General features: G+C 46.0%; 3 protein-coding genes and 1 long non-coding RNA gene across 14 annotated transcripts in view; all 4 read left to right on the top strand.

The window, feature by feature from the left end:
- The window catches only part of LOC149325880 (uncharacterized), an 81098-nt gene extending 69597 nt beyond the window's left edge, over positions 1-11501 (top strand). The window contains exon 7 of the mRNA XM_089562833.1: positions 11225-11501. Within this exon, the coding sequence (XP_089418959.1) occupies positions 11225-11321 (97 nt within the window). The 3' untranslated portion in view covers positions 11322-11501. The remainder of the gene's footprint in view (positions 1-11224) is intronic.
- An 18286-nt stretch (positions 11502-29787) lies between these two features.
- Positions 29788-30466, top strand: LOC149325879 (uncharacterized). The gene is made up of 3 exons (XR_016286134.1): positions 29788-29865; positions 30099-30176; positions 30401-30466. It is a non-coding gene; the product is annotated as an uncharacterized LOC149325879 (long non-coding RNA).
- A 55-nt stretch (positions 30467-30521) lies between these two features.
- On the top strand, positions 30522-32882 carry LOC149325878 (uncharacterized). 3 transcript variants are annotated; one of them, XM_089562829.1, is made up of 5 exons: positions 30522-30623; positions 30712-30840; positions 30984-31035; positions 31438-32185; positions 32597-32882. In XM_089562829.1, the coding sequence occupies exons 4-5, from the start codon at positions 31546-31548 to the stop codon at positions 32806-32808; spliced, it is 852 nt and encodes a 283-aa protein (XP_089418955.1). In that variant the 5' UTR covers positions 30522-30623; positions 30712-30840; positions 30984-31035; positions 31438-31545; the 3' UTR covers positions 32809-32882. The 3 variants fall into 3 exon arrangements, with proteins under 3 accessions (XP_089418955.1, XP_089418958.1, XP_089418956.1); XM_089562832.1 differs by lacking the exon at positions 31438-32185 and having other exon boundaries at positions 30528-30623; positions 32597-32652; XM_089562830.1 differs by lacking the exon at positions 32597-32882 and having other exon boundaries at positions 30528-30623; positions 32025-32141.
- Positions 32883-58706: 25824 nt separating this feature from the next.
- LOC149325877 (uncharacterized) lies at positions 58707-135870 on the top strand. 9 transcript variants are annotated; one of them, XM_089562821.1, is made up of 10 exons: positions 58709-58952; positions 74014-74073; positions 86981-87105; positions 89558-89703; positions 89865-89976; positions 93002-93279; positions 109231-109374; positions 118378-119471; positions 132301-132448; positions 135342-135870. In XM_089562821.1, the coding sequence occupies exons 6-10, from the start codon at positions 93027-93029 to the stop codon at positions 135470-135472; spliced, it is 1770 nt and encodes a 589-aa protein (XP_089418947.1). In that variant the 5' UTR covers positions 58709-58952; positions 74014-74073; positions 86981-87105; positions 89558-89703; positions 89865-89976; positions 93002-93026; the 3' UTR covers positions 135473-135870. The 9 variants fall into 9 exon arrangements, with proteins under 9 accessions (XP_089418953.1, XP_089418947.1, XP_089418945.1 ...); XM_089562819.1 differs by lacking the exon at positions 89865-89976; XM_089562827.1 differs by lacking the exons at positions 89865-89976; positions 132301-132448 and having other exon boundaries at positions 58707-58952.
- Positions 135871-144179: the final 8309 nt, after the last annotated feature.

Genomic DNA, 144179 nt, shown 5'->3' with positions numbered 1-144179 from the left:
TCTCGTTCAGTGGTGGATTACATTTATTTTCTTATCTTTGTGTTATCGCCTGTCTGGACCATGGAGTGCTGTTCTTTTTGAGGTGTGCATTGCTTGCTACGTATGGACGCTCGCTCGGTGCGCGTCGTGGACGCCGATGTTTCAGCAAAGGTGTCTTGTAACGCTATAGACTGGAGCGCATTACGTTTGTCAAAGTTGTACTCAAGCGGCGCTGGAGGAATGCTTGTAGTGTGATGGGTGAATAAAATTCGTTGCCGGCGCGAATGGCCGGCGTGCTGAAACACCGCGAAGAAGCCACGAGCTCCATCCCATCTCCCCTTCGTTGCACACGTATGGATTCGTCCGTGTCTGTCATCAGAGCCGTTGGCCGCCGCCGCTGCCTTGCGGGCACTTTATTTTGAAAGCTGGGTAAAGGTCGGCTCGACAAGAGGTGGCTTACATTTCGTTCCGAGTGGTTCGTTCATGAATCCCGCTCACGCGTGCACAGATTTCTAGAATACCATTTGCGCGAGAGGCAAAGTATGTGTTTCTGATTTCAGACTGCTACGTTACGGAAGCGCCGATGTGACTCGCCGCTTATTTGCGCCTAAAATTTAATTAAGCTCTCGTGTTATTATAGCTGCGCCTGTTGAAGGTGTTAATTGTTTCATTGAAATACTTCATACTTTGAGCGCGTTCAATGCTTTCGCTGAGTTTTCTAGCAGCGTTGGGTTAGGCTGCCTCCATGCAAGAAACACACCTCTTTACTGCGCTGTTGGAGCTGCACTTGAAGGAAAAACTAAGTGAATTTCAGACGGTATTTTATCGTGACAGTAATTTGCTGTCTCAACCTTGCGACTGCTTTTGAAATGGCGCAGCTGCAGCCTCTGTGTGCTGTATTAGTTTTCTGAATAATGAGCGCGGCATGGAAGCGCTGCAACCCGCTTGTTTCTAAGAGCGCGCGCAGATGTACGAGTATACTGTTCCGTCTTTGTGCTTCAAGTTATAGGCGCAAATCTGTGGTGAACTGGTTACTTCTGCCTGCTGGTTTCGTATAGCTTGTGCCCGTTTGAGTATCGGCTTACGTACACTCGGCCAAATCTTTAACTGGCTTAGGTGTTTCCTCGCTAAATGCACCTTGTAAAAAGATGTCTTTTGGCTACACTGCTGGCATATTCATGTTGTAATTTGACGCGTGAGATGGGATTTCATAGTTTCTTTTTGTTAATATAATGTTTGAGTGGAGTACTTGCATGTTTAGATCAAAGTTATCAGAAATATTCATCGTCTGCCGCTATGAAGAGCCGAAAAAAGCGGAATACGCAGCAATAGTTGTGGTGGCGCATTTGCACTAATCTGGGAAAACGACTTGTCCGCCATGAAAGGAGTGGTACTTTACCCAGAGGATGAGGCCATGTGGACCAGATCCATTACTGTGTATGCCTCTTGTTTCAGCTGTTCGTAGTGGCAGACGAATGTTTCTGATAACGTTGACCTAAACACGCAAGTACTGCACTCAAACATTATATGAACAAAAAGGAACAACGAAATGACATTTCACTCGTTAAATTACAGCATGAATATGCCAGCAGTGTAACCGAAAGGCACCTTTTTTACAAGGTGCATTTCGCGATGCAACACCTGAGCCAGTTATAAATTTGGCCAGGTGTACCAGGCTTAATTCACGCAGTGTATTCTGAAGCGCTTCTTCTATAGCGGTTATAAGAATAAATGCTGCAATATTCTCCTTTTTGGATCCCTCTGTAAGGTGCACTGAATCTGTATTTTATGGAGGTGTCATTCTTAACAGCTCCTTGCGAGTCAATGCAGATATGTGGCACAATTGTTCGAAGTCTTCTGTTACAAATAGTGTAAAAGGATTGCCATAAAGAGATCAGTATCGGCTGTAACAGTATTGCCATACAGAAATCAATATCAGTACTGGATTCAGAGTAGAGTGCTCCAGGGATTAGGGGTCTTTGTTACAATGTTTTATGACGACACTTATAATCTGTCGTGTATTTACTGAAATGATTGAGCCGGCGTGATAGCTCAGTGGCTATCATGTTCGTATGGCGACCTGAAAGATGCAGGTTCGATTCCGGCCTAGGCGGTCGCATTTTAATAGAGGCAAAATGCTAAAGGCCTTTGTACTCGGCACAGGTGACCGAAATTACTCCCCAGCCTTTCACTTCAGCGTCTCGTAGCCTGTGTCGCCTTGGGTTTTTGAACCCCATAAAACCAAACCAAAAGATCAAGATTGCCTTTCTAGAATGGCATAGCCAGGATATGCCTTGCATTGTAAAGCACATGTGTAGAGATGGAATGGGAATTTTTTTTTCAGTTCCTCTTATATTATTTTTTTCCGTTGTGCTGTACAGGTGAACATGCCCGGATGATTTACTGCAGACAACAGGCCACAAGAATGCTTCTGAGGACTGTTACTTTCAACTTTTATGTTAATGTGGTGCATTCTTATGGTGCATGTATTGCATATTCCCAGCCTGGATAGCTTGGAAATAAACTAAATTTGTAAGTATATTGATTGTTTCATGTGTGAACTCTGTCTGGTGACCTTTTTCAATGATTGTGGACAGTCTATAAGCAGTCTATAGATAATGGTCTACTAATAGTTTAGTAGACAGAGGTCTATAGACCTTTGTCTATAGACAAAGGTCTATAGCGCTGCCAGGCCACACACCTATGGAATGTCTATAGACAGTCTATAGACATATGTCTACTGGACCAGTAGACTTTTGTCTGTAGACTGTCTATAGACAGTAGTCTACAGGAAGTCTATGGCCATAAGTCTATAGGTCGTCTATAGTCCGTCTATAGACAAGTGTCTATAGACGGTCTATAGACAGCTCTATAGGAAATGTATGACCATAAGTCTATAGATCGTCTATAGACTGTCTATAGACCTGTGTCTATAGACTTCCTATAGACCTATAGACTTTCAGTAGACATTTGTCTATAGACTGTCTATAGACAAAAGTCTACTAAAAGTGTATGGCCAGAAATCTATAGACTGTCTATAGACCAGTCTAAAGGATTTGTCTATAGACAGTCTATAGACTTCATAGACTAAAGTCTATAGACAGTCTATGGACTGTCTATAGAAATTTTTATAAGGGGCGTTACCCGTGCGAAAAAGGCTATGAAGAGACAATGAGAGTAAAGCTTAAAAATTTTGCAACAGACAAAACATTATAACGAAAATAAAATCACTCTTTTGACTTAGCGTCTTATTCTGACGCGAAGCGAAGTACATGCCAAAGATACCCACAAAAGTTGGCCATTGAGAAGTGGAAAGCGAAAAAGGCGGGTGGTCCCAATGTTTTAAGTGGTCTGGTGGAAGGGGATCATCCATTTATTGTTTTATTTATTTAGAGATACTGCCGATGCCATTAGGAATAATAAAGGAGTGGGCTATGAGGACCCGTATGCATTTACTCATACAGGCATTTATACGTATGTACACAAAGGTAAACGAAGATTATTACAATAAAAAGGAGGCAAGCACGCAAAATAAAAAAAGCGGCCTGCAGTTACGTTGCTTCCTAACGCGAAATTTGAGCGCAGCTCATCAGGTGTTTCACCTTTCGATAGGCAGATGCAAAGTATTAGACGGCGGCGACGGTAAGCTTATGCTTCGGCGGCACGCACCTCTAGATTCTCGCGGCGACTGCACTAAGCCTCTGCCCTGGCAGCAGCGGCAGATGAAGGACTTCCACAGGTTGCCTCGGTCATTGCTCAGAAAGAACTGGCAGAGAATAAACTATTCATATAGGCGGGCGGTTCGCAGCGGTGAACGGCGGCGGCTATGCGTTTCGGCTCGGGCGGTGCACATATCGAGATCCACCGCCACCGGTCCGGCGTAAAGCCCCTGGAATTTTTTAAGGTAACGACAACCTTTGCAGAACGCCGCCTCTCCCTCTCCTGCGCCCGTCGCCTCTTCCCATTGGTCGATGGTTTCGCGCGCAAAAGTCCTTTAAACCCGCGCTTTTCGCGGCCGCAGACGCCATATTGTCCTCTCCAACCGCGCACCGTAGGTTCGGCAGGCGTCGTTGCGGACTCTGCGCTTTTGCTTGCTGTGAAGAACAGCGGCTTTTGTTTTGCTCGGAACGTGTGTCAGTCACCTAACTTCAAGCCGTCTAGCTGTGCGGCATGACGGGCTGCTGCGCCTTCGGTTGCAAGAACCGTCACGACGGCGGAAAGCGGTTCTTCGCGATCCCATCATAGAAAACCGACGCGGGCGGGAGGAAGGTTTGGTTACACAGAATTGGCCGGGCGAATTTTAACGCAACGCCATCGACCAGGCTTTGCGACGTAAAGGACGGGCTTTCAATAGCTGCTGAGTTTTCCTTTTTTTTTTCAAGCTACGCTGTGCAGTGGTTTTTTCGCGATCGAGCGTATGGCCATAGTAAGCTCGACATAAGGGCGCTTGCGTTGAGCGCATCGTGATTACACGCACGCAAACGTGTAAGTGATGGGAGACACACGTCTAACTTTAGAGTGACGATTCTTAAATTTGAGCGCATTTCGACATACATGCGTACTATTAGCGCAGATCAAACTGCGCTCTGACGTGGTGAAGCGCACGCGTTACATTCGCAGTCGCGCGCGTGCATGCGTGTATATTATATATATATTAAAGAAAAAGACAAAAAGAGAATTATCGCGCCGATATGCATCGTCAAGGCACCGTAGGAAACACTGGTGGAAACATCAGCTAGCGCGCGCTGGCTTGCGTTTACTCTCGAAATATGACCAGTAGCTGTGGGTATGCGTGATAGTGCCCATCGTAAGTAGGCCGCGCGTTTCCTGTCACATACTTTGTAACATCACTTCCGCGTTCTCGCTTCCCCTTGACGCCTAACTAGTTAGGAGGAGGCTACGAATGCGAGCAAATCGGTGATAACCTCTTTTATTAATGCTAAAACGGTTTTTTTTTGTTAACGTTGCCCACAGTGAGGCCTCCATTATCTCCGTCTTTAAAAGTTTTGTAGCCGCTTTTTTTTTTAAATGAGATCCGTATAACAAAAGGCTTTGGCTTTACCGATGTGCATTTAGTACTCAGGCTGTTTCCTAGCCTGAGCCGGGCATGTCTACAGGGTCTGTCCTGAAAGTAATGAGACTAGTTGCGGTGTGGCGCGTGCTCGCGCTAGATCGGGAAACCGCTTTTGGGGGAAGGAGCGGAAACCTTCAGCTTCACAATGCAACGACCTCAGTTGGATTCGAGCAGGTCAAGCGAGTGGACGTGCTCAAACGTGTACCCCTGTTTCGTTGCTGAGTCGAGGAGACCATGGAACAGCGCGACGCGGGGAAGCTTTGCAATAAACTGAATGAATCACCGACGGAGGCATTTGACAGCATGTGGTAATGATGCAATGTCCGGATTGCAAGGGTTCCAATGGCACAAATCATTTACAAATGGCCGTGAAGACGTTCAGGACCATACAGTCAACGTTACCGTCCGTAACCGTCATCGACAGGCGCCTGGACCGCTGCTTGTTGTGAACGTCGTCACGACCGTTTTTAAATGCCTTGTGCAATTATAACACACGACGTGGACATTGCATCGTTCCCACATGCTGTCTTGATCACGTTTATTGACTCGGTAGGTGACTTACCCAGTTTATTGCGAAGCTTCACCGCGTAGCGCTGTTACAACGTTCGCTGCATGGATTCCTCGACGCAGCGACGAAATATGGGTACACGCTTGAAGATGTACACTCGCTTCGCCTGCTCGCAGCCAACCAAGCTCGTCGCATTGTGAAGCTGAAGGTTCCCGCTCCTTCCCCCAAAAGCGGTTTCCCGATCTAGCGCGAGCACGCGCCACACCGCGACTAGTCTCATTACTAGAGACCGGATTTTAGGCAAATGCCTATTTTCTTCAACGCTTCGTAGGCGCGCCATTTTTACATATGAGCACGAATTATGTGTTGGCAATATGTGTAATACTCTTTTTATAGTGCCTATATATGCCTATTTTGGGTGTCAGTGCCTATAAATGCCTATTTCCGACGTCGCTGCCTAAAAATGCCCTATTTTACAGAAAAGAGGTCTGAAATACGCTGTGGTTTTGCTTTCAGATTCTGTTTGCTTTCGAATCCATTTCGGTTTTGAGTAGAACACACACGTGACAACATTCGATGACCTCGTCAGTTGGCTGTGCGAACACTGCACCTACGCCGGCTGCCTACAAATACCAACCACGCCAGCTGAAAATATCGAAGCAACCTTTTTCCTATTTTCTGCCATTTTATTGTGGCAGCTTGTTGATGACATTGGCTGTTAAAGTGGTAGTTGACCACATGACACCACATTTCGGAAAGTATACGGAGTAAGTTACAGGTTCCTCCAAATAATTCCCAGTTGGTTCCAATGAAACCAACAGTAAAATGTTCCATAACCCTGCTGGAAACAGTTTAACTGATTAGAATTTCCACCTGGGTAACCTGCCTTATTTTCGTTCCTTGTGCCCCAGCCGCATGCCATCTTCATTAAATGGCATTTGGCGGTAATCTTGTTGCAGCAGGCCACACTAGACAGCTGGCAGTCGTGCGTGCGTACGAAAACGCATTCGTGCACTCAAACCATAGCGTAAATGACTCAAACAATGTTCAATTAATGCTTGCATGAGGGCCACTCTTCCGGCACCGCTCCCGCGCCATATTCCCTCGGTCCATAAATCGAAATGGTTTCTTCGCTCTTCAGTCAATTTCTAAATACATGGCCTCCTGTTAAGGTGTTCATTGTTTCTACTTTTGTACACGACAAGCGAATTGTTTGTTTCGAGGTATACCAAAGTGTTTTAAAAGGGCTGGTAACCGTCCTTTTTACTCTTCTGAAGCATGTGTATTGAACGAAAAGTTGTGCGACCGCCTTAAAAAAAAAAACGGCTTCTAATGTTCGCACCTTGCTTAACGTCCCAAATCATTCCTAATGTGTTTTTGTTTTATTTTACGGCAGATATTGCGCGCTGAAGCTCAGAACTGTGTGCATTTTGATAAAGCTTATAGTGCCTTTTTTTCTCCGTTAGGTGCCTAAAATGCAATTTTAGCCGCCTATTTATGGCGCCTAAAACGTGCTTTTCAGTGCCTAAAAATCCGGCCTCTACTCATTACTTTCAGGACAGACCCTGTATACCTCGCGGGCCGGGTTCGGGCCTATATCGAAAAAAAAAATGGGCCGGGCTGGGGCGGGTAACGAAAAAGGTTGACGGGCTCGGGACGCGTGAATAATTAATGCCCGTGCAGTGTTCTAATAGCGACTATACGAATATGGAATATTATCGGACAGATGTGTTAAAAGCGAGGTAGGTTTTGCTTTTCACTAAATGACTGATACCGATGAAACATTTATGTAGAACTTTATTATCCCATTGCTGGCAGGCGAAGGATATTTGCGAGGTAGGTTTTCTCCTTACTAAGTAACTATTCCAAAGAAAATTTTAATGCGGGAGTCTGTATCGTTACAGTTCATGCAAGCGAAAGAACATTAGGGGAGGCACAGATAAGTACACACGTAGCGTGGCCTTCATACCGTATTTCGAGCACTCCCTCAAGCGACTTACCTGGTCCGCGATACACTGCAGCAGACCAAAACCAAAAGCCACTAGAGGAGCGGATGAACTACGGGCATTAAGAATGCCTTCACTTGCAGGTGCCTTTTAGAATGTCAAACCTGTGCATCCGTTGTAGCACGTCCAGCGTTCCGGCGGAGACGGTCGTTCTATTTGCATACTCCTTTTCACCAAAACAGACCACCGCAAATTCGTTCTACGGCCTCGTGATTCACGGTCACGTTCAATGCACGCCCCACTCTCGATGTCAAACTTGGCACGCCGCATAAAGCCCGGCGCACGCGGACACGGTGCGCTTGCGGCTCTACCAAAACAATCCATCTATGCGTGCTCATTTTTGCCTTTAGACGATGCAGTGAAGCAAGCAAACGTTTCTCCTAAGTCACCGGTGTATTTATGCAGCGGAACGCACGGTTAATGCGGAGACATAGCGAAGAACTCAGCAAGTACGGAAATCCAGCGCAGCCAATTGAAAAGGGGCGTTAGTTCCTTCGGAGCGGGCTAGAGGTCGCCACCGCAGTCACATGAAATCACAAAGAAAAGAAAAGTCTTTCGCCCGGCGCGCGAGGGAGGAGGAGAGAAGAGGGAGGGCGTCTTGTCGCTACTTTAGTGTTTCAGGGGCTTTAGTCCGGCGCTCTGATTGGCGCCGCACATGTGTGGCAATGGAGGAGGAGCGAAGAGAGCAGTTAAGTTATCGGGAGGTCGCAGGAGATGGCGCCAGGTGCGCGCGCAACTAGAGCAGCGCGTTGCCCCGACTGCGGAACTGGTTACGCGGGACAACGGCGACGGTGATGCTGCGCTCTAGAAACAAGATACCGCCATTTGCAGGTTGTCATTATCACACATTTACATTACACACAGAAAGTAAAAGAACGACACATTAATGCTGACAGCACGTCCCCTTTGATAGAAGTACAGATTTGCCTGCAAGTTCGACAAAGTTGTCAAATGTGAGACCACCCTCTGGTCTAGAGTTCCAATGCAGCACAGCTGGCGGGAAAAAACAAAAATTGTACATAAACGTAAAAATATTCTTGAAGTATTTTCGCATAGCGGGTATTAGAGTTTTGCGCGGCAGTTGCCGAAGCCGGGAGCCGACGAGCAGAGTGCGTCCTTGTTGCCATCGGTTTTGGTTCAGCTGCGGCCTACTGGTTGCGAATATGGCACAGCTCCCCTGTGGAGCGCCCGGCGTGCGCCCCTTACTTCCGTTCGCTAGCGGCGGTCGGATCAGGTTACGGAGTCGGTGCTAGGCTCTGGATTCCCGACCCTTTTTTTTTGGCGCCGTTTCCTGGGTCTTGCCGTGCAGGGGCTGTCTGGCCCGCGTTCCGCAGTATGCGTTTGTTCAATTAGTGTCCGTCGTTGCCTTGTTCGCACAGAACACATTATACAAACTCGCGCGCATTTTGTCCCTATTCGTACAAGGGTGCGAGCAGGCGCACACTAGGGGTTGTTGTGTATTTTAGTTTGAGAAAGTGTACGTTCTGCTGTCGGTGTGTCTTGAAAGGACGGGTTCCGATTGGTTCCGGTAAAGGCTTTCCTGATTGGTCTAATTGGTCTCGAAATGGGCCCCCAAAATGCTGTCGGACCTCCTCTGCTTGACTCCGGTAACGCTTTTTTTGATTGGTTGAAAAAAGGCTCGCCAGAATTCTGGAGAAGTGTATTTAAGAGCGGGTTCTTCAACGCCAAGGGGGAGACTCTAGAGAGGAACGGCTGCTTCCCGGCTGCTGCTCGGGGCCTCCGCTCAAAAGAAGCTGCACGCCTCGGAGTATGACTGACGGTTTTCCTATGTGACATCCTATATTTTGCCTCAATTTGTAAGTTTAACCAGTGATGCGCATGTACCTTAATACATTCAGTTGATCAGTGCATCTCCTCGACGCCTGCTGGTCCCCTTCTTCGATGCTGCGAAGCTCTCGACATGGCACGAAAGCATGCTTCGCTACAGCATAAATTGATGCTCATGGCGGGTTTCTCTGGAAGGGCTAAATAAAAGCAGGCGTAAGAGAGAGAGAGAAAGGAATTTTGATGAGCGAAAGGTGGAGAGGTCGGCCGGTGGTAACATGGCCCTGGCCTGCTACTCCACACAAGAATTTACTTTAATCTTCTTATGTAGGATAACATACAAAAATATGTGACATTGTAGCATCGCACGATTGGTGAATCTATGAAGCCCGATTTTGGTCAGCATCTGCGTCGGGGAGTCGGTGCGCCAATATTTGTTGCAGATAAAACGTACAGCCTTTCGCTGGGCAGCTTCGAGCGTACATATTTGCTTTTGGTAAACGAAAACCACGCCACGTTATCATACTCTAAGACAGGGCGTATATACGCCACGTAAGCCAAAAGCTTGGCTTCCTTCGTACAGTAGCGCAGGGCCCGTTTAGGTACCCCCTTTGCAAAAATTAACCGAGCAACATGTTTTGCTTCTCAACTGCATAGGGAACCTTTACGACACCCCTAAAGATCTAAAGTTCTGAAAACGCGAGGACAAGGATTCACCTCACTCTACACCGATTCAGAGCTTAAGGGCTGCCATAAATGCTCTGCTACGTGGCTAAGAATACCACCATTGCCCGCGTTACTTTTGGCAAAGACGGTCCATTAACTTCCTCATCGCTTTGTTTGCAAAGTGATGTACATGAGCTGACCATCCCCGATCTGATGATACCACTACGTCCAAGTACTTATACTCATCTCGCAAAATTTTACCGCGAAAAAAACGGACAGAAAGAGTAGACGACACGAGCGCTGCGTGTCGCGCGCTCGTGTCGTCTACTCTTTCTGTCCGTGTTTTTCGCGCTAAAATTTTGCGAGATGTATGTCAACCAACTCGACCAATATGCAGTACTGTTGAATTACTTATACTCAGTTACAGAGTTAAGATGGTGCTACCATAACTATGAGAAAAACAGAGCTTAGATTTATGTTTTGTTAGTGACACAGAGACTATTTGTTTAAGGTTGATGGCCATTTCCCAGTTTCTGCTCCATGGAGCTATGAAATTAAAATCCTCGCTGAGAGCAATTCGGTTTTGTCTTCTCAGTACTTCTCTATGCAGGACGCAGTCATCTGCGAATAAGCTAATCTTGAATTGCGCCTGACTAAAGGCGTGTGCAATCAGCAGGAACAGAATAGGAGCAACAACAGAGTCTTGGGGTACACCCGAAAGGGCTGGCACAGTTTGAGAAGTGTGGGCGCCGTACTGAACAAAGAGGCGGCGCTCAGATAAGTAACAGCTGATCCATTGAACAGTTGACAGTTTAGCGTGGTAAGCACGATAAAAGGCCTTAGAAAAGTCGAGATAAATTACGCGTAGTTGTGTTTGGTCATTAATTGCTTGATGCCAAGAAGCTGCAGAAAGTCCCTAACACCTTCTAAGAATGACGAAGGAATTGTTACGATTGCAACCGTGGCGCCCTCACAGCGACCAACCAGGAGGACGCCTCACTGAAGCAGAGCATCTGCTCATCACGGGTCTTGGCTCGTTAAATGGTTATTTACTCTTTTTGCGTATTACCTTGTGCCTGTGGTCCATTTCCAGTGTTGCGCAGCGGAACACTTTGCGTCAGGAACATTACACGTCGGTCGTGAGCGGCCGCGCCTTGCGGAAGCCGCAGTGCTGGTGTTGAGAGTAGAATGACTTGCTGCTCGCAGGTTGAACTTGCCTCTACGAAATTCGTGGCACTTCCGGCGCGCCTGGAATTGCAGCCCGCCCAGCTGTCTCCTCCCGGCCGGCAATGATGGTGTCTGAAGGCTACACCGCTAGTGCACTTCGGCCTTAGCGGCGGTTTGCCGCTGGCATCGGGCACGATGCGTGCGAACTGCAGCGTGGCAGCTGGCCGCCGCTGAAAAGGGACAGAAATCGTGGCCTGATTGCGCCCTTTGCTTGTCTATTTCTTTTCTATTTAGTTGTTTCAACCTCGATGTGTGTATCGGCGCCTCATGTTTCAACGACATTTAAACAGTAAAGCATTCTCTTTACAAATTTTTTTTCCTCATTTTTTTACAAATTTTTTTTCCTCACATGTTTTGGGGGACACCTGAACCGGAGCGTAACGGAAGGGAGGAAGGTTGGAGTAAAAGAAAAAGAGAAAGAGGTGGTGGAGGTCTCCGGACTGATTTCGACCACCTAGGGTCGTTAACGTGCACGGACTTCGCACAGCAATACGGGCGCCTCTTGGGTGTCGCCTCCATCGCAACGTGGCCGCCGCGGTCGGGTACGAAACCGGGTACTCCGGCTCGGTAGACGAGTGCCTCAATCACTGCGCCACCGCGGCGGGTCAAATTGTGAAGACAGTACAAGCTTTTCGTTGCTTTTGCTCTACAACTGACGGAGTCCTGAACAACTCTGCCGCACGCTCGAGTAAAGCCTGTTTCACATCCAAGTGAAAACGCTTTGTTGTTGCGGCGCAAAAGCTGTTTAGAGCCATCGCGGAGGCTCCAGCATTCACAGCTGCGATGTTCCGACAAGTTACAAATTTTTTGCCGCGCTGCGCTGCTCAATTTAGCAGTCACTTGCATGCATGTGAACCAGCTTTTACACGGACGTAGTCGGACGTGTATGCACCCTGACGAGGCCAGTGGCACCCGCTGCTGTGATCTGGCGCGCCACCGCCTTCCCTAAACACGCGCGCCCCTTCCTCACGTTGCATTTGGAACTCGCTCCACGACGTGAAATTCCCATTTAGTAATCATATCTGCATATTTATTTTGATAACTGGGAAGGAACAATCGCACAATTTTTTTTATAAAGGAGCGCTATATTGGAAATCTTAGCTAGTCTAACTAGGGGAACAATTCCCAGTTCAACCGCCGCGGTGGCTCAGTGGTTATGATGGTCGGCTGCTTACCCGAAAGGCCAGGCTTCGATCCCGGCCTCTGCGGTCGAATTTCGATGGAGACGAAATTCTAGAGGCCCAATTGGGTTGTGAGTACCCGTTAATGAACCCTAGGTGGTCGAAATTTCCGGAGCCCTTCACTAGTTCATCCCTCGTAGCCTGGGTCGCTTTGGGACGACGTTAGACCCTCCAAAATCATAAACTTTAATTTTCACTTCCACCATGACGAACAAAGCGAGTTGAGGTTACATGAGGCATAAAAAGCTGTAACAATCACTGCTTCATTGTTTTCATTAACTCAAACTGCTACGTCAGCCACCATCTAGAGCCATCGCAGCAAATGAACAAGCAGCTTTTACGTCGAACTTTCCATACACTCCTCAGGCGACCTCCAGGCATTCTGTATGTGGTATTCTTCGGCTGAAGTCTAAACCGACACAACATGTTGGAAAAAAATTCAGTTAATTCCACATGCCGATGCATGTTTACTAATATCTTCAGTACAGTGAAAAAAAAACACATAGTGCTACGCTTTATCTTGTAGCTTCATTTAGAAATTTTTCAATTCAGATCATTCGTTTCAAATTTACAGCTAAATTGCTCACCAATGTCTAGTAATGGGGTAGTTGAATGATAAAACTTGTTGCTCAACTACGCATAAATATATATTTTTCCACAATGGAACGCTATTTTGTATCTTGAGAAATCTAGGGAATTTTTGGTTGCAAATTGGGGGAGAAGCGGCTCTGGAGGTTGGCAGCATTGGCAATGTACTGAGACCCGTATTGCTCGTAAGTTATGGTGTGTGGCCATTAGTAAAAGGAGCGCCCAAGGTCCAATTAAGAACGAAAAAAAAAAAAAACAACAACTTACGGCCTACATACCGCTACTGCTTATTATGCACTGCACACCCGTGTGAGCGGACAACGCTTCCCGTCAGTCCGTGTATTACACGCCGTCTAGGTGCTACCGTTGAACTTAGCTCCAAGTAGCGCGGTTTTCGAAGACCATATTCGGAGTAAAGCATTTGCTTTACGGCTGCTGTGCTGGGTGGTTGTCTTTCTCGCGATCCATGCGAGAAAATCACTAAAAGTGACTCCGTACGCTCAGAGTGAAGCTGATTTATTACAACCAAGGAGACCTCAAACATTTACATGTCCGCATATAGAGCGTGGAGCGTACTCCAATATGAGTGGGACATTGTTATGAACTTCGTGTGGTATGAACGCGTTGCCATGCGCGCGTTATAACATTTATATCGCGGAATCCTTCGAAACGATTTCACGCCAGCTTGTGAAGACTTCTTCATGCATGGTACAGTTACCATGATATTCAACTTTTGTGTGTCTATTTTTGTCTCCTTTCTGTGTTTAGCAAACCAGTAGAAAATATTTTAGGCTTCCTAAGCAGTAAGCACCGTTCACAGGTTGTAAACAAAAGCGTACGATGTGCATCTGAGCGTTTCGAAGCAGTGTCTGCATGCAGGTACCAATAGGGCAACGACCTGCGCGGCCTCAGGAGAAATAAACCTTAAAGTTTTATACAACAACAATAAAAAAACATGCCTTCAGCGCATGCAAAGACAAGCCTTCAAGCGATCCGTCCGTTTGCTCGAACAGGCGTAGAGCTCAGCGGCTCTCCGTGACATGAAGCCCGATCAGGTTTCCCACCTGAAGTGATAAAATTAGTGCTCTCACGTGTCCTGCGAATCTTTTGCCAAACCATAGTGTCGTCTTCTAACTCCTTTACAACCGTATCAGCCGAAACACTGCCTGTCGGAACCGAATCCTCAAATGCATCAGCCTTCGCGACGAGGCGCTCACCCAGCAGTCAGGAGGCGCGTAATGGCGGCATGATCACGTGATCAAAGATGGCAGCCCCCATAATACGGCACTGTAAAGCGCCTATAAGCACTGAGCCTCGAGACCTTGATGGTGCTTGTGTTTTGTTTGTTGTGTTCCGCCTTTGTAATCTGTACTACCCTTGTGTCACTCCTATCTTGGTCCAGACTGGACTGATAGTATCTCTAATAAATAAATAAATAAATAATATATTTTGTGTTGCTTCCTGATATGCCTCTAAAACGCCGCCTTTCATTTCTCGTGAGAAAATTCTTTATCTGCCTTACAGGCGATGCAGGTTCCAATGAACCCTATAAGCATTCCAACGTAAAATACGTGCGATTATTTCTTACAGGTATACGAGGTCTGTTAGAAAAGTATCCGACCTTTTCCCGAAGAAAAGAAACTGGCATAACTGTAGCGTTGGAAACCTAATCACCTTCAACGTAGTCTCCTTGGGACTCCACACACTTCTCCAAGTGGTGCTGCCATTGTTGGAAGTATTCCGAAAAGGCCTCTTTCGGAATGGAGTTTAGCTCAGCTGTCGTTGCAGCCATAATGTCCTCTCTTGCCTTAAATCGGGCTACTTTCAATGTCATCTTGATTTTGGGAAACAGCCAGAAGTCGCAGGGGGCGATATCAGGAGAGTAAGGAGCCTGTTGAACTTCAAGAGTCTGGATTTTCGCCAAAAAAGTCTGAATCAAGTGCTAGGAATGTGCAGCAGCACTGTCGTGATGGATGCGCCAATTTCCTGTTGACCTCAACTCCGGTCTCTTGCGCCGCACAGCACCAGGTAGGCGACGGAGGACGTCCCTGTAATACTCTTTGGTCACTGTTTGACATTGTTGGGTCCGTACTCGTGGTTTGCCACACAGATGGAGTCAAAGAAAGCTGTAAGCATCACTTTGACATTGCTGCGCACTTGGCAGGCCTTCTTTGGTTATGGTGGCATGGAATGCTTCCTCTGTGACGACTGGGATTTGGTTTCCGGGTCGTACCCGTACACCCAAGACTCGTCACCAGTGATTATTGTGTTGATGAAGTCGGGGTCACAGTTTGTAGAATCTAGCGTGTCCTGTGAGACTTCAACACGAAGTTGCTTTTGCTCCACCGTGAGCATCTTTTTTGAGAACGAATTTCGCCGCAACTCTCTCCATGGCCAAATCTTCGGTGATAATGGAATGTGCAGAAAAATTGGTGATGTCCACCTCTTCCGTAATTTCTCGCATAGTCACACGACGGCCCCGCATCACCACAGCGTTCACTTCGGCAATAACCTGGTCATTTCGGCATGTCGATGGCCGACCGGAGCGTGGCTCCCTCTCCACCGATGTGCGGCCGTCTTTAAACCAATTAATTGTACCGCTGTTTAATTTGTGAGCTGCTCATAGCATCTTCACCGAAAGCCGTACTGAATATTCCGAACGGTTTCCACTTGGCTGTCGTCCAGTTTCTGGCAAAATTTGCTGCAGTAACGCAGCTCCTATCGCTCCGCCATTTTCCTTGGAATAAAAAACCGACGAGAGCATTGCGCACTGCCTCACTCAAACGCTGCGTCCCAGCGACTGACGCTATCGGCAGGCCGGAAAAAATTGTTGCATGTGCACGAAGGTTCAAGGTCGGCTGGTGCAAGCGCGCTTGTTTCATATCCATCAGGTGTTCGCAAAAAAAAATAAAGTCGGATACTTTTCTAACAGACCACGTACGTGTGTTAAATTTTGCACCGACTGTCACAATGGCCAGAAATCGTAGCGTTTCTACAACTGTATTTCCAATTTAGCAATCTAGCGATCTGTGGAAGGCGTGCTACCTATCTGACTGTTTTGAGAAGCAGCAATTGCTCTTTTTGCAAGCGGACCTCAGAAACGCAGCACCTGTGCAATGAAAAGGCCTAAATTGTGCTGAAGGGTGGCTCAACGAGAGGTGAAACTTCCCAAATGTTTGACATTTTTAATATTCAAGATTATTTTATATATTGTGCACACATAATTCCGCAGGTCAACCGTAATTTTTTTTCGATAAAATGCTGATATTAAAGGAGAAAAAAAATTGTTCATGGCACAGGCAGCGTTTTCAAGCAGGGCTCAATTTCCCAAATTTGCAACGACGTACGAATAGAGATATGAACGCCACGATGGATATATTCTTCTGCGAATTGTGCAGGTGGGAAGGAATATGTCAGCCTTATTTCCGCCAGTTTGCGGAAGTTGTGACTTAGGCGAGAAATTTTAGAAAATGACAGAAGGGTCTCAATCGAGGCTATTTTCAAGAATTTTTTTTTCTCAGCAAATATCAAGCACGTCTCCTTTAAATTTGCACAATAGACGAGCATCTGCGTGCTCATTTCATTGTTATACTATACAGGAAAGTGAAAGTAGTATTGCCCTATAGTGGTGTCTTTCAAAAATCAAAGAAAAATAAACCCTGCATCGAATTTTTTTTTATAACTGCTGAAACAAGTCTCTATAAGAAGGCGAAAAAGTTTACTAAAGAACATGTTGCCATAATTTGTTTCCAACAATGTTATCCAAGCTCGAACTTGTAGCCTTTTGAGAATCGGCAGGAACGCCAAACTGAGGGGGTGGAAGCAAAAAACGCGCCGTCCTCTGGTCTAAATTTTACCAACATCCTAAGACTGAGACCTTTTTCCATCAAGGGGGACTTTACCTAACTACTTTTTGTGGAGAAACATCGGTCTGTGACGCAAGCAGGATTCGGTGGCGCCGATATCGCCAAGTGCGAGTAACAATTGGGAGTGGAGCACTTAGAAGTGCATGTAAATTTTTCTATGCAATTTTCTTACTGCACAGTGCTTCTATAAAGCCGTGTGTGTTCCCCAGGCACTCGATAGCTATGTCGTTGCACTCGAGGAGTAACGTGTTTAGTTTTCTTTTCTCATTCGCGTTTGATTTAAAATTAATTATTTGTTTCTTTTTAGCCGCAGTTCGTTTATTTTATTGGTTATGCTGGTATATCCTAGATCGGTCATAGCTATGCTGGAGAAGGCATTCCGTCAATTTATGAACGATTTTATTGAAGCTTTTGCCCATCACGGAGACTCCGAATTCAGTAAATGAGGTGGTCCTCCATTAGTGAGAGACAATAAGCGCCTATAGTTCTTTTCTACGATGCAGTCGGTTTTTTTAAAAGGAAAGACAACCTTACAGGTGCAATGTGCATTCCGAAAATTATATTGAGAGCTCTTGTTTATATGCAGTCCTATGGCCAGCACACAGCTTTTACCCGCACTCGGGTATAGCGGCCAAACCGATTCCTGCTTATGCCACAGATTAGGGTTTTTACACACCAAAAAAATATAGGTATGCTCTCTCTTGACGGAAAAGGTATCAGTCTAAGGATGTGCGCAAAATTTAGATCAGTAGAGGGCGTGTTATCTGCTTCCACCTCCTCATTCGGGCGTTACTGCCGATGCTCAAAAAGCAACAAGTTCGAGCTTGGATAACATTGTTAGAAACGAATTAATGCAGCATATTCTTTCCTATTCTTTTTCGCCTTATTCTAGAGACTTGTTTAAGAAGAGTTCAGAAAAATTGGAGATGGGTTATTTTTGCTTTGATTGTTGAAAAAGACCACTGTATTCCAAAATGCTATATTTAGGACAGTACTTCTTGCACTTGCCTCTAATATATGACAATGAAACTCAGTGCACTTTTTAGTGCCTAGATGCCTATCAATTGTTGTGCATATTTGAAGAAGATGTGCTTTATATTTGCTGAGATAAAATGTAGCCTGTTTGAGATCATTTTGCCGTTTTCTAAAATTTCGCCACTGAGTGACAACTTCCTGAAAATGGCGGAAGTAAGCCTGACATATTCATTCGCACCAGTACATTTAGCAGCAAAATATATCCATCATGGCGTTCATATCTAGGTTCTTACGTCGTTACAAATTTGGGAAATTCAGCTCTGGGTGAAAACGGTGCCTGTGCCATGAGGTCGTTTACGGTTTTTTTTCTCCTGAAATATTAGCATACTAACGAAACAAAATTCACTGTTCGCCTGCTGAATAACGTTTGCACAATATATAAAATAATCATGAGTGTTAAAAATGTAAAATATTTGGGCAGTTTGATCACTCGTGGAATCATCCTGAAAAAAAAAAAATCCCGGCTATCTCTAGTATGGTCCATGGGAAGCGGCTGACAGGACCTAACACTTAGTAGCAAATCGAGCCCTAATGCTGTGTGTTTTATCCTTTTCATCTTTCTTCGCGATGTCGCCTGGAGAAAACCGCCTGTAATCGTGCGACATGCCCAACGGGGGAATTGAATCTGCGGACATACTCTATTGTCAAAGTGCACGCTGGAAATTTGAAGGAGACACTTAAGCTCCGCCAGGGGGTATGACGAGATAGCGTAATCGGTTGATTTCCATGCATGTACGAGGTCATTCGGATCCCTGGGGGAGTAGTAGAGTGGCTATGCGACGCGCAACTGCCCTTCGATGGCGAGTGCTCCCAGCGGTGGGCCCTGTGCGGCTGAGTTTGCTATTTCCCAGCGGCCAATCATTAATTGAACTTCCACCTGCCACGGTGGACAATTTGCTCATTATGCGGTGGGCAGGTTGCGCTGACGCAGCAGGGTCACGTGTCTTTGAGGCTGCTCTCTGGGGACCACCTTCCAGAGCCATCCCCCTGACTTTTCGCTCACTACGCCGACAACGCCGATGCCGGGTTTTCTGGTTGTCATGGCCTCTAACGATATCGCGTTAAAATTGAACAATCCTGAAGTATCCCGAAAACAGCGTGATGAGTGGTCTGGTAATGCCGCCGTGCCTTTATGACAAATCACCACTTTAGGCGAACGGTTTTGTTTCTGACCCGCATTTTGCATTTCGTGTCACCGGAAGCGTGCCTCTACTAGGATAGTGCGCCACGCATGCTTCCTGCCGCCTCTTTGCGCCGCTGCACATGCCTTGCGTAAGTAGCTTCTGCGTCGTTGGCAACAGTCAAGCCAAAGAAGGAAAACATTGTGATATGCTCGTTTTCACAGCTGTCTCCCCATGCGGTGATCTTTTCAGCGACAGAGCGGGGCAACGTTTGCTCAGTCTCCTTCTCTGCTGCAACTGTAGCGCATTTTCCTGCTCCCCTTTGTCATCCCGCCAGCTACTCTGATGCGACGGTGCGCGGCTTCTACGAACGCGTTTTCACTCAACAACCTTGAGCACATGCTCTGCGGCCTTGTTTTCTTCGTTTGTGCGCACTTGCAGAGGTACGCGCATGCCGCTTTATATTTATCGCAATCATGTGGTGTTCATCGCACGCAGATTCTTTATTTATTTATTTTTATTTGTAGATACTGCAAGGCCTTTTGGGGCCCGTGTAGGAGTGGATACAAGGTATTTGACAATATGGGACAAAACGACAATAGCGGATCCAACTAAGGAAACAAGTATTGGCACAAAAAAATACAAAATAACAATTCCTCATGACAGGAGCACCAGGCTGGTAATAATGTGAATTTAAGGCGATTAATATGTTCTATGAAGAATGCGGCTGAGTTGAAGTGCGCAGTAGTAGATGGCAGTCTATTCTAGTAAGAGATAGCTAAATGAAACAACTAATGTTAGTGAACGTTAATGTTGCTTATGGGTTGGCGAACTGCTTTCGCAGTGTTAATTCTCGAGGAGTGGAGGAATGCTACCTGAATATAATGTTTTCTTTTGTCATGTTGAGGTGTACGAGCTAAAGTCGGTACAAAACCTCAAGCCTTGATGTTACACTATGCTCAGGCAGGCTGTGATGTAGTGGGCTCCTTTAGTAGGTGAGACATGCCGAATGGCTCGAATAGTTCGAGTATACAAAGCGTACTCTTAAGTTCTGAATTCGTTCTAAATTGCCAAATAATTATTTCTGGCGACGACTGTAGATATTATCAACTTATTGTTGCGGTTGCGTTTAATTATTTATAATGTGAGCTGGAAAGTGGGTGCAACCAGGGAACGCCCAGCGTCAGCCTAACCACAGCCCAAGTCTTCGCGCTACAACCTCCTCCTCTTCTACCCTGTGCGCAGCGTCGCGCCAGGCAGCGTATTCTGCATAACACTTGTGCACGGACAGACCAAGCTCGCCCTCAAGCGAGTCAAAAAGACCTAGGATTGCAGAGTTTCAGTCGAGCAATGGGAGCGACCTGCGTCATCCATGAACAGCGATTCGTCGGCACCGCCATTGGGATGACATAGGTGAGGTCACTCAGCCGACGGATGACTACAAGTGGTCCGGTGTATCAGTACAAGGACTTCCGATACCATGCTCGACGTCGCAGTGGTGTCCAAAGCCAAACGACATCTCCCGATTCGTAGGGGATGGAAACATGAGCGGCGACATATCGGACCTTGGAAGGACCTTAAGTGGCAATGGTAAGCAGACGAGCAAGACGACGGGTTTCTTTAGCGATGCAGACAGGTTGCGAGACGGAAGGGTGACCGTGTACGGAGAATGGAAGAACGACGTCCAAGAAGGTTTGCGGTAAGCGTGCGTAGAGAAGGATGAAACCAGAATATCCGTTTACTTCATGCTTAGCAGTGTTATGCGGTACCCACCACAGCACAAATCTTTAAAGAAAGAAGAGGCTGTCACATGCAGACAGCTTCAAACGGCATGTCTCACCTGACTCTTTTTTTTTTTCCACGTCGCGACCACCCGCTGAAAGTTAAACGCATATCATGCCACACTTCTTCTTTTGCTAACTCTTTCGTACCACGTACTATAGTCGACTGGAATAATCTACCATCACACATCGCTTCTGAAAGGGATCTTAACAAGTTTCAGGACCTTCTAACCCAAATGTCTGTTTAGCTTTACTAATTGATTGTACCACTTGCTGCATTGAGCTGTTTTATTATTTTGTTTTGTTCCTGCGATTGTTATTGCCTCTAAAACGCTATCTGTTCTTTTTTCGTGATAATTACAATGTATACTACAGGTTTTTGTTTGTTTCTTCTTTTGTTTTCTACATGTGCTTTTGTATTTATGTATTGCACCTTGGTGCTTGCTCATTCTTATTTTGCGTTGTGTGTCGTTGCTCCCCCCTATGTAATACCCTCGATTGAGGGCCTTTAGGGGTTTATTGAATAAATAAATAAATAAATAAATAAATATCCAAATCTAAACACAATAAGTAAAACTCACCCCACACTTTACGCACACAATTGTCCGTGATGCCATGAAAAACCTACACCGTATGACATAACATGGGCATGTCAAAAAGTCGACGTCGTCCCAGTCATACCAAACCCAAGTGCGGAGAAATGGGGGGGTCTGCGCTCTAGCGACTGCCGCGGTGACCATATCAGTTTGATACGGCGAGCTCAGCTGACGGCAGCATCCAGCGGAGCCCTGGAATAGGGGAAACCGACCGTTGCGGATGGACTCATCTGACCGCATAAAAGCGCTTGCGCAAGAGCTAAATAAACATATCCTATCCTATCCTATCCTATCCTATCCTATCCTATCCTATCCTATCCTATCCTATCCTATCCTATCCTATCCTATCCTATCCTATCCTATCCTATCCTATCCTATCCTATCCAAGGCGTACTTAACAAACGGCAAGAAGGCTTCCCTGTTCCTATGATCGGGCGCTACATGCATCGTAAATATGCTGATGAGTGCCCGGTTGAGGCGTTCTGTAAGGCCATTTGTCTGTGGATGATATTGAGTAGATTTGTGTTAATGTGAGCCACACAGCCGGAGCAGTTCTTCCATAACTTCAGTAGTACAGCGGTGACTGGTGATCGCTCGGGGCGCACCGTGGCGAAGACAGACTCGATGATGCGATACGAAAGCTTTTTTGACAGAAGCGAGCGAAGCCGCTTCCATGTATCGAATCAAGTAGTCAATAGCCACGATAATCTTGCGGTGGCCGTCAGACGATAAAAGACCAATCAAATCATCCTCAATCATCTTAAAAGGTGATACAGGGGTGTTGACTGCTTGAAGAAGACCAGCCGGTGGCATGGTGCATTGCTTCACGCGCTGGCAGGGGGACAACTTGCGACGTAGCGCTTTGTTGTCGTGTCGTGTTGTCGCTCCTTCTGTTCTACCCTGCTCGCAGCGCCGCGCCACGCAGCGTAATATTCTAGGGATAGTATCACGAGTGTTCTATATGCATTAAGTTGTAAAGGAGGAGGAGAATTGCGTAATCGTCGGAGGAAATACAACGTTCCCAGGGCCTTCTTACATATGTTCTTTACGTGTTACTCCCAGATCATACTACTTGATAAGATGACCACTAGGAAGTCTCCATAAGTGTGTTTTTTTTGCGACTGGGACATTATTTCTTGCGCATGGCAAATCTAATGATGATTTCTTCTGAATAAAAACTACACTCTGTTTGACAGCGTTTTAAGTTTAATCCACAATTAATGCATAAAATTTGAATTCATGATATAGATTGATTTATTTTAATTCGACATACTACAGAATCTATTGCCATATACAGTACGGAGCCATCCGCGAAGAATCGACTTTGTATCCCAGGATAAAACTATAAGTGGATATTGTCACGTTGTAGTGACGGCAGTCCAGCGGTCAGGAAGACACCAACAAGACTTCGAAAAGAAGCTCTTTATTTGGGCTGACTTGCACCCTCAAAAGAACTGATTCACTCGGCGGTGGCGTAAGCAACAAACGTGCTCGTCAGTCATCGAACTACGAATCCCCGGTGCTCGCTGCATCGTTCAATTTAAAGCCGGCAAGGAAACTTCGAGATAACAGGTCGAGATCATCTAGAGTAATCTGCAATCACGTAGAAGCAGCTCGGCATGGCTGTGATCAATCGAGATTAGTCCGGTCGCTTCTCGCGTCACGAACAAAAATGATAACACCCCTTTCTAGCGGCCTTGCCCGAACGAACGGACACTACAATGATACGTGGCATTACCCCCCTCCCAAAGAAGCATCGTCTCGATGCTTTAAAATGAAATTAAACACGGAGAATGCAAACTTCGAGTCCTTTAGCGTTCATAAAATGGCTTCAGGCGTACGACATGTACGACTTCCAGGCGTGTGCGGCGTCGCTGAGATGCTGTCGTGCCGTCGGGGATGACTTCATAGTCGAGGTCACCGATGCTACGGAGAACCCTGTACGGGCCAAAGTAGCGTCGCAGCAACTTTTCACTCAATCCACGGCGGCGAACTGGCGTCCATATCCAAACACGATCACCTGGCTTGTAATGCGTGTCTCGTCGACGCAGATTGCAGCGTCGGGCGGCGGTGTGCTGCTGGTCTTGAATGCGAAGCAGCGCAAGTCTTCGGGCTTCCTCGGCGCGATGAAGGTAGGCGGCGACGTCGAGGTTGTCTTCGCCGGAAACGTGCGGGAGCATTGCGTGGAGTGTTGTCGTGGGCTTCCTGCCGTATACCAGCTGGAATGGGGCAAACCTGGTTGTCTCCTGGACGGCAGTATTACAGGCGAAGATCACGTAGGGCAGAATGGAGTCCCACGTCTTGTGTTCGGCGTCGATGTACATGGAGAGCATGTCTGCGATGGTCTTGTTCAGACGCTCTGTGAGTCCGTTGGTTTGTGGATGATAGGCAGTTGTCGTCCGATGGCTTGTCTGGCTGTAGTTTAAGACGGCTTGCGTCAGCTCTGCTGTAAATGCCGTTCCTCTGTCTGTGATGAGCACTTCGGGGGCGCCGTGTCGTAGGAGAATTTGTTCGACAAAAAATTTTGCAACTTCTGTTGCGGTACCACTAGGCAACGCTTTTGCTTCGGCGTAGCGGATCATGTAGTCGGTGGCCACGATGATCCACTCGTTACCTGATGATGAAATGGGAAAGGGGCCAAGGAGGTCCATCCCCATTTGCTGAAAGGACTTAGTTGCAGGTGGTATGGGGTTCAGGAGTCCGGCTGGTCTCGTCGGAGGCGTTTTGCGTCGCTGACACTCACGGCACGTTTGCACGTAATGGGAAATGTCGGTAGCTAGCCGCGGCCAATAGTACTTCTCCTGGATGCGGTGCAACGTGCGAGCAATCCCGACATGCCCTGCAGTCGACTCATCATGGCATGCCTGCATAATTTCTTGCCTGAGATTTTTGGGCACGACAAGAAGATGCACTGTCCTATTGGGCGCGAAGTTCTTGTTCAGGAGGACATTATTGCGAAAGACGAAGGACGACAGTTGGCGCTTGAACCCTCGGGGAGACGATGCGGTCTTGCCTTTCAGATAATCAACTAGGCTTTGCAACTCAGGATCCGAGCTGTGCTGCTGCGCGAGGCTGCTGGCGCTTGTTGTTGTTGTTGTTGTTGTTCACCTCATAGGATGGCGCATACCCACAGAGGTGGATCAGCCAAGAAGAGGGGTGCATAGAGAGTTTTTGAGATTTTTTTTGCTTGTTTGTTTGGTTTTGTTTTCTGGGGAAAAATATATAGATAAATTAAGTAATAAATAGAAATAGCAGAATGCTGGGGAAGAGAATCTTTATGAGAAAGCAGAAAGACCAAAAAGAAACAGGACAAACATAACGCACGCAGGAGCTGGACTCAGCAAGATCTCTAGCAGAGGGAGTTGATTAATAAATAAATGAATGAAAATAATTATATTAGTAACGGGGGATAGAAGAATAAAATGTAATGATGAGTAAAAATAAATAAATAAATAAATAAAGAATAAAATATTAGCAATGTAACCGTTTAGATTCCAGTAAAAAATTTTGAATGGCGGTAAAACAGACCTGTGGCTGTAACCGAGAATGGTGACCCCAAATGACAATATGATCGGGCTGCTCAAACTAAGGCCAAGCTGTTGCAGTGGATGCTCTAAATATCGACGTCTCATCATGGTGAAGCGTCGACTACCGGTCCTAAGAAAGCGTCGTCGTCTTCCTCTTCCGGTGCTGCGTCTACGGGGGCTCGCGATAGGCAGTCTGCATCGGAATGCTTGCGGCCAGATTTGTAGACTACAGTTATGTCGAATTCCTGAAGGCGCAGGCTCTAACGAGCAAGGCTAGCCAGCACAAAGCATGGTGATCGCTCACAACCTTGAATGGTCGTCCGTACAGGTAGGGGCAAAATTTCGACGTGGCCCAAATAATGGCGAGGCATTCTTTCTCGGTGGTCGAATAGTTGGCCTCGGCTTTCGACAGTGAACGGCTAGCGTACGCGATAACTTTCTCCTGTCTTCTATTTTTCTGAACGAGGACCGCTCCTAAGCCCACACTGCTTGCATCGGTATTGATATCGGTTTCGACGTTTTCATCAAAGTTCCCGAGCACAGGAGGGGACTGTAAGCGGCGCTTCAGCTCTTTGAAAGCTTCCGCTTGCGGCGTTTCCCATTTAAAAGGCACGTCAGCCTTGGTAAGTTGGGTCAAAGGTTCAGCGATGCGCGAAAAGTTCTTCACGAATCGCCGGTAATAAACGCACAATCCAAGGAATCATCGTATAGCTTTCTTATCATTAGGCTGCGGAAACTCTGCGATCGCAGCCGTCTTCTGGGGGTCTAGGCGAACTCCATCCTTGCTTACGACGTGACCAAGGAACAGGTGCTCCTCGTAGGCGAAGTGGCACTTCTCTTGTTTCAGTGTTAGTCCTGAAGACTTGATTGTTTCCAGCACTATCTGAAGCCTTCTGAGATGTTCTTCAAAGCTCGAGGAGAAGACAACAACGTCATATAAGTAGACTAGACAAATTTGCCACTTCAAGCCTGCGAGCACCGTGTCCATTACTCGCTGGAACGTCGCTGGGGCAGAGCCGAGGCCGAATGGGATCACCTTGAACTCGAAGAGTCCGTCTGGTGTGATGAACGCAGTCTTCTCGCGATCTCTTTCGTCGACATCAATTTGCCAGTAACCGCTCTTCAGGTCCATCGGTGAGAAGTACTTAGCGTTGCATAGCCGATCCAATGTGTCGTCGATGCGAAAGAGGGGTTAGACATCCTTCTTCGTAATGCTGTTCAGGCGGTGGTAATCGACGCAGAAGCGAAGGGTGCCGTCTTTCTTTTTCACTAGGACAACTGGTGCTGCCCAGGGGCTCCTTGATGGCCGGATGACGTCGTCACGTTGCATTTCCTCTACTTGCTTGCGGATAGCTTGGCGTTCTATCGGCGATACGCGGTAGGGGCTCTGCCGCAGTAGCCGGACTTGTTCGTCTGTGACAATGCGGTGCTTGGCAAGCCGGGTTCGTCGCACATTCGATGCTGATGAGAAGCAATCGCTTTGAAGAAGACTGCGCATTTGGTTTTGTCTGCTCCGGTGTAATGCCGGGTTGATGTGGAACGTGGGTTGATGGCCTTGCTCAGATGGTTCTGCGGCTTGGTCGGGGAGGGCAAATATGTCTCTGATGTCTGGCAGCTCGTCGAGAAAGGCAATCGTCGTACCTTTGTTTAGATGCCGGTATTCTTCGGTGAAGTTGGTTAGCAGCACCTGGGCTTGACCATTTCGGATTTCGGCAACTCCCCTTGCGACGCCCAATCCTCGATCCAGGAGTAACTAGGTGTTCCCCTCGATGACGCCTTCGGCATTTTCGATGTCTCCAGTACCTACGCAGGCGAGGACAATTGATCGGGTCGGCACGCTCAAGGCTTCGTCGAGGACGTTTAAGGCAACGTAATGAGTCGCGCTCGTCGCAGCAGGTATGGCTTTGTCCGTGGAAAGCTTGATCGACTTTTATCGAAGGTCGATGACTGCTCGATGTGCATTCAGGAAGTACATTTCCGAAATCAGGTGACGCGAGCATTGCTATAGGATCAGGAAGGTTGTCGCATAGGATCTCCCATTTACAGTAACTCTTGCGGTGCAGCGTCCTGACGGCGTAATCAGGTTGCCGCCTGCGGTGCGGATCAGCGGGCCATTCCAAGTGGTTGTTACCTTCCTGATTCGGACAGCGAGTGGGCCACTCATGACAGAGTAGTCAGCTCCCGTGTCGACCAAGGCAGTAACCGCGTGACCGTCGACCGTAACTTGAAAGTCACTTGTTCGCGTTCTCGTACTGTACGTTGTCTTCGGTGTCCGATCTCGGCTTCGTCGAGTATTGACGCTGCGGTGGGCGTACTCCGACGTTACTTCACTGGGCAGCGGTAAAAGTTTCAAGTCTGGCCGCGTCGTCGTCGTCGTCGTTGTCGGTGTTGTCGTCGTAGTCGTAGTTGAGGCATTGAAATTGGGTTTTCGTCGATGGAGGATCTTCGGCTTCACCCGGCTTCGTCTGCTGATGCCTTAGTCTTCGACCGTAATAAAAGCTTTTTCGTTATCGTTGTGGCATTGAATAACAGGAACCTTCCTGACTCTCCTCGTGTCTAATTTGACTTGGTTGAATTCAGTGATCTCTGCATAAGGCCTGTCGAAACCATCACTCTTAGTCCGCCCGCATATCCAGATTAAAGGAGGCGTACACGTCATGAAAGGACAACCAGACAGGAGGTTGAGCTTGCACAGCATATACGTGCCGGGTTAAAATGAATTGTTCTTTGAAGAGTAACCTGGCGGAACGCAGCGTTTCTTTGATTTTATCCTTCATCACACGCTACACAGTCCTTTTAACACAAATATTTCACGAGGAATCCTGAAAGTTTTCATTACAAGGAGAAATCGTATACTGTGAAGGCGTTACCTCACTGTCGGTTGCAAGATATTGCTGAAGTATGACGCAAAATAATACAGCATCACGACGCAGCACAAAGCATTGTCCAATAGTTCTTCATTTCTCGTACAAATAGCAATTCACTGACAACGGTAGAAGCATCCTTTCGGCGCACCAATTTTAACGACTAGGGTCCACATGTGTACTATAGACCTTTCTCAGTTTTAGCCTCGCTCCCAGCGCGCCAAACACCGCCATGTTGCTTTCCTCCTCTCTGGCTGGTTCGGAAAGGCGGTGTGCGTGCGTCCCGTGCGTTCTCTGCGGTTCCCCGTGTTTATTTTTGTAGCTATTGTAGCACGATTTGGGTGTATGTGCGATGAAACCTGCAACGAGGTCTTCTGGAAACCACTGCGCAGTCGTCGGCTGTTCAAATAATTACAAGAAGCGAAGACGGCTTGAAGCAGAGCAGTGTGAAAAACACGGAGAGCCACGGCGGCAGTGCGGTTGCGGGCTGTTTCAGTTACACAGGTTTCCACAAGAAGAAGAACCGCGGCGACTTTGGCTCGCAAGTTTAAATAGGAAGGATTTCTGTCCTTCGCCATCGGCCCGTGTATGTTCCGAGCATTTCGTTGGTGGAAAACGAAGTGATGAAAACTCCACTCGAATGCTTAACCTTGGATACCAACGAAAGGTGCGTAGCTGTATCGATCAACTGAGCGTTCGTTCTGTGTAGTGTAATAAGCCTGATACCAAACTTTTATTCAGGTTAAAGTGGGCCGCCGCCGCATCGTGAAGACAGACTACGTACCGACGAAGAAAAGAAAGGTGTGTGTTTCAACGCGTTGACGTTGCCCGGGTACAATCGTGTTTGTGCATAGTCACAGAAGTGTTTGTCTGCCTTACAAAGTTATGTTTGCACTCGAACCGGCTCTCATACCGAAGCTTACAATGTCTGCGTCAAGTTCTAGGTTGAATTCCACCCACTATCGTATTATTAGTCCCACCTCGCAATGCTCGACTATCTGCATTCTCGCTCACATTTTCTTTTTGGACAAAACCTTGCCAGGCTGACTTACTTGCCGATCGCCTGCATGGTTTGGTTTCTTTATGGGGTTTCATATCCCCAAGCGACTCAGGATATGAGGAACGCCGTGCCGTAGTAGAGGTCTTTGGATAATTTCGGCCACCTGGGGTTCTTTAACGTGTACAGCGCGTACCTCCAGCATTTCGCCTCCATGGAATGCGAACGCAACGGCCGGGTTCGAACCCGCGTCTTTCAGGTCAGCAGTTGCTCAGAGCACGATAACCAGTGAGCCACCGCGGCGGGTATGCGCCACTAGGCGCCTGGAGAACAGGAGCAGTAGATATCGCTCTTTATTGACACTAGACTGCCGTTTCTTGCAAGTGGGCGTTAGTGAGCACCGTTTGAAGGTGTTTTGTCATTCTTGTAACATATTTCGTAAATGCAGTCTGTGCAACATTCATTACTCGAGCATAGTGCGCCTTGCTGTTTGTTACTCTGCTGGAATTTGTGGATACCAAGCACCGTTCTCTGCTAACCTACACAGTGTGTGCCATTCTGCTAGACCTGCAACAACCTGCTGGCATGCACACATCAGTACATTTGCACTGCCCTAACTGGGACTGACGTCATTTAAATACACATTTCTGCAGCAATATGCTTGTGTTCATACACCCGCAGTTCGACATCATGGCTGCGACCACTACACGCCTGCCTTCATGTGGAGGCGTTTCCCCTGGCACAAGCAGCAGTGATGTGCGTAACTCTGTATTCTTTCCTCACGAACACCTGAGCTGGACACAGCACGCCGAACCATGGTGGCCGAGTCTTGTGGCTCAGAATTACTTGCTGACATACACGCGTCAGCTATTCTCTTTTGCTAAATGGCGACTGGATTTTGGAAGTCCTGAACTGCTGTCTTGCGGACTCCCGTTGTTTCAGTAAATGTTTTTCACTCATAAGTACATCTTTCTATACATTTCCAGTGTGACTTGACAGCTGCGCCCACAACAGGACTACCGAAGTGTGGAGATATTCCGCCTTGCACAGTCAGCAATGATGATGTATGTAGCAATTCATGCGTCCCCTAATTCTTCTTTGATGAACCCCATGGCAGACACAGTATGCTGTGCCCTGTGACTCTGAATAACCTGCCTACCTCCACGCATCAGCAACCTTCCGCTATCAAATGGTGGTTGCATTGTTGAACTTTTGAACTGCTGTCTTGCAGTGTTTCTTGCATTGAGTAAATAAACTTTTCGCCCTTAACGTGCGTAACCTTTTTATACATTTCCAGTGTGACAACACAGCTGTACCCACAGCAGGACTACCAGAGTGCGGAAACACTTCCCCTTCCACATGGAACAGTAATTATGTACATAGCACTATTCCTCTATGATTAACCCGTGTTGCATACAGCATGCTGAGCTCTGTGACCTAGCATAAGCTGTTGGCATGCATGCCTCAGTAAATTTCCACTGCCAAGTAGTGGCTGCGTCTTGAGTATTTTGAAGTGCTGCCTTAATTGCATTTTGAGAGACTCGCCATACATTTAATGTGCTTTTTTTTATAAACATGTTTTTCTCATTCTGCTTGCAGTGCAACACCACAGTTGTGACCGTGGCAGGAGTCCCACAGTGCGCAGCTCCTGCCCCTAGGACAAACATCAATGATGTATGTAGAACTGTTTTCTTTGCTATTAAACCGAAAGCCTGCACATGGCCTGTCATGTGCAGAATATTCTCTGGTTTGTCATAACCTGCTGGCATTCATGCCAAATTTTTCATCAGCACATGATGGATGCAATGCTGCCGCTTTGAAGGTAATACTTTTCACTGTGTGAGACGTCTCTTGCATCCACTCCAGGTTTCTTTTAATGACATGTTTGTTTTATTGAAATTTACTTTCAGTGCAACACCATTGGTGGCGAGGGAAATGCGGCACCACCACAAGAAATTCGTGTCCCTGCTGTGCCAAAACAGTTCCGTGTGACCGTCATGCCGCTGATCACTACTGGAACACAGACCGACGAAGAATATGTGAGCATCTCATTATTTAAATAGCACTGCTCACCTTAACCCACATACTTCTGCACAGATACAAATGTATTTCAGGCTATGATTTCTCTTTCATTGATATGGATACGGCACACAACCTAACACAATGTCACTCTTTCATGCAGTGCTGACCAGACCAACTCACTCAGAGGCTTGCTGCTTAAAGTATTAGTCCAGGTATTGGCACTGTTGTGGGGTGCTTTTCTACCACCCTTGTTCTTGTGCACACAGCTTATTGAGCAATCAAGACCACAGTTAGCTCTGGAAGAAGCCATTTTGCAGGCGACTATTTTCATAGTAAAGGAACACCTATCTTTGCAGTCAGTTCATAGAAGCTTCATTGAATGTCCCGATTGGCTTTGAGCATTTGCAAAAACATTAAAGCTATATTGTTCTGTGAAGTATTAGCTTTATACTTATTTTTTTCCCGAAGACTTAAAGTGCGGATTCTGTGCTGACTGCGCTACTGTGAGGTCTTTTTTTTTTCTGCAGCTAAGCATAACAAATTTTCTTTTCATGTCACTGTGTGCTTTCCGAGGCAAACTGACGTGGTTTTAAGCAGATTTCACTCTTTTCCAGGTATGCAAACAAGACGCAGTTACACAGTGGGAGGACAGGGCTGTTACAGACCATACGTATGGCTTGCCACACAGGTCAAGCTCTCTACATACTTCTGTGAGGTCAAAGATGTCAGCATCTGACATATTATTTTATACAGGTGTTTCTGAGGCTGTATTTGAGGAGATTCTTTCTGGCCTTGAGCGAAGCTTGCTACCACGCACACACCTCTTGTTGGAAGATCAGCTGCTCTTAACCCTTATGCGTCTTCGGCTTGGCCTTTTATACAAGGACCTTGCATGGAGGTTTTCCATTTCCGCATCATGTGTCTGCAGAATATTCAACCGTGTGCTTGAGTCTCTGAACACAATGATGAAATATTTTGTGAAGTGGCTCCCAAAATCTCGGGTACTAAGCAGCATGCCTAAGTCATTCATCAAAAATGGCTATGGAAACACGCGATGCATCCTTGACTGTACTGAAGTTTCACTCCAGAGGCTAAGAAAGGAAAAAGCTAGGGCACAAACTTACAGCCAATACAAAGCCCGCAACACAGTCAAGTTCTTGATTGTGATTGCACCGAATGGGCATATTATGTTCGTTTCCAGAGCTTATGGGGGACGTGCGTCTGACAAGTTCATTGTGAGGGACTGCGGAATATTAGAATATTTTGTCCCTGGTGATGAAATAATGGCAGATAGAGGTTTCACGTTGGACCCTTACCTGGAGGCCCAGGGAATCAAGATGAACATACCAGCTTTCACTAAAGGTGAATGGAACATCCTTGTTTGCTTTATTAGTACAAATGATAATTTCAGTCATAAAAAAGGGAATAAAATACGTCTATGTACGCAATCTGGAAAAAGCAGTACAAGCCTAGGCAGAGTACAAATAGCCACTTGCTTGATTTTCGTCAAAACCATGGGTGCACTATATAATTTTGCATCACTGAGGTGTCTTTTATGAACATATAAAACAGGAAAATTCTCTTCAAACTGCTGAAGTAACAATGCCTTGTTAACAGTTGCCTTGAATTTTGACAAATGCAAATCTTGTAGCAGGTGTTGTTAGCAGCCAAGAGTTGATAGCTAAACATTTATGAATTGGGCTATTGTCCTTGCTTTTGGCTAGGCTGTAAATGTTCACGTAATGTACACATACCATTTTTTCTACATTTCAGGGAAAGAGCAACTTTCTGAAGAGGAGGTAACAGCAACACGACGAATCGCATCAGTGAGAATTCATGTCGAAAGGGCCATTAATAGAATCAAGAACTACAGGATCTTCAGTTCCAACCTGAGCATTAAGTGCAAAAAGTCTATCGACATGATGGTCCTTGTTTGTGCAGGATTGTGTAATTTTAAGGCCCCTCTGATTGCCGACAGCAGTTAGCACGCATGAAAAAGTGAATTAATGAGCAGATACCTGCAGACTTTGAACTTCAATAAAATGCTACATTCAAAGCATCTGGCTTTTTTGCATCAGTGTCATTGTAATAAGCCAAATTACATCCATTTCGAAACAAATGTCTCCCGTAACTCTCCATTATCCCAGCCCTGGGCCACGCAAGTCCACTTAATACTAGCAATCTCCCTAATTGTATCTATCCACTTGGCTATCTGTTGTTCTCAACTACCTCTTCCTCCCCTTGGAATTCACTTTCGTACCCAGCAAGCCTTTATTGAACTGCCACATCAGATGTTGCACACGTCTGTTTTCCTCTTGATTCATGCTAATATTAGCTCAAGATTGTTTCCTACTAGAAGACTCTTTCTCTTGCTACTTATAAGGTTGCTCTTATCCTCTTTCTCTGCACAAGAAAGTACTGTTTCTTGGTGAGCATTGACAGGATTGAAATGCCACTTTTCTTTTAAAGCATATCTGTAAGTTGCTGTTGATAACTTGAGTGCACCTGAGAAGAATTGATTCCAGCAAGCTCTTTCACGTGACCTGGGTCAACGGTCACTGCTTGTCCCAGATGGTCATATTGCTTTACTACTTCCAATGCGTGTCTACATAAGTTAGTTTAACTGTTGCTCCTTTCCTGAACGGTGAACTGCCCCGCCGCGGTGGTTCAGTGGTTACGGTGCTCGACTGCTGACCCGAAAGACGCGGGTTCGATACCAGCCACGGCAGCTGAATTTCGATGAAGGGGAAATTCTAGAGGCCCGTGTGCTGTGCGATGGCAGTGCACGTTAAAGAACCCCAGGTGGTCGAAATTTCTGGAGCCCTTCACTGCGGTATCCCTCATAGCCTGAGTTGCTTCGGGACGTTAAACTCCAACAAACCAAACATTAACTGTGAACTGAAGCTTTCCTCACGTTACTTTTCAGCTGAGCATTGCACTCTGTCTCTTTAGGTCATGAAGCATGGACTGCAATAGATCCTCTTAGATAACTTAGCAGGGGCATGCAAACAGCAAACCTTTTGAATGCGAAAAAAAACCGCAGTTAAATTCACTTTTCTGTCAGCTGACTGTAGAGTGACAGATCCAGTTTCCCCTTCTTATTCAGTTCCTCAAGATGTGGCAGCATGCATGAAAAATAAAACTTCTCAAGTCTTGGCATCATTTTTTTGATGTAAGCTTCACTGAATGGAACCTTCACAAGAATAGCAGATTTTAACGACCATACATAAAAGAAGCAAAGGCTCTTTTCAGTACACAGCATAGTGAACTGTGTCTGTGCATAGTAACCATTAGGTCCATTTTCACACAGAATGTAGTCCCCATTGTTTTTTTTAACATCATATTTTCCACTGTGGATTAACTCTGTGCAGTCTTCCAAGAACGGGCATTTGATTTCTAAAATTGCATCATGTGTGTCAATAACACCACCTGGTGTGACAGACAACCAAGGCTTGCTTTTGAAAACATGTGTCCCATGAATGGAAACAGCTACATTGTAGTCTGCAGCAAACTGGCGGCGGGCCACTTTCTCATGTTGCAGTCCATGCTGTGTAGCAGCATTTCCATGAAACTTAGGGGATGTGAGTGCCTGCAGTGCTTTTATATTTGGCGTTCCTTCACGCTTTGGTATTCTTTTTATGTTAGATGCCGTAATGCGTAGCCGTCTTGAACTATGCCACAGGTGGTTGCTCTGGTCCCTTGTAGCGGCCTCAAGTGCAGCCACTGCACGATCAGAAAGTGCGACGTATTTTTCATAAAAAGCACTGCATGCCCCACAAGCTCCCGGCAAGGCGTCAATGCTGAAATGTGATCCATGTTGGACAGCAGCAGGTGTGGCGGCAACTTCTGGTTCAAGTTGTCGGACCGGAGCCGTCATTGTTGCATGGAACAACGTGCCTGAAATGGAAAACACAAATGACAACACATACCATGTAAATCATGGCCTACCAGTGGTAGGCCAAAGTTCTTACATGGCTTGCACCACCTCATCAGTGTGTTCTGCTGAATTCACTGCTATTCTTGACAGATTTATCTTTGTTTTGCTGTCTTTATGCTAGCATGATACAATGTATTCATCATCTACATTAGCTCTACACAGGAAAATCATGATGCCTGTTTGATAGCCCATTCATTATTTAGCGTAGGTGGCACTCTTGATGTTAGTGCTGCCACTGCTATCGAGCATTTGGTGAATTATCATTACAGCTCTACTTTGACACGTGAAATACATGGCTAGCCACCTGTTCGATGTTATCCACATAAGTGCCTTTCCTTGAGTATGTACTCCTGTGTAGGTCGGACCTTTGTGGCAGGTTCACTCGCTGAGAGGAGGTTGTGTTGCATAGGTATAAGTTGGGGGCACAGTTATGCTACACTGAGCTCACCATGATGACCTCACCAGAACAGCCTTTTTGGGTTACAGCAGGCATGTACTGCATACGACACCTGTATTGCAGCATTGCAGGCCTTTGTGATTCTGTTGGCAAACTAGGAAAGGCTAGGTCAGGTTCGTTAAAAAATTCCACAGTGTGCTGCAATTTTAACGTGGCACTGCCATTGCTGCATTCGGAGAGGGTTGAATTATATCTCACTAGACATTAATTGGTACTGTATGATGCACAACGATAAAAAAAGATAGACTGCTCACCAGGCAGATTCACCAACCCCTGATATGGGCATTCCCTGTAGAACTCTGTCAGTTCATCGTCATTTGCACAGAAGTCTGGAACAGATGGCAGCTTTCTTGGCGATGGTTCGCCATCAACTGTTCTTCTTTGGGCCTTAAAATTGATTTTCACAAGGGGTGCTGGCTCCATATTCCTTTTGGTGCCTCGATTCCATGCAGCACATCTGTCGGTGCATGGCTCTCCAGTTAGACCAGCCGACACTGCATGGTCTATCTTCCAGAGCAATGCTCCGACATGGCTGCACACTTTTCCTCTGCCAGCCATGCACGTGCATCCTGAGTTTACCACTTCCCCTGATTTTTTGCAACACGCCCACGCGTCATGATTTGTTCTCACTGACTGGGATGCTTGCACTTGGCATTTCAGAAGGGTAGTGCAGTCATCAATTTCGTGCACAAGAACTGTGCCAACCCATCCACTCTGCAGATACGTATATGATTCCATGCTGCGGAATGAATTCATTTGTTTAAGGTCACATGCCTTTTGTTCCACCAAGTAATACACAATATGTGGCATCTGAACTTGTGGCCACTTCTTCATGTCATCGTGCCATTCTTCAATTGCACTTGGGTGCTTATATTCTTTGCTTCCTGCAAAAAAAACGACGGTAGAAAATATTGAAGCAAAGATAAAATTGCAACACTTAGGCGCATACAGTCAATCAAAGTAGTCCGAAGCGTTCTCCTGCAGTGCATATTAAACAGTGCTGTAAATGGTGACTGTTCTGCGTGAGTGTTCCACACAGGTATCTTTAAGACAACTAGAATTACTTACTGGGCACAGCATTGTGCACTGACTGCAGCAATGCATTGCATTGTAAAGGTAACATTTTACAATTATGACAGGTAAGAAAATTAAGAAACCTTACTTAACAAGAAACAGCTCGAGTTAGTGTGACCATTGACATTATTTATATTCTTGCTAGTAAAGCTGGGCATCTTCCTTTCACATAAACCTTACACGCGAGCACCTACTGCTGATTTCGCTAAGATATGTGTCGGCTGTGACCCCTGCAAAATGAAAACTTAATAATTCGGGGAAATGATACAACAACACTGCAGGTTACGTGAAACATTTCTGTTATAACTGCCGACACTGGCGATTGAATATATAAAAACAACGGCACTGTAAACATAACTATTTGACAGTACTTGAAAACCATGATGCATTGCACAAATGCCACAGCCTTTTGCTTGCAGTAAATATCCCATAAACCAGCAGGACAAAAATCTGAAGGTTGCAGCTTTGACGTGTCCACCTTGCATCGTGACACCTCATGCTTCGACCAAATACTATTTTCAACTGATGCCATAATGCAAAGTAACGACTGTTTAAAAAAAATGTGCCTATTATGGACGTGCAATCAGCAGGCACGCAGTGCCCACACGCACGCGCTTTCTCGCTCTTTCGGCATTAAGCAGCGGCCGCACCCGAGATGGACCAAGCAGATATGCCCCTCAAAGACTGTCACAGCAGGTGCACCAATTTCGAGTGTATAAACTACATCGCGTTCGAAGGCCAGATGTCAATCTACTAGATCTTTTTCCGAGTGTAGCGAAATGTCAGACGACGCGAAGCTCCACATCCAGTTTCCTCTGTTCCTGCGACACTGCTTCGACGCGCGGCGCCGACGGATGCGCTGGCGCTCCGAAGAGCGCGGCCGCACACTCGCATACATCTGCACGCTTATGCGCTCCAGCGGTGCCTTCTTCATGTAGCACTACAGAAAGTACCGTTTTTCAGGGCAGCGCAGAGTGAAAATATAGTGAAAGGCGCGGTCGAGCGCAGTTGCAACCTGTTTGTGTCACCGACGCAACGCAGAGCAGACCGCTTGAGCGCTTGACAGCAACACTGCTGTTAGCTCTGACCGCAGCGGTTTTTCTTTTATAACTACAACATAGAAGCGCTCAGAAAATTTCGTGCTCGCATTGATAAATGTCTCCATAATGGATACCAGAAAGCCGTTAAATAAATAGCGAACACTTGCGTAGAAGCACACACCGGATCGGAACACTCACCTCCGATGTCGATTTTCGGCACAACTTGCAGGGAAGCATCCGCGTTGCCGCTCGCCGAAGCACGGGCCATTTTGATCACAGTTGCTCAGTGCATACAGTGCAACACTTTGCAGGTCAAAATAATGCAGAAATCAACATTCGGATCAAGCTGAACAGCGCGGCGCGTACTCGCTGCCTGTATTCCAGCGGCGACCACCCAAGCCAGCATGGCGGCGAAATCGGCCAGACGCAAGACGGCGCTGCTGTCGAAAGATGGCCGCGCGCACCTGAAAAAGGTCTATAAGTAGGTTTGTGCAACCGATTGAATCTCAACTCGCTTTAATTCACTGGTCTGTACAAATGCTAGGTAACGCTACAAGTTTACGGGTAGAGGGAGTTATGACCGATCAAAAGCTTTGTCATCTGCCTTCTGGAGACGCCTTTCGGGTATTCCAAGGAAAAACAAAGACTGAGGAAGGGGAATGTGCTTGATCAAAATTTCTCACGGCCCTATCCAGAGAAGACAGATTAGCGCTTAATCGCTTTTAAGCACAGTGGTCAAGAATGGGCGGTTTGTGGTTTCGAAAAATTATATCCCAGAAATAAGCTGGCGGACAGAATTTTCACGACAGATTTACCACACTCTACCAAATGTGCAAGGTTGTCCACTTCTAACGTGGGCACAGGAGGGCGTGATGAGATTAAATCACAACTTTGTGGATCGTCACAAGAGAGTCATGTCCACTTTATTGAGCGCCTGAGAGAACCTGAGCAACCATGGTTGCTCGCAACTTTGTCTATGCCTGCTCGTTAGCTCACAAGTGTCTAACATACGGTGCATACGTGTTGGCGTTACAAGTGGACAGCCTTGTACCTTCCTGCGCGCCCAATAAAATACTTGCAACAGCGTCGCAACGAAGACGCAAATTTATGCTCGTATAGACACGAAGGGCTGCCAACTCGTCAAAATCTGTTTTATCTATCAGACTCATTTTATCAGAACAAAAGTGGACAATGCTCTCAGGATAAGCTAAAATCTTGATTCGGCACTGTACCAAGGAGAAGGAAGGATTAGCTTTGTTTTTGAAGATACTAAGTACAGCGGCTCGAGGTATTCACAAAGAATTACAAAGGCAATGTCGAACAGGTGATATGAGGCAAATGTGACGGGCAAGTACTTGGCTTTTCGGGACAGCCTGTGCTTCGAAGAAGCCCTTGAAGACTGGCGCATGGGTGGTTGAGCAACTGATCTCACTTTCCCGTGAGGCAGGGGGTCGGGGGAGTCTGTGCAAAACATACATGTTAAAGTTGTGCTATCGAAGTGACTGGCAAGTCGGTTTTAGGGCAACGTAAGGGTGCCTGTCTGTAGCTGCCCATACAGGACAGCTACCTCTCTCAGTAGTGTGCGGTGAGGTAGAGGGAGCATGCGGGGGTCCGCACCGCGGCCCCGTAATTACTCTGCATAGGACAAATTCCCGACTGACAGAAGCCTCAAGACGGACCTATAACTCGCTCGAAGAGATATCCGAAACTGCTGAAGCTGTAGGGTTTTGTAGATGCAAAATCCATCTTCTTCGTGTTATGTCCCTGATCGGATGGATTCTTGCCTGTATTAGCCGATCTACGTTTATTTTGTGTTGATTTTGCCTTCCGGCTCTCGCCATTAAGTTCAGTAATTTTTGCCATAGAAATAAAGTTGGTAAAGTTGGCATGTGGTGTCCCCTCTCTTGTTAGAAAATGTTTTGCATTTTTATTTTTTATACTATTGTCTCAAAGGGAAGGAAACTGCAAAACAGCAATAATGAAAACCCATGCTTAGAATGTTTTGTTCCTGAACTGGTTTGAGACGATTTCAGCCGGTTCAAACCGGAACGCAATGTCGATCTGGAGCCGAACCGGAACTGAGCCCTTAAAAAAGTGAATACGAGCAAGAACCTATTCCGAAAATTTTCCGGTTTAGCACTTAGCTGCCATGAACAAACCGACAGAGAGAGGAAGAGAGAAGACCCTTTTTTTTCTTTTTCGAATATATAGGTAGCTTTCTCAGGAAGGAGGACGGTTTCGGACCGGTGGAGGATGGTCGCGGAACCTAGGCGTGCTCTCCGGTTTGGGCGTATTGCGTCTAGTTTGCAGAGCGGGACTTAGCCAGCTTCTGCTCTTGCTTCTGGGGTTTGGAGCGCATGGTGCTGTCTCGGTGCAGCGGTTACAACCGCAGCCTGAAGCGAAAAGAAGCAGTGAAATTTAATTCTGAACGTTTCGAATAGAGAAGATTCGTTCTCACACAATACCTGTCAGCAATACCTGAGACCTTTCTGAAAAAAGTAAATTTGATAAAAAGCAAATATGCCCGACAGGGCAAAGAAGAAGGTAGAGCAGAATTTTTCTATTCTCGCTGTGTAGCACACAAGCTAGAAGGGTAGCTTCTAAGTGCAAGGTTCTGTTTTTTTCTGCCTCATTAAATCCAGCCGCTGTTACACTCAAACCTGTCGATAGAAACATGCCCGAAAGTTGGTTGAGTGTAAAGCGACGGAAAGCTATCAGATCCCTCTCACATGCGGTAAAGCTGAAACTGGTTTAAGGGCATTTTAGTGAGCGTTTGAGGGAGAAAGAGGTATCAGCCGAGAAGTGCACGAGATAAGAGCACTGCATTGGCTCCAGTTTGAAGCCCAAGCCCAGCCCACGCGTGCGTCTTCAAGCCTAGTTCCGGCCATGGCCCGTTACACTGCCGCTCCTCTGAGCACAGGCCCGGTCCGCCAAACTCTAGTTGAGGTTAACGCCGCGGCCTGACACGGCCCCGGTCACGGGGCATCAAAAGTAGCTGATTGGTCACTCGGCGCAAGTAGAATCGTACGACGAAAGCAAATAAGCGGCCGGAAAAGGCGCTCAAATCGCAATAACGATTTAAAAAATCGGTAAACGCATAAAGGAGATAAGCTGAGGCAGGCTCGGCCATTCGGTTTCATTTACTGGTGAACTCGTCTGTGAGCAGATGCGAAACTCCGAGAAACAAAGGCAAATTGTAGCACAAACGCGTGGAAACTGCTTTGTGTTAGCTCTAGATTTTATTCAGTATTATACGGCCCAAAATTTATAAATATTAAAGCGTTCATGCAGCCATAGCAATTACATTTTTTTTTGTTTTGATGCGCACAATTTCGAGTTTTGAATTTAAGGCAACACTGGCTGCGTTTCAATGGAGATGAACCGAAAAGGGCTTGTTTTTTCCAGTTTGTGTTCAAAGAACCGAATTTGCCTAAGGAATTTGCGCTTTCCAGTGGCGCCTTTTCGTAGCGCAGAGAGGCATTTTTTGGAGGTGAAAGCACTCATAAAAGGCAATTATTCAAAATAGACGGCTTCCCGTCGATGATTTGAGTGAAATAGTTTCTGCAGCTGTTCTTAGAAGGCTTAAAATGTCCAGTCGCGAGAAGTGACGAAAAAACAGAGCATATGCGTAGCGCTTTTTGGTAGAAACGACGGCAGGAGCTCGCTGATACCTGAAAGAGCCCAGGCCAGCGGTTCTCTTACTTTAGCACTCGCGAATATCAGCCTTGTGTCAGACGTTACAGCGCTCCACTACAAATTCCGCGCTATAGAACAGCCCAGTGAAGCAATCTTTAGAGTCGTCGATAGCGGACCTTCGCTGCTGTTCTTCAGCAACTTAAAAATTAAATTTACTTCTTTTGTATCGTTCAACGCGGCCAAACGCGCCTGTCCTAAGTTACTTGGACACTGCACTGTAAGCGATGCCGATAAAAAACGGTCTGCATGTTCTTTACTGAAGCTTTCCCTTATAAAAATGGTCTATAGACTTTCTATAGACTTTTTATAGACTCTATAGCCATCCTATAGACTTTTCCTTTTGTCTATAGACAGTCTATAGAAAATCTATGGACTAAAGTCTATAGCTGCTTCAATTTCCTTTTGTCTATAGACGGTCTATAGACTCTCTATAGACTAAGGTCTATAGCTGCCTCAATTTCCTTTCGTCTATAGACTGTCTATAGACCCTCTATAGACTAAGGTCTATAGCTGCCTCAATTTCCTTTCGTCTATAGACTGTCTATAGACTCTCTATAGACTAAGGTCTATAGCTGTCTCAATTTCCTTTTGTCTATAGACTGTCTATAGACACTTTATAGACTGAAGTCTATAGCTGTCTCAATTTCCTTTTGTCTATAGACTGTCTATAGACACTTTATAGACTAAAGTCTATAGCTGCCTCAATTTCCTTTTGTCTATAGACGGTCTATAGACTCTCTATAGACTGAAGTCTATAACTACCTCCATTTCCTTTCATCTATAGACGGTCTATAGACTCGCTATGGCCTAAGGTCTATAGCCGCCTCAATTTCCTTTTGTCTATAGACTGTCTATAGACTAAAGTCTATAACTGCTTCAATTTCCTTTCGTCTATAGACGGTCTATAGACTCGCTTTAGCCTAAGGTCTATAGCCGCCTCAATTTCCTTTTGTCTATAGACTGTCTGTAGACTAAAGTCTATAACTGCTTCAATTTCCTTTCGTCTATAGACGGTCTATAGACTCGCTATAGACTAAGGTCTATAGCTGCCTCAATTTTCTTTTGTCTATAGACTCTCTATAGACTAAAGTCTATAACTGCTTCAATTTCCTTTCGTCTATAGACGGTCTATAGACTAAGGTCTATAGCTGCCACAATAGCCTTTCGTCTATAGACGGTCTATAGACTCAATTTCTTTTCGTCTATAGACGGTCTATAGACTCTCTATAGCCTACGGTCTATAGACTCTCTATAGACTACAGTCTACAACTACCTCAATTTCCTTTCGTCTATAGACTGTACACTATAGATAGTCTACTGCCTATAGACCAGTCTATAACAATCGTAATTTTATCTAACAATGTTCGATACACTGACTTTCGACTAAGTCCAGAACAATGTCAATTTCTTTTTGCACTGCATGTTGAGGGGACCTGCATCTAGTGACCGCAACTATGTCGGGAGTCCCCCACCTCCTTCGCTATTACGAAAATTAAAAAGTATTGTGTAAGGCCATTACAACACCCTCCTGTATATTGTTTTCAGGAGCCTTGACAAGCTCCTTTTCGTTATACCGTGACGTATATTGTCAGTACAATTAGATATTTAGTGCTAACAAGTAAGCCGAGGAAACGCAGCCGTTCTTGAAGTAAGGGCGCCCGCAAACTGTACTACGTCGAACGAATACGCTTTCCCTTAAAGGAATCGCTCTACACAATTCCATTCCATCTTTCGATCGTTACTGTCCAACGCGCTGAAATCAGAAACATTTCATCAACGGTTCTACATTTCTCTTTAAAACGTCCTGAAAATAAAGGGGGAAATACGAATGTGAGAATTCAAGGAAGCGCCCATCACTTAGAAACATCTTAGATTAATCTCGAAGAGCCTGGTCCTCTGTGCGATTAACATCTGCCATTTCTACCTTTGCAGTTTGTATTCACGTGAATAAGTGCTGCGACGCAACAATCACAAAGCCAGTATTTTTTCGTTCCTACCCTTGCACCTGTTGCTTCGGAGCCGATGACACGCTGATGTTGCGCATATCAGTTTTCTAAACACGAACACACGCAAAAAAGACGTTATGCTATGCAACCTTATAATTATTATTTGAGAATTGTACCACATACTATTCGGTGGGAGATGCGACGGGTATACCGACAAGAAGTTAGATTTCGGTTCTGTTTTCACGAAAACAATAAGATTTTTAGAGGGTAAGCGAAGAATTTAAGCTTATAAACCAATTGCCTTCTGTGGACTTGGATATCAGATCAAGCTGCACACGGCAAGAGTGCGAGCGATAAAGATACAACCGTGAAATGGGTTTCTGTTTCACGTTTTACCCATTTTACCGCGAGACGGCGGAAAATCATTCGGGCTGCAAACAACACTGTGCATGGCTGCATCAATGGCGTTGGCGTGTGTTTCGCGGATTGCGTTTTCTTCAAAATCCAGCTTCATCGTCCGCTTACGGTAAGTCTACACGTTTATATTTTATTCATTTGGTCTCCTAAACCACTCTAAGCAGAGCTGTGTGTGCAGAACAGATTATGTGCGCCTATCTTCGTTTCTAAGGCGGAAGCCATCGGGTTCTCGACTAATGCCGCTCATCTCTGTCCCGCTGTCTTTACTAACGCTCGGAAAGGCAGTCTGTGCGATGCCCTTGATACGCCGTTCCTCGCGAGCTGTCTACTAGATTTTTCGTGTTTCAAAGTAGATTCGCGGCCAGAAATGTCGTTTAGCCTGTGAATGACGGCCGAAATGGAACTGTGTGTTAGTTAGCGCCGTGTGAGCTCAATTTACTTTGCACCTCCGAAAACGTACTTACATACAGTCTCGTTCAGTGGTGGATTACATTTATTTTCTTATCTTTGTGTTATCGCCTGTCCGGACCATGGAGTGCTGTTCTTTTTGAGGTGTGCATTGCTTGCTACGTATGGACGCTCACTCGGTGCGCGTCGTGGACGCCGACGTTTCAGCAAAGGTGTCTTGTAACGCTATAGACTGGAGGGCGAGACGTTTGTCAAAGTTGTATTCAAGCGGCGCTGGAGGAATGCTTGTAGTGTGATGGGTGAATAAAATTCGTTGCCGGCGCGAATGGCCGGCGTGCTCAAACACCGCGAAGAACCCACGAGCTCCATCCCATCTCCCCTTCGTTGCACACGTATGGATTCGTCCGTGTCTGTCATCAGAGCCGTTGGCCGCCGCCGCTGGCTTGCGGGCACTTCATTTTGAAAGCTGGGTAAAGGTCGGCTCGACAAGAGGTGGCTTACATTTCGTTCCGAGTGGTTCGTTCATGAATCCCGCTCACGCGTGCACAGATTTCTAGAATACCATTTGCGCGAGAGGCAAAGTATGTGTTTCTGATTTCAGACTGCTACGTTACGAAAGCGCCGATGTGACTCGCCGCTTATTCGCGCCTAAAATTAAATGAAGCTCTCGTGTTATTATAGCTGCGCCTGTTGAAGGAGTTAATTGTTTCATTGAAATACTTCCTACTTTGAGCACGTTCAATGCTTTCGCTGATTTTTCTAACAGCGTTGGGTTAGGCTGCCTTAAGGGAAGAAACACCTCTTTACTGCGCTGTTGGAGCTGCACTTGAAGGAAAAACTAAGTGAATTTCAGAGGGTATTTTATCGTGACAGTAATTTGCTGTCTCAACCTCGCGACTGCTTTTGAAACGGCGCAGCTGCAGCCTCTGTGCGCTGTATTAGTTTTCTGAATAATGAGCGCGGCATGGAAGCGCTGCAACCCGCTTGTTTCTAAGAGCGCGCGCAGATGTATGAGTATGCTGTTCCGTCTTTGTGCTTCAAGTTATAGGTGCAAATCTGTGGTGAACTGGTTGCTTCTGCCTGCTGGTTTTGTATAGCTTGTGCCCGTTTGGGTATCGGCTTACGTACACTCGGCCAAATCTTTAACTGGCTTAGGTGTTGCATCGCTAAATGCACCTTGTAAAAAGGTGCCTTTTGGCTACACTTCTGGCATATTCATGTTGTAATTTGACGCGTGAGATGGCATTTCATAGTTTCTTTTTGTTAATATAATGTTTGAGTGGAGTACTTGCATGTTTAGGTCAAAGTTATCAGAAATATTCGTCGTCTGCCGCTACGAAGAGCCGAAACAAGCGGAATACGCAGCCATGGTTCTGGTGGCGCATTTGCACTAATCTGGGTAAACGACTTGTCCGCCATGAAAGGAGGGGTACTTTACCCAGAGGATGAGGCCATATGGACCAGATCCATTGCTGCGTATGCCGCTTGTTTCAGCTGTTCGTAGTGGCAGACGAATGTTTCTGATAACGTTGATCTAAACACGCAAGTACTGCACTCAAACATTATATGAACAAAAAGGAACCACGAAATGACATTTCACTCGTTAAATTACAGCATGAATATGCCAGCAGTGTAGCCGAAAGGCACCTTTTTACAAGGTGCATTTAGCGATGCAACACCCGAGCCAGTTAAAAATTTGGCCGGGTGTACCAGGCTTAATTCATGCAGGGTATTCTGAAGCGCTTCTTCTATAGCGGTTATAAGAATAAATGCTGCAATATCTCCTTTTTGGATCCCTGTGTAAGGTGCACTGAATCTGTATTTTATGGAGGTGGCATTCTCAACAGCTCCTTGCGAGTCAATGCAGATATGTGGCACAATTGTTCGAAGTCTTCTGTTACAAATAGTCTAAAAGGGTTGCCATAAAGAGGTCAGTATTCGCTGTAACAGCATTTCCATACAGAAATCAGTATCAGTACTGGATTCAGAGTTAGAGTGCTCCAGGGATTAGGGGTCTTTGTTACAATGTTTTATGACGACACTTACAATCTGTCGTGTATTTACTGAAATGATTGATCCCTCGTGATAGCTCAGTGGCTATCGTGGCGACCTGAAAGATGCAGGTTCGATTCCGGCCTAGGCGGTCGCATTTTAATAGAGGCAAGATGCTAAAGGCCTGTGTACTCTGCACAGGTGACCGAAATTATTCCCCAGCCTTTCACTTCAGCGTCTCGTAGCCTGTGTCGGCTTGGGTCTTTGAACCCCATAAAACCAAACCAAAAGATCAAGACTGCCTTTCTAGAATGGTATAGCCAGGATATGGTTTGGTTTTGGTTTTGTTGGGTTTAACGTCCCAAAGCGACTAAGGCTATGAGAGACGCCGTAGTAGAGGGCTCCGGAAATTTCGACCACCTGGGGATCTTTAACGTGCACTGACATCGCACAGTGCACGGGTCTCCAGAATTTCTCCTCCAAAGAAATTCTAGCCACCGCGGCCGGGATCGAACCCGCGTCTTTTGGGTCAGCAGCCGAGCACCATAGCGACTGAGCCACCGCGGCGGCATAGCCAGGATATGCCTTGCATTGTAAAGCACATGTGTAGAGATGGAATGGGAATTTTTTTTCAGTTCCTCTTATATTTTTTTCTTTGTGCTGTACAGGTGAACATGCCCGGATTATTTACTGCAGACAACAGGCCACAAGAATGCTTCTGAGGAAACTAGCCGGACTGTTACTTTCAACTTTTATGTTACTGTGGTGCATTTTTATGGTGCATGTATTGCATATTCCCAGTCTGGATAGCTTGGAAATAAACTAAATTTGTAAGTATATTGATTGTTTCATGTGTGAACTCTGTCTGGCGACCTTTTTCAATTATTGTAGACAGTCTATAGGCAGTCTATAGATAATGGTCTACTAATAGTTTAGTAGACAGAGGTCTATAGACTGTCTATAGACAAAGGTCTATAGCACTGCCACGCCACACACCTATGGAATGTCTATAGACAGTCTATAGACATATGTCTACTGGACCAGTAGACTTTTGTCTGTAGACTGTCTATAGACAGTAATCTACAGGAAGTCTATGGCCATAAGTCTATAGGTCGTCTATAGACAAGTGTCTATAGACGGTCTATAGACGGTCTATAGACAGCTCTATAGAAAATGTATGACCATAAGTCTATAGATCGTCTATAGACTGTCTATAGACCTGTGTCTATAGACTTCCTATAGACCTATAGACTTTCAGTAGACATTCGTCTATAGACTGTCTATAGACAAAAGTCTACTAAAAGTGTATGGCCATAAATCTATAGACTGTCTATAGACCAGTCTAAAGAATTTGTCTATAGACAGTCTATAGACTTCATAGACTAAAGTCTATAGACAGTCTATGGACTGTCTATAGAAATTTTTATAAGGGTTCTGTCATTCCACGCCAACGAATTATTGCCACAAAATTTTCAGCGTCGGAAATCATTTATGTTGGTACCGTTCCGGGCAGCTGCAAAAATAAATAAATGCTAATTTTTCTCGCCCGAGAAAAATGCCTACATAGCAGACGCCAAAAATGGCTTAATAAGCGCCGATTAGCTTTTTTTTATCTAAGCCCACACCCTGGCCCTCCTCGCTGCTAGAACGTTCCATGTGTATTTCACCCCGAAATTGTTTGAGTTGCGGATCCTACACGCTATATATGGCATGTGGGATCCGAAACTCAAACATATATATATATATATATATATATATATATATATATATATATATATATATATATATATATAGTATTCAGTAGGTGTTCCAATGGCCCAGTTTACTAGTTTAGGTACAGTATTACAACAAACGCGACTGTTCTTTTAACGTTTATTTTGCCAACAGTTTCGGGAATGGTATTCCCTTCGTCAACGCAGGCGTCAGGGCAGCCTGCCCTGACGAAGGCAATACCATTCCCGAAACTGTTTGCAAAATAAACGTTAAAAGAACAGTCGCGTTTGTCGTAATACTGTACCTATATATATATATATATATATATATATATATATATATATATATATATATATATATATATATATATATATATATATATATATATATATATATATATATATATATATATATATATATATACAGGGGATTTTTTTTAGCTTATTTATTTATTTTGTGGTGTTGATCAATTTATAATGATGTCGCGTTGTAGTGACGGCAGTCCAGCGGTCAGGAAGACACCTAGCAGTCTTGGAAACGAAGCTCTTTATTTGGGCTGACTTGCGCCCGCAAAAGAACTGAATCACTCGGCGGCGGCGTAAGCAACACACGTGCTCGTCCGTCGTCGAACTACAAATAATCCGCCGCTCGCGGCATCACTCAATTTAAAGCCGGCAAGGAAACTTCCAGATAGCAGTACAAGACCATCTACAGTAATCTGGAAAAACTTAGATGCAGCCTTTCATGGCTGTGATCAACCGAGATTAGACTGGTCGCTTCTCGCGTCACGAACAAAAATGATAACAGCCCTTTCCTGCAGCCTTGAGCGTGAACGACCAAACACTACAATGATACGTGGCATTACCCCCCTTCCAAAGAAGCATCGTCTCGATGCTTTAAAATGAAAATAAACACGGACAATGAAAACTTCGAGTCCTTTAGCGTTCATAATATGGCTTCAGGCGTACGACATGTACGACTTCCGGGCGTGGGCGGCGTCGCTGAGATGCTGTCGTGCCGTCGGGGATGACTTCATAGTCGAGGTCACCGATGCGACGGAGAACCCTGCACGGGCCAAAGTAGCGTCGCAGCTACTTTTCGCTCAATCCACGGCGGCGAACTGGCGTCCATATCTAAACCCGGTCACGTGGCTTGTAATGCGTGTCTCGTCGGCGCAGATTGTAGCGTCGGGCGTCGGTGTGCTGCTGGTCTTGAATGCGAAGGCCCGCAAGTCTTCGGGCTTCCTCGGCGCGATGAAGGTAGGCGGCGACGTCGAGGTTGTCTTCGTCGGAAACGTGCGGGAGCATTGCGTCGAGTGTTGTCGTGGGCTTCCTGCCGTATACCAGCTTGAATGGAGTAAACCTGGTTGTCTCCTGGGCGGCAGTATTATAGGCGAAGATCACGTAGGGCAGAATAGAATCCCACGTCTTGTGTTCGGCGTCGATGTACATGGAGAGCATGTCTGCGATGGTCTTGTTCAGACGCTCTGTGAGTCCGTTGGTTTGCGGATGATAGGCAGTTGTCCTCCGATGGCTTGTCTGGCTGTCTAGTGAAGCAGCGCTACGGCACAGGGCCAAAGGGGAGAAAGGGACGAACACAGCGCTGAACTGACAACAAATGTTTATTCGATGTAGATCGATACAGCTGCATGCGCATAGTGCCTGGGCTTTCTGCTGTTCTCTGTTTCTTTGTTTTTTCTAAGGTGCAAAAAATATATACATGGCCTGTTCTGAAATTAGTAGGACTCATTTTTTTAAACAAAATTTATTCAGGAGAATAGTACAAACGATTAGAATTTTTCAAGGTAGCACCCTTCCGCACCTACACGCTGCTGCCAATGAGTTTTACAGTTTTCGTACGCCTCCAGGAACGCGTGGACCGGAATGCTGTTTAGCTCCCTCGTCACGGCCTGTTGAACCACCTCTACCGATCCGTGATGTTTCCCCTCGAGCGTCGATTTTATTCTCGGGAATAGAAAGAAGTCTGGCGGGGCCAAGTCGAGGCTTTAGGGGGCTGAGGCAGCGTTGCCGCCTTGTGCTGGACAAAAAACCGGGGTCCTCATTCAGATGATGAAGAAGATCCTACCGGTTGGCCTTTTCCTAGTCTGACAACAATCCCGGCACCCGCTTCGCGCACGCTTTCCTCACGGATAAGTTTTCTGTCACGATCCCAAAAACTTGGGTTTGAGGAATGCTCAAGTCATCAGCAATCATTCTGATACTCATTCTACGATCACTGTTAAGTAAATGTTTCCCTCGCTACACATTTTCGTTGGTCTTGCTGGTCGAAGGGCGTCTGAAGCGGTCGTCTTCCTCCACTCTTTCCTTACCTTCTCGGAAAAGCTTGTGCCACTCAAAAACACCTAATCTATCCATGGAAGCGTCACCGTAGGCCTCCTTAATCATGTTGTGAGTCCCTTTGCCCGTTTTACTAAGAATTACTCAAAATTTTATGGCGTATCGCTGATCAGGTAAACGCTCGACGATTCTGCGTGACGAGACGTTTCGACAGGGGTTCACAGTACAAGCGACCTCCTCTCTTCAACGGCCAAGAGCCGACTGCCGATTTTCCCCAGCATTCCCAATATCGCCCTTCAACAATTCTGCACGCGCAGACCACTTCTCGTCCGCCCGTTCGCGTAGGAAAAAACCAGTCCTACTACTTTCAGAACAGACCCTATATATGCTGTTAGCATCCCGAATAAACATTTGTTGTCAGTTCAGCGCTGTGTTCGTCCCTTTCTCCCCTTTGGTCCTGTGCCGTAGCGCTGCTTCACTAGATATGTCAGACCAACTCGCCCGCCAGTTCATGTTGTCTGGCTGTACTTTGAAATGGCTTGCGTCAGCTCCGCTGTAAATGCCGTCCCTCTGTCTCTGATTAGCACTTCGGGGGCGCCGTGTCGCAGGAGAATTTGTTCGACAAAAAATTTTGCGACTTCTGTTGCGGTGCCATTAGGCAACGCTTTTGCTTCGGCGTATCGGGTCATGTATTCGGTGGCCATGATGATCCATTTGTTACCCGATGATGAAGTCGGAAAGGGGCCGAGGGGGTCCATCCCAATTTGTTGAAAGGGTTTAGTTGGAGGTGGTATGGGGTTCAGGAGTCCGGCTGGTCTAGTCGGAGGCGTTTTGCGTCGCTGACACTCACGCCACGTTTTCACGTAATGGGAAACATCGGCAGCTAACCGCGGCCAATAGTACTTCTCCTGGTTGCGGTGCAACGTGCGAGCAATACCGAGAATATTACTGAATATGTTATCGCTTAAAGCCAATTGATTAGAAAAGCAGACAGAGGAAAAAACAACCACATGCCGCCTGTGGGATCCGAACCCACGACCTCCGAATTACGCCTTCGGTGCTCTACCGCTGAGCTACGGCGACGGCTGTTATATCTTCTGCTTTGGGGGGTATTTATGTTTACAAATTACCTGAACTTGGGAGTGTTTCCCAGCACACCCACGTGGTGAACACTCCTAAGTTCAGGGAGTGTTGTGTTGTGTCCTTACCAAGGGAGTGGCTAATGGCCCTCTTAGCTGACACGTCACCTTCAGCAGTGCCTGGAGTTGAGGAGGGGCCCTTCATTTGACGAAGGGAACTGTGTATAGTAAAGAGCGTTACAAAATTTGCCCTTCTCTCAATAAATGTTTTTTTTTTTGCAATGTCTTCACTAATTTGGTTTTTAGGCTGTCACTCTGTAAAACATCAGTAACCCAGCAGCGGTTATCTTGCCTTCTCAGTTACATGCCCGGGCCAGGCCCGTTTTTCCTTTCATTTCGACTAGAATGTCATTAAAACGTGTTTCTTCCCGTACCCACTATGCCCTCTTCCTCAAGGTAACATTGCAGCCGGGCAAAAAATTCGTTTTTGAGGAAAGGAAATGGCGCAGTATCTGTCTCACATATCTACGTGCCAACGTGAACCACGCCGTAAGGGAAGAGAAGAAGATGGGAGTGAAAGAAGAAAGAGAGAAAGAGATGCCGCAGTGGGAGTCTCCCTTGCACCTGGGTGGTCCCGCGTAAGGTCGAACAAAGGGTGGCGGGTCCACCTCTTAAATTTATTTGAAAGTTTGAAATTTTTGTATAGTGTTGCCTGATCACTGAAAACAAGCAATCCTCAATTGGTTTTGCCCCCCAGATTTTTTTCTAATGACGCGAAATTACTAATAACTCAGAAGCGGGGTTCCGCGCTTAAGTGCTCTGCTGTTGTGGCCATCTTTGGTTATGAATTACATAATATATATTAAAGTTAGGTTTCCGAAAATAGCTTAGGTATATAAGTGGATGCTTTTATTGCGGTTCGTTGTTAGTTTTGTCTATGTGCACGCTACAGATGTTTGATAAAAGTTCCTAAAATGCGCAAAGAGAACGTTTTTACATCTAATCGCAGGTCGTCCCATAAAAAAGGGCTAGTGTAGCAGAGTGGCAGCAATTGTGCATTATAATCTATTCAAACACACCTACCAAAGTGCTGAACTTCATGTTTATATGTATTTTCTATAAATAGATATGATGGCGCCAGTTTCAAGAAAACACACAAAAATGAAAACTTCTGACGAAAATTGAAAAAAAAAACATTTTTTATATCTTTTAAACTTTGTCCACATGTTTTCCTCTATATCATTATTCACAATCAATAAAAGTATGATGCATAATTTTGTTTCTCTAGAAGTTCCAATCCCTCCAGTGAGACCCTTCAGAAAGAATTTACAAATTGTGTATATTTGACTCCTTGCCTACTGTGTCTATAGAATGCAGGAGGGATTCGATATCAGTTTTTTACAAAATATCTGCAGTAGCGAAAAGGCGTCGGCGGCAACGAAGGCGTCAATATCGAGAGGATTTGGGCTCCGCAGCGGCCATGACAGCGGGGATACTGTGCATACGCCCGCGCACCCCGGACGCTCGTTTTACTAGGCGACGCTTTGAGCGCTCGTTTTTGCGTCCTTAGGCAGGCACGTGGGGTACAGGGAACCGGCAGAAACTGGTCCTTTGTCCCCAGACATGGTCGCGGCAGATGGCGATAATGCACGCTCAACCACGGTCACGGTGCTCGGCACGCCAAGAACCACCGGAAACGAGGCCTTTTATGCTGAAAGGTCAGCGCAACGTTCTTTTCGGTTGACGACGGCTGCACTGTGACATGGCCCGGCATGATGATTGGAGCTATAGCCACTCCGGTCCTCTCCGGGTGTTCCATTGGTCTATTACGGCAGACATTGGGAGGTGATGGTTATGGTGTATTTTTAAAAGAAGAGAAAAGAAAAAAGGTGAAGCAAAAGATTCGCTGGCCGCGGCAATTGGTATCTAATATCTTAAACAGCAGATCTGCAGCCGGCGGAAATGAAAGGGAAAGAGAGAGGATAGTAAGAAGAAGTATAGAGGAGAGTGATAGCAAGAAAGGACAGGAGAGAGCTTTTTACACTGTTTACAAAATACAAAAGTAATCAAGTTTGCCCAGCTCGGGCGCTAATATCAAAGCATGTCCGAAAATATCTGCGCGCGCGCGGCCACTGCCCACAATCACTTACAAAAGGAGTGAACTCTATGTACATAGCCGCGCGCACTTAGCGCCCTTTCTCGGACTGATCGCGCGCGGCACACTGCTAGTGATTCAAAACTATCGATAGCACTATCGATACTATGGATAGTAGAGTCACTATCGAACTATCGATGCTAAAAAAGACTATCGATAGTATTATCGATAGTCAGTACTTTCGATAGTAGTATCGATAGTACTATTGGAAAATACTTTCGATAGTTTGGATCCCGGCCGCGGCGGTTGAATTTTGATGGAGGCGAAATTCTAGAGGCCTGTGCTCTGTGATGTCAGTGCACCCTAGGTGTTAAAGAACCCTAGGTGGTCGAAATTTTCGAAGCCCTCCGCTACGGCATCCGTCATAGACTGAGTCGCTTTGGGGCGTTAAACCCAATAAAACCAAACAAAAACCAAACCATATCTATTGATAGTACTATCGATAGCGGCATCAATACTACTTTTAGTATCGATCCAATAAAATTAACCACGCGTACCCACTGGCTCCTAAAGTTGGTTTCCCGAGTGTGTGGTATGGAGGTGATGGTGTGAGTGACTGAGAGGGCTCGCCCGTTTTCGCGGCTTGCACGTCACAGAGCTCTGCAGACATTCCCAGGGTGAACTTGCTGGATGATGGTGGTGGTGGTGAAAACATTTAATAATCATAGAGAGAGGCGTTGGGGGTCATGACCTGAAGGGTCACGCCCTTACAACCACTAGGTGGGATGCCTAGTCAGGCACACCATCGGCGCTTGCCGCAACCCGGGCGCGCTGCGTTAAGGCCCTTTGGGCCTGGAGGGTGAAGCAACCGGACAGGGTCGCCTCCCAGTCCTCTCGGGTGGGGTTCGGGATAGGGGGTAGGGATGGGTTCTGCTGGCAGGCCCACACCATGTGGTAGGTGTCAGACACCTCCCCACAGTGTGAGCACCGCCCGTCGAATTTAGGATCGAAATGCTGTAGAATTGCCGGGCACAACATCGTGTTGGTGAGCAGGCGCATGAGCACCCGTTCGTTGACCTTCCCCAGCCCTTTGCATGGGGTGGGAAGAGTTTGGTGCGTGGATTTGTAATAATCGCATATTTCCTTAAAAGTGTAAATCGGATTGAAATGGAAGTCCTGGTCGGCGTCGGGTCCCGTGGGAAATGCCCGGAGAGAGAGCGCGCGGGCGGCGGCGTCGGCTGCCTCATTTCCGTGGACGCCTTGGTGACCTGGAGCCCAAACGATAGATCGGTGCGCGGGATCCGAGTCTCGGCTACAATTTTGGTAAATACGATAAGCTAGGGGAGTAACCCACCCTTGCGTGACGTTTCGACAAGCCCCTCGTGAGTCGGTGATTATGTATTTGGAGGAGGTGTCAGAGGCTGCCAAAGCGATGGCAACTTCTTCTGCGTGAATTGCTGACTGGGCCTTGAAAGTAAGGGCGTCTACTGTTTTACCCTCGTGGACGACCGTGGCCGTGTACCATCCCCTGGAGTCCGGGCCGGACGCGTCCACGTAGAAGACTCCTGGTTTGCTCCAAAAATGGCGGTCCAAGGCTTCCGCCCGCGCCAGGCGCCTGCCATTATGATCCTCTTTGGACATATTGGTGGGGAGAGGCCGCACGTGGAGGGCGCGTCTCCAGTGTACGGGAAGGCGGCCTCTCTCCTCTGCGAATTGAGTGTGCTGGATGTGAAGTCGGGCTAAAAGGCGGCGACCCGACCCTGTCTTTGTGAGACGAGTGTATTGGTTGTTGAGGTGGGCCTCCCGAAGCTCCCTAAAAGTGTTCACCATGCCCAGTGCCATAAGGCGGCTGGTAGAGGTAGAAACTGGGAGGTCAAGCGCTCGTTTCATGATTTTGCGGAGGATGACCTCGAGGGAATCCTCCTCCTGTTTCCGCAGGTGGAGGTAGGGACTCGAATTCAAGATTCGACTGGTCACGAATGCGTTCGCCAGCCGCAAGGCGTCTTTGCATCGTAACCCACCGCGCTTGTTGGAAACCCGGCGGACCATGCGGCCCACCTGGTCCCCCACCTGCCGGAGCTTGGCGAGTGTTGTGTCGCAGCGTCGCTGGTTGTGTATGAAGAGTCCAAGGACTCTGATTTCCTTGGATTCGCGAATGGGACCGCTTTGCAACGAGAGATTGATTTGGGTCGAGCATGTGCGCGAGGGACGTAAATGCACGAATTCCGATTTCTGCGGGGAGCAATTGGTAACCGTAACTTGCTGGATAAAATGTTAGCGCGCGAATGACCTAGTTGCGAAACATCAGTGCGAAAAACATTTCTGCCGCGGTTACGTCCTCAAGACGACGTCTGCAGTGCATGATAATGTAGTGTAAGCCAGCACAACTTGTGCTGTTTGTTCTTTCATCGAATGCAGTTCCAGGCACTTTTACTAACTCTCCCAGTGCACGTTAAAGAACAACAGCTGGTCGAAATTTACCCAAAGATGTCTCCTACGGCATCCCTCATAACTTGAGTTTCTTTGGGACGTTAAGCTTCATGAGACCATGAAACCAATCAGGCATCGCAAATGTTTCGGTTATATCGCTGGCCAATCAATGCATAATATTCATATTGTTACTATCAATAGTCTTACCAAGGACAGTTTCACTATCGATAGTCTTGCTATCGATAGCAGAACTATCGCTAGTATTACATTCGATAGCAACACTATCGATATTAATACTACCGATAGTCTACCGATAGTAGCACTATCGATAATTTTTTACACTATCGATGATTTAAAAAAAAACTGTCGATACTATCGATAGTCAATTTTCCGATAGTTTTGAATCACTACCTAGGCGTCAACCGAAAGACCTGTGAATATCAGTGAGATGAAAAACTTGTGCTACCTGTATTTTCGTAATTTCTGCAATAAAATATGAAAATGAACATTTAAAAGGAACGACTGTCCTACTAATCAGGGGATATTCTCAGCAACCAGACACGGGGAAACCGCGTGCGACGGTGTTGGAAGACTCGCCAGGGTACCGAGCAATGCTCAACAACCTGAGAACAAAGCCTGAAAGCGCAATTCGGGCAGTGCGAGACATTGTAAGCGTTTTATCGAAGGAACTGAAAAGTGTGCGTCTAATACATCTGGAAATAAAAGAAAGCTCATGCTTTCCGTGAGCGAAAAAAAGGTGGAGTTGGTGACAGTGCGCGAATTCAACGGTGTTCAATCTTGGCATGTGTGGTAGCTATCCAAGTCACCAACAGAAGCACCCTCTGAATTGCGCGTGGCAAGTAAGTACGTACCGCCGGGTCTGCATGGAAGAAACTAAGTGTACAGGAGTGAAGACATTGCGCATGGTCGAATCAGTCGAATAGGCGGCTGCAGCCCAGAAACAAATTTCTTGAGATAAAGCATGTGCCCGTGGCCTTTTCGAATTATTCATTACGCTAAAAATTATTTGAAATATCCTGCTTATTATTTGACTTTAACGTTTTTGTGGGTATTTTAAGCTGCACATGGAATCCTGACTGAATTTTGGTTTGGTTTATTAAGGTTTAACGTCCCAAAGCGACTGAGGCTATGAAGGGCACCTTAGTGAAGGGCTCCGGAAATTTCGACCACCTGGGGTTCTTTAACACGCACTGGCATCGCACAGCACACGGGCCTCTAGAATTTCGCCTCCATCGAAAGTCGGCTGCCGCGGCCGGGATCGAACCCGCGTCTTTCGGGTCAGCAGCCAAGGGCCGCAACCACTGAGCCACCGAGGCGGGTCCTGACTGCGTTTGGTGGAAGCGAAATGCCGAAAACGTCCATGGGCTGTCCGATTCCGCATCGCATCAATGAACCCCAGGCGGTGAAAAATGATCCCGCGTCCTTCACTACAGTGGCTCTCATAGCTAATCTGACGCATCGAGACATAAAGGACTATATACAGTATCCTACCAAAATCGAAAACCCGTTCACAACTAAGGAAGACTCTTCAGACCTGCATGGTGTGCTCAACGTTGCGCAAGGGTCTCATTGGAAGGGTCGTAACTGCCACACAAATCAAAGTATTAAACGTGTCTTTAATGATTCCAAAATTTGGTATAAAGAACATGTGAATAAATTTAAAAAATATAAAAAATGTTTTTTTAATTCTCTACAGAAGTTCTCATTGTTCTTTGTTTTCGTGATGTTAGTGCCATCGTACCTCTTTAGAGAAAGACACATAAATATAAACTTCAGCACTTTGATAGGGCGGTTTGCATAGATTATAGTGTACAATTACTGCCACTCTGGTACGCGCCATTTTTGATATAACGACCTGCAAACTAGAAGCAAGAACGTTCTTTTTGCTGGTTTGAATAATTATATATAAAAAAACATCTGTAACCGGCAGACAGAAAAAAATAACCAAGCACACACAAAAACATCCACCTATTTAGTCAAACAACAAAGGGTACCTAAGGTTAATATATTTTATGCAATTCATAACCAAATTTGGCCAAAACAGCAGAGCACTTACTCGCGGAACTCCACTTTTCCATCATTAATAGTTTTGCGTACTTCGAAAACATTTTCAGGGACAATACCAATTGCGGATGCCTTCGTTTCAGTCATCGGGCAACAATTTATAAAAGTTTCAAATATATTTAAGTGGTTGGCCAGCCATCCTTTCTTCGACGTTACGGGGAACCACCCACCTATCATTTTCTTTTCCATAGCCCGCTGGCATCCACCGTGCCCGCTGCGTTGGAGTTTGTTACTGCCTACCGATATGTGACCTGCGTTTTTCAATAAAATGATTAGTTATCTGCAGCGCCTCGCCCCGCATGCTCTCAAAATATCCCGAAATAGAGAACAGGATATTGCTGCGGGCCGGCAGAAAAGACTGAAAAAGTTCTATCGCGAAAGTTCTTGCTAAGTTTTAAAACATCTTGGATATTATCGAGATAATGCATGTTTCTCAAAAAAAAAAGTCTGCTGTTTTGTAGAATGGCTTGTAGAGAATTCTGAAGGATTGGGTACTGTGTAAAGGATAATACTCAGAACAGGAGAGCAAGCTGTCGGGCTAGTTGGTGATGCATTTTTAGAAAAAGGTTAGCACAAAAAACGGACAATGGACAGAAAGAAATTACACATAAGACACATAAGCGCTCATGAATGTCTTATGTGTCGTTTCTTTCTGTCCCTTGTCCGCTTTTTCCGCTAACTTCTTTCGAATAATAATCAAAAGATCAGGTGTTTGGCAAGAAGCAAACATGGTAAATGCGAATTCTCTGCTTCCCACTTAGATGTGAAGCGCATGAGTCCTTATATGTACAGGGAGTCTGAACATTTACGTGGAGCAAAAGTCCGTTGCAGACAGCTTGTGGCAGCAAATCCTGGCGGCATCATGAAAAATTTGCTTGTGTTAGTGTTTCGCTTGATCGTAGTTTTTACTCCATTAATAAGTTGCCCGGTTTTACTGTAACAATCTCTACACGCACAGGTGATCATGGACGCAGTGTCCTAGTACTGGCCGCTTTGTTCTGCCAAAATTCCGGCACTTTGTCAAGACTTTTTTTTTCATCTTGGCGCGCCAGGGCCTTGCAGCCCTCTTATCACCGGAGCACACGAGCGTATCAGCATTGACTATTGTTCCTCTGACTCCGTGCAGACCTCCAAAACAATAACAGTTGTTGCGGATTATCACTCTTTACGAGGAGCACGCACCCCGACTGCGCTGCCAACGGGCTCTGACGGGCTTCGCTGCAGACCCTATCGCGCCTGCTTTCACAGCGGCGAGCTGGCACCCAAACAGCCGGCGGCAGCACCTGTACCTGCCCATAAACACATGCGATATGGAACGTGCGCATTGCAAACAGAAAGCGGTGGCGCCGTGCAATGAACCATCGCACGAACGCGTTTCGGCGGTCGCCCTAGCGCCGTTTGGTTCGCCATGAGACGCCTATGCGGCCGGGCTGAGGAAGTCGCTGCTTGACGACGACGAGCAGGTGAGGAATTAGGCTGCCGATGCATGCGGTATTCAATCCTCAGCTTTTTAATGTAAGTGGCACTATTTCATTAAGTGCGTCCACGACGTCTTATAACCAGTCTGGTTTGCCCATGGAGCGACCCTCCAATTAAATATTTCTTCACGCATCATTCGTTTCGATTTTGTGGCACTTAGGAGCTTTCTGAGACACCATTGTTGTATGACGCAACCTTGTCAAGGGCCGCTGATTAAAGTTGCAGGATAGGGCGCGTATCCAGAAGTACACCGATATACAATGGTCGGTTTATTACCTGGATTAAAACGCGGCCTGTCATCAAATTCACAGCCTTTTACTCATCTTCAGAGAGCGAGAGCTGCTTAGGCACCGATTAAGGAATTGGAAATTTTATGATTATTTATTCTGAGCGTGAACTCTGTGCGTAAAAATGGTATAATCATTACCATCAGCAAATCAAACACCACTTTTGCATCTACAAGAAATGACTTAGTGGAAGACATTTTTTCTTACTGGAAACAAATCTTGCAAAAGGCATTTCGCTTGTTCACCTGCGCGTTTACATTTAATACAGTTTTTGCGCATCATCTCTGAAGCTGCCGCATCGCGTAGCCTCACGTTTCAGTCTAAAACGCCGCAATTATTCGAAAACACTACAAGTCCACATTTAACATCGGAAAGCCAGAACAAGGAGGTGACATCGAAGCACCCACGACGCACTGGGCCTAGAAAGTTCATCTAGGGCAAAAACAAACCATTCACATCATGGAGGTTAGAATGTGACGCCTAAGGTCACGTGATCAGTTTTTATGCATTTATTGCTACCTCACCAGGCCCATTCAAGGTAAATTACATGAAGGTGTTGTTTTAAGGGCGCATGGTTGATTCGACGGAATATGTGAAAGATAATGGGTCAGAATGAAGTATGACGGCGTTGGGCAAATCATTGCAGCCCTTTGGAGTGCGAACAAAAATGATGAAAGATGCGCAGATGTAAAGGTCAACGCAGGTCAACGGAACAGCAAGCCCCTAGAAAAAGGAGGCCGCAGTGATTACTCCAAGAGGATATCTGTATCTCCCTGAATGTGCTGTTTTGGTTCTCAAAGCTTTTGCTTCTTGCGTTTCTCAATGCATTTCTACGTTTAAATTAGCTGCGATACGGCTACGAGACGTTCATTTATTTACAAGCTGAAAAGTCTAAAAATCGGGACATCACACGGTTTTCAAGCATGCATCTTTGTAGCTCCTCTTCTTCTGCAACCTAGGGAAATACTGTCCAAAAGTCGGGGCGAACAAGAGGCCGCACTTGCCTGAAAATTTCCTTAATTTGCGGTCCGAATGGTATATAGGAGCAAAATACTTTATCACATCATAGCCGTGCACGGGATTTCAATCAGCGCCCGCGGATATACAGCATTTTTACTTGCCAGATTGTCAGACTACTGCGTGATTGCCTCAGTGGTGGTGCTGGAGGCACTAGTTTATTTTTAAAAAGAAAAAAAGGTGAACGAAAGGGTGATCCCGGCCGCGCCAATTGCTATCTAATATCTTAAGCACCTGAGCTGCAGCCGGCGGAAATGAAAGGGAAAGGGAGAGGATAGTAAAGAGAAGTATAGAGGGGAGCGATAGCAAAAAAGGGAGGGGAGAAATTTGTACACTATTTACAAAATACAAAGATAATCAAGGTCGCGCCGCTCGCGCGCATATATCCGAGCTTTCTCCGCAAATAAGTCCGCGCGAGCGGCCACTGCGCACAATAACTTAGAAAAAATTAAAGTAAGCTGTATCTACATACATAGCCGCGCGCACGTATCGCGTCTTGTCTCGGACTAATCGCGCACGCGCCAGACTACACTAGCGGCCGGGGTGGTGCGCCCGGCCGCGTATACCGTCCGATGTACCACCCTCGGAGCGTTCATGTCACGCGTGCACTACCTGGCGAAGAGCAAGCGGGAAGTCAAGCACGCCTGCTCGATGAACGCACACAGGCTCGCCATTGTTCCGTCACGGGTGCGCGCACTGCCGCGCGGCCAGAGGAGCGCCTCGAGACTGTCCGGGATGATTCCCAGCGCCCTGTAGGCCGCGAGCATCTCGCGACGAGGCACTGCAGAAGCGGTCAAAACGAAGGCGCATGTGCTCCAATGTCTCCACTAAGCCGCAGTCACCGCACGCGTCGCTCGACGAAAGTCCGTGGCGCACCCGTCTTTCCCGGGGCCACTCGCTGCCGACGCGCTCTCGAATGGTCATCGCGCGCTGGAGGAACGATAATGAGCGCGCGCCGACGAGAAAAATGCGCTCTCCTCGCGCGATGCGAGGGTCTGGGTGTTGCTGACGGAGGAGGTTGTATATCACCGCACGCAAGCCTTAAAGGGCAAGTTTTAAGGCGAAAGCCTTTAATGCCTCATACTGTCGTTAGCAGACGCGTCGGCAGGAGTGTCGACAGACGCGTCGGCAGCTGTGTCGACAGACGCGTCGGCAGCCGTGTCGACAGATGCGTCGGCAGAAGTGTCGACAGACGCGTCGGCAGCCGTGTCGACAGACGCGTCGGCAGATTCGTCCGCCTTTCGGCGTCACTGCTTAAAAGGCTCAAGTTTCCAGCATGAATAAAGGTGCATCTAGTGAATGCATGGGCTTCATAAATAAAATAAAAGGAGTAAAGTCAAGAAAAGGAAAATAAAAATAAAAATAAGAAAATGAACAAAAATAAAAAAAATCAAAAAGAAGATGTAGAAATAAAATTAAAAAAGCAATAACAATAAAAAGGAGCAAAAATAAATAAAAACACAATATGAAAATTAAAGAAGTAGCTAAAAACAAACAGTGGCCAGGAAACGCTTTCGCCTTGCAGCACTTTAGAGAGCCAAAGTGCCCCCTGAATTTTTTCTTCGCTGGGAGGAATTGGCGAGATCGTCAGCTTGCTCGTTGCCGTGGTTACTGCAGTGACCGGACACCAACTGCACGAGAATGCTGCATCTACGCTCCGCGAGACGCTCAATTCGCACGCATAAGGCGCACAGCAACTGGCAGCGCCTAAGGGCGGCACGGGAATCGCACAGCAGTGCACACCTGGGTGGCTGGGGAGTAAGGGCGAGCACCAAGTCCAAGCTCAGATGAAGACCCAGTAGCTCCGCCGTGGTCCAAGAGCCCAGATAAGCCACTCTTTGCTGGCGGTGCAGCTGCAGAGCGGGGATGGTGGCCGCAGCGGCGAGCGAGCAGCTTTCGCTCGACACGGAGCCGTCAGTGAATACAAGCAGATGGTCGCGCAGTTGTTCGTAGAGGACAGCTCCGGCTAGCTGCTCTATCACACATAGTACGCTTTCCCGCGATACCGACGATCTCTCGCTGTGCCTCCGTCGTGAGGGGCCAGACGGAGCAGAGGCCGTAAGGGGGCGCGGCGTGCGTCAGCTGGTCATATTCCTGCAGTGCCGTGCCCATTCTTGAGCGCGGGTATTGACAAGGGAGCTGCATGACCTCCCCACCGTCTGGTGTGCGGTAAAGGCGGTGGATGTGGTGCAGCGAGAGCTGCGTGGCCTGTAGCTGCAGAGGTCACCCGCCAGCTTCGGCCAGTGTCGCCTCGCATTGCGAGTTCCCGGGTAGGCCGAGGCAGGTTCGCAGCGCTTTGCGATGCTGCAGATCCAGTGCCTTCCATGGTGGTTTGCGCACCTAGCCGAGAGGCAACGCGTATAAGCGCAGCCTGCTGAGATATTCCCTGACCCCGAGCGGTGAGCTCGTGCACTACGGCGATAGTTCTCTTCATCTCCTGGTAGGGCCTGGTCGCCACGGGCAGAAAGGAGAGGCGGTAGTCAATTTCCAGGCCGAGCTACCACACGGAGCGTTTCCATGGCAGCGGCGTCCTAGCCAACGTCAGTGGCGTCAGACAAGCGCATATGCGAGCCCCGCAGGCCATGGCTGCAGACTGTCAAACGCACTCAAACGTGTTGAGTGCGTTTGACGCTGTCAAACGCGCTCAACACGTCCAGCAGCAAGGGCAGTGCTACCTGCCGCGCCGCCACGGCGGGCTCGAGTGCGGAGACAACGTCCGTGATGGAATCTTGCGCGCAGCGCCTCCCGCGAAACCTGACCCGACGCTCGTCAAACAAGTCCGGTAGAGCTGTTGGCGTGAGGTCTTGCCGCAGCATCTAGCCGATTGTAGATCGTCCAGTCTTCTGGCCTTTCCTTCCGTCGCGCCCTGCACTCCACCTTGTCCCTTTTGTCGCGCAGATCGAGCAGCTTATTTTCGGGTGTTGGCTGACCTGCCCGCACCTCTGCGCGACGTGTGGCTGTGAGGGCGCTTCGGACAAGACTGGTGAAGTTATCGGCCCCTGACGCAGCGGCGGCATCCGTCTGCTGGCGGGAGCGGCCCCAATTCACGATTTCGTACGCACGCATAAGCGCGCCTCTTCAGCAGTGGGCTCTATGGTGATGGAGAAGTGATCCGAGCCCCAGAGAGAGGGTGCACGGCGCAAGGTCGCGTCGATGCCGCTGGACACGAACGCAACGTCGATGCAAGAGCCTGGCGATCCGCGCCGTCGGAAGGTGGGCTGGTCAGTGTTGAGGGGAGTGAGTCCCACCGGCCTTGCTGTGTCATGCAGGCCGTCTCCTCGCCGGTCGTTGCGCGCACTGCCCCACCCCACGCACAATGATGAGCATTGAGGTCACCAACGATGAGCTGGTGCAGGGCACAACACGACGACACTGCACGAAAGCGCCACAGCTCGGCGCACATAAACAGAGGCCACTGATGTGTCAGCGCCACCGGCGCGCACTGTAACAGCCACGCATGCATAAACGGCACTCGTCGCCGCCGCCGTGCCGACGAGCGTGGGCTGAACGTCGCGCCGCACATAAATGGAGGCCCGCGATTTTCCGGGTCGATGGGCAGGGTAGCCGCATGGGATTTATGCCTACGACACCTCCTCTCGTTTTGGTGGTCCATGGTAGCCAATGTACCCGGGCAGCCGCATTTGGGGCTCCCCATCCCGCATCCTTACGTATGCCTCCTGCAGCGCGAAGACCTCTGGTTGTTCTGATGTTATGTGTGAGCGGAGCTCAGTGTATTGCGCTGCAAAGGATTGGATGTTGCATTGCAGGACTGTGGGATGCGGGGTGCTGCCCGGGGACTAGCCATGCTGTTGGCTATTTAGTGCAGGAGGGCCTTTCACTTCCTCAGAGATGCGGCGACCCTCAGAGCCCTCTGGCAGGAGCACGCTTAGTGCTCGCAGCGCGGCCTGCACGCACTCGATTATGGCATCGCGTGCGTCCAGAGGGGAGCCACCGGATTTAGTGGGCACAGACCTCACTGGTGCGGTGCGAGAGCAGGCCTGCTTCTACGGCTGTTGCCCTCGCTGCTTCTGGGGCTGGAGCTGCTGAGAAGGCTGCTGCTTCTTGCTGTGGCCCGCAACCTGCGCTTAGCTGCGCTTGTTTGGTTGCTTCTTTGCTGCCTGCGGCGCCGTTTCCTCGCGTACAATCACGCGCACGGCCCGTCGTGAGAGAGGCACCTCTGACGAAGCCAAAATCGTGGCGACATGCCTCTCTCGTTGTCAGTGTGGGCATGAGGGGTCCGTGGCAGGGTGTCGGCCGCCGCAGTTCGAACAGCGCGATTTTCCGCTGGTGCACGCTCCAGTGTGGTGTGGTGCACCGCAGCGGGCACAATGGGCAGCAGCTCTGCAGGCCTCGGTGGCATGGCCCGGGCTGGAACAGCGGGAACACTGAAGTTGTCGTGGGTGGCAGGGTCGGACAGAGAGACGCCGCCTGTAAATGAACACGTGTGGCGACGGGATCGGCGCCGCAAGGCGGAGAAGCAGCGTGCTTCCCGACAGCGACGCCAATGTCACCGCCACCGCCGACACCACTGCGGCAAGCAGCTGGTCCCCTGTGCTGCGCGTCCACGCCGAACACCAGCCCACTGGACTGATAGCGAGGAACTGGCTTCCTGGCGCGCTCAGCCAATCCACGGATTAATGTCGCACGCCAGCAGCGAGTCGAAGGTAGCTGCGCAGCCGGAGTCCACCGAGACCACGTTCCGCCGCATGTTAACGCGAACCGCCGGCACGTCAGGGCGCGGGCCCAGCTCCTAAGCAATCTGGTTCCTTGGTTATGGCCACGCGGCGTTCCGCTGGCCGGAACAGGGCAGTCCAGTGGAGCTCGTCATGGACCGCCACAACAGCAGCAGCTCTGTGCACGGCAGCCTTTCGCTTTCACTGTGCTCGGATTGAAGACTGGCGCCAGGGGATCACGCTGGCGGCCTGCAGTGAGCGCGAGGATGCCGGGGGGTGGCATGGCACTCGCTGCTGTCAGGCACGCTGGCAGCATGAGGCGTGCTCCGGCTGACAGCCGCATCTGCGGCCTCTGGGTCACGTGCCGAGCCTGGTGGCTTCTGCTGCGCTGCGTCACCTTATGGCGTCACTGGCAGCTGGCCCTACAGGGTTGGGGCTTGCGATCCGGCGGTGCAGGGGGAAAGCAGCCAGCACTGGCAGACGCGCTGTTGTCCGCTGTCACTGGCCTGGCTTTGTAGTGTGGTCTCTCCCTCTGGACGATGAGGGGGAGGTGGGACAAGGCCAGTGAGCTGCAGCGCTTCGCGCTTAGCAGCAGATTCCTCCCCTCCGCAGCTTTTGTTCCCCTCCCCCTCCTCAGGGTGGGTGGAACGGCCCGCTTGCGATGGGTGCTTTCATCCATGGCGTTGTCCCCGTCTGGTTCTGCTACGGCTGCACCCACCGCTGCCGGAATGTGGCCTCCAGCGAATGGTGGCTGCTGGACCGGGCTGGCAATGGTGGCTCCCACGTGTTGGTCCGCGCACGCCGCAATCGCCGCAGCAAGTTGCGGAAGGGCCAAAGTGCGCAGCGTTGCCTTCGCTGTCTCGGGAGTCAGGGCAGCGCTCTGTGCTGCGTGTTGCTCGCGCTCTATCCACCTCTCCAGCAGCGGAGACGATTCGAGAGACTGGTCGCGGCGTGCGCTCTGCGAACGAGGCCCTCCCGGCACATTCACAGCCTTACGCAGTCCGCGGCCGCAGGCTGCCTGGTGGGGCTCCATGGTCGGGAGCCACGGGAGGTTGTTATAGCAGATCCAAGTTCGTTTCCGGCGGGTCGAAGGAGACTAAAAAAAACACGTCCGACTCGGTTAAAGGTCAGAACCGGTCCTCCCTCACTCTACCGTGGCGCGTGTTTTCAATCTGCGTCAGCATCACCTACCATTCCTTAGGTGAGTGCCTCCAAATCCTCGACTCAAGTGGCGCTTCAGAGATTCTCGAGGAGGTGAACGAATGCTGTTTTACGCCAACCTAGAATATTGGGTTTGTGAGCACTGGTCCTGTCTACCAGACTGGAAAATTTATGTATTTTGCGGTGTTATTTTATAGTACTTTCATGAATATTCCTTGCGTCTGCTGGCGTTTACTGAAGGTACAGCGGCATGGCGTTGTTGAGTACTATCTGTTCCGCATGTTTGTTTTCTTTTCTTTTTATGCGAAGCATATTACTAGAGCTATACTACAGCCCGTCAAGCGCGGCGGTGGAGCTACCATTGACCTTTAGCGTGACCACGTGACACCACGTGACAACATGACGTCACAGCAGAGGAGAGATGGGCTGCCGGCTCGCGCGGTCGGCCGCGGCGGTGGAGGCTCCACATCAGAGGCGCGGCGGCTGACCACGTGACAACATGACGTCACAGCAGAGGAGAGATGGGCTGCCGGCTCGCGCGGTCGGCCGCGGCGGTGGAGGCTCCACATCAGAGGCGCTGCAGCTGACCACGTCACGCTACAGCAGCGGTATAAAGCTGAGCTTGCCTCGCTCTCCGGGCACTTACGAGGCGGCCAGGTGTTGGGATGCCGCCTAGAAGCAGGGCTGATTTGAACGAGAAGCGAATGCTTCAGCGTGCCACAGCGACCGATGAAGAGCGGGATGAACGTCAACCAAGGAAAGCCAAGTATTACCAAGCCTAGCCATCAATATGCTTCGCATATGACTAGGCTTAACCTTAGCTAAGCCTCAGCAATTTTTTTTATGCCGTACTTATCTCAAGTGACCGTGACCGGTAGGAAAGTTCCCCAGCACCACCACCTAGAAAAAAAAGTTATGAATCCAGTCTCAGGCGTCAATAACAACATACTTTTGAATGGAAGCAGAACAACCATGCACGTAAATGATCAGCATGACCTTGTATCTTGTAATGTAACGGCTCCAGCATTTATTGGCTGACCGGTCGCATATACAGGGCGTGTCACGTAACTTGAACCAAGGATTTAGAAAAAAGTTGGTTTGATCTGGTTTGGTTTGGTTTACGGAGTTTAACGTCCCAAAACGACTCAGGCAATGAGGGACGCCGTAGTCAAGGGCTCCGGAAATTTCGACCACCTTTGGCTCTTTAACGCGCACTGACATCGCCCAGTACACGGGCCTCTAGAGTTTCGCCTCCATCGAAACTCGGCCGCCGTGGCCGGGATCGAACCCGCGTCTTTTGGGACAGCTGCCGAGCGCCGTAACAACTTATCCACCGCGGCAGGCGATTTAAAAAAGCACTCCGGAGCTGAACGAAAGCGAATGCATATTGTTTGCAGTCTCGTGGCGCATCTCAGAGTATTTTTCGAATTCCGCTTAATTAGCTCATAACAATACATTAGTTATGTAAAATTTTATTATTCACTTTAGGGTCACTTTCGTTTCGTTTAGTTGTAGAGGGGGTTATGAAAGAACAGATCCAGATTTTGTAGCAACATATCTTCTACGTGGTCCTTTTCTTCACTATTCAAAAAGAAAGCCCCTCGAATTATGAAAGAAAGAACACGTGGTTGCGCTCTTGTACTGCCATATTGTAGCGCTGCCAGCCGTGTCTTGAGTGAACGAAGCGTTGGCGCTCACCTATCAGCGTGAGCTCTCAGGCCACTCCAAGCGCATTCTTGGAAGTGCGTCAGCATATTCTTCTTGAAGATGGAAAGCGCGCGCCAGGATCTGCGACAAGTGATAAGCAGGCCACCGAGAGCCAATTCAGACGGAGCTTGTATTGATACATCGCATCCGTATTGGAAAAGTCCCGTATGAGTTTATGTGGGACAAATATGAATTCATATGGGAACATATGAATTTATATGGGACATATAAGAATTAAAATGCGGCCCATATCAATTCATATGGACACATATGGAGCTATATGTGACGCACATGAAGCCATATGTGTCCAATATGGGCACACTTCTTATGGGGCATAGGGGAGGAAGTGCAGTTGATATGGAAGGTGATACGAGGCCATACGGGCACATGTACCAATATGCTCGCAAAAAAAAGAGTAAGCTGCCCTCTAGACCACACCATTTCACAATATTAGCCCTACTTAGGTTAACAGAATTTCAATCGCCTATCGGGTCAGTTGTCTTATTGTGGTGAAAATCTACATAACCTGGGAAAATGATGTACCCTGCCACCATCCCGCGTGAACCATCCTGTTGTTCATTCCGTCACTGAACGCTTATTCCGTCTCTGAATGAGCCTCTGAATGCTTAGTCGAAAGTGTATTCTTGACATCGCACGTCCTCTGGCCACATGACATCCTCAGATGGATCTACCGCAATGATCGATAAAGATGCAAGGCTCCAATGACACCTCCCGGTAGCCCGCACAAATATTCAGGACATTTGCAAGGCAAGCAGGAATAGCTACGACTGCAGTGTGTTCATTGGTGAAAATCTACTGTGCGAAAATGCGCATCTGCCTTTAGACATGAGCAAATAAAGCGTTGTTCTCCAGAGCTGGATGTGGATTAACCCCCCCGTTTCTTGTTAACGATCAGTCTTGTCGGGCAGCTTCGATATGCCCGCGCTATACCCTCACGGATAACTGAACCAACATTCACACGGTCTGAAACGGAAACAGAATTTTGTGAGAAACGCAATCAAATGCCTTTCCGAGATCAGTCTGAAGCATGGCCACTCACCCATTAATGTCATCTCACTTTCAAGTACACCGCGCGCTTTATGAATGTTTGAAAAAATTGAACGACCTTTTATTCCACAAGTCTGGTGGGGTCCAACAATATCCAGGATCACTGTCGGTAGTCTTCGCGCTTATACAATCATAAATATTTTGTAGTCCCCATTAGTGAGTGCTTTTGGTCGATATGCGGTAACCAATTGTAGTTTCTCTACTTCATCCGTTTTAGGTATGAGTACTGTATGGGAAGCTCCAAAAAATGGAGGCAATACGTTTATTGTATAGGCCTCATTAAACAATGTACTTAACATTGTACTCAACACCGGCGCAATTTCATGCTTAATTCCTTTATAAAATGCCGCACTGAGTACATCTGGCCCTGGTGATTTTCCGAGGTTTAATTTATCTATCGCGTGCTCGACTTCGCTTTGAGTTATTGCTGCTTTCATTTTCTTTTTACTTTCGTCGTCCAGCCATTGCACTGTACCAAGAAACTGATGCTTAAATACGACGGGGCAGTTGCCGCAGCTGGCACAGGACAGGGTTAATTGGGGAGATATGGGAGATTCCTCTGTCCCGCAGTGGGCATAGTCAGGGCAACAATGATGATGAGCGTAGCGTGCAGAGGTTGGTATTATTCTAAAAAAAAATTGCCCGATTTCCCCACGGCACGAAGCTTTAGAGAACATCTTCTTCCTGTTTCAAACACTGATATGGTATCGCCTTTATTCGTTGGCTTGAAGTTAACATTGGTACCCTTTTTTGCTGTAAACAACCACTGCCCTTTGCGTTGAACCTTTAGAGCTTAGAAACTTTGAAACCTTTGAGAGGATGGGGCGCTATCAACCTGTGTTTCGCACAGCTTCTTCTCCACCCTTCCTTTTGACTTATTGTGGGAAATAAAAAAAAATACTCTGTTCTGTTTTGGACTAGCCACCAATTTGTGAGCTTTATGAAGTTAATTCCAACATTCAAAATATTAGCTTAACCTTAACAACATTATTGTAAAGGACATTAACTTTAGTTTGCGAGTACTATGGTCCGCCACGGCTTAGAGTTTGTTAGTGAAAGGTTTGTATTGTTACTTCGAACTTGGTATTTTGGCGAATTTTTGAAAGTTTTCGCTGCAACACCGAGTATGTGCTGAGGAGTCTAGCCGTCATTCAGCTGCTATTTGGCCTCCTTTCTTCTTGGTAACAAACTTTTTTTTCATGGATTTAAGGAGGTTTAACGCCCAATAACTGCTCAGACTATTAGGGACGCCCTAGTGAAGGTCTCCGGAAATTTCGACAACCTTGAATTTGTTTAACGTGGACTGACATCGCACCATGCACGGGCCTCAAGAATTTCGCCTCCATCGAAATTCGACTGCCTCGGCCGGAATCGAACGCGCGTGCTTCGGGCCAGCAGCCTTGACCATGCACTGAGCCTCTGCGGCGGTTTAAGCAAGCAACACCCTACATGGGTAACAAACGGTGATAAATTCCTTTTCACTAGACCTCGTTGCTTTTGCAGTTTGGAATGCACAATATGGTGGCACTGCTAGACAGGCACAAAGAAAATAATATAGACAGCATATCTACAAAGAGACAGCAAGAGAACTCTTTAGAGAAGCCTGAAGGTTTTCATGAGAAAACCATAATAAGTGAGGAAGTCGCAAGCGCCACAATAAAGAAGTTGTTAGCACGTCCACAAGAAAAAAGTTGAATCTCAACTGCCACAGATCGGTTTGCAAGTGGAGAGCTCACTGTCAATTTATGTATTATTACGCTCACGCTCTCTTGCGAGGTTGCAACCGACGCTCGCGCCAGCATTTGCTGAAGTCGCGCTTAGTAGCCCGAGTCTGCAACGGAACGAGAGGCTTATTTGTGCTTGGGGGAGTGAGGGCAGCCGAATGTGACCAAAGGTCATCACTGGCCGCTGTTGCCCAAAACCCTCTAAAGAAGACGGCATTCCTGATTCCTGTAGATGAAATCAGTCCAACGCTGCACGGTATAGGAGTTTCGTCGCTATCATCTGTTTTCGGTAGGAGCATCGCTGAGCTGCTGATGCGCTCCACTTAGCTTGTGTTACGCACTCAGCACATGAGCAATGCGGGGCCAGTGGAGCTTCCTTAGGTACGACGCGCGCCCAGCTTGGCCTCATAATATAAATCCCGAATCCTTGCTTGTATCTTTTCGCAAATAAGCAGTTATTACTTTGTCCAACTTATTAAGCTTAGCAGTGCAACCATTCTCAGGGATATTCTCAGCCTTCATGAAAAGGCACTCGCAACAACGTTTGCAGCTGGAGGCCCTGAGAAAGCCTAGAGCAGCCACATGACATCTCTTCCAGTTTGTCCTGTTCCAGGTTGCGCGGTGCCGATACGCTCTTCTTGTTTAAGAATCTCTACAATGAATGTGACACCCCCATATCCACCCATGGGTAATGGCGGTCTTAGAGGCGTGGATGGAGTAAAGGGAAAAGTATATGTGAAAATGTCATTATTTCAGGTATTTAACTGCCCTTAATGATGGTTGGCGCGCAAAAGAGCTTTACTAAAATTTTGAGGGCATTGTTTTACATTCTGGGCTGCAAGTTCTATTATAACACGTGCTATGTATGAGACATCAGTATTTGTTTCCAAGCGTTGCACTGCGCGCACTCGTAGTTGGTCGTGGTTAAACCATATTTTGAGGAATACTCATCCCCTAACAGCATAAAAAGCGCCCTTGAGCGGAGCAGTTTGGAAGCACACCTGTAAGCAAATCCATCCAGCGCAGCCGGCTTTAAACCATTTTCCTCGTCGTCAGCAACAAAGTACCTCAGCCAGGTAGAGGTGTATCACGGCGAACACTCGAACGCTCTCTTCCGCTCATGAAGTACTGATGCGCATAAACAATCATGGAACGAAGTTCTGGAAGAGCAGCGGCGCGTGGCACGCGAATTTGCGCCGCATCTGCGCGGCTATGGCAACAGTCGCTTCTGGGTGAAAACATGTGATTTCAATGCTCAGACGTTGTGATTTCAGACACATGTCATTTCAAAGGCTCAGCCCGGCAGTTCGAAGTAACATATGCACCGTCATGATTTTACAAAGAAAAATACCCGCGTGCATTCCGGAACCATCGCGGTGATTGATGCCCTCTTTATTCATCTTTCTTTGTGTAACTGATTATATGAGCGTTATCTTAACATTGCGGCGCTGGAAGGAATTCTCGAATGAAAACGTTTTCTTGGGTTTATGGAAGGAATAAATACAGAGTCAATACTAAAGCTATTTAGAAGGAAATTAGCGGAGCACTTCCCTTAGAAAAAAAAAAGCCTGCGCTAAAAATGCGTTCCAAACACATTCTGTTCATTTAATTTTAATTATACTTCTTGTTTTCCATACGTAAATACGTAAAGAAGTGAATGGTTTCTGAGTGTACTACGAATGAAACTTAGATAATTTTTACGAACACTTCAAATATACAACTTTTGCCCTCTTAGAATATTTCTGACATCCTACAATCTTACATTCAGTTCGGCTTATTCGGTTGAATAAAGAACCTCAAGCGGGCTTTATCACGCTAGAAGGAGTTAAGTTAATCGACTGTGGGACGGATCTCTTAGCCGTCAAAGCAATAGTTCGCTGGAAGACCCTCTTATTTGATAAGCATCAGGAGCCTCATAGGTATAAAACCACATCCCGCATTGGTCAAAAGGCTGGTGATGAAAACATGGTAACGTAACCTCACAATACCCCAAGTGCCGACCGAAACATTCGCAAGAAAAAGTAATGTGTTCCCAAACCTGTTGTACTTGCTTGCCTTATAACACAGTGTTTCAGGGAAGCTGACTACTAATTTTTAAAAATAGCGCTTTTGAGGCCAAAATAAGCTTTTGCGGCATAGTAGTACCGGTGTTGATCATAATCGTCATAAGCTTGACTACGCTCACTGCAGAACAAAGGCCTCTGCCATGTGTATCCAATTAACATTATCTTTTGCCAGCTGCGGCCACCATAACCCCGCAAACGTCTTGATCTCATCCGCCCACATACTTTTCTGCCAACCCCTGCTACGCTTGCCTTGTGTTCGAATCCATTCCGTCACTCTAATAGACCAGCGGTTATCTTTCCTTCGCATTAGATGCCCTGCCCAAGCCCAATTCTCGCTCTTGATTTCCATTAACAATAATAATAAACTTTATTCATAGAGTATTTACAATCTCGTACAGGCACACCAAAGCCACAGGAAGGCTTGTAGGGTGTCGCCCGGCAGCAGCGACAATCCAAGTACTCGATATATACAATAGAAAACAAAACACACAAAAAATATCTACCTATGTACACGTGCACTGAAACTTGTGCACTAAAATAAAGATGAATTGATTATAGATACCAGTGTTGGTCAAATATTTAGGGGAATCCCCCAAGGTGGAGTAGATTTGTAATAAGGGAGTAATTACTCATTGGCATCCACCCGAGCGCAGCCATACGGCTACAAAGGAAAGCTATACAGCTTTCTCAGAAACTTCGTAGTTAAAGAAAAAAAAAAAAAACTACGAAGTTTCTGAGAAAGCTGTATAGCTTTCCTTTGTAGCCGTACGGCTGCGCTCGGGTGGATGCCAATGAGTAATTACTCCCTTATTAGATACCAGTGTAAAAAAGAAGGAAAGGAAAAGAAGAAAAAATATTTAGCCAATAGGGAGAGAAGAAGAAAAAGAAGGCAGAAAGTTACATTCGTTACATTTCTAGCGATAATATAGCGTTTCTTAGCTCTGTGCGAGAAGTCAAGAAGAATGCGTACTCTGGCAAGTTGTTAAAGATAGAAGGAATGTAATAGCGCCTCATTGCTTCCCCAAAATGAGTGCGCACTCTTGGCACAACATACCGCGGTATGTGTCTTAGTGGCTTGGGTTTTATTGTTTCAGTTTTGTTAGGGCTGTCCCAAAAGTATTTTTAAACTACAATTTGCCTAAATAGATTGTCAAATGAGGGGAGTTTCGTGGCTTTAAACACACTTTCCAGTCGTTGCTTGTCGGGTTTATAAAGGACACTTTTAGCTATGTCTTTCAGCAGGCTATTCACTCTGGATGTCACTAACCCGAGTTTGTTGCCTTAATTACTCTACCCGCTTTTGGTCTCTTACCATTGCACTATAATTTTTTTCCTTCCACAGCTCGCTGCGGTGCCCTTGAGCTGAACCCCTTTCCTTAACCTCCACGTTTCTGCCCCATAGGTGAGTACTGCTAAGATGCAGACGCTAAATACTTTTCTATTGTGGGGTATTCGTGAACTGCTATTCAGAGAGCTTGCCAAATGCGCTCCACCCCATTCCAATTCTTCTATATATTTCGCTCTCGTGATTCCGATCTGTGGTCACTACCGGCCCTAAGTACACGTATTCCCTTCCAACTAGCAGCACTTCGCTACAAATAGTAAACTGCTGTATCCTTCAGAGACTGTTGAACATTGCTTTTATCTTCTGCGTATTAATTTTTAAACCTGGAGTACTGGTCTGCTCTACCAAGGTGGCGTTATTGTAGAGTATCCGCCTCGCAGTCGGGAGTTACTGGGTTGGTCCCTTCATGCCGCCGGGAGCCAATCTGCGTGTCTAATGGGTAGAGACGTTTCCTAGCATGGCGCTCAGCCTTAAGGGGGTCATGTCTGGAAAGGGGCCCATAGTGGCTCTGGGCACCGTTGCCAATGAGGATACTGGGCGCCGCTTCCCGACCATGGACGGAATTTAGCAAGGAGCGTCCGCTGAGGTCATAGGAGGCGCCTGCAATGGGCGGCTGTAGGTATCTACCGGTAAAATAGGGACGAGCGAACCCCTGGCCTTGCGCCCTACACTTCGTGTGGGGCTGCAGCGCTTGGAAACCTCTGAAGCATTTACTACCGGCTGTCCGCAACACTCAGAGCACCCAGCCCGGTCTATGGGAGTGCCCGAAGTGCCGCTGGCGGGAACCCAGCAGTGTGCGGGTAACAGATGCCCTCCAGCCCGGTCTTCGGCCACTTAGGTGACTACATTTGCATGGGGGCTTATGGCGCTCTCTCCTTCGGCAGTTCTTGAGCCCCCTTGCAACCACGATGGGCCTTGTGGGTGAGCATCGGCCAAGACCGCGGGAGGCACTTCGGTGTCACCGTGTACCAACGGGGGATTGGGCACAAGAGCAATCCCGGCCAGATGTTCCGCCATCGTTGAACCTCAACCCTCGGAAAGTGGACCAACCTCAGTATGAGAAATCCCGCTCTTGACATCGACGGCGAACTTTTACCACAGCGTTGACCTTGTGGTAGAGCATCGGCGTTGCATTGGGGAAAATCTGGGTTTGGTCCCCAGCGCCGCCGGTTACTCACCGGTTTTCTAACGGCTACAAAATTTCGCCCTGTTTGCGGTTGGGCATTTCTGGGATGAAATATTTCGGAAAATGGTCTCGGACCTTACCGCTGTTTTGGCGGGCCAGTGACTCGTTTCGTCGTCAAGGAAACCAAACTCCGCCTCGTGCGGTAAAATCCCGCTTGAGGTCCTTTTTTTCTCTTCCCGCGATTCCGTACTCTCAAACCTCGCTTCGAAGATAGACTCATTCTCATCTGGTGAACTCTCGTAGAGCGAACTTGTTTAAACTCGCCGAATTCTCGAAACCCCGTTGAACCTCTCAACTGGCTCACGAACCGCTAGTTGCAACATGATGGTGTTAGAAACTGGTTTTGTCTCCTCAAGGACGCAGCCGGGTTTGCGGAGCCTCTTTCTCAGTGAAAGGCCGGCGGACACTTGCACCCATTCTTACCGGTCAGTAGTAGCCGGTGGTGGATTTCGAACTGACCACCTCCCGCAGCCGAGGCGGACGCCGTAGACTCTAGGGCATGACTGCGTCTCTGACCATATTCACACAATCAGTAAGATGGCAGAAAAATTGCGCAGAGCATTACTAACCACAACGTCTATCCTTCATACATTACTTATTTAATTATTTATTTACGCAGTACTGCTAGCCTCTAGGTGAAGCTGTAAGCAGGAGCGGAAGATAAGGAAAAAAACAAGTGACATGAGCAAAACAAATCAAGGCACAACAAGCTGCTTTCACAACCAATGAGATGCACTCACAATCAAAAATAGACGTTGCAAAGTTGCGTCCAAAAACACAAAGAAATCGCAAGAACACTCCGTAATCATAAGTTACAACTTGAGAGCAGTCATAAATGCTTCAGTAGAAGGGCATTCTGCAATGCTGGCCGAAAGCCGGTTCCACTCAAGGACCGTTTTCAGAAACAAGAGTTAGCGAAGGTTTGAGTGTGACAGGAATATGCGATATATATGCGAATATGCGAATATGCGACAGGAATATGATGCGATCGGGTGGTTCGTCGGTGTACAGGCTCTATGTACTCGTGCTTTCGGATACCTAGTTTTTCATGAAACAGCAAGTGCATGTATTTTAATCAATCATATTGACGCTGTTTTTGTAAATTGTCTAAACCTGCCTTTCTGTACTAGGGCCCTCGCAGAAGTACGCCAGCTATATGATCAGTATATAAACCTAGGTGGTTTCTTTTGCACAGATTCCGGCTTGTCTATGTTGCCACGAATGTGTGGGTCCCAAACAATTGATCCATATTCTATTACTGGTCTAAATGAAATTTTGTACGCTATTAGTTTAACTTCGTTTGTACATTGTCGCAAAGTTCTTCTTAAATAACCGAATTTCCGCATGACCCTCTTAACAATAACAGATATATGTTCATTCCACCATAGATCCGATGTTATGGTAATGCCTAGGTATTTATAGTTGTTTACCACTACGAGAGTGCTGTTGCCTATGGACTATGAGATATTTAGTGGTTGCCTCTTGCGTGTTACGGTCATCGCAACAGATTTTTTTGTGTTTATTGACATCTGCCAATCTGAGCACTAGGTTGCATTCCTTGCAAAGGCACTATTAAGTAGAGCCTGATCGCTGGAATTGTGAATTTCATGTTAGATCATGCAATCATCCGCGTATAGCTTTATTTTAAAGGGTAGGTTATGAACTATGTCGTTAATAAATATTAAAAAGGGTAAGGGCCCAAGAACAGATCCCTGCGGTATACCCGAATTGACAGATCCATCGTGGGAGGGAACAGCGCGAAACAAAACGACGGACAAAGGAAGAGGACACAAAGACGAGCGCTGACTCGAAACTGAATTTTTTATTGAAAAACGAAAACATATATACATCAAACTCACGTGAACAAACAGAGCAACTACCATTGGTCTAGTGGAATCAAGACCATCAAACGCACAATACGCCACGTGGTGAACTCTGAACAAAAGCACCCCTGAATCCCGAAATGAAGCAAGTCATGAATTATCTAAAAACGATACTTCTTTGTTAACTAATGCTAAAGAAGGCTGGCTGATACATTGTGATTCCTTCTTTCGTAAGAAATAAGCTTCCATAATCTCCCTTGTCAATTTATCCCGGTGTCTAAACAAAATTTTAGTTTTTGTGACCACAGGGCGGCACTTTTTCTGTTTTTTATCATTTTCCTTCCCACACTCGCGGCAATGATCTTTCAGATGAGAGTATCTGGTGTCTGATAGTGAATTAAGATGTTCCCTCAGGCGAACATTAATACATCGGCCTGTCTGACCAATGTATACTTTTTTGCACGATAGTGGAAGCTCGTAGACTACAGAGCATGCGCACTCCACCAACGGTGACCTGTGAGCAACACGACATTTAAATGGACTAACTCCTAATACACTTTCACTACGGTTTCTGATGGCCCGGCAAAGCCCGCTCAACTTGCAAGGTGCCGAAAAAACAACTTCGACTTCAAACCTACCAGCTACATTTTTTAGATTATGGGCTACTTTGTGAATGTAGGGGATGACTGCCCTTTTCATACATGCCTTGTCCCTCTTTGACTTGACGAAATCCGTCCTCACCAGCCGCGCCAACTTTTCGCACGTTGCCGAAATAACCGAATCAGGGTACCCTGCGGTTTTCAGCCTGCTGACCTGTAACAATACACTCTCTTCGGTCAGCAGGCTGAAAACCACAGGCCACATAGGTAAGCTTCGATCAATGCAAGAAGAGGATAGTTTTTCAACAGTGTTTCTAGTCTTGAAAGAAGTTTAGGGTGTGAGACGCGATCAAAGGCCTTATTCCAAAGCGTGACCAACTTGGCTTCATCGATGACATCGACGCCCACATTAGCAGTCTAACTGAAACTTGGTTGACTGCAGAAATACTCGATAATGAATTGCTTCCCACTAATCTGAAATTCACCATCTATCACCGAGATCGCAGCGGCTATAGAGGGGGCGGCGTTCTAATAGCTGTAAGAAAGACATTGTCATCATCCTTAGTGTGCCACGACGACGTGCTCGAACTATCATGGATCTGCGTTCATGCCTCAAATGGGGAATGCTGTATTTGGTATTTGTTATAGACCACCCGATTATGGTCCCTCCTTCACCAACTTACTCTGTTATAGTCTAACATATATTAGGGGCAACTTCCCCAACACAACTATTTTTCTATTTGGCGATTTCAACTTCCCCAATATTAACTGGCCTCTTCTTAGCACACCTGGTAATTCACAATCCAGTGAGCCCAAACAATTTCTTGATCTAACTTTTTATTTCAATATGCATCAAGCCGACGAGAGCGAATAACACTCTTGATCTCTTGCTCACGAGCAGTCCTGATGACATTAAAAGCGTAACGATTCGCCCCGGAATCAGTGACTACGCTCTTCTTCACATTTCGATATCACTACTGCTAAAAGTTAGGTCAGCAACTCACAAGATAATCTTCAACTACAAAAGAGGCAACTTTGATGCAAGCAACGTTGAACTTCTACGGGAGCAAGAGTGCTTTCGCGAGTCGTATGCGTCAAGAACGATTAACCATAACTGAGAACTATATAAACAACAATGATAAACCTAAGAAACAAATACATACAAAAATAAATATCACATCCGATCACAGCAATGAGTGGTTTACAGCGACGTTGAAACGCCTCCTGAACAGAAAGAAACGCCTCTATCGGTCAGCAAAGTCGTCTAACTGCCCTGCAAGTGGAACGAATACTATCAGTGAGCAAAACCTATATTGAAAGCCTGTGTGTGGAAAGCACAAATTCTTTTCACTTGACCTACTCAGAATCCTACAGTCAAACCCCAACAAATTTTGGCGTATTCTCTCTCCTAGGTCTCGGCCGAACCAAATAGAGCTCATGGAAACTGATGGTGACCCAGTGGACCTAGATCAGTGCGCCACAGTTCTAAACCAATATTTCAAATCGGTTTTTAATTCCACACACAACTCTACCACCCCACTTCCACCAGAACGTTCACCGGTTGCGATGCGTGAGATATTGATTAATGCCGATGGTATCACCAACCTCACTGATTCTCTTAAATTGTCTTCGTCCGCTGGCTGTGACCACATCAACAGTAAGTTATTAAAACACCCATAATCAACCTCGTCCCAGATATTAGAATTAATCTTCACCCAGTCTTTGCAATCGTGGAAGTACCTGATTGGAAAGTTGCCCAAGTCTTTCCAGTCTTTAAAGCAGGTGTCCGCAAATCAGCCTGTAACTACCGTCCTATATCATTAACCAGTATCCCGTCCAAACTTCACGAGCACATTTTATCCACGAACCTAATAGCACATCTAGAATCTAACGACTTCTTTTATCCTCACCAACATGGTTCTAGGAAACACCTTTCATGCGAAACACAGCTTGCCGAGTTCATACATGACTTACTCGAATCCATGGACAAGTAACCTTCAAGTAAATGTTATATTCCTCGATTACTCGAAATCATTTGATTGCGTCCCCCATAACCATTTACTTCAAAAGCTTTCATTGCTAGGAATTCCCGCCAAACTAATCCGCTGGATTGAAAATTATCTTTCAGGACGCAAGCAGTTCACTTCCGCAAACGACAGCCGCTCACCCTTCACCAGCGTAACATCAGGTGTCCTTCAAGGTGCCGGAATGTCACCGCTTCTATTCCTCATTTACATTAATGATGTCCCTTGTAACATAAACTCTAATTTACGGCTTTTTGCAGATGATTGCGTCATATACAGAGTATAGAGGCGACCAACGATTCATCTTTACTTCAAACCGATCTTTACACACTCGCCTCATGGTGTAATAAGTCCCTCCTTTCCTTAAACATTAAAAAGTGCAAATCTATGTCTTTGACCAGAAAATGCACTGTGAATCCGCCTCACTACAGCATTGGCTCACTTTTTGACGACCTCATATTATCTTACAAATATCTCGGCCTCCACCTAACACCATCACTGTCATGGGTAACCCATATTCAAAACATTTGCGCAGAAGCCTCACTCACACTCGGTTACTTACGACGTAACTTGAAGGCCGCATCCCATGAAATAAAGAAACTAGCATACATGACATTCATTCGCCCGAAATTAGAATATGCGGCATCCATATGGCATCCATCTCAAGCTTATCTCGCCGCCGACCTCGAAGCCGTACAGAAGCACGCCATCCGATTCATAACATCTTCCTATTCAAGGAAAACCAGCATCACAGCACTGAAACAGTCCGTCTCCATTCCATCGCTCATGTCACGCCGCATCATATCTCGCCTCTGTCTTCTGCATCATTTCTATTATCATCCGCGCTCACGCCACGCAAAACTAGAACCCCCCCTAATCATGCTCTAATCGCAAATCCCTTCGTGAAAAACTCAAGGACCATTTTTCGTGAGAGCAATCTTTTGAATTGTATGTTCTATTTTGTATTTGTCCTTGCTTTTTTATATCATTCCTTAGCCTGTGTTTATCCATGTGTTCAGTTTTTTTACTTATTACATATTTTGTAACCTTTCGGCTCCACTTACCTGCTGTACATTCTTATTCCTATTTACTGCTATTTTTTTCTTTCTCTGTAGTGTTTTTGTCTTCGTTGGTACAAATCTTGAGTTTGCTCCCCCCTTATGTAATGCCCTCGGGCCTTTAAAGGGAAAATAAATGACATGAAATATAATGTCGATTTGGCTTTGAATGTCAACGGCTGTTGCGAAATCGTGAGTTAGCTCCAGGAGTGCTGTTACTGTGGAGAGTCATTTTCGGAGCCTATGTTGCCCGTAAGCCGCCGCAGTGACTCAGTGGTTATGGTGCTCGGCTGCTGACCCGAAAGACGCGGGTTCGATCCCGGCCGCGGCAGTTGAATTTCTTTGAAGGAGAAATTGTAGAGGCCCGTGTACTGTGCGATGTCAGTGCACGTTAAAGAACCCCAGGTGGTCGGCATTTCCGGAGCCCTCCACTACGGCGTCTCTCATAGCCTTAGTCGCTTTGGGACGTTAAGCCCCATAAATCCATGAATACAATCCATGTTGCCGGTTGTCGATTAGATTATTTTGTTCAACAAACGTCGAGATGTGATTAAAAATAATATGCTCAAGGACCTTGGAACATGCACGCAATAATGATATCGTCCTATATGACGAAAGTAATGGTGGAGTATCTGCTTTGGTTATGGCACGATTTTACTGCATTTCAAATCAAAAGGAAGTTCTGCTTTAGTCAAAGAAAGATTGAACATAATACATAAATATTTACTGCACCACTCGGCATACCTAACAAGGAAGGGATTGGGTATACCATCAGCACCTGGTGACTTTTTGCTGGCGATATTCAGCAGTAACGACAGAAGGCCCTGTTCAGAAACAATAACGTTAGTAATTGGCAGACAATGTAAAACTAGGTCGGGATGTGGTTTCTTACAATCATTGTTTGTGAATACTGAACAGAAAAATTGATTAAAAGCTGATGCCACTTGCGGTTAGGACGTTATTGTTTCGCCATTCATACATAATTTGCATGTTATTTTCTTTTTAGGAGACAAATGCCGATAGAACTTTTCTGGCGCGGTGAGCAGAAAGCTCTTCATGGTAACGTTGAAATACTAGTCCTTGTTCCTTTTCATGCATTCCTTTACCTGCGTACGCTCCACACAGATCTTATTTTTGTTGGCCGCTGAAGGAGAAAGCCGGGTTTGGTTTCTTAACTTTTTTGTTTGTCACTCTAGGTGAATAACTTTTTTAGTCATCCAATGACTAGTAATTTGTACTCGTTTCGTCACAGCCGGCACAAAATCATTCACGCACTTCATCACAAGAGTCTTGAAAAAAACACCACAGTGCATCAACAGAGCATCGGTAGATTCACTTAATGCAACACAATCTGAGAACGAACTGTCCAACAAATCTAAGATAGCAACGTCATTGGCACGTGCGAATTGCGGAACTACGCGTATGTCTTCATTTTTCTTAGTAGCAGGAGAGCATGCGAAATTCAGCGATACCATCTTATGGTCAGATATACCATCATAGACATGCGTAACCGGATTTCGACAAAGTAGGCTGCTGCTCACAAGGAAAAGACCTAAAATTCATTTAGCGCCTTTTTGTACGTGAATGGGTTCCTTTACGAACTGAGTAAAGTTGTGAAAAAAATATTAAATTTAGAAATGGCTTAGCAATGGCAGATAGTGGTTCAGGGAGTTCACTGTCCTACTTGATGGAAGGCTTAAAATCTTCAGAAAGTACTGTGTTGCAAGTAGCAATGTTACTAGAGCATAAGATTTCATTCTGTACTTCAAAAAATAAGGTGGTGTTATTTGGCGGCTGGTAGAATCTACCTACAATCAAGGTAAATTAAGCTGAAGAAACCTTTAGAAATATGCATTTAATATCGGGTGTGTCGGGAAGACTGGTTACATGCAACGACTCTCGGAAAATAATTGCTACGCCCCCCCCCCCCCCCCCCCCCCCCGAGAATTCCTATCTTTGCGAAGCATTCGGTAGCCCACGGGTGCTATTTCAGCGCTCTCGATACCCGTGTGCAGCCAGGTTTCTGTTAGGCATACGATGTGTGAGAAAGCATTTGACTCTGTCGGAACCTCAGCAGCCATGCAAGCACTGCGGAATCAGGGTGTAGAGACGCCATATGTAAAAATACTGGAACATATCTGTAACATTTGCTCAGCTTGCATAGTACTTCATAAAGTAGTGATAAAAATTCCAATAAGGAAGGGGTTCAGGCTGGGAGACACTATCTCCGAAATGCTATTCGCCGCCAGCTTAAAGACAGTATTCAAAGGCCCGGATTGGGGACAGCTGTGTGCAAGAGTTAATGGAGAACACCTTAGTAATCTGCGATTCGCTGCTGACATATCCGCAATAATTCATTCAGCAGATAAATTGCCAAGCATGATCAAAGAGTTACCTGGAGCTAAATGGTGGGTACCAAGAAATGGTATAAAAATGGTATAAAGAAAGCCAAAAAATTTTAACTGTCACGGAAAAAAACAGCAGTCTACAGTTGGTAGCGAGCTGCTGGACGTGGCAAGGGAGTACGTCTGCTTATAGCAGGTACTGATCACAGATCCTAATCATGAAAGCGAATTAACTAGAAGAATAAGAATGGGGTGGAGCCTATTTGGCAGGTTCTCTACAACAATAAATGACAGTTTTCTAATATCGCTCAATAGAAAAGTACATTTATCCACTTTATTAAGCAACAGGCAAGGGACACGTGGCTGCAGAAAAAGAACGCCCTCAAGGGCAGCTAACCGAAAGGTGTCATTCAGGAGAATCTGACTGCTTACCACAGAGAGGTTTTTCGAGCTGCCAAAGATAACGCAAAAGAAAAATGCTTTGCTTGTGTCTGGTGTGCGAGTGGAAACGTTTTCGCTCGTAAGACCAGTGGTGCAGTTGTCATTGTTATTAAGTGTAAAGAGGAACCAGATAACCGGTTACTGACGCTTGGTCGTACTTCTTTTGCGTTTGAAGAAAGCGTGATAGGTGAGGCTATTATTTGCCTAGTGATGGCAACCAAGCTGTGTCTTAGTTTTCGATGGCCCCTCACAAATGTATTCACTCGAAAGCTACATCTGTGAAAAAAAGAATTCTTAAAATTTTGAACGGCAAAAAGCAACAAACAAAGGAATACAGGGAAACAGAAAGAGCGCCTACTACCCACTGAGTTAATTGCGGAAAACATGACCCTATACGCCAGTACATTATCATCACCAGTGCGTTATCACAGCCACGACAAGCTAAGAAGAAAAACATGTGTACAGAAAAATATATTTATCCATAAAAACCAATGAATTGCTGCTCACAGAACAAGGCATAAAAAATTTCACGAGCATGATAACAAGATGGTATGACATGATCTGCACATGAACATCTAAAAAACTAAAAAATGAAGTTTACGGACAGTGAGTTTAACCGACGAAGTGCTTATGCACGTGGGACCACCTTTCTCTATGTAAAACGCTTCGATAACTTCCCTTTCAACTCGCTCTCTGCATTTGCCGATAAACTTTGCCTCTTTCAGCACCGGTCCGCAATCTTTACAATCTCAACAGTGATCAGGGAGGTTCCCCTCTTCTTTTGTTTTTTATTATCTGTATGTGCTCACTCAGTCTTCCATTGAAACAACGGCCGGTCTGTCCTATGTCGGCACACCCAAACTTGACCGGTGTCTCGTAGATAACTTCACACCTGCATTCCGTATAAGGCTGCATGTACTTGATAGCGCACCTTCGGGGTCGTTTGTTCATCATGAGGCAAATCTTTCCAAGCATGCATAATGCTGAAAATACCACATTCACCGCATAACGCCCCTCTGTTTTTTTGACGTTGTGCGCTATTCTGTGCATGTACGGAATTACCGCCACAGGCCCCTTATCTCGCTCCTTGCTTGGTAGATCACCGCTCAAAGTGCGTTTAAACTTCTGCAGCAAAGCTCGCAGAGTGGTTATCACTAGGTAGGGATAGCCCTCGTTGTTCAATCTCTGAAGCTGCTTGTCAATGCCAGCCTGCTCACAATGATCGCATGATTTTGAGAGTGGCGTGTATGCGCATCATGGCAATACTCCGTTTCACCAGTTTAGAATGGGTACGGCTGAAAGGCATGAGGCTCTTGATGGACCGGAGGTTATACACCCAACACACGTGATCAACGCCAGTGAAATCAAACTGAGCGCCTAGAAACTGGATCTTGCCCCCTTGCGGCACTGCCCAAGCGTGAGTGAGGCCATGGGAATTGTCTCTAAAAACGTTACGAACATCAGCAGCAGCTTTATCAAAGCTAAAACAAGTAGGCGGTTCAAAAAGAATGAAATAATATTCACCAAACTGGAAAACGTGTTTAAAAGGTGTTGGTTTAACTGCGCACAACTGCGCTGGTCAATAAAAGTTAAAAAGGTGTCAGTTAAAACGGAGCAATATATGAGCCAATTCAAAAAGAGCAAATAAATAAAACGGTCACTTCTGATTCCAATACCGCCCTGGAACCTTAATTCACCAAAATCATTTATGCTCTCACGAATGGTTGTAAGGAGGCCATCATGAGGAACAGAGTAAAAGAAGTTTTCAACATCTATAGAGAACGCACATGATACTTTGTCCAATCCGGATCTAAATTCAGTTCAATCCAATCAGAGTTCATTTTAAATAAAGGTCATCCACAGAAAGATGCCTCAAAGAATGGTGTAGAATTTTAGAGACATGGCATTGCCGTGTCTTCTTCCTAATACAATAACCCGCAAGGGACACTCAGGTTCATGGGTTTTGCAAGTGAAGAAACGTTTAAAACTTCTTTTGCCGAGTTTACGAGCTCCGCGCAGATTCTAAATTCAGATCCTCTAGTAATTTTAAAGGAACCTGTTTGTGCTTGTTAATGCGAAAGTTTATAGGTTTAGAGTTCTTCTGAATGCCTTGCTATGATTTCGTTCACATGAGGCAGTTGGAAATAACTACAAAGCTTCCTTCTTTATCAGCTTCAATTACAGAAAGATCGGCTTCTCTTAGAATTTTTACGATGCGATTCAACGGCTGATTATTACAAGGACTTTCACTCACGGAGCGGATAACGGCGTCCATTCCGTCACCTAATGCTCTCTCTCAATGCTGTACACTGGCTCGGGTGGCCACAATCGGTGCCATCGCAAGGAGTTAAGGTCTGGAAGCTGCTGGCTGAAAGCTGTACTTTAGGCGTGCCAGCAAATTATTGAGTGTATTGGAGGGTAGTTCACCGTTGCCCACTTTTGTGACCAGACACGGAGCAGTATTTTTCTTTGATCTCTGAGGAAGCTGATGTCTTGGCTGTTGCCAGATGAACTGCATTATGATGGCCGCTTCGTTTTTGAAAGCCTGTATCTTTTACCCAGTGCTTTGAGGGTTCCGGGCGTCATGCACTAGGACAAGCATCATCCAGTCTTGTAAAAGGCGAGCTTGTCTACACTTTCCTGACTTGAAGATCTTGTAGATCCTTCGGGCTGACCCCATGAAGGTTGCACATGGCCCAAAATGTCTTGAAGCTCATGTAAAAAGATCTGATGATTTACGCAGTAGGTGCAGATCCTGTCATGACAAGTGGAAACTTCTCAATGCTGATGTGCCAATGTTTTTGCTCAACATCAACTGCTGCGTTCCACTGTTTTAGGGCGCGTAGGTAATTCCTGATACCATCCTGGACAGATTCAATTCTCTCGACTGTCTTGAGTACAGTTGCCTGGACGCTTTCTTGATCGGTACCAGGCGGACCGGGATTTCACTCTACGTCTCCAGAAAGTACTTAGAGAATGCAGCTAATACAGAGTGCCATCCTAGTCCTACAACCCGTGAGAACATGATAAAAATCTCTGGGGCATGACACCACGAACCAAAAACGATTCGAGGATTTGGCGGATAAAGAGTCATCATTGTAACTGACCTGGAAGGACACGAGCGGTGAGTGCTTCCTGGTGAACGCGGTGTCGTGCTCCAAGAAAACGATGTCCGGCTGCAGATTACATCCCGCGCTTCCAACGCTGATAGCGGGGTGCGCGGATGTACAGCCTGCGGAATCTTTAGCTGGCGTGCGCGGCGGCCGCTTTTTCTGCGCTCCTGCGTTTTGCGACGAAGCAAACTCTGCCGAAAGCTTAAGCACGGGCTTAGTGAGCCTGTGCTTAGAATTGACATTTTCGCAAGTTTGTTCCGTCATAAGCTGCAGGAGCACAGAAAACGCGGCCGTCGCGCACGCGTTCTTAAGATTTGGCCGGCTGCACGTACGTACATGGCCCAGTTGCCAGCCGAACTTCGCAATCTCGTCCAGGAAAGGCGCTTTCGTCGAGCTGTCGGGTCTCGTCGCGTCTGGCAGCGTCCAAAGTTGCAGTGAATCCGCAGTCGGTGTATTCCAAGGGAACTGAAGAACCAGGAAAACCTGGAAGAACGCGAAAGGTGAGTGCTTCATGGTGAATATGGCGTCATGCCCCCCCAAATATAGTTGTAAACGAAATCACGAAACATTTTTTGTGCATCCGCGGACAGAAGGCTGAGCAGTGTTGGGGATCAGAAATCGGTTCAGTACGGCCAGTCAAGCGTATAGGACACAGCCGCGCCAATACTTGCTCGTACCTTCAAACTCTCTTTAGTAACAACTGTCTTTCCAGCAAAAATGCAATTAGCGGAAGTTGTTGTACTATAGAAAAAAGGTGATAGAAATACCTTTGGAAACTGCAGACCAATTTCGATTCTGCCAGTGATCTCAAAAGCCTTTCAAAAAATGCTTCATCAAAGAATGTGAAATTTTCTTCATAAACTTAAGCTACTAACAGCATCTTGAATAAACAGCGCGAACGAAGACCAGCACACAAGATAAGAAAACGGACGACACAGTGCTGAGGGTTTATTGCTGATCATGCAAGTATAAATATATAGATGTCGGCAGAGTCTGCCGACATCTATGTATTTATATTTGTATGATCACCAATAAACCCTCAGTTGTTAGTCAGCACTGTGTCGTCCGTTTTCTTTTCTTGTGTGCTCGTCTTCGTTCGCGCTGTTTATTCAAGATGCTTAACCAACTAGCCCGCCAAAACGTGTTAACGCTACTAACAGCACTTCAGTGTGGTTTCTGCAAAGGCATATCAACTGAGCTTGCTTTACTCCAACAAAAAGAATATATAAATAACACAGCTCAAAAACAAAAGCCATTGTCGTTGGTGTTCTTGTAGATTTTTCGAAGGCTTTTGAACTGGTAGATCACACTCTCGCTAAATAAGTAGCAGTGTTATGGTATCCGAGGAGAAACGCTATCACTAATGAAATCGTATTTGTCGTTCACACAGCATGTGGTATTGATTAATTGCATAGCCACAATTCAATATTTTACGAAGAAAACTTTTCAGTTCCGATGGGTCCAACATCAGAACAGCGAGCCACACAAAGTGATGAACTTGTTTCGATACACAAAAGCTGCAGACGTGGATTTTTACGAGTTGTTTTGTGAAGCAGTAGTGGGTCCATGAGTGCGAAATTCATAAGCGCGCACCCATGCTACGTATTGCTGTGTGAAAAGTAGTCTTTATGGTACGTTTTTAACAGGTGAAGCTCAAGCCTTCGGAGAAGACGCGTCATTAGCTGACGCACTCCACGTTTGGCGCTCTGCGATGTTTTTGAAGCAAATAGCCAACCATACATGGTTTAAGCTGCACACAAGGCTAATGTACAATGCAGCCTCTGGTGGCGCCCGAGGTGGCTTTTGAAAAACAGGTTTGAAAATCTGAGAAGGCCGTTGTCCTTTACCAAAATTGTTATTTTTGAGCTTCTCTCAAGGCAAAGCCTGAAATATTACGCTCGGACGTTTTTCTAACAATTTAGCCTCAAAAACCAAAGACGTGTAACCTGATTTTAAGAAGGACATTTGAAAAGGTGAATTACAAAAATAGTCTTTAGATGAGGCAAAGAAGTTCATAACCTCACAAGCTTGGCATGTAATAAGGGAGTAATTACTCACTGGCATCCACTCGAGCGCAGCCATACGGCTTGGCATGCTTGGCATGCTTAACCCTAGCGTCAGAAGTTGATTCTATATCGAGGTTTAACAAAATGCAGCCCAGTGCAGCATGGTAAAAGCGCATTCCTTACGAGCGTGTTAAGGTCGCCGGGCCACTCTTTATACGCTGCTGTCTTCTAGCATAAATATATTTTCCTTGCGTCGCTAGCGAACTCTTTACAATTTAATACAAAAGCACACTATTTGCACTTTGCGCGCCTTGATGTATCCATACTTGCTCTAATCTCGGTGTGTGGACTGCTTCGTCCTGCTTTCTTAAGGCCTGTTTTCTCAATGGTGCTTCACCAACTCACCCGCTCAACTAACTCGTGTACTTGTGACTGAAATTTTTAACTTTAATATTTTTAACTGAAAGGAAGAAAAAACAACTCTCGCCTATAAAAGTGGATTTGGGCGACAGTTATTTTATTGCCGTCTTTTTCATCCGAAAAGCGTCGTTTATACATAAATAATAGAGGAGCTGCTATTTTCATTTTCTAGCTTCTTAGTTTTCTGCCGTATAGCTGAACCTAATTTTCATTCACAAGCATTTTAGTTCAAGAAAGTTTGGTAAACATGGCCCTCTTTTAGTTTCGGCCTCTGATGTTCGCGCCGTCAAGTGTCTTTCGTTAAGTACTAACTAAATTAACACTCTGCGGTCTCGAACTTGATTTTGAATGAATTCAGTTTGCACTTTTTGTAAAAAAACCTTATAACCGCTGCTTTCGTTCTCTTGACCTACTTGCCTTTGCTCTATTTTCGTCGGCCTTCTGGTGCGGATGAACAAAACATGCTTGTGGAGGATAATGTCGTCAGGCCTTCGCATGTTTGAAAAGCGAGGCCACTTTGTTTCAGCTCTTCATATGGCAACCGCTACCACAAGCGCTGTCGGGCGGCCGAACGCTGCACGCAACGCAGCTGTAGCGGGTTAGCTTCCGGCCAGCTGAAAAGCCTCCTGCTGCATTACCACCCTGACAGCAAGAGCCACACTTCCTTTTCTGGTAAATAATGTTTACTCGTCCTTCTCCTATTGGCATGTACTGAAATGCAATTGGTCGCTTTAGGCTTTACGACCCGAATGCTTTATTTCCAACTCTTCTGCCGCGAAAAAACTAAAATCAGCCACGTGATTTGAGATAGACCTATCGTGTACTTCCTGTAGCCCATCCTCCCGAGCTGCTGGAACTAGGACAGGACACACGGTGTGAATGGTCGTCTAGCATCGTTCGGGCGGTTTAGCAGTGGGGCGCCGCCAACTACACTGTCCATTGCAAGTGAGTGTTTTTCACGCGAGGAAGATATTTCAATTTTTCCAGAAATACTTCGCCTGCTGTCAATCGTTTACATTAGTTCTAGTGTGGTTGGTATTCAACGCCGTAGGAAGAAACAGGTCCCAGGTGAAGCAGCTACACACTACAAATTGGTCTGAATTAGGTCTCAGGCTTTAATGGATACATACGTACACCCACTCTATGACAGTAGCTTTTTCTCCTAGCTTATGCAACTCAGCTGCCAAAATAATAGTCAATGAACTCAAATCAAGATATGTATGTTTTATTTATTCTCCGTTCCTCCGTTTCTCCAACTATTTTGCCGCAAAAAAAAAAGCTCAAAGACAGACATGTACCAGTCCTTTTTGGCAACGTAAGAAGCACACTCAACAAACGTGACACTCTATCATATCTGATTGGCACATGTTCCGCTCAAATCATCGCTTTAAGATAAACCTGGCTTTCCATTAATGTTCTTGACTCAAGAATTTTTGATAATGCATCAGCTTTCACAGTTTACGCTACTATATAGCCTTGCGCCACAGCGGGGGGGGGGGGGGGGGTCCTATTAGGTATATCTGAAGACATTTAATACCTGCGTATTCACATTAACAGCGATTTGGATATGATATGAACTTCAGCCATTTTCAGGTATCAAAAAATAACCCTGTACGTCTGTTACCATGCACTTAACGACCTTCACGACGCAATAAACATAGTTCGTAAAGGTTTTCCTTCGGCACCTTCATTTCTTCTCGGCGATTTCAATTTCCTCAATATGGCATGGAACTCACAGCCACCTCCCCTAACATTTCCTGACTTCCGAGGCCGACGAATTTTAAGAACTTTGTTCTACATTCTCACTCTCTCAATTAGTATTATAGCCCAGTAGAATAACATCTAACAGTTCGAGCACTCGACCTAATTCTCACCAGCCATCCGGACTTCGTATCTTCTGTTTCATCCTCTTTCTGTTTCAGCATAAGCGATCATTGCGTGCTCTTATTTATCATAACTGCCCACGTGTCAAAGAGATCTCATGAAGGCAAGATACTGCACAAAAAAGGTCGGCCTCAGATTTTGGAACCACGAATTGGTCATGTTCGTGAGGTAGAATTGGATATTACCGAGCTTGTTGGCATCGCCCCACTTGTTGTAGGCGCTGCTACGCCCGTACGACGACTAGTCGTCGACATCCTGGTCGCTGGCGTGGCTGAAATTCTGGGGTTGTGTTGCCGGAGTCCGTCGGAACAGAGGCTGATAGGCGAAGGAATGGAAGCTGTCTGGCTGGTGACTTCAGGCATACTGGACGTCGGAGCTAAGGTGCCGCTACAGAGCCTGAGGATGAGAGATGGAAGGTACAGCAGCGTCCACTAAATGTAAGAAGGAGGTTATGACTAAGCTGAATCTAGGCCAGTGGCACTTCCCAACTGCAGTACTGTGCAAGTGTTTCATGTGGACGCGAGCTTCGCGCCTACGATTCGTCGTCTTCGGTCGCCTTTTATATATATTGTTACGGCAGTAGGCTTGGGCAAAGAAAATGAAGTACGGTGCTTGTTTGTGGCTTGCGAGAACGACGGGGTGTATTCGGGCTTTGGCCCTTACTGCATGGCTCCTTGGCTGTCTCTTGTTCTATAGCTCTGCAATCCCTTTTTGTAAATACATTCAAACTGTGTTATCTATAACCAGGTGTTTCAGGGAAGGGGATCAGTATTTAGCATAGGCGTCATAGTAATTGCAGTGCTGGCGGATGTCAAAAAACTGGCGAATCACGTTAACCAGTAAAGTTCTTAATTTAATTTTGAGAGTTTCTAAATATTGTCGATAGGCGGCCGCTTGGACTTAATGATATATAGGCGACCGTTAGTAATAGCCTCATCTGTTTTTAGAATTTCGAAAATGCGATTCAGCTTGTTGTTATGCGGCCTGATATTCTGGGACTTCGCTACGCGTGAAATCGAAACCACGTGGCTGATGCGGGCGTGCAGCCAAACCCACAAGCTCGCGTCACTCAAGGGGGCAGTCACGTGGCTTGCTGTGTCCCGCCCTGCTGCCTTGCTTTTTAAGCGAAGCGGAGCCAATGGCTGCCACACTTAGAGAAACGAGTTTCTTGGTTGAAAACTGATGGTTTAATAATACCTTTTGCTCGAAAGCTTTTCTTGCGCTACCTGCCCTCGCTGCATTCGCTCTTCTTTCCCATTTATCCTTTGTATATTTAATAGTTTTTCACAGGCCTCTGACAAGATTGCTGAATAACAATAGCGTTCACAACAATAGCATGAGTACGTAAGGACATAGCAGGGTTAGTTGGTTTTATATTATAATTAACAAGGCAATGACTCTTGGAAAAAACAGCGCTAAGACGTAGAACAACGAAGAGGAGTACAACAGGACCGGCGCTGACTATCAACTGAAGTCAGCGCCGCTCCTGTTGCACTCTTTTCCGTTCTCCTTCGTCTTAGCGCTGTTTTTTCCAAGAAACATGTACCAACTAGCTCAACTCTCCGTTTTATTGAAGGCAAAGACTCCTTCGTATTCAACAAAACGTTATCCAGCAAACGACACGTATAAAATCATCTTTTCTGATGTATTTTTCCAAGCGATCGCTTTTGAAATAAAAAGGTGCACTTCACGCGGCAATTGCAGTTGTCCCAGGAGTGGCAGCAGCAGCACCTGCAGTAATACAGTATGTCAGCACGAACATATGAGAGGAATTCGACCGCGGGGACATCCCAAGTGGTATCATAGTGAAGGCACGTGCTCTGCACCAGTGAAGATAGCAAATGGTGTCATAGCAATCATCTGTCCCTGAATCTCGGTTATTAGAGTGGTGACCATCTAGTAAATTTTTTTAGACTAAGCTTTTTCAGTTCTTCGATCAGTATTTTCATGCCACTAAATTGGCTGTTTTGGCTTGTTGGTCTGTTTGGGCTTTTCGCGCTGCTTTCTTTAATATTTTTCATGCCAGTCTGGTGAGCCCAATACCACTTTAAAGCTTCTATCCTCTTTACTGCACATGCGTCTTTAGGGGAGCCTAAAGAACTGCCACCACCATGCCGAGTAGCGAGGCGCAGACAGAGGCCACTGGGCTGCGGCACAACGCCACAGAGGTCCCGGCAGCACCACCGCGTGACGTGGACACCCGCTGGAGTGTGGCCGTGGCGGCTGGTTTCATCGCCTTCTTCGGAGTGGCGTCCCTTTCCAACCTTGGGTTCTTCTACGTATACTTCCTGGAGGAGTTCCACACGACCAGGGAGAACGCGTCTTGGCCTGGAAGCCTGCTCCAGATCATGGGCCACGTCTCCGGTAGGTGCTGGAAGCATAGCAGTCTTCACATGAACTTGTATATGAGGAAATTTTCTTGTGGTAAAGATGGTCACCACTTTATTTTCTTGTTTTTGATTCATATTGCAGCGAAGAAGCACGAACACAAGTAGAAGGAACACGCAAAAAACACGGACGAACGCTGCATGTTTGCGTGTTCCTTCTACTTGTGTACGTGCTTCTTCGCTGCAATATGAATCAAGAATGTTACCAACTTGCCCAAAAACGTGTTTTACTCGATTATTTTCTTGTAACGGACAAAATTGTTTTTTTTGTTTCTTGACAACTGTATCCTTGTATTCTCAATTGTTTCTTTATATGTCTTTTCACAACGCTGTATTTTGTACAATAGTGGGTTGTTATTCTAGTTTTGCTTGTCTGTTTGTTTTTGCCCTGCTAATCTATTTCATTCTCATTATATAAAAGTTACTTATTTAAAATACCATTGTTATTGCTGCTAATTGTACCTGTCTGTGAAGGTGCTTGTTTTTTAATCAAGTTAGTATTAATCTACCGGGAGTCCCGTGACAGTCGCTTGACTTTGGGACCCTCGCCTGTATACTGAGTTTATGTAACCGATTTGTACTCAATAAATTCTTATCTTATCTTCTTATCTTCTAAAATTGAAACGCTGACGCGTTTTGCGCGAACCGCTAGAGGCAGCGACAGCCATAGAAAAGATTATCCATTTGTTTTCAATCTCTGCCTCTTCCGTCCATTCCTTAATCTCTTTCTGCTTGACATAGTCTAGGTGTCCACTATCTGCAAAATGCTAACAGGGTGAAAGTTGAGCAATTTCGTAGAAATTCATCTTTGAGAAAAAATCATCCCGTCACCGTCTTTGAGCTCGACTCTTTGTAATGCTATTGTTTATCGAAGGTACGAAAAAGCTACTTTGCCTTTCTTTTCAGCGACTAATAAGCGCGGCGGAGACGTGCGCACTGGCGCTTCAAGCTATGTTATAAATATTAATAATAATCTACCGTCATTATTTATATCACTGCAGCGTGGTGGAGGAGGTGACAACAAAAACGGCGGACGCATGGCTAGGCTTTCGCCCTTTTACTGTAGACAACGGACGGGTAAAACTTCTCTATCACATTTCAGACTCATACTTCATCATCAGCCTGACTACACCCACTGCAGGGCAAAAGCCTCTCCCATGTTTCTCTAATCAACCCTGTCATTTGCCAGTTGTGGCCACTGTATCCTCGCAAACTTCTTAATATTAAGACTCACACTTAAATTGGATTAAAGAAATAAAGATAAGGCGGAAAACAGAAAATAGAAAATTTCAGTGGAGGCAAAATTCTAGAGGCCCGTGTAATGTGCGATGTCAGTGCAAGTTAAAGAGCCACAGGTGGTCGAAATTTCCGGAGTCCCTCACCATGGCGTCTCTCATAGCATGAGTCAGTTTGGGACACTAAACCTCCATAAAGCAGTCATAAAATAAAAGACGTGAATAACACGATTCTTTAAAACAACATTGAAAGTGTGGTACGTCATTGAGTGCTAAGTTACATTTACTGATAACATTTGTCTTTCAACAACAGAGATTTTAAATGGGGTAACATAAAACGAGAGGGCTGAGCAGATATCTGGGATTGTTGCCGATGTCAGCAATTGTATTTGCGATTGCCTATAGCCAAGAACATTATCCTAGAATTCGACGTAGTTGACAAAGGTTTTAGGCAGTGATGATACCGTATGTTTAACTCCTAATGCAAATAGAGAAGTAAAGTGTCATTGTGTAGAACTATAGAGCGATGGAGTAACCTTCAGGACAGCAGCACAAAGAATATGAACACGGTAGGGGGAGCCTTAAGGCGCTTAGCTTAAGCTGCTTCCGGCAGTGTGTCTGCAGGAGTATAGTACGGATAAACGAGCGCTTTTAAAAACTTCAAATAATGCTTTGTTGCTTCTCCACACGGGAAATTCTATACCAGTGGAAGCATTTCAAAGAGGACGGTTTTGTCGTCATGACGAACGGTGTCTTCAAGAAAAAAGCTACTCAAGCCATCAAGAAGATCTTCAGGCCTTTCAAGTTTCACCCTGCGAAGCAGAAACGTGCGGCACTGAAACTACTGGCCCGAATGAACCTGGATTCGTTAGGAATGGCTGTCAAGAATGCTAAGGCAGGACACCTTGAGATCTTCTTTTCAGGAAAAACGCACAAGCCGGCATGCCCTCTACGAAGCATTGTGTCCGAAAGAGATACGTGGCAGAAAGCTGTGAGTGGATTTCTACGACGCCATTTGGACAGAATAGCGGGAGGGGATCCCTGCCGTGTCCGAAGCTCAAGAGAAATGGTGCAGGTCTTAGAAGAAGGAAAGCTCGCTGCTACTACCGGATTTTCTATAGATGTAGAAGACCTTTTTTACTCTGTGCCTCATGATGGTTTGTTCGCGCCTGTTAGACAACATTTGGAAGAATACGGGGAAATAAAGTTTCAAAATGAAGTGGGGCTCACAGTAGAGAACTTTCTGGAACTCTTAGTGTTCTATCTTAATTCCACAGCAGTTTGTTTCGAAGAAAATTTTTTTTCTGCAAAAGCAAGGAATCTGTATAGGGTCGTCTGTTGCTCCAGTTCTGTGTGAAATTTTTCTGGCTTCATTTGATCAACGACTTGAAGACAGTTTGTGCGACACAGCTGTCTCTTGCATTTTTAGATACGTTGACGATTGCCTTGTTCTTCTTGATGTTCCGGCCCAGTGTGAATCAGATTCGCTTATCGAAAACGTACTGAACGCTTTTAACTCGAAGTCAACGGGCCTGAAGTTCACGCATGAAAAGGCAGATCATGATTGTATACAGTTCTTGGACTTACAGCTTTCCTTTACCAACCACCACGTGTGTTGGATGTATCAATCTCGCTCAAAGAAGTCTCTGTTAGCCTACGATAGCGCCCACTCCAAATTAGTAAAACGAGGAATTGTTTTTCTTTGCGTTAGGTCGGCCCTAGAAAAATCTTGTCCACATAAGATAAGTGAAAGCTTTACGATACCGTCTTAGACAAATGAACAGTCCGCACTGTGACAACTGTGCCTCGATAGAAAGAGTGAAACATATCTTGCTTGAGTGCCCTGCATATGCTAACGAGCGTGCGTACTATGAACATTGCATGCAGAAGCTCTGCTCAGTGCCCCCAACAATGGACAGCGTTTTAGGTCCCTTAGCCTGCCTTAGGCAACAGAGACTTGCAATGAACTGTCTATTCACATATTTAAAAGAGATTGGACATCTCGATAAACTTTAAATTCACTTGCACGTTACCTTCATGCATTCCTCATGCAGTGAACTTCGTCAGCCCATTTGACGGACTATGCACTCCATCCATCATTCCATACGTTAAATCAATAATCACCATTGCATCATTAGTACCCATTTCATGGGCGCATTTTAACTTTCATTTTTTTTTACCTCTTCTACACTGCTCTCCTTCATCTCCCAAGTTCCCCTCCCTACGCACAGTAGCATTCCAGCCATTTTTAAACGCCGGCTAAATTATCTGCTCTTCAATAAAGAGTCTCTCTCTCTCTCCCCAGTATCAGATCGGAAGAGTTATGTCAGCAGGTTACCCATTGCAAATGGTCACCAGCGTATCCGAAAGCCTCCTTCAAAAAATGAAGAAACCGGGCTACAAGCGTGGCATTGGAAACAAACCTGCGCAGGTCATACCTTACCTGCATGGGTTTTTGCACAATTTCAAAAAAGTGGCTTCCAGAAACGGAGTGCAGCTGGTTTTTTCAGCCCCCTGCAAACTGGCAAGTTTATGTCCGATGGTATCAGGAAAGCGGGTCAAAAAGGCCTGTACTGTCAAACATCAAACAGTGTTCACAAAATGCACCACTAATGTGATACACGAGATCCCTTTGACGTGTGGCAAAGTGTATGTGGGGAAAACGGGACAGTGTTTCAATGAGCGTGCTTGACAGCACAATGTGACCCTAAAAAGCAAGACGGGAAGCAACCTAGCTGGACATTGTAGCAGGTGTAAAGATTGTTGTCCGAAATTTCACGAGACCAGGTATCTAGCCAGAGCAAAAGCAAAAATCGAAAGATTGATTTGGTTTATTAAGGCGAAAGCCTTTAATGTCTCATCGTTGTAAGCACCAGTTGTCGACAGAAATGTCACGCTTTTCAATTGGTCGAAACGGTCGTGACGTCAGAGTGCGCGGATTTCAAAGGGGGCCAATTGTACTTTGGCTAGTAACCATGCAACCAATTGAAGGGATCGCATAGTGATGCTCGAAGTGGGACTGAGCTTAGATAATTGCTTAATTACCCAATTAGCCTAATTAACTTTTCTAGTGAGGCCATATAAATAAATAAAACCGAGTAGGACATTGGTCGAGCTCGGGAATCGAACCCCGGTCTTCGGCGTGCGAGACGAGCATGCTATCCACTACGCCATGCCAGCTCGATGGTTTGGAATGAACAAAGGCGCGTCTAGTGAATACGATGTGTTCGCTCACTGCCATCCTCCTCCCTTTCCTCCCGGCGAGGTTTAGGTGTCCACCGACGTATGAGAGACAGATACATTTCCTTTCTTCAAAAACCAATTTACCGACGAGCGAGGCGTAGAACCAAATGGGCGATGGCGTTCTATGGACTCCCTGACAGCGTTGCAAGGCGCTGTCGCGTTCCACTCTTAGAGTCGAAGCTTACCATCTTAAGCACACATCAGTGACCACACTTTAGGTCAAAAAAGTGCCCCCCTAAATTTTGAAGGCTGTCCATCGCATATGCGAGACAGTTACTGTGTAATTTCCTTTCCTCAAATACAATTTTCACTTTCTTCATTACCGGCCCTCTTTGTCTTCTTTCACTCCCACTTCCTCCCTTCCTCTACGGTGCGATTCAGGTGTCCACCGAGATGACAGAGATTTACTGCGCCATTTCCTTTCCTAAAAACGCGTTGCGTTCAAAGGGCAAGGCATCGCGCCGAACGGGTGGTGGCGTTCCTTTCCGTGGACTCCCTCGCAGCGCTACAACACGCTGTCGCGTTCCACTCCCAAAGGCGCAACTTAAGCGTCATTAATTAGCAGTTAATTAGAATTCAGGCATTAATCATTAATTAAACATTAATTAGTGGTTTGTCATCACTTAGTAATTAATACTCAAATATATGTGACGTCACCAGTGCAACAGAAGCAGCGAAAGTGGTGCGGAAAACGCTTTCGCCTCTACGCACTTTAGGCAGTCAAAGTGCCCCCTGAATTTTGTGGTTTAATTTCGCCTTCATCGAAATTCGGGCGCCTCGGCCGGGATCGAGCTCGCGTCTTTCGGGTCAGCAGCCGAGCGCCGTAACTAGTGAGCCACCGCGGCGGGTCAAAAATCAAAAGAGAAGGAATTGAGGCTTTTTATATTCATCAAAGAAAAGACAACTGCGTTAGCAATCCTTCTGTTTTCCTCACCGGAAACGAACTAGCTTTTTTGGACGGTTTCGTTTAGATGCCCTTTGTAAAGCCCGCTTGCTTCCTTCAATAGGTTTTATGATTGCTAAGATCTTAGAGTTGATTCTTGTCCTTATTCATAATCTTTCAACCTGTGCTGTCATTCACACTCGCAAGCGTTATCAACAATGCTTTTTGCAAAAGCAACCGTCCTATGACTTGTTGTGCCGTTATCACTCGTCCACCACCGCATTTGTTTTTAGTTTTATTGGCTATTCTCATGTTCACGCGCCCTCATGCAGTTCAGCGGATACAAAAGAGCGCCTGGTTACCTTTCCTGTTATTAAAGTTGGAAGTTGCGCCTATTTCCTCTTCTGTGTTTCCTTCCTGTTTGTCCTTTTTTGGCGTACGACATTCTTTCAAGAAGCATTCCCTGTTCAGAGCGGCTAATGTTTGTAAACTTCAGCAGCTTGTCTTGGCTCATGTTCAGAAAGAGTCGTAAAAGTTAGGAGGAAATTGCGCATCATGCAAAATTAGCTTAGCTTGGAGGGGTACTGCGATTTCAAAATTTTTTTTTAGTCTCAATGTTTCCTGATATGTAAATAGTATTTTAAGGTAGGCTGCTTTCTTTATTCTAAGTAAGGAAGATTATTACTTTTTATCATCATCATCATCAGACTGACTACGCCCACTGCAGGGCAAAGGCCTCTCCCATGTCTCTACAATTATCCTTCGCCAGTTGCGGCCACCGTAATCCCGCAAATTTCGTAATCTCATCCGCCCACCTAACAATCTGCCGCCCACTGCTACGCTTTTCTCTTGGAATCCACTCCGTTACCCTTAAGGGGGGATGAGGGTCTTGAAAACTTGTTTTTTTATTTTTCGACATAACTTGTTGAAACTTAGCACAGAGGTGTATCATAGAATGCTGATTTCAAATATCCATTTAGATTTCAAATATCTCACCTGGAAGAAAATTTATCGCAAAATAACATTCAAATTAGGCAATTTCTTACGGGCCTTTATAGTAATTTATCAGTTAAAGAACGATTTTTTAAGAATAAGTAGACATTTGCAAAGGCCCCAAACCACATGCTAAAGCTTTCTTTTTTCCTTTAAACACGATATATGAGCAATTAGGCGAAGTACGGGCTAATTACCGCCACGTCATTTTTTCTTTCCAACTTTGTTGTTTATTTATGATCAACAAAATTAGTTTGTAGACATTCTGTTAGTTTAGGATGTGCTTTGGGCCTTTGCAAATGTCTGCTTATTCTTTAAAAATGTTTCTTTAACTTATAAATTACTAAAAAGGCCCGTAAGAAATGACCTAATTAGGATATTTTATTTTGCCATATATTTTCTTCCAGGTGAGATATTTGAAATATAAATGTATATTCGAAATCAGCCTTCAATGATACACCCAGGTGGTAAGTTTCAGAAAGATATGTTAACAAGTAAAGAAAAAGTTTTCAAGACCCTCATCCCCTCTTAAGGACCAGCGGTTATCTTGCCTTAGCATTACATGCCCTGGCCAAGCCCACTTCTTCCTCTTGTAATAATATTGTTTGCTTCGTTTGCTGTATTGGTTCCTGTTTCTCTAGAGACAAATATACGCTTGTCATCTGCTAAATATTAAAACGTGCGTGGCAATCTGTTCTGATGTCATCATTTAAATATACATTAAACAAAAGGAGACCGAGAAAGCTATCGCGCAGAACGCCGCTCGACATAGGTCACGTAATGAATGTGCCATTACCTGGTGAACTTATTATTGACGACATGCTAAGTATATTTTAAGCTAAAGGCGTGGCCTCTGATTCTATATATATCTGGTTCTTGAAATGGTATTTGGCGATTTATTGCACCAAAGGCTTTCCAGAAATATATGACAAATCCCAAGGCAACATCGCTTCTTTAAATGTTTCGATATAAACTCTCCCTGATTAAAATAGGGCAATTTCTGATTACGGACCCTTTTTGCAATGCATATTGGCGGTAGCTAATTGAAGGCACCGAAGAAAGGCTCCGGTTAAATATTATTTTTTCGAAACATTTTGAAAACTGTAGGAAGGTGCTATTGAGTATGTATTGAATGAAGTCTTTCGAATTGCCTTTTTTGTTAACGGCAGAATCGTCTTGCATCTTGAGTGTCTTGCACCTTGCATGGAAAGTTCTGAATACATATGCTACAGATTCAATTGAGGGGGACCAAGAGTACATCGATTACTTGTTTAATTCTACGGATCTAATTTTTCTCACAACCCCAAGAGGAGCTATCGGCCAATTTCACGAACCACAAGCGGCGCCGCATTCGAGCCAAGGTAGCCTTCATAATGAGGACTCTGTCTACGATTAGGCTGGGCGGACTAAAACGTTTTGTTGATTGCACTGCTGCGTTTCTTCATCGAAGCTGAGCGTCCAGCTTTGGCTAAATACGTTCTATTGGTCGATGGAAAACTCAGAACCGATGACAAACTGCAGGTCACCGACCTGTGTCTGTAAACGTCTGCAGTAGGAGGGGAACCGCACACAATCGTCGCCCCCCTCCAGGACGTTTTTAGCGATTTAGAGATTTCAGCGTTGATTGTTCCTGTATGGCTGGAAAGTCAGAAAAAGTAAGCTCGTTTCGGGTTTACTGTTGCATTATTAACGTCAGCAAGAGTGTGCGAAATCAGCGCATAAAGTTGAAAGCTAAAATGGCTCTCGATGGTTTTCCTTTCGCCCGTCGTGTGCTTGGATTTTAATTCAGCAAACTGAACCCGACTAACGTTTAGAGCTTCCATCACTTCAGTCGATCTAGCAGCATCCTGGTATTTACATTCATGAGGAGACTTCTTTAGAGCGCTGGAGCGGAGTGCTGCGCAAGAAATCATGGCACGCAAGTGCTGTGTTAAGGACGATGTGCTGGTTTCTTGCTTTTTTTTTCTGTGCAGCGTCGCTTCGGCGCGAGCACTTGTCGTGAATCACAGTACCTGCTATAAAATTTTGCTGCGTTTGGTCTTGCTCCGTAGCGGACGTCTCGAGCCCTTCTATACAAGCCTGCTCACGTCTAAATCTTGTGCATGAAATCCATGCATTCAACACGTGTGTCTATGAAGAAAAGACACCAGTACTAAAATATCAAACGCAGAGAGGGAAAACAAAATCATGACGCTTCAATTACAATTTGGGTTACAACGACGTACAACTTTGGTCGCATTACGGTTCCATGGCAGCACCAATTAGAATGATCATTATGAGAACAAAGAATTACTGCGCAAAAAAGGACGGGACAAGAGAAAGAGAACCACACGGGACAAACGCAGTTATTCTTTGTTCTCATAATGTCGTACCAACTAGCCCCTCACCACACTCTTCTAGAATGATCAACCACGATTATTACGTAGTCTTTCAATTGAAGCTAAATTATGTTACAATGGCATCGAATCCTTCTATGTAAGAAAGAAGTCGCATCCCTCAAAATGCGACAAGTGAGCACATGACCATTGACCTTGTGATTGGCTTACCAACGTGCACTTTCCGCACCCAAAGTTGCCTTCTCTTGGGACTGCGAATGGAATGATACCCGTCCGGTTTTCGAGCACGCTAACATGCACAAATGTGCGTAGCAGTGGTTCGCAGCTTTTTTTTTTTGCACAATGTTCCAGGGATGAACTCTGCAATTGATTGCTACTCAGCACACCGCGCGAATCTGCCGGGCGAATTCTCCGCAGTCAGGATCACGGCGCGGCTGTAGTGTCTGGCGTCTATGTCATGAAAACTGCTAGTATATCCAGAAGAAAGCTATGACCGCAATGACTGAGCATGTGACGAGGAAACGCTGGAAAAAGAGCAAGCGCTTCCGCGCGCTGCCGATCGTTCATAGACTAGTTCATTATGCCAGCGTAGTGTGACGTCCATTGTGTGAAAATCGACAATAGCTTCCTTCAGAGAAAAGACAGGTCATTTCCTTTGTTCGTACAGGGTGAACAGTCCAAGAAGAAGTACTTCAACCGATAAACACATTAATGTGGCTCAACTGTGCGTGCGTTCTGATAGTGAAAAATTCGTTAAACACTTCAGCATGATTTGCACCCACCTGCTCTCGACTACTATGAATCACCTTATCTATAGTGCTTTTGTCATTATTGGCTAAGGAACCAAGTTGTCTTCGAATGTTGTCAGGATGGCATGACGATTTCAGGTTATTCTCCTAATATTGTTTTTGCGAATGACGTATATCGGTATTTGTTTATTTTTGCCCTTTTAGGTGTTCGGAAATGGTGATGTTTCTTGAATTAATGAAAGATTATATTGTTTAGTTTTGACTTTCATGCTATCGTGTAGTTCTATTCTTATCCATGACTTCCTAATCTGTTTGCTGTTACGTATGTATCTTAAGTGAGAGGAGTTATAGTATATACTGCAAGTTTTCTGAAGTTTTAAGCATTGCTGCCGTCAGTTCGAGCGCATACTCCGCTCCACTTATTTCATGAAATCTCCAGGCGGAAACAAGCTTCAGTCGCTTCTTCAAAGCACTTAGTTGCAAATAATTTCGGTCTTTAGAGTCGAGAGAAAGCTTTCCGCGGAACAGAGAGATATTCACGTTATCACTTAGATCACAATAAACGACTTCTGAGTGTATAACAGAAATTAATATTTGTTACGAAAAGGTTCAATCGCGTTTCAGCTGTGCTTATGCGGTTTGGTGTGTTCTTAACTGCGCAAAATCGAAATGTTCTTTGCAAGACAAAGTCATACGACTTCCTAATAACACTATAAGTAATTGTTGAATTTGCCACTTATTAAGACACTGCTTATGTAGAGCGTAAAATAAATGAGGTTGGACTCTACATAAGAAATGAATAGTGAAAGGTCGTCGCTTGGTGACGTATAAAACACCGACTTCACATTGTGTTGTGACATACAACAGAGACAACATCGACATCTGTAGAGTTGTGATAAACTTCTTTTACTTTTTAAGTGAACACCCTTGCATATAATGATGCTCAAACCTCCACCGCGACATGCAGCATAATTGACACAAAGTAACAAAAGGAAGTATCATCATATAGTTCAGGTCCTGACAGGATTACAGTAACAAATGAAACGTTAATGATGTCCACAAAATATGAAATTGGTCAGTTTTGTTATTTGAGAAAGGGAAATTTTCATAATAGGATTTCAGCGCACATGAGTTAAACTATTCTCTCGGTACTCTTTAATGCATTTCTTTTTAGTACAACATGCGTATCTGCTTGGAGCCACAGCGAAACATATCGATTGCACTGTTTCGTCGGTTACATTAAGATGCGTAGTGAGGTATTCAATGTTCGTTTCATTCTTTTTGTGATATGCAGAGTCCATACCTTTCGCGGAAAGGTGGATATTCCCTTTGGAGTGTCATAGAAAATTATAGTTCTTTCCGTTTGCCTAGCCTTTCACTGTACCAAGCAGTGATCGATTCTCGCGACTAACTTTTGGCAATGAGAAACCCCTTTCTTATTTTCCTTGATTTCCTGCTTCTTTAGAAGATGTTGGCTGCGCGTGGTCTCTTTCTGAAATTTATCGTTGATTCCTCGAATTTTGCAACACTTAGCTTGAATTCGATGGCATGCCTCAATATCAGCGTTCTTCTTTGGACCTGCTGAATTAACTTTCAACCTTGTTTACTTGCATACAAAGCCGTCATCTGCAGTATAAGAAACGCCATAGATTAAAGCGTTTAACAAGATAGCGTAAAGGCTAACGTGCTACAGAAAATCCAGGGCCGTCTTCGTCGTCGGCGTTGTGAATGAAAAATCTCCGCACAACCAACCTAGGTGGGTAATCTAAGTTACGTTGCCTTGCGGCGAGATCGGAACCTGCTCACCAGATTGCCAGCAAACTGACCATCCTGGCAGGGGGCAGTCAAATTAATAATTGGCCGCGACCAAGCAACCTGGCTCGCACAAGCCTCATCAATGACAGCACCTGCCATCGCAAGGCAGAGGCTCATCGCTTGATCAGTGAACCCCTTCCCCAGGAGTCGTATGGGGACCTCCGGGCCCCTATGAAAGTCGAGAATCACCAACTCCGAATTTCCGCACATTTATTCTGATTATTCAAGCCATACTAGTGAGATAGCTTCAAAAGCACGCGCTCAGTTACCGAAACCGTATTCCGCCGCGAACTTTCAAGTCTTTGACTCTTTCATTAGCTATACCATCACTCATCGCTTTGTGGCGGCTTCATTCAGGACTGCAGCCAATTTTGCACTCTTTGATCGTCTGGGCAAAGTTAAGGGCACCACACGCCACATATCATTTTTTGCAAGTTATTCATCCTGTGTACTATTATCGAATGGAAATGTTTTCTTCAAATATCGCTACCGAGTGTTAAACACCTAAATTTTAAGAGCTAACCTGTGGTTTGAATGACATCAAGCTAAACTCACAGTCCTAATGGTGCCATCCATTAAATAATTCTGGTGATTCATTACGCACCCTGAAATGATATTCTCATAGATTCCTACTTTCAATGATTTTCTGGTCTTCATCATTGTATCGTGAAACTTGGAGTAAAATCACCTTCGGGAAATTTTGCTGCTGGGAGATTTCAGTTGTCTATGCAACCATCAGGATCGATCGGTATATGAAGGATGTTATGACCCCAGTTCTGCGGTTTTCACCGACTTAGTTTGTGAGCACAGCCTTGCTGACATTGGGCAACTAAAAAGTGATAGTATACTTTACGCTCATTTTCAAGCCTCTTTCGAAATCTCGACCTGACAGGATTTATGTTTCTGCTGGCACATTACCTACTGTGCATGGATACTGGGTGAGGCCGATATTTCTCAGCGACCACTGCACGGTGTCTGTACAGAGAGGAATGTACACTCTGCGCCTCCTACAACCGTGGTTGGAGCTATGCAAGCTTAACAAATTCATCCCCTCAGATGAAATTTTCCAGCGCGCTGTAGCTCCTTCATTAAAAAATACCTGGGCATCTGAAGATCTCCCAGTCTTTCAAAAGTAGGATCCTTTTAGAGAGGAAGTTAAGCATACTGCTCTTGAAGCCTCATCACCGATCACATTCTCGAAGCCCTTCACTTTCGAGGAATGAAGCTCACCCTGACGAAATTGCGTGACTTTCAAAGAACTGCTCCGGGATCATATCTTGATGACATGAACAATATTAAAGCCCAGTTGCTACAATTTAGCTCAGAAAGATATCAAGGTGCCTTGATTAGATCGCGAAGATGGAGGTTCGTCTGTTGTTGTCCGCACAAGACCCAAAAACACCTCGTGCTAAACTGCACCACATTCTAGCTCTGTGATGATGATGATGATGATGTCCTCGGGCTGAATGGCACATACGCACGGCGGGGGATTGGCCAGGGTGCATAGCGGATACAAACGCACTCATGTACAGGGAATGAAGTATATTTAAATCTAAAATTTTGGGACGCAGAGCTAGAATTTGTACAAAACAAATAATACGGAGAAAGAAAAGTTGTGAATTCACATTCTAGCAGAGGAATCTACCAGATGAAATTATATAATCGTGAATAGAATCGAACACTGCTTTCAGGGCATATCCCTTGGCGCTTGCCCCGAAGGATAAGAGAATCGGAATAGATAGAGGAAGCCCAAGCCGAGCGAGGGGGATCTCCAAGTAAATTCTACGGAGAGCAGCAAGCCGCCGGCAGGAGAGGAAAAAATGTTCTATAGACTCAATTTGCATTGTAGAGCGTCGTCTTCATCAGCTTCCACCTGGTCCGTCCTGTTGCACCACCCGCTCATCATCCTCTGCTATGTAGCACCAGTCTCGTGCTTTCGCATTGGTTTGAATGTAGTAATCTTCTCTGAAGTTTCTTTTTTCACGATTGACCACTTTTGCAAGATAGTGGTGTGGTAGAGAGCTATTTTAAAATGCAATAGCTGAAAAGGGAGCAAAGTATCGAACGATAGTATCTTTCTACATTTCGTTAATGCGTCAGAACTTGACAGTTTGATGGAACAGGGATCGCTGTGAAGATGCTTGAGTATATTTTGAGTATAAAGATGGGCTAATAATTTTAGTACTTACATTTCTTATGCGTGTGTGCTACCGGACATAACATGTAGAGGATGGCCCAACATCAAAGGGAACATGCCAGCGCACGGCTGCTGTACTTCCTGAAACACTGGCGCCGAGAGCCAGAGAGAATGGGCGGACCATGCGCTGAAAGAAGAGCCGGCCAAGCTTACAGCACTGCAGCGTTTAACGCCGAGTGCCGCGGCCGCGAGGTCGCGTGTTCCCATTCAGTCTAAGCGAACATGTGCGTCGAAACTGCTGTTTTGTTTGTGTTTACCAAGCATGCGTTTTGTTTTCTTGACGTTGGTTGCCAAATGATTTGTTGCACGTCCTTCCCGAAGACTATTGATAGATGCGTTTGTTACGTTACTATGTCGTCGCAGTCGTGGACAGAAAAAAGTATTATAGGATCATTGGCATAAAATAAGGCTTTAGTTTCTGTTTATGTATTAACGAGGTAAGTATCTTAAGCACTAAAAGAAACTAGCTGAACATGCCGTATTGAAACTTGACTTTTATGATTTCTTTTGGGTAAAGGCAGTGCGTAAATATTTGTTCGAAAAGCTGCTGATGCCTGTGGTGAGATTTGATACCATTCGAGCAATCTCCACGCATTCGGGGCATTTCAAGTTTGTTGATTTCAATGGAATAAATAATACAAACAACTTCCCTAAAGACAGTGACATATAGAGGAAGCCCAAGCTTCATCACTGTGAGAAAACAGTTTTATGCTTTTATGAGGCGAGTGCGGTTGATGTGTTTCCTACTATAACATAAAGCTTCAACTTCCAGCCTATATTTAAAAAAGGGAGAAAAGTCTGCGCGAAATTGTTTTGAATTATTTAGTTATTCATTTATTTATACAGTACTACAGGCCTTGGCGTGGCTCAAGCAGGAGGGGCATACAAAATATTAATCAATACAGTAGAGCAATGCGAGCAGGACTAGAGAAAAGATCATTGAACAGTGCACAGAATACCAAACCTGTCAACCAGCAGTAAGAACAAATCACGGAAAAAGAATGGTTTGCTGATATAATAAAAAAATTCCCAGAACAAATAATGCAGCGAATATATGTAGAAATGAGCCACGAATACAATATAGTGCATAAAAAGAACAATATTGGAGAAATACAAATGGATATATAATTCACGATAGCACGATAATGTCTTTTTTCCAATTGGTCAATAGAATCAATAGTGCTTAGAGCGACTGCGGTAAATTTTTCCAATCTGTAATAGTGCTCGGCAAAAAAATATTTAAAGACGTTAGTTCTGGCACTGTAGGAAGTTGCAGAGTCAGCGTGACGATGTCGTTTTCGGCGTGCCGTCATTGGCGCGACATAAAGCTCGAGAGACAGGGAGGCACAGCAAGGAGGTTATTTTTAAGAAGGAAAAGAATTCATCCGTTGGATTTTTCTTTCCATTTCTAGCGTCTGAATGCCATGTTGCTTCATTAGAGCTGTTTGGGAATGTTATGTGGCGACGACTTCTGAGTCCGAAGATCTGATCTTCTACTCATGATACCGCCGCCTAGCGGCCGCTGATGCACCGTGTCGTATCACCTCAGTTTTTATTCGGACAGCCGCACATACGCAGTTTGTCCACTTGACCCCACACGCGGCCGCGGTGGCAGCCGAGCTCTGACATCCTGCGCCGGGCACCTGCTGCCTTTCTACGGTTGCCGCGCGCCGGCGGGCGTAGTTGTGCCGGCGCGGCACAATACAAGCTATTGCAATGCAACTGCTGCTCCTCTCTGGTTTCGCGCATGCGCACTACTGGCCTCCCAGGCTCACGGCTAAAAGCTCGATTGGGTAGCATAGTGTAGCTCTCGCTACAAAATAAATTTTGCTCATTTACGCTGAATTCTTTATAGTGCATCTCGGTTAGTTTTGGTGTAAGGGTCCCTTTCTATATAGGCGTACTCAAGTCTTGGTATTCTTAGTGATGCGTAGGCTAAATGTTTAGTTTCGGAAGGAGCTTGTTTAAGTTTATGGCGCAGAAGGCAGAGTTTACGGAAAGCCGAGTCACATACTTTAGTAGTGTGGGTGTTCCAGTAGAGAGTATTTGTTTTTGTAAAATACCGGTGGCGCTTATATAAGACGACGCTTCACCACAGCATTTGTATCGCACTTTTTAAAGCAGGATATATGGAAACTTACTTATTTTTGATAAATTAGCAAAGAATGAACAGCAGGTGAAGTATGAGTGAACATTAGAACAGTGGTCTTAGTAACATACATAACGGTGCGAATTAACACGTCTCCCTGTTCATAAGTCCAGCTTCAACATCAAATCTCAAAGAAAGTCACAATTTTTCTTTGTTGAATCGAATTCCTTAAGCTCACAGCTCTACAGAATAAGGACAGCCGGAAGGGGAACGAATGGTATCGGACTACATTTCGGCTACTGCGTTCATAACGAGATAAGCGTAGGCAGGTAAATTTGACTTTCAACGCAACGCTTCTTGCCGCATAGAATGTGCCTGCTTTTTCCAGGTGTTTTCGTAGCCATTCTTCAGCCGTTCATTTCCACCTTCTACATCGGCCTCGCGGGAAGCGTGGTCCTGTGGGTGGGACTGCTCTCAGCTGTGTTTGCGACAGACATTACGTGGATGACGGTCACATTCGGATTTTTGCAAGGTAGGCATACAGCTCCCATGACCGCGCTTTTTTGACGATGTATCTGCATTTAGAATATGTGAATGAACTTTCGACAAAATGTTCGTCTTTTTATGTCTGCCTGGAAGCCTTGGAATACATTAACAGCTGGGCGAAGTGTCATGAAAGCAATCTTTGGCCGCGCAATTCCCCTTTTTGATACAAGACACAGAAGGCAGCAGAGTGCAGCGTCCACAAACAGCGGGATATAATATTTATCATCAATAAATAATAATTAAGGAATCTGCGGGCATTTGTAGTAAACGCCTTAACCCATATGAACTTAGCGCACGGATTTTCTGTTCTCAGTGCACTGCGGCAATCACTTCAAAGTAACTCCAGTGCAATCACTTCCTAAGAATAAATGTGCCTAATCCCTAGCTTTCTGCCTGAGTGCAAAACATCATGGTCTAAATCGGCAGTTGTTTCTGGTTTAGGAAGTGCTGTCTAATCCGCGAGAAGGGTATAGGTAGAATAAGAGAAAAAATAGCGTCAAATCATGCCGCCCAGAAGAAAGGAACGAGGACGAGACACAAGCGCTGAGAGCTGCAATTTTATTGAAGCCAGGAAGCAGCTTCTATAAGGTGAAGTTTCAAGGCGAAAGAAGGGTGACAAGGATGAGGAGGTGTATAAAGGCAACTATCTAGGAACACAGAACCATACAGGCAGCCCAAAATCACAATATAAAAGGAAAAGTTACCTGATAGCAGAATCTAGAAAACTGTACTCGGAGGCAAAAAAGAGATAAAGATGGAGTGCTAACACACCTACAGACAAATTTCTTTATGTAGGAAGCCTCCAGACTAACACGTGCAGTTTTATCCATGCTCTTGCCAAGAATCTTTGTCTCCTTTAACCGAGCCTCGCAACCATCGCAGCTCATTACGTGCGCAACCAAATGTGCGTACTTATCTTTCATATCGGTTAAATTTCGGGCATGGTGCCCCAAACGCTCTTTGATGCATCGGCCAGTCTGACCGACGTAAAGTTTCCCACACGTTAAGGGGACAGCGTAAACCACTCCTACGGAACACTTTGTAAACCTAGTACCGTGCTTCATCTGGCAACCCCGCTTTCTTGAGGCGCAGATTCGGGGGCACAACTTTTTCAGCTTGTAAGGAGCCGAAAAGGCGACACTCACACCATACCTTTTGGCCACTTTCCTCATAGGTAGAATAAAGTTATCAGGCTGCAGATGGTGATGCACTGCCAATATTTCGACGCCTTGAAAACAAAACACGCAAAAACAATGGTTTGAACACTGAAACACAGAGAAATAAGTTCATTAGGTCACTTAATAACAAGGATTGCCCTGTGTACTGAGTTATACCATGTAGGCGTAAAAAAATACGTCCACTTCGTCAATAAGAGGCGTAGTTAATATTTTATGCTGGGAGTGTTGCAACATTGAAGTGAGCACAACACCGCAAGATCGATCGGTTCTGCATCTCGTAAATGAGGTGTATTTTTTGGGAAAATCATCCTAAGTAATGAGAAACAGCGCACAGACGCGGAAAAAAAAATATCGAACACCTCCCTCCACAGCACGAACTAGTTTTATTCCCTATAATAATACACAACCTACCAGCCTCTATTTCCTCCTCCTAAATTGTCCTCTTGTGCTATATGGCAGTGTGACGAATACCTGTTTAACAGGAGAACAAAAATCGCACATGCCCTACTCTGCCATCAAAACCTTCACAAAATTCCTAAATGTAGGGCTGCCGAAGACAAAATTGTCCAGAAAAAAACATGTGACCGCGGAGGATGTCAGTAATATTAACAACCATATTAATCAGCTTACCTACTTTCCTTAATTACAAGTTAGCTGATTAATTACCACCGGCTGGTGGTTACGGTCCAGGTTATTTGTCACGCTATTTCTAAAAGCCCGGACGGCGAATACATGTAATAGTTTTTCCTAACAAAACCAGAACTGTCCGCCCTGGTTGACTCTGATGACCATATTCCTTTGCTTTGAAGCCTTCAAAAATGACAGCGACGTAGTTTTGCTGCGACTACACACTCTCTTGCACGTAGAGCGACGAAGCAAAGAAAAGTGTATGCTGCGCTGAAATTCCCCAGTTAGATTAGGCGCCATTGGCAAATACAACACAACACCAGCCGTCGTTGCACTTTCACTGAACTTTGTGCGTGCCTGTCAGGTCGAACTGCGTGTTTGTGTGTAAAATAAGCGCCAGATCTCCACGCGCTTGCGGGCTTTATTAGGTGTACACTTTCTTCTTAGTGGCTACTAACGTGCTCTAGGCAATAACCGCTGCACTGCGGTAGTTGAAATGATCGTTAGTAAATGACAGCTAATTAGGCCGGTAATTTGCGTAGTTCGTAACACTACTACCTTTCGCTGCGTTCAGTTTTTGATCCAAACAATATCCTTTCTTTTAAGCATGAAATGTTTTTAGCTCCCGTTGTCGGCAGTGTGGTGACGTCACGCCGAGACCGAGTGCCATCATCCGGGCTCTTAAAAGAGAACATCCGGCACCGTACGAGACTTAACGAGATTTAACGAGACTCTCTAAGCCCTCCTACGCGACCGGCATGCAAGCGCCGGTTGGTCTCCAAACGAGTCAGAAAAAATAACTGCTGCCAGTGCCTTCTCAATGTTTATCAAGATATCAATCGAGCTATGCGTTTGATAATGCACGGAATTATAATTTCCGATTTCTAATAACGCGTGCAAAAAGCACATACACGCCACAATATTTAAGCATGAAATGCTTTTAGCTCCCGTTGTCGGCAGTGTGGTGACAGTCACGCCAAGACCGAGAGCCAACATCCGGGCACTGAATTCCACTCATCCGGGCACTGAAACGAGAACATCCGGGCACCGTACGAGATTTAACGAGACTCTCTAAGCCCTCCTACAGGACCGGCATACAAGCGCCGGTATCTTCGCGCCGAACGGTTGTTGGCGTTCCTCCCTTCCTGTATAGTGCGGTTCGGGTGTCCACCGCGATGACAGAGAATTACTGCTCCATTTCCTGTCCTCAAAAAACCTTGCGTTCAAAGGGCGAGGCATCGCGCCGAACGGGTGGTGGCGTTCCTACCTTCCTGTAAGGTGCGGCTCGGGTGTCCACCGAGATGGCAGAGAATTACTGCGTAATTTCCTTTCCTCAAAAAGCGTCGCGTTCAAAGGACGAGGCATCACGCCGAACGGGTGGTGGCGTTCCGCGGACTGCTTGGCAGCGCTACAACACGCTGTCGCGTTCCACTCCTAAAGGCGAAGCTTAAGCGTCATTAATTAGCAGTTTATTAGTATTTATTCATTAATCAGTAATTACACACTAATCAGTAATTTGTCATTACTTCGTCATGAATTATGTGTGACGTAATCCAGTGGTAACATCACCAGTGTCACATACGCAAAGTGGTGCTGAAAACGCTTTCGCCTCTATGCACTTCGGACAGTTTCGAACGCGCTGCATATACGTTCTTGTCAGGCCTGCGTCTCGTCGTGTCCGCGTGCGCTTCGCATTATGCCCGTAAACATTTCATGCTTACTCTACTCTCGGTTACGGGAGAGGCAGAGTTTTTAGAGCGCAGCTCTTTGGCGTCCGTTCCTGGGTTTCGCGTCGTCGTCGGCGTCGGCCTCGTAACCAGCTCCGCCCCCCTTTCATCCCCCCAGCGCTAGCAGCGACCGACTGATAACGCTGGATGACGCTGACGCCGCTAGAGAGTCAAGATAACGTGACTGCATAGAACACCGTCGCCGCCATGCAGAAAGAGGAGGAAAGGGTCCCCCCCCCCCCCCACTGTTCTTGTGTGGCGGATAGGGTGCTCTTCAGTTGCCGACGCGCCGGTTATTTCACGTAGGCCCCGGCACGTCGACGAATACGTGACCACCTTCCCACGGCTACACCTGGTTCTTAGCGCTGCGGAAGCGAGGGTATCATATTGTTTGTGTCGGCATCGGCGGCGTTGTCCCTGAAACCAACTCCGCAGCTGGGGTTGACTCACTATCGAAAAGGTGAAACAGCTTATTTGCTGCGCTCAAATTTCGCATTAGGAAGTAACGTAATCGTCGGTAATTTTTTTAAGTCCGCGCGGCCAATATGGACCCTTTTCATTTTGGCCCTGACAATTCCTGTAGCCTATCGGAGTGCTTTCTGTGCTGTTGCAGTCCGAGGTTAGCCAGCTATGTGAGTGCAGAGCAGCACAATGTTACATCACTGTGCGCAAAGGTGGCTTGATTTGGTGAGAGTCACGTGCAATCGTTGAAGGAAGGAAGGGAAATCTTTATTTACACTAATGGTTTTTCCTGCGGTTTGGGGGCATCTTCAGAGACGTCTTGGTTCTACCCCCAGGAGCCTTCTCTGTCGAAGTCGTCCGCCTCTAATCAGTGGTCGGTTGCCTTCAGTCCAGGGCTCCGCTGGCCACTGCCGCCCGTTGAGCTCGCTGCACCAGACCTTGTTGGTCTTCACAGCGGTCGCTGGACAGCAGAGTCTCCCGCTGCTCCGCACTCGGGTTTTGTATTTTGGGGACCACGTATATGTTTTGGCAGGCCCATGTGATGTGGTATAGAGTAGGTTTTTCGTCGCACCAGGGACATTTGTCCGTGTATATCGTAGGGTGCATTTTGTTTAGTATATGTAGGTTTGGGAAAGAGCCTGTTTGTAATTGTCTCCAAGTGACAGCTTCCTCTCTGCTGAGAGATTTGTGCGGTGGGGGATATCGCATTCTTCTGCCTCTATAGTGTTGTAGTATGGCCGAATATTCCCTGGGTGCTGGCGCGAGTTCGGCGGTCTCGTCGGATGCTCGGAAAGTAATGTATCCTCGAGCTATCCTGTCGGCCTCTTCGTTCCCTGCCACCCCCGTGTGCACCGGTACCCACACAATTTTGTGTGGGATCTTGTCGTTTTGTTCTTCCTGGTTTTTAATTCTGTCGCTCGCTGCGAGGAGTATACGGAGCGCGTGACGACCTATCCTGCCATTCATGTAATTTCGGCAGGCTGTTTGAGAGTCCGGGAGTATTGTTAGTGACCGCCCGATTCTATAGCCCTCCGCCACCACTAGAGCAACGGCTACTTCCTCGGACTCTGCAGCTGTGCAGCCTCGGAGAGACGCGCTGGTCATTTCGCGTAAAGACGAATCGACCACCGCCGCTACAGCGATTTTGGTATCTCCTCTTCTCCAAGACGCGTCTGTATACACGGTCGTGGCTTGAGGAGCGTATGTTTTCTCAATGAATTCGACCCTCTCTTCTCTTCTGCCTCGATGGAGGTTGGGATTCATGTTTTTTGGTATTGGAGCTACCTTGAGGGTCTTGCGAAGCTCGTCGGGGATCGTTGCCGTCCTCGACATTTCTCGCATCTGCTCGCGGTATCCGAGCCTCTGCAGGAGCGCTCTTCCAGTCGTTGTTTGCAACAGCCTGAGTTTTTGCGACTCAAGCTGCGCCTCTCGTAGCTCCTCAAAGCTGTTATGTAATCCCAGGGCCATGAGTTTTTCTGTAGACGTGTAGCGTGGTAGTCGGAGCGCTGTCTTATACGCTTTGCGTAGCAGGGCATCCGCTTGTTATATTTCGTTTTTGTTGAGGCACTGGTAGGGTAGGCTGTACGTGATTCGACTAGCTACTAGGCTTCTTACTAGTTTTAGTGTGTCCTCTTCACGCATGATATGTCGCCTGTTGGTGATGCGGGTGATCATGCGTGCGACTTGTAGTAATTCTTCCGTCATATCAGTGATGTTAACAGCGCAAAGTCTTACAGCCATTCAACGAATGCCCAATGCAAACTTCGTCATACACCTTCAATAAAGGAGCAGATGAAGTCACTCACTCCTTGCTAGCATTCGCTTCCTCTACGTTGCTACTGAAGGAAAGATCAGTGGCGCCGCCTCCGTTTCTTCGCGTCTGGCCGCACAAGCTCCTGGCAAGCACAAGTGCAAGTGGATAATTGCATAGCACGGGAGAACAACAGCATGTAAAAAAGCTGTTCTGTAGTACGCCATTTGACCACAAATTAAGCGCAAACTCGGCGGCCATTCGCTGTACATAATGCATGCTGTTTTTCCTCAACACATCCAGAAAGCGCAGTGAATATCGTTTTTTTTTCAAGCGGCGCAAAGACTCCATAGAGTATTGGGGCCGTCTATCTCCGGTCGCGTTACTTACCGCTTCAAAGACGGCTCGCCGCGGCGCCTCAGGAGCTCTGCCGCACGTGAGGAAAGCAAGCAGAACTGAATGCACAGCCGCAGCTATTCACGCCAAACCTCTACTTCCAGTTACGATGCTTCCTTTAGGGCTGTGTTTGACCCTACAATTTTTCTGTTTGGCTCTTCCTGAACTTTCCGAGATTTCTCGCGAAGAGGAACATTAGAAGAGTGCGGTGAGGGGCTAGTGTGTACGGATTATGAGAACAAATAATAACTGCGCAAAAAGGATGGGACAAGAGAAAGAGAACTACACGGAACAAACGGAGCGTTTGTCCCGTGTGGTTCTCTTTCTCTTGTCCCGTCCTTTTTGCGTAGTTATTATTTGTTTTCATAATAGAGGAACATTATTGGACCCGAATGCATTCTGCGTGGCCAGTTTGTGACGTACCCTCATGTTCTTGTGAATTTTCGATATTAATTCGAGGCAGAGATTTAGAATCACGTAAGAATGTAAATTAAATCAAGTTGCTGCTTCTTAATCTGTATTTCGAAAATCGTACACCTGGGGTTTCATTTACTGTACTGTTTTTTACTTGTTCCACAGAAACAAAAAAAAATCCGCGTCAGACACTTTTTCGAAAGCAGCATTTGATGCCTTTCATTACTTCGAATAGTTTTTGTTCTTCCAGGAAAGACGTCACTGGCACGGGCACAGTATGTGCGATGCACGGAAAACGCAAGAAAAATAGCTTACTGAACTTAGTGAATAGCAAATGTGTTTCTATACTTTATGTCTCTCTGCCTACTATATAGCCCTTTTCACAGTCTGAGAAATGCATTGCAGCTGTTACCGCGTGATCCATTCAATGGTGCGTTGTTATACTGGCTGTTTCGCGTAACTTGAGCCAAAGCTTGAAAAAGCCTGCATAACGCAGCTGGGTGAAAGGAGACGTATTATTTCTCATCGTTTCGCACTCCTCAAATAATTTTATAATTCCACCTAATTAGGCAGACAGCTCATTGTAGCTGTACAAACGCTGTAATCTTCTTAAATCTGTAAAATCTGTAATGGGAGGTACCAGAATTCCTCGAACAATTTCTGTGATTGTTTTCCTAGGCTCGTACTCTCCAATGTCTTGACAAGCATTGATGCGCGTTTCTATCATGTGTCTCATGTATCTGATATCAAAATTGTTGCTGCTCATTATTTGTCTTTTATTCCTTGAATTACTTGTTGTTATGGCGTTTGCTGTAATTAGGACATATAATTGCTTATAGTATATCCTCCTTTTATATCATTAGGTAGTAACATTTCCTATAATGTATCTTTAAATTTTATGTTAGCTTCTCGCATTTACATTGAGTGATTTGTATTATGAATGGTGTGTTTTACAGTTGTGTTTTTTAGCCTTATGTCGCAGTTCCACCCCTTTCCGCATTATGTGAAAAGTAGTTGCCGGTGCAACAATGCGCCACCAAATTTTACTTTCATGTCCGTGTCAATAAAAGAAAAATTTGAAAATAATTTGAAAGCACATCTTCAAAACAGTTCTAGTGCTTCCATGTTATAAATAATAAATATATTGCACTCTAAAAGAACCGGAGATACGCAAGAAGCAAATATTATTGCAATAAATTTGGTATGCATCCTGAGGGAATGTAAAAAACTACACAGAATTGACTGGTGCGAACACAAAAAGCATGTGTGGTTGATAGAACGGTAAATAACAGCATTCCAGAACAAACAACAAGGATTTATATTAACGTAGTGTAAATACATGGAAATGGAAACAGTACCAAATATTATAATATAGTGGGCAATTGCCGAGAGACATGCGAAACATCAGGATAGATTACGTGATGTATTACAAGGAATAAACAGAAGTTAAATTTTAATGTCACAGCCCACTAATTAGTCTGAATTCTTTTTTGAAGTTGGGGAAGGACATTGTATAGTAAATGTGTAGGAAGAGAAATTGAATATTTGCCTCCCGTAGCTTTTTCTTGTGGCGGGTACTGTGTAGCGCGCTTTACGCATTGTGTGCGAATGCAACTCTCGACAGGATTGGCGTGTAGCCTATCTTTATGAGCCACCTAGAGCAGTTCGAAGTAATAAACTTGATAAGCCTTAGGCATGTTATATTTAATGTCATATTTTACGGGTCAGCAGCTGAGCACTGCAACCACTGAGCAACCGCACTGGCTTTTCGTAAGAGAAGTAATGACTCATCACTTCGCACCTGTCGTTAGTGAATGGCTTGAGTACGAATTAGAAGTAATTAGCAATGCAACTTGGGAACGACCAATATAGTCGATGTCATCACGTCAAGGTGACGTCCCAGTGACATATATGATGTCACGACAACCGATATGAGATAATCACAGGTGTTCACATTTTGTGGTGCGTACTGATTGGTTGACGCGTGTGACGTCACATGCGGCATTATCTGTGGCTCTCACAACGAGTGTTTTACCCTACCAAATTGTCATAGCTGATGGTAATAAGTTGTTCTTCAATTCTTGTATCATCATTCGCTGCTGTGGCTGAGTCGTTATTGAGCTTGGCTGCTAACCCAAGGACGCGGGCTCAATCCCGGACGTGTACTGTTCGGAAACTCCAGGCGGTCGAAATTTCCGGAGCTCTTCACTGCGGCATCCCTCATGGGCTGAGTCGCTTTGGGACGTTAAAACCCCATGAATCATTATCTTTGTATCATGCGGTTCGAGAAACAGCAGGCAGTGTTTCAACCACCGAAGTTTGAACGAGGTTTCAGGCGGCATCCAGTGTTTTAAGCGTACTGCTTTCTTTTTTATGTGCGTTGTCTACCGTTGTGCGTTCTGTCTGCTTTACCTTACGCCAATATTCCTTTCCAGGAACGGGAATGGGGATCGTCATGGTAACCGTGATCGTCGCTATCATGACACACTTCGACAAGTATCGAGGACTGGCAGCCGGATGCAAGTACACGGGCAACACACTGGCCTCGCTCTTATTGCCCAAAGTCCTCTCCTCACTGCAGGAGGTATTCTCATTCAGGGGAACCCTGCTCATTTACGCGGCGCTGTCCATGAATGCCACAGCGTTCAGCCTGTTCCTTCGAGATCGCGATGGTCAGTGTATACGACGAAGGAGCTGTGGAGGGAGTGGCAAATTGTCTGGGACGGGTCCCGCGTCTAATGCAACGGAAATTCTGCCTGAAGAATCTGTCGCCACAAACTCCGAGAATTACGAAGGCTCTGGACCTCTTGCTGTCGCCGAGGCTCACGGTGAACTTGGTCATGCGCAGAGAAACTCTATAGATAGAGATTTTATATCACCCACGGAACCGGAGCAGCTGCATAACCAAGACTTGCGTAGGGTGTACCACTTGATAGGAAAGTTGAGTATTGTGGTTACAGATGAAAATGAGCGCTCTGTCAAGACGAGCCAATTCCCCGAGAGAGGTTCGCATGCTCTAAAGCACGCCGGTGACATTGCGCATCGTCAACTGACGACAGGCAAGGACAAGAGTAAGCAAGGTATCTCTCAGTGTTGCGAGAAAAGCAGCTCTCCCGAAAACAGTTACGGCGCCATTAGCGGCGTCAGAGAAAAAGCGAAGCCAGGACGACGCTCAGCGCTTCTGCCATGCAAGCCGGGCTCGTGCACAAGCGACGCAGTTCAGCTCCTGGTGAAACCCACATTTTACGTGCTCGTGCTCGGAGCCATAGCCGCCGACTACACAACGCTTGTGGTGCATGGCACAATAGTGGACTACGCGCTCGACAAGGGCGTACCGCGGAAAACCGCGGAGGTGTGCATGACCTATTGTTCAGCGACTGAACTGTTCGGAAGGCTTGCTCTGCCTCTGGTCGCTGACCTCCGGTTTGTGGGCCGGACTAACCTGGTGGCCACGTGCTTCACAGCCATGACGGCGACGTCCCTGGCCCTGCCGTACACCACGTCTTTTGTGAGCTACATCTTAGTACAGGTGAGAGAACTCGGCGCTGAAATTTCGTGACGCTTTAGCATTTTTTCTCTCAGCTGTTCTGCTTTCCCAATGAAGACTGGGCACACATTGACGGTTATCTAAAACAGAGGATACGATACCGGCATGGAAAATAGGTATTATTATCAAGAAGACGTGGAAGAACAAGCTCGCAAGGCTTGTAAAGTGCACAACTTCGGGCCATTTTATTTCTCACAAAAGAGCCGCAATTTATATATTGAGAGCGTTCATAATAGGCCTGTCGAGAACGCAAAGCAAAGAATATGTCTTGACAAAAAATCTAAACAATGCAAAGATTACATGCGCTCAATTAAATACCAGACACCACCGCAATGAATGACGCGAAGCCAGTAACAAGGACCACATACATCTCGCACCCAAAAAACAAAAGAGCAGCACATGTTCTAGATAAATTCAAACAGTAATATCTGCAAGCAAGAAAAAAAGCAGCAAGTTAACAGTCAATGAAAAGGAATAGAATCCCAGCGTAGCAAAAGCAGTGTCCTACCGTCAGGAGAGCGAAAAAAGCAACCCAAAATAACTCTTTTTAATGTACCGGGCAGTCAAGGAGAAACAACGGGCCATAGCAAACCAGTTTCGTCTATTTAAAGTACAAACGAGGCGAAAGCACTCAGTGGAGGCATCGCATATGATTATTTTCAAATAGTTGTGCCTTCTTTGGGAACATATTCCTACGCCTTGGCGGTGGCCGCATGCTGCTTTTTGCCTCGGCTTACTAGAAAAGGGAAATGTTCCGAAATACTGGGTTTGGAAAGACGGAAAGGAACCGCGTATAGACAAGACCACTGCAGAGTCTCTGTGCCGTCTACTTTCACCGTCCTGTCCCCGCGCGGTTCCCTTCCACTAGTAAAAAAACATACAAAAAAAAACACTATCTAACTAAGCGTCGCTAACTCGAATTGGCTGTGAACCTATGCTGCTGCCATCACTGGCCTGAAGGCTGTTGTTGGCCCAAGTATAACATCTCAATGGTAATGCGAGTCCAGTGACTGTGCTCTGCAAAGGCACCAGTGCACCCCTACAGCTTCCCAGAGCCTGCACAAAGTGGAACACTGACGAAATAATATATAAATGTTCATACTGCGGAAAGTTTTTTAGTTTTTTTCAGCGCAAGGTAAAAGAGGCAGTACCGCTGGTTTTTGCGACCAAACCGATTGAGACCACAGCTGTGCTCGCAGCCGATTTTTCAACTCTTGCTGAATGCAGATTCTCAATAAGCTCGCTGTGCAATCTTAAGGTACGGCAAGATTTCCTTTAAAAAAAAATAGATTCTGAGAATATGCGATCATCTGATGTAGAATTTCGCTATCTTTCAGAACATATACTACAGTTGGGTATTCGCGATTTCACAATAATTTCGATCCATTGTCATAATTATGTCCATGGGAAAAGTGAGAGTTTTCACAAACTTAAAATAGAATTTTCCTTAAACCTATATTTTTGGATGATAGTGTATGTTTATTTCGAGAACTGTAAGAGATAAGCGAAAAAAAATTTTTCGCGCGTGTTAATCAGTCCTATTTACGTAATTTGGACCAGAAAAAATAGCTTTAGTTTGTATTTTTTTGACTGAGTAAAAACCATCTGATTGGTTGCAGTTCTATTGCATCTACAAAGGAAAAATCATAATAAAACTGGTTTTTGTTCAAAGCGCATAATTTTGGTACCGTCTGTGTAAAGTTCTGGTTGATACCCTGGTGCAAAATTTTAACACTCTATAAGTATCAGGTTTTAAGAAAATGTACTTTAGTATAGAAATATGTACAAAACAAAAATCCTACAAAAAATGCAGTCCAGTTCAAATCTCTAATCCAAGCTCCGTATATCTTAAAGGGGCCCAGAAACACAATCTTTGTTGACGATCTTGCCTGTTGGTCGCATACAGTGCGTTACAGTGGTGCTATTAGCGTCGGTAATACCACGTATATTCCGTTTTTTTTAATATTTTAATGTCCCCCAAAAAAACAAATTCATGGCTATGATGTTGTCCACACACAGTGGCGGGCTTTAGCAGCGGATATGACATCACCTGGTACCAGCTTGATGATTGGACAAACAGTAAATATACTGCAAATTGAGTGAATAAATAGAGACACATATTGTCACCTGTCGGTGTTTTATATTAGATCAACAAAACAACTTGTTCGCCTTAGATAAAAGCCATGTAAAGCAAGTAAAATAAAAATACACCACCAGGGGCTCTGGCTTGGAAACGACGCTGCCTCAGCAAGAACGAGTTACAAAGAGCAGGCAACCATGGAGTGCAAACTACCGCGACGTGCTCTGGCAGGCTGTTTCGATTGGTTGCGCCAGGTGCCGTCATTGGGAGAGCGAAATAGAAGTGGGAAGCCCTGCCAAAATCGAGTTGAGGGCAGCGTTTTGTTTGTTGTATTTTGAAATTTCTTCATTGAATAACTGCCGTTTCTGTGCATCGATTCCTGTAATTCTTTTTAAGTCAGCATCTGTGTGACATAAAGAATCCACCTGAAGTACAGCCGGTATCCCACCAAGCAGTGTTTCGCAGCCCCTTTAAGATTCCCTGAAGATGTTATTGCAATAGGTTTTGTTGCAACTGCTCTCCAGCTATATTTTGAAAACCATTTTCAAAGTCTGACTCCACCTGATGAACAACTGATGAACTAAGCGGTTTCAGCCTTCCAAAGGACCCCCAGTCGCCATTATATTCGCCGCGAAGGCATGACATTGCAGCGCTCTGGAAGAAAACAAAAGGAGAAAAAAATTCCATCTGCGTTAGGTACTCACGGACATTAACCAAAATGTCCGTCTACGCTGGTCGCGTCCGCCCGTCGGCGTATCCACTCAGATTGCACTCGCGGCACTCTATATCCGACATTAGTACCATTCACTTATATCCCAAGGTGGAATTTGCTAAGAAGCCTCCTTTGTGTGTTGTGTGGAATTATTTGTGAACTCGGTGACAAAGTGCACTGGCGTTTTTACTCCAGCATCATCGCTAGCCGCACTCAGGAGACCACTGCTACTTAAAAGGTGCCATTCGCGATGTTCGTACCCCAACGATTCATTTCGGCATTCGCTAAACAGCGGTATTCGACGTATTGTGCGACTGTTTTTTTCTTGTGCGTGAAGTTGTCGCGTGTGTACGTTTGTGCCTGCGCAACTCGCTCCCCGATTTCCATGCTTGGTTTCCGTTGGCCCCGAAATATTCGGCGGCAGGTGTCCCTTTTGCCCTGCTTCTCGTTGATACTTCCTATGTGTTTGCTGTAACTGTCCAGCGGTCATAACTAGTGATGGTTATAAAATAACTACCAGCTTAAGTTTTTCGGCGATTGCGCATGCGTGTTTTCAATATTAGGGAGATGAGCAGCGCCCGATGATAACGCCGGGGAGAGACATGACATGGACGGAGCGAAATGTTGTCATGGAAGAAGCTGCGCTAGCTCTGGTCATAGTTTAGAGCCTTATGGCACCCTTCAAGATCTCGGTCTCCCGCATCGCTTTCTGCTTTCAATTCACTCATTTTTATCTAACAGGACCTTCAGTGTCCGTGTCCATGGGAAGCCTTTTGGTCACTACCTCCAACCGCGGTGTACCCCAGGGCTCCGTCCTCGCCCCCACATTATTTAACGTAACTTTTATACCTCTTGTCCGAGCCCTAGAGAAAATTCCTTCTGTACGCGTCCTTGCGTATGCCGACGACATAACCTTGTGGTCTTGCCATCCAGATGCGTCTGTGCAACAGTCGGCGCTCCAGCAAGCGCTGGATGCCTTAACATCACGCCTACCCCCTTTGGGTCTGACCCTCTCGTGTAATAAATTCTGTTTCATTCGCACTGGAAACAGAAGTGGCTTACGGAAAGCAGCCCCTTTTACCTTCACGGTAGATAATTCTCAAGTTCCTCAAGTGTAAATTGTGTGTGTACTAGGTCTTCTACTTCATACATCTGGGACTGGGACTCCATAGCTACACCCGACCCGTAAATCGGCTCACGCTACTCTCGGTCTGATTCGACGCATAGCGACGCATACTGCCCGTCAGCTCGTGCGCTCCATCCTACAGCCGCCGGCAGTGTACCAGGCCCAATTTCATCGCCTCACCCGTCGACAGTGGGAGTCCCTTGAATCAATCAATTGAGAGGTTATGCGTGCCATAACTTATCTTCTTCGTATCACACCCATACGCATTCGCCAAGAGTACGCTAAACTTAATACATTAAGCGAAATCATCGACCAGCGTGAGGCAAACAGAGCACGCAAGATGTCGCTTCAGCTTCATCGTTTACAGAGTCTTCCTCCATAGTCATATCGTCTACTCACGGACAATCGCTCCTTTGCTTCGACGCCGATATCAGCGCGCATCTTCCTTCAGGGTGTGTAAAAATTACGAGGAACTTTAGCGGCTACAGAAGTGAAAGGCGAAAGCCTGAGGGCTGCATTCTGCTACGCGATTGTTCACTTCACATTCTGTTGGTGCATTAATTAACTGCCAATTAATCACGCTTAATCATTTTCTTCAGGAGGGGAACGCGAGAGCGTGTTGTAGCGCTGCCAGGGAGTCCGCGGAACGCCACCACCCGTTCGGCGCGATTTGCCCTTTGAACGCAACGCTTTTTGAGGAAAGGAAATGGAGCTGTAATTCTCTGTTATTTCGGTGGACACCTGAACCGCACCGTACAGGAAGGGAGGAAGTGTGAGTGAAAAAAGAAAGAGAAAGAGGGACCGTAATGAAGAAAATGAAAATTGCATTTGAGGAAAGAGAATTACGCAGTAACTGTCTCACATATATCTGTGGACACCAGTCAAAAATTGTTGGTTGGTTGGTTGGTTTATGGGGTTTAACGTCCCAAAGCGACTAAGGCTATGAGAGACGCCGTAGTGGAGGGCTCCGGAAATTTCGACCACCTGGGGTTCTTTAACGTGCACTGACATCGCACAGTACATGGGCCTCGAATTTCTCCTCCAAAGAAATTCAGCCGCCGCGGCCGGGATCGAACCCACGTTTTTCGGGCCAGCAGCCGAGCACCATAGCCACTGAGCCACCGCGGCGGCCAGTCAGTCAAAAACTGTGTTTGAGGAAAGGAAATTGCGCAGTAACTGTCTCACATATCTCGGTGGACAGCTGTCAAAATTCGCGCGCAGTGACGTCACGACCATTTCGACCAATCTGAAACGCGGACAAATTTGCTAACACGTCTTGGTCACGACAGTATGAGCCATTAAAGGCTCTCGCCTTGATATAAACTGATGAATCACACACAACACTGCAGGTAGTTACCCCAGTTTACAGTCCCTCCGATCCTCATCTTAACTCGGGCGCTACATATAGCGCGGATACTTGCTCTCCCTTGCCTTGGCCCTTCAGGTGATACACAATGCCATTGCTTCCCTTCCACTCGTACCCACTTTCGATATTGTTCACATTTACACCAACTCCCTTGCCGCCCTTAAGCGGCTTAAGGCTGTCCGGCACACATTCCAAATTACAGAATCCATTCACGAACTTTACACAAAATACCTCAGTCCTGTGCGAATGCACTGGATTCGCGGTCATGTCCAGGATCCCCATAGTATTCATGTGGATGAAATGACACACCTTGACACATCAGACATCCCGCCACCTTCCCCTCTTCCCCCAGATTCGTTCGTGTCCAATGTTTCCGAGAAACAGGCTTTGCGTCAGCGAACACGCGCTCTAATTCCTCCGTGTTCGTACCCTCTCCCCTGGAGTCTCACCCGGGAAGAGGAGGTATCTGTGCGCCGGATTCGGACAGGAGCGGCTCTGACTCCTTCTGTGCGCCATTGGTGGCGTGACAAAGGTTTCCAAGTGACTGACAAGTTTTCTCATTGTGGTGCTGCGCTAGACCAGTGTGACGGAAAACACTTGCTGTGGACTTGTCCGGTACAGGTTCCGTGAGACGACGCTTCCTAAAGAAGGTAGGCCTGCGATGGGACGTTGCAGGCGACTATCGCAAGTGGACTCATGATAATCGCTTTATCGTGAACTTTTGCCACTTTTTATGCGAGGCTTGTTGGCACTACTTCTTGTAACTTTCTTTCCCTTTTTGATTATGCCTAATGGCAAACACCTCGAATAAAAAAAAAAGATTTGAAAAGTGCACTATTTGAAGTGAACGGTTCAGCTAGCTATCGCCTTTTGGGCATTCTCAGCTGATGTGTATTCTTTCATATTGCTGTCAAGTCCGTCCTTCTGGATCCGCTATATTTTTTTATCTCCTTCTTGTTGCAGCTTTTGCTGGATTTTGTGGCTTGTGGTAATGCTAAAGAAGAGCCAAGGATAAGGATTTCGATCACTCATGGCAGTCAATACGTTTCAGCTTTCTAATTAGTTACTGGATTTCGTTTGCCTTCCTTCGCGTATTCTATGAGCTCTGAGGCCTTTCGCCACATGTGGTTCTTGTGTGAAATCCTTGTGAAGATGCATTGTGGCAAAAGTACCTTATGAAATAAGAATACATACGTGCTTTGAATGCACATTAATTTGGTTTGGTTTGGTTTATTGGGGTTTAACGTCCCAAAGCGACTAAGGCTATGAGGGACGCCGTAGTGAAGGGCTCCAGAAAGTTCGACCACCTGGGGTTGTTTAGCGTGCACTGACATCGCACGGTACACGGGCCTCTTCGAAATTCAGCCGCCGCGCCCGGAATCGAACCTGCGTCTTTCGGGTCAGTAGCCGAGCGCCGTAATCACTGATCCACCGCAGTGGGTGCACTTCAATTTGAATGCATTCGGTTATATTTAGGGCAAATAAATAACTTCCGGCGGTCATTAGGCTTAGTAATTTGAATTTCATTGGCTTTATTGTGGATCACAAGTAAAATATGCCACCATGCACTGACGTTACAAACTAGCATTTCAGCAAGCAGATATTTAGTTTGTGCAGCTGCAGCTCTGCACTTAAGCATGAAACACAACATGGAGGTAATCAAAGACTCACGCTTTTCAATACATTTCTCCATTAGAAAGCACACTAGCAATGCTATTCAAATAAAATGAAATCAAATCGATTCCGCACATAAAAGTTTTCGAGGAAGCTACGTAAAAGCTGTGCGTACAACTTTGGAGCACCTGACGCCCTCACCACCTCTGTAGCTTAAATCCATGCTTTGAAGCTAAACTACATTAATGAAGACGGAAATTAAGCCAGTAAAGAATTTTTCGTGCCCTCACTCTTGCACTAGAAGGCATTTTTGGCATGACCAGCTGCTCGAACACACAACACCTTTCCAGGAAGCTGATGAAGTGTAAGAACCCGACTTTACGTTGCATTCAACAGAATAGTTTTAAGAAGCATGATGAAGCATACAGCATCGCCCAATATGCACAGTTAAGAAGCATTGAAAGGTGATACACAGCGTAACTCGTATGCTAAATGTATGCTACTTGTGGTTTTTCTTCCTACTATATATTAGCAACAGCCGTGCCATTATACACAATGTCAGTGAACTAAAATACCAGTTATAAGCGCTTTCTACCAGTCTGGTGCTCTATGCTGCGTTAGTGTGCACATCGTATTTTCTGCACGCTTCGTGAAGTACTCTGAACTTGTATTTTTCATGAATGCTTATGCGGTGACTTTGGCGACTTCTTGTAAACGCGCTCTTCAGCTGCGCGCATACAGTTACCAAGATTTCTCGTAGGGAAGCACATCAGGGTATCGCGCATCATTTGATTGTATTTCAGAGGAACCACCGCAAAAAAGGACAACGGACAAGAAAGAAGAAGGATGACACGTACAGAGGCGCTGTCGCCTCTGTCCACGTCGTTGGTCCTCTTTGTTGTCCGTTGTGCTTTTTTTTTGCACTGCTTCCTCTGAAATCATGGCTTACCAACTCGATCAACAACAAGTTTTGTTGATTATTTTGCTGAGACATTAAAGAAAATTGTTTTTGCATTATTTAGACAAGTTCTCTCGATACTGCATTAATGCTGTTACGTTCTTCTGAGCCAGCATGAAACCAGTGTTTTGCTCGTCTCGTGCACGAAATGTGTAATCAGTGCACATTAATAAGCACTTGCCTTATTATCTATGGCATCATCATCCTGGAGGAGAACTGTGGCAACAAGAGGTGGTGTAGTGGACAGAAAATTGACATCAACAATCTCAGGTTTTAGCTACGTATTTGCTGTGCACATGGTACGGGGATTATTTTTCTTTCCATTGCCGCTGTAGTATGGCTGCAATGACTGGGATCTAAACTGGAAGCCATAACCGGCGGCTGAATCCTCCGTACTCATTTGTATATCTCATATATCATCTATCAACTTCCGAAAGCACTGACTTTATTTTAACCTTTACCTATAGCAGCGCATCCTGATGTTTAAACTGGTTCGAAGTTTTGGCACTATGAACAAGATGCAGTTATACCACGTTTATCTACAGTCGTGGACAAATCCTTTCTGCTCCAAAGAGTGCTTTTGAGACGCATTTTGAGCGCTCACTGCAACCTTAAACACCATAACTGCCTTAACACGCTGGGAAGCTGGCATGAGGGTTCTTATCGCGTCGCAGAAGATCCCTGAAGGACAAAGAGGGGGTGTACATTTTTGGGCTAGATTACGTACGTTCAGAAAGCAATAGGCATTCCCAATTGGCACTGCGCTTAAGTAGCTATTTCTACAGGATATATAGTTTCACGCGTGCAAGGTTAATATATAATGACATGTTCTTAGAACCACCAGTATTTTCTATATAGGTGCCCTGGCTGTGTATTGGTTGACCGTGAGAGGCTGAGTAACATTTTTGACTGAAACATTGCTGCTTGATTACTCAGACCTTTATGAAAATTAAACTACAACGCGATTTATGGAAGAACAGCACTTCACATACTTTTTGTGAGATAGGCTAAGGAGGACAGTGAAAAGAAGGCCAAGAGTTTTTTGCCAAAAACCATGCTGCTGAAATCATTACGTGTCACAAACTTCCACGAGCAAAATTATCTATCTTAAGCTCAGCAATGGTATCCTGAGGCCTTTTGTGTCACACAATGCAGAGAAATAGCTCGAAAGATTATATGTGCAACTTGTGCTCTTCGGCTTTATCGGAAACATACATCAGGCACCGTAGAATTTATGAGGTGGCGTGCTTTATATTAGATTGTCCGGGCGCCTTTAAAAGCTGTCCTGCAGAGAAAATGCAGCATGTTAGAAAAACTGTCACAAGAAGGTGTAGACTGCCCTCGGTAGAAGAGGCGAGTTTTCTCAACGCCTGTTTGTAAGGTGGCACGGTTTCCAGCATTCACTTGCAACATCTTCCCGGTAAATATTCACCGTTCTATTGAGACTACATATGCCCTTGCCCTCTTATTGGCGTTGGAACGCAAGCAGTGTGTCCAGCAGTACCAAATATAGCAAGCGCTTACCGTTTACCGTTGCACACAAGTTAAAATGCTCCTTAACATAGCAAGGAGCATTTTGGTTTGTGGGATCTTACTGTCCATTGCCTCCTAGGTATGTAGAAAAGTAATCGCTAATAGAGCAAGGACAGACATAGACTTCAATCAAATAAAGGCTCAATCGGGCTTTGGTAAAGGACGCTAGAAAATAGACCAATATTCACACTCAATCACGAGAGAGAAGAATGCGCAGAATATGGGGAAGTCCTATATAGGGTGTCCAGGCTAACTTTAGCCAAGGTTTGAAAAATGAGATATTTGAGGTAGACCAGGGAAACCTATTACATACAGGTACCCGCCGGCTTGCGTGTCTAGGCAGTTTTTGTATTGCTATTGATTAAATAGTAATTAAGATAATTTTTATAAATGCGTAAATATGGACTTTAGACAGCAGATGTTAATAGCAAAATTGGAGAGCGCCTTCAGAAACCCCCATTGTATTTATTTGCGTTAAAAAAAGCCTCACGTGTGTATTTTTTCCGAGCTCTAAAGAAAGCCTACGAAATAAAAAAAAATCACGTGACTAGCGCAGTCGCGCACCACGATTGTGCTGCTCTCAATCCTGGCTTGAGTGAACGAAATCAGATGCTGGTATGTCATGACGACGACCCCACTGTTCCGGCAGGCCGATATGTCGACGGTGGTTGCGGCGCAACTTGCGCTGTCACGCTTGCAGACTGGCTCGCGCGGGCGTCGCAACCACCGTCGACATATCGGCCTGGCGGAGCAGTGGGGTCGTCGTCATGACATACCAGCATCTGATTTCATTCGCCCAAGCCAGGATTGAGAGCAGAACAATCGTGGCACAAGAATGCGCTAGTCACGTGATTTTGGCCGACTGTTAAGCCCCCTCCTGTGCCATTCTTCCTCAAAAGTTCAAATGTCTTGAATCCCCTTTGCTTGCCTGGAAGTTCTAAACACTCGGTACGGCTTTAGTAAATCCACATTTCTATAGCTGCATCTATTTCGATTGAACTAAATTACTTTGGAACAGGGCTGGTTTTGCTTTCTTTCCGGAATCCCCGTAAACGTGGAGCCCATAAATAAAAAAAAAGTTGAATTTCATATCAGTATTAGAAACTATAACTTCATATGACGAGGAGTCAATAGTATTTGGATCGCTTTTTTATCCAGTTCATTGAATTACTTCGAAGTGCAGAAACGAAAATTTATTTATATATATTTCGTATGCGGCAGTAAATGAGAGCTGACCAGAACTTCCAAACGATGCTCTTAACATTAAGGTGCAGCCACTCTGAAAAGTATTGTATTGCATACACCGCTGATTTACTGCAAGCTTCGGCTACCGCTGTAATACCTCCTGATTCAAACCCTATTTTTTTATTTTATTACCGGGTGTTATCCTGTGCCATTCAGCGAGTCCACATTCTATCAACGATTAGCATTTATGAGGCTAAAAGTAATTTGAGGTGCAGTTTCAAATTATTACTGTCTTTCACATCCCTGCCTTTCCCTCTCTCTCTCTCTCTCTCGAAAGCATACTGCAAGGAAGAGAAGAAACAGCGAGAACAAGACGAGTCTCGTTGCGCTCGTTGTCTCCGAGAATGCAAGCGCTGTGGACGGACACGCCGAATGGCAGAAAAATACGTGTCACATGGGCACGCAAAAAAATGCAACGATAATGGTTTACGGGGCTCTAACGCCCCAATGTGACTCAGACTATGAGGGACGCCGTATCGAAGGGCTCCGGAAATTTCGGCCACCTGGGGTTCTTTAGCCTGCTCTCACATCGCACAGTACACGGGCCTATAGCATTTCGCCCCCATCGAAATGCGACTACAATGGTTGGGATCGAACCCGTGTCTTACGTCACAGCAGCCGGGCGCCATTACCACAGATCCACCGCGGCGGCTGTTCTGCGATAATATTTCTTTATATTACTGATGGGATTCACTGAAACGCTGTGTGGAACGGTGCATCTAAACAATTCGGGCCAAGAGCATTTCGCTTGCAAGCTCACCTATAGATCTCTCAAATTCTTAGACGCTGATGGCCGCATCGAGACCATCCGCAACCTTTTAAGGTACCATAGACAATATTTTTACGCAGAATCTTACAGCTTTTCTTTAAACTGTTTTAGAGGCCGTAGGAATTTCTTCGGCTCAGTTGTACTTAGTCGCGCCTTATTCGTATCTTTAATAAGGAGCGTCGCCGCGGTAGCTCAGTAGGGATGATGCTCGGCTGGTGACCCCAAATACGCTGATTCGATCCCTGCCGCTGCGATCGCATTCATTGGAGGCGAAATGCTAGAACCCCGCGTACGGTGGGATGTCAGTGTTTGTTAAAGGTTGTTAAAATTATCTGGAGCCCACCACTACAGAGTCCCTCTTAGCCTGAGTTGCTTTGGCACGTTAAATCCCATGCAGCACACGACCATAAAATATGGTGTTCTTTTATGCTGGCTAAACAGTGCAGTCTATCATATCACCGAATACACAGGTCTATGTACAAAGTACTCTTGCCTTTTTAAGCAGATCTTGGCGGCATTACGCAGCCTATTCTTTTTAATTTCAAGCGTAAATATGCATCTTCGAAGTGGGCAGTTCTTCCGTGCTCCCTCTTGTTCATTTCCAGCGCTTTTTTTTACCTTTGCAAAACCAACAATAGCATTTAATACCGCGATATGCCGTTTAATCGAAAAAACTATTTAACCCAATGGAAGTAGGGAGCGGTGCCGAAAAGACTGAACTTATTCATCAAGCTTCGGCTACCGCTGTAATACCTCTTGATTCAAACCCTATTTTTTATTTTATTCCCGAGTGTTATCCTGTGGCATTCAACGAGTCCACATTCTATCATCGATTAGCATTTATGAGGCTAAAAGTAATTTGAGGTGCAGTTTCAAATTATTCCTGTCTTTAACTAGATTGCTCACTGGTCACTCATTCGATGTGATTCGTTTCAGCTTTATTAATTCCGCGCCGACACACACAACCTAGCGCGTGGGACTTCAGCACAGAATCCATCATTTTCTTCGCTTAGTCGGCTGCGGTGTCATCGACAAAGAAAAGTTTCGAAGTGCGACAGCTTGCTTGACGGTGCCACCACAGAAATGCACTTGCAAGTTTCAACGCTCGTAGCGTGAATCATCTATGAGTGATGACCACGGTCATCTTGCATTCTGCGAGGCACCCGGAGAACAACGCTTTCTTTTTCTAACTCCGAAATTGATATTTCCCGTCTGTTAATCAGCATTCTTGCTTAACGGGTTCAGCAATTAATCCCAGAAGCAGTCAGCTAAACACGTTGCACTCATGGCACTGTTTATTTAGGATAGCTGGCACCTATTCGCTGATGTAGTGTATATGTAGTGATTAGTTCATTATTTTGTTAATGCTTAGCAGTTGAGATCTGATAATCAGGCGACCTCTGCGCAGGTGACTACGGCCCTTTTCCTGGCCTGTGTCGCCACACTCAAAGGAGTCCTGGTAGCCGACAACTTTGGTGCCAGAGCGGTGCCTATCTTCTGGGGTGCCAACGGCCTCGCTCTTGTCCCACTGCTATTAGGAAACCCTTTCATAACCGGTGAGTGCAGTAACTGGTGAAAACTGTGTGGTGCACTCCGAAATGTAAAGCATGCAATCTAAACCCTCAAGTAAAAGCAACCGCTCTAGATGAGGCGGTGATCTATGCGGAGAATAAACCGAAATAACTATTTACCAAAGAACTTGCATTTTACGATGATATCTGTACGCTTTCTTGTAGTTACGGTGTTAGCGCTACCCGCCCACATCGCTTTTAATATGACGCTTCTAATTCCTGTTACATTGGAGGAAAACACAGGGCAACCATGGAAGCAATGTATACTCTCACTACTTAGATCCCTATGCCTTCAAGCGATTACGGATTTTCGCTGTTATTCGAAACAACCCCCAGCTCTCTTTCACTGACGGTTGCACGCCAAAAACACCTGACGTTGAAACAAGCCTATGAGATACGTCTTTGAATAACGCAGCATTAAGAAGCACATGCGGTAGTGTGGCGATAACAGGCAGCATTACCGAACACTTTGCACGCCTTTACTCGACAACTATGAACTGCGAAATTGATGTGCGCAGTAACGTACTGGTACGTGCTGCCTTTTACCACGTTAGAAGTATAGTCTTCCTTGGTCACAGTGCTCTTGGTCTCAGTACTTGTGGGTGTTGGTGTTTTGTTTTTTTTTAGTGCGAAAGCACTTATAAGACCGCCGGAGCCGAGCAAAAATCTTGCCTGTTCATCTTGAATCTTGCTTATGCGCCTTGTTTGTGCATTGCTTGTGGCCGTAGTTACTGTGACCCCAAGCAACAAGAATTTCGCCTGTTCCATCACCGAAATTAGACCTTGGCCGATTCGGACCAAAAACGATGTTCAACCATAAATGACCGTGCCGGAATCAATGGCGACCTGAAAATTTGGCCTGTGTTATTTCTGAAAAATTTGGTCCAGGCCAGCCCCGAAATGTGCCCCGACACTGATGTCCAACGATAATTGAGGCTGTCGAAAGTATGGCGAGCTTCAAATTTCGCATGGGTCATTTCCAAAAATTGCCCGGGCAACCGCCGAAATTTGACCTTTCCCGATTTGGACCAAAATCTCTGTTCAGCCGAAACTGGGCGTGCCCAACACGATGGAGACCTTCAAATTTCGCCCCGGCAAATGCAAAAATTTGGCCTCGCCAACCGGCTAAATTTAACTTTTGAAGATGTGGACTAAAATCGATCTATAACGATAACTGACATCGAACGGAATGATGGCGACCTCCAGATGTGACCCAGATCATCTCTAAACATTTGGTCCATGTCACCGTCGAAAAAGTAGTACACAACTTAGAGATTTGCGCCATCACGCTGCTGTGGTGTCGCTTGTGGCGTGACCATTTACGTCACCGCGCTTTCGCACGCAACAGGCCATTATAAGCGGAGTTAAACTCCGCTTTTTTTTGGTTTGCTGGAGCATTGTGCGCCAACGGGATTCGAACCACGGACCTCATGCACGTGAGGCGGATGATGATGGTGGTGAATTTGAAAGATTCTGCTGAAATCAATTCTGCACTGCCGTCAACGTACCCTTCGGCTGTGTATGTGTGGCAGTGATTAAAAAGTTTGATCGCTCTCCTTTCATTTAGTGGCATTAAACCTGTTGTGTGTCACTTTTCCCGGCCCACGAGTGGTACTCAGAATTTGGAGATGGGACCTCTAATTTGTGACTCGACGAAGAATCCTTTCGCCTGCAATTAAGAATTTCTCAGAAAGATGGTTACAAACTGATCGCGAGTCCTTTGAAACGTTTTTGTATTACTTCGGGAAAATTGAGTGCTGTCTTACATTAGAATACAAACCTAAAGATTCCGCATACGCTACCACCCTCCGTTCCTGAGAAAGGATGTCGGCGCTAAAGGCCATCTCCGTTTTGCGACTGCTACATATTCTGCGCTGCGACTAAATGCATGAAGTGCATTCACGCATGACGCAAAACTGTTGCTACTGCGCGTAACATAGTAATGACACATGAACATGCCGCTATGGGTAACTGAACATTCTTCGCACTCATATTTTTTTTTTACTCGAAATTAAGTTGTATTATACAGGGCTCATGTATAGTAAAACAGTAACAGCAAGACAGCTCGAATTTGGGCTTTGTGAATACTTTTACAATGGTAAATTCAGTGACTGAACATATTAAATCTATCCGCTCTTATTGCCTTTAACAAGCTTCCAAAAACAGAACTAGTGAGGACTGCGCAATCAATTCACTATTGAGCTGAAATACACTACGTGCATTTCTGAGCCTTGGGTACCAGAGACAGATAAATACCCTTGACACTATTCATTATTGTGCAGATCATACCATACCAACAACTCCTGCCAGCATCGCAAAAATGAAAACCTCTCCGCAGATTTTATGGATAGGTGATAGCAGAAAACAATTTGACCTTTACTTTTTCTATCTTTTCAATCACTGCATTTTCTAGGTTCTGGTTTAATTCACCGAGATCTTTATTTCTCCTCGCCCGAACTACACTCAGGAGGCCAGCATACTGTAATCTTGTGCAGTCACAGGTTGACATTGTTTTTTCTTAGAAGAAGCAAAGCCGTGAAACTTCATCACTATTGAGCATAACGGACTCCTTTTTGAACAAAAATGAGCCGAAACACGATTCATTCATGAAAAGCTTCAAAGGAAAGTTCTCAAACGCACTGGCTTTTTTATTACACTTTTGTTTGAACGAGTGTTATCTATTACGAGTACCTTAATTGCCTCTCGTCTCTTCAACTGAAATTGTATGAAATAAATTAGCCTTTCAACTGAGACATATCAATACATGCCATTGTCGTCACACACATCGCTGGTAATTCGAAGTGACAATTACTGGTGTGAAATTGCGAAATTCATTCAATCGAAAATAATTGTGTGCCCTTTTGTTCTTTCATTTCAGGCTACTTTCGGGACACAATGGGATCCTACGATAATCTTTTGCATCTATTGGCTGGCCTGCAGCTCTTCACGGCCTTGGCTTTTTTCATCCTTGCCTTCATCCAAAGGAAACATAGCGCGAGGGCGTCGTAGCAGGCGATGTTCTAGGAAGGTCACGCTTTAAAGACGTGTACCATCCCATTTCTCTTCAAGTGTTTCTATGCCCTCACCAATATGCCATGGATGTAGCTGGAAAGCTGCGAAAAAAAAGAATCGTAGCAGTCAGCAACTATTCAACAAGACGGCATCCGCAGGCTGCTCAGCCCCAATGACACTAGATTAATTGTAACGCCGGATGTTAACGCGTTAGACCACCACCACTACTCATGTTTGCTGCTGCTGCACAACTTGGATGGATGCGCAAGCAGTCTACATTTAGATGCAGGAAATTCTATTCCTGAAGTAAGCTCTACAAAAAGTAGGAGTTTATTTTATGTGAGAGGCTTGGGCGTGTGAACTCTGGGTGAAGAAAATAGATTTCTTTATCACTACGGCAAGACTGCTGTTCCTTCTCTTTGTTTTTAGTGACATCCTTTTTTTTACACTTTGGGATGCTGTGCTAACCATGCCAATGCTTTATGGAGAAAAATGTAAACAATAATCAGAATAATGCTTAACGCAGAAAGAGGCACACAGACAGTCAGTTCGACATTAGGGATCTTAGCGGGACTGCATACCAGATATCTTACTGCGAAGTGCAGTTACAGGCAGCTAAATCGAGTAGTTTAGTTTTTGGTTATGTAGCGTTTATTGTCCCGAAGCGACTCAGGCAGCCGAGCACTTTAACCACTAGGCCATTGCGGCGGCTTAAATGAGATCGTGTTCGTTCGTCGGTGTTGCTGATGGAAATATTTTTCGAAGAAATTATTTAGGAATCGCTTGGTTGGAGTCCCCATTTAAAGATTGCATTAGTCGAAGCTGCTACAACGGCACTTTCACGACCCATTTCTGGCTCCCAGGACCTGCGTTGAGCAGTGCGGCCTCCCACTGGCTAGGCATTGCGGATGGGTTAGGGGATATGGGGTTGTTTTTCTGGCAGGCCAATAGCATGGGGTAGAATCCGATAATTCTCCATAGTGCGGACATCCTGGTTTGTAAAGCTGTAGGTGCCAGGTGCCTACTGATTTCAGAGTGTCAAAGGCACTCGTATGTATCGTTGTAAATGCTTTTTCTTCGTCCTTGCTTAGTTCCTTCGAGGATTTGAGAAATAGAGATTCTTCCAGCCAGTCCACTATGATTTCAGCAAAGGTTTTGAGTGGCACATTATAGAGAAGATTATTGTGCGACAGTGCCCGGGGTACTAATTTCGCGGGTGAAGTCGTAGACTGGTTCATTGTCCCGTAGCCCTTGGTGTCCATGGAAACATATCACGAGTGCTTTCAAAGTTTGTTCTCGTGAGAATTGAGGCTGCCTGCTCTACTACCCCACCCTCCATTTAATTACTACATGAAGTTCGACAGTCCGAGACCACGTCTGCCTCAGGATGTGCCTGGACGGCGAGAGCTCTGACTGCTTCCATGGCAGGTAGCGTCCCATGCTTTGATCGAAGCGCAGTCAAGTAGAAACCCCGCCGGAATCAGTAGCTACCGCAACGATACTGTGCTCAGCTGGTCTTGCTGCGTCTGTACATATTGGTCTGGGGATGAGTTCTATTTCTTTCTAATATATTTTCCACTAGCTTCTCTGGTGGCCTTGTCATAAGAAGGATGCATATTCTTGAGAATGAAGTAAGACAATGTTTCAGCGCGCTAGCACATAGACTGGCTGTTCCCGCATTTAGCCGTTGTGTGTTGGACTGTCTGTTTCTCTGTAGCCACTTTTGTGGGAGTTTGCTCACCACTTGATGAGCAGGCGAGCGCCTGCCCATCGTGTTAGGCAGCAGCTCAATTAATTTAGAGAGGCTGTTCGGGACGAGCAACCTCCATCGCAACTCAGCCCATGCAACCAATCCTACGCATGGTACCACTTGCAATAGAAGAGCAGTGGCGCATCGCTTGACCTCTGCACCACTGTCCCTGGAGAGGCAGGAAAACACCCAGGTATCTATGAATGTAAAGACTGACCAATTCCGCAGATATGGACACTAACCTGTTATCGCAATCTCAAGAACTGCCATCCGTGGACACTGGATTTAAATGCCGGCGCTGAAGTGAAAACCGAGCAGTGAACACCGACCTAACTGGCATTTGGCCTGTCTACGAAAATCGATCGTAATTTTTTCTCTTATCCTTGGTTGTATAGCCTCTACCTCCACCGCAACCGGGGGAAGTGGTGCTGCTGAACTCTCGACAGACTTCCTCCCAAATTTAGTGGATGATAGTCTAATGGTTTGACTCTTTTATGTGACATAATTCTTTCCTTCATCCTGTTTTCGTGGCCGAGCTTCATGAGTCGGGCGCTTGAGGTGCGTATGGGGAGTCCCAAATATTTTTGCTTGGCTTTCCTGATAACATGTGTGCAGCTCCTTCAGAAACTCGCATTTGAGAGACACATACGGCGTTACATATGTGTTTCTACCTTAAACAAAAACTTCAGTTTTCCTTAAAGTTTCAGTGTCATTCCATTCTTACTGCTTCTAACGTAGCAGATCATCCTAGTGACTCGTTCCGGCATTTTATTTAGTTTTTATGGGTTGAAATGTTGTTTATTTTTTGCGCAGAAGCTCAAGGCCTTAAATTTACAATTTTTTAAACACTTTATATAGGATTATTACATTATTGGGTGCAAAAACGCGCAATCCCGATTTGATTGGACCACAGGATAAGTTGTTGCCTTTCGCGTACCTCTGTGCATTACTTACTGCGTTTTTGAGGGTCTTGATGACGGAGCCCCGAATACCGTCCTTCAACAAAATCGTGATATTAACGGAGTGTAAGTTATGTTTAATACCTCGGAGTTTGTTCAATTTTTCAGGTAGTACGATCAAGAAGGTTGAAAAAAGCCAGAAAGCACCGCTCCTTAAGAGGTTCCTCGGTTTCCGAGATGTCTCTGAGAAAGCTCTAAATTTAGTTGAAGTTGCGACTACCAGAGCCTAGCTGTGCAGGAGCACGAGCGCTCCTCAAACGCTGGTGGCGACTTCGTCTCCTTTGCGTGGTTCTTGGTTGAGCACTGGTGCCGGCGGCAGTGCTGCAATAAGATCACGCAGCTAGGACGAGTGCACCTAATGTGCATTCCAATGCTAGGCCTTGTTTGCGGCACAGGGCGGATGTCCCGCAATACCTGCATCTTCTATGTAATGACAGACAGGTACCGTCGAAGTAGCCGCAATCAGCACCAGGGATGTGGCACACTTGTGAGCATAAGAAGCGTGGGTGACGGAAAAATTCAGCCGTACGTGAGATGAAAGGCTTCGCGGCGAAACCAAACATCTTCGTGCTGTGCAAGTGGCAATGCCGTCAACAGACAGACAGGACAATATAGCTCACAAATGAACTCTTGATAAGAAGTTTTCTGCGGAAAATGTTTTAAACAAGCAATCTCTCAAATATAGCGGCACTACCACTTCGGCGTAGCGGGTCAAGGAGTCGGTTTCTACCATTATCCACTCGATGTGATCGGTCGACATGGAGAAGGAAGGCCACAGGTAGTTCCGTTGCTATTGGCTGCAAAGGTCTTTTTGATGGTTGAATTTTATATCTGTATCCTGCAGACTGCGATGGCTGCGTTTCAAGTCAACTCTTGACGTGTACTACAGTGGGCGACGTCAGCGCATAGGCGGGGCTTACCTTAGAATATGCAAATATTCTATGGTTCCCACACAAGAAACACAATATCTGCTGACTGGAAATGGTACAAGGAAAAGCTTTACGTTTTTTATTTAACCGCTACAGTTGTTTCGCTTCAGCCACAGAGCTTTTACAGCGCGCTGGTATCCATTTTTTGACAAGTAGAGCAAAGTGCAGCTTTTGAAATTTCTGAATTTATGTCTTCAGAACTCATTCCAGCTAAATTTTCCACTTTTTAACAACAAGAACAACACGCAAAATCAGACACATACACTCAAACATGATACAGGAACATTCTTGCAATAACAACCTGTTCTGGTATCTTATTTCCTGCAGTCCGTACGCGAATGGAACGCTTTGCAGCCATGTATTATAACGCAGCCAACATGGGAAAAATTTATTGTTTTCGCTGAAACGGCAGCTATTTCTTATATGAATTGTTGACCCTCTTTCCTCAGGTGTATTTGTTTTCTGTTATTTTCTTCTACTCTCAACCTACTCATGTAATGACCCTTCGTGATTGTCAGTGTTCCAAATAAAAAAATAAAGTATTATTTGCTCTGAATTCTTCAAAGCTTTCAAGTAAACCAGATGTGGCTAGGTTTTGGCTCCTCGGGAAATGCTTGTAAAATTTCATCAAGGGAGTTCACAAAGGTGATCAGTAATCTGATGGTCTTCTCAGCTACCGAGTCTTTTTTTCTTACCGAGCGATTCTGAGCGAAAGCATTAGTCAAAAGGAAAAAGTTTGTGATCACAGTCTTTCATTGATCGCGAGCTTCCGATGCAGCAGCGAATATATTCGCAGATCTCCACATAGCAGGGTTGCGTTTTTTCTATCAACGCTCATGCTATCGTCAACAAGATTCCCCAATTGTTTCCTATGGCACTGTTAACTGCTACATGGGAACAACAGAAAAACTTTAAATAATGGTTTTGATGCGCATGGGAACGAGAGACCACTACCTTGAACATTTTCATAAAGTACCTCACTGTCACCAATTCGCGCACTTTAGCGTGCGTTCCCAGACACCCTTCGAGCGTGTGGGGTTATCGGTCTTGGATTCAAAGGAAATGCCCACGTCTCAGCGTGGAAAGCTCAGCGGAGACCAGCCACCAAGTGACAAGATGTTTTTGGTTGTTTGGTTCCCAGCTTTCGCCGGTCGAAAGCAAGAGAATGGGTCGCAGCCAAATGTTCACAAACAAAACAAAGTTTATACAGCAATGAGACGATACAGAGGATTTCACAATCACTAGTACAAGCACATACAAAGTGATTAACAAAACAATGCAACGCGCGCAAAGTTACACACTCGAGAGAATACAATACAAAGGCAAAATTCAAGGGGCACTTTGACTGTCTAAAGTGGGTAGAGGCGGAAGCGTTTTCCGCACCACCTTCGCTGTTTCTGTGGCACCGGTGGCGTCACATATAATTGAGTACTAATTACTAAGTGATGACAAATCACTAATTAATGGTTAATTACTGATTAATGCCTGAATACAAATTAACTGCTAATTAATGACGCTTAAGCTTCGCCTTTAGGAGTGGAACGCGACAGCGCGTTGTAGCGCAGCCAGGGAGTCCACGGAACACCACCCGTTCAGCGCGATGCCTTGCCCTTTGAACGCAACGCTTTTTGAAGAAAGGAAATGGCGCAGTAATTCTCTGTCATCTCGGTGGACACCAGAACCGCACCGCAGAGGAAGGGAGGAAGTGGGAGTGAAAGAAGATAGATAAAGAGGAGCCGTAATGAAGAAAGTGAAAATTGTGTTTGAGGAAAGGAAATTACGCAGTAACTTTCTCACAAAATTCAGGGGGGCACTTTTTTGACCTAAAGTGTGGTCACTGATGCCGCTAAGAGTGGAACGCGAGAGCGTCTTGCAACGCTGCCAAGGAGTCCATAGAACGCCATTGCCCATTCGGTTCTACGCCTCGCTCGTCAGTAAATTGGTTTTTGAGGAAAGGAAATTTATCTGTCTCTCATTTGTCGGTGGACACCTACCTCGCGGGAAGAGAATGGAGGAGGATGAGAGTGAGTGAAGACACCGTATTCACTAGACGCGCCTTTGTTCATTCCAAACCGTCGAGCTGGCATGGCGGAGTGGATAGCATGCTCGTCTCTCACGCCGAAGACCGGGGTTCGATTCCTTTGCTCGACCAATTTCTTAAGCGGTTTTATTTATTTATATGGCCTGACTAGTTAGGCTAATTGGGTAATTAAGCAATTAACTAAGCTTAGTGCCACTTAATTGGAGCATCACTATACGATCCCTTCAATTGGTTGCATGGTTACTAGCCAAAGTACAATTGGCCCCGTTTCAAATTCGCGCACTGTGACGTCACGACCGTTTCCACCAATTGAAAAGCGTGACATTTTCTGTCGACAACTGCTGCTTACAACGATGAGACATTAAAGGCGTCCGCCTTAATATTGCACCTAAAGTGCACTAACGATAGAGAGGGGCAAACAAACAAAACACAATTAGTTCACCGGGCACTGCGACAGTCCGACGACCAGAGGCTCACAAGAGGGCCATCCCACAGTCTGGCGCGCGCTGCCTCGTGAGACCGTGGATGGGCGCGCCGGGCGCGCGTCCCCATTGGTCAAACGCTGGGAGTGGCTTTGAGTTGCTACCAGACTTTTTTGGCCTTGCGCCGCCGCTGACGCGCGAGTGAAGCACGGAGAACATCTCTTAGCAGACGCAAGGCAACGCCCTTCCGCCAGCATCGAGTACAAACGTCTCTGATATTCGAGACGGTTCGGCGTCATGGCTGACGCAATCCCCTTGATGTCGCTCCGGCGAGCGGTGGTGGAGGGGGCAGGCACAAGCACAAGGTTAGTCGCTCTCCATGGTTTCCTTCTGCGCTGTTTTAAAACGCTCGCTGGCGAGATGCGTCCGCGCGGCGCTGTTTTTGTTTATTTTTTCAAAAATGTCTTACACTGCCTCTTTCTTTAAGAATATAGTACAACAATATTCACAAAACACAAAATGCGAGCGCACATGCATGTGCATACATACTAAGTGGTGAATGCCCAAAATACAGACAACAATACAATGATGTCTACATATAAGACACTTGAGAATTGTCAAAATGCACTTAAATGCATGCCGAAACTCGGCAACACATTCGCAACACCTTTCAGAGATGAAGCCACGAATAGAAGGCATACTTTCGCCTGTACTTCCACATTCAGCCTACTCAGTGGGCTCGGAGCACTATTGTTTCCTTCAAGCTTTCAGCCGCACTCGTGGTTTTCTTTCGCACGCTACTCTGGTCTTTCTTCCTGTCGCCAGCTCTGCCCTTCCGCCTTCTGCTGAGGCTTCTCTTCCGAACGCGGTTTCGGTTCTACTTCTTACTCGTACTACTCCCTGGTTTGCGCATAGACTTCGAGCCCTCCCCTTTTCCTGGGGCTAGCGCGTCGGTTACGAACGAATTTAACGCCAGTTCGCATATGACGGCTTAATTTCTCGTGTTTTCTTTGCTCTCAGTGTGTGCTCTTCTGTTTGCGTTTGCGCCTCCAAACTGAGTCCTTGCTGAACGCTGGGCTCGTTCGTCTGAATTTCTTTCTCACTTTGCTGGGATGTTCGTGCAGCTCGCTTGTATTCGACGCAGCTATCATCAGATTGCTTCTGTTTCTTCCTGTTTTCTTCCTGAATTTTCTTCAGGGCTTATGCTTTCCGCTTTCACCTGCTTCGGTGGTGACCGACTCATTCCTCTTTCTTTTTTTTCTTTTTTTCTAAACTCTTCTACTGGTCACGCCCGGTGCATTTTCAGTTGCATCACTCGAGATGTGTTCCCGCGATGAAGCGAGTAGTTCAATTCCTTTCCGTTTTTCGTAGACTTAACTTTCTCTTCCTTCAATATTAAGGCGAAGGCCTTTAATGTCTCATCGTTGTAAGCAGCAGTTGTCGACAGAAATGTCACGCTTTTCAATTGGTCGAAACGGCCGAGACGTCACAGTGCGCGAATTTCAAACGCGGCCAATGATACTTTGGCTAGTAACCATGCAACAAACTGAAGGGATCGTATCGTGATGCTCCAAGTCAGTGGGACTGAGCTTAGTTAATTGCTTAATTACACAATTAGCCTAATTAACTTTGTAGTCAGGCCATATAAATAAATAAAACCGAGTAGGAAATTGGTCGAGCTCGGGAATCGAACCCCGGTCTTCGGCGTGCGAGACGAGCATGCTATCCACTTGGCCATGCCAGCTCGATGGTTTGGAATGAACAAAGGCACGTCTAATGAATGCGGTGTCTCCGCTCACACCCATCCTCCTCCCTTCCCTTCGGGCGAGGTTTAGGTGGCCACCGAGATATGAGAGACAGATACATTTCCTTTCCTAAAAAAACTGACGAGCGAGGCATAGAACCGAATGAGCAATGGTGTTCTCTGGACTCCCTGGCAGCGTTGCAAGATGCTGTCGCGTTCCACTCTTAGAGGCGAAGCTTAACATCTTAACCACACATCAGTGACTACACTTTAAGTCAAAAAATTGCCCCCCTGAATTTTGACAGGTGTTCACCGAGATATGTGAGACAGTTACTGCGTAATTTCCTTTCCTCAAATACAATTTTCATTTTCTCCATTATGGGCCCTCTTTGTCTCCTTTCACTGCCACTTCCTCCCTTCCTCTACGGTGCGGTTCAGGTGTCCACCGAGATGACAGAGAATTACTGCGCCGTTTCCTTTCCTCAAAAAGCGTTGCGTTCAAAGGGCAAGGTATCGCGCCGAACGGGTGGTGGCGTTCCGTGGACTCCCTGGCAGCGCTACCACACTCTGTCGCATTCCACTGCTAAAGGCGAAGCTTAAGCCTCATTAATTAGCAGTTAATTAGTGTACATGCATTAATAAGTAATTAACCATTAATTAGTGATTTGTCATATCACTTTGTAATTAGTACTCAATTATATGTGACGCCACCAGTGCCACAGAATCAGCGAAAGTGGTTGGGAAAACGCTTTCGCCTCTACGCACCTTAGATAGTCAAAGTGCCCCTGAATTTTTTTCTTATAAAACTGCGTAATGCGGGCCTACTTGTGAAAAGCACAGCCTGCCGCGGCTCTTTCCA

This window comes from Amblyomma mixtum, chromosome 10, assembly GCF_055824585.1.
Source record: "Amblyomma mixtum isolate Tamu chromosome 10, ASM5582458v1, whole genome shotgun sequence".
Classification (NCBI taxonomy): Eukaryota; Metazoa; Arthropoda; class Arachnida; order Ixodida; family Ixodidae; genus Amblyomma; species Amblyomma mixtum.
The sequence above is the reverse complement of the archived record's forward strand: the minus strand, read 5'-3'. Positions and strand labels throughout refer to the sequence as shown.

Excerpts from the sequence above, each read along its gene's own strand:
- LOC149325878 (XM_089562829.1), top strand. The coding sequence starts at position 31,546 with ATGTCAGCATCTGACATATTATTTTATACAGGTGTTTCTGAGGCTGTA. Across the intron at positions 32,186-32,596 it reads CATACCAGCTTTCACTAAAG|GGAAAGAGCAACTTTCTGAA; the intron begins GTGAATGGAACA and ends TCTACATTTCAG.
- LOC149325877 (XM_089562823.1), top strand. The coding sequence starts at position 93,027 with ATGCCGAGTAGCGAGGCGCAGACAGAGGCCACTGGGCTGCGGCACAAC. Across the intron at positions 119,472-132,300 it reads TGAGCTACATCTTAGTACAG|GTGACTACGGCCCTTTTCCT; the intron begins GTGAGAGAACTC and ends ACCTCTGCGCAG. Across the intron at positions 132,449-135,341 it reads AGGAAACCCTTTCATAACCG|GCTACTTTCGGGACACAATG; the intron begins GTGAGTGCAGTA and ends CTTTCATTTCAG.